Source organism: Nilaparvata lugens, chromosome X (genome assembly GCF_014356525.2).
Source record: "Nilaparvata lugens isolate BPH chromosome X, ASM1435652v1, whole genome shotgun sequence".
Lineage (NCBI taxonomy): Eukaryota > Metazoa > Arthropoda > Insecta > Hemiptera > Delphacidae > Nilaparvata > Nilaparvata lugens.
Window position 1 is genome coordinate 75,585,078 of NC_052518.1, and position 119,156 is coordinate 75,704,233.

At 34.5% G+C, this 119,156-nt stretch overlaps 2 protein-coding genes across 2 annotated transcripts in view; one reads left to right on the forward strand and one right to left on the reverse strand.

Moving 5' to 3' along the window:
- Window positions 1-549: 549 nt before the first annotated feature.
- On the reverse strand, window positions 550-70,175 carry LOC111046952 (beta-1,3-galactosyltransferase 1). The gene is made up of 5 exons (XM_039441634.1): window positions 69,971-70,175; window positions 16,655-17,026; window positions 13,515-13,789; window positions 11,140-11,288; window positions 550-8,948 (listed from the first exon to the last, which is right to left on the reverse strand). The coding sequence occupies exons 1-5, from the start codon at window positions 70,073-70,075 to the stop codon at window positions 8,686-8,688; spliced, it is 1,164 nt and encodes a 387-aa protein (XP_039297568.1). The 5' UTR covers window positions 70,076-70,175; the 3' UTR covers window positions 550-8,685.
- A 36,274-nt stretch (window positions 70,176-106,449) lies between these two features.
- LOC120354446 overlaps window positions 106,450-119,156 on the forward strand; it is a 56,641-nt gene continuing 43,934 nt past the window's right edge. Inside the window, exon 1 of the mRNA XM_039441637.1 lies at window positions 106,450-106,535. The gene's annotated coding sequence lies outside the window, so the exon portion shown is untranslated. The remainder of the gene's footprint in view (window positions 106,536-119,156) is intronic.

The following is a 119,156-nucleotide window of genomic DNA, read 5'->3' on the forward strand; positions in this document are numbered from 1 at the left end:
ATATTTTCCTTTTTCTGAACTTCTTTTGCTATGTACTTTTTTCTTCTTTTTTTAATAGGTTCTGAACATCTGGAACATTATATTTTTTAGCAGATTCTTCTGAATATCCTTCGACAGTGTAATAGAGTGAAAGATTTGAGAATTTCGTAACTCAAGCAGAGATGTAAATGAAACTAATAAATTAAGGATGACAAGAATATTTTACAATAAAGATGCTCATTTCTGTTTCGAAAAATTGGTGGTTTGCTCCAGCTCACCCTGGCCTTATGGAATCAGCGCCAGTGGCAGGCTGCTCATGAAACAGTATCATGATAAACATCAAAATCAATTAACAATTGTTTGTCACACAATGGTAGCCAGCAGTCACAAATATTAAAACAACATTTTAAAACTATTTGGCGTATCTTTTCAAAGAATTTTTATTATTGCTTTGAGCTTCAGAATAAATTGATCGTAGGAAAATAACACTATTTACTAGAAGAAAGTTACCGTGCCGTACTTGCTTATGGCAATATATTTGAAGGTTTCAGGAAGAATTAGAAAATACTATTTCATAAAAATCTAATTTATTGATTTGTAAAAATATTGCATAACAGACGAAAACATGTAAACCTATTTTGTAATTAGTGTCCAAAATATCTAGAAATGTGTAAATTATCATTAGATAAAGATACAGTTTCTTGCAACAATAAACCTGTTAGTCAAACTAAATTTAGTTGAAACATATATTATATTATTCTACTTGATAGAAACAACACAGAATAAATAAAATTATCCTACTATCCATTATTCTAGAAAACTTGGAAAATTATTTGCTAATACCGTAGTGAAAAAGCATTGAACATTTTTAATAACAATAGTTGATTATTAAACTATCAACTGCTTAATACCCTATGACAATATCATTAATGGCAAATTACAGTAATACTAATATATGAAAAGGTAAGGCCCTTGATGTTGATACTCACTAAAGCTAAATCACATTTCATTAGTGGCTGCCAATTAACACAGTCTCTTTTAAACAAAGAAAACCATGTTTGATTACAAACATAAGACGCGCTATTCAGCTTGATTTCCATAATAATGAAACAACACTCGAACATAAAATAAAAGTGAACCCACTAGGAAACTATGGATAATAACTCAATTCAAATAATACATAATTGTAATTAAAAAAAAATATGAGAAATTTGAAAACTTTTCAATATTAATTCTTGAATGGAAAGACAAAAGTGGAATTGAATTAGACTAAAGATACATTTTCTATCCATTGTATTTATAGTGAGAAAGGGAACAAATATAGCTTAATTTAATTTAATTATGAGTTGTAAAACTTGAGTAGAGAGAGCTCTCCCTTTGGAGAAAATATCAAAGATTACATTCAAAAGTTTCTTGAAGAAAAAAATCAATATAAGAAGCAGAGGACTTCTCCCTCTTGTTCGATCTCTTACGGTTGGATGAGAAAAAAATCAGGAGCTTTAATTAATAAGTTATACTTTTGACAATGAAAGTGATGTTTTAGTCTACTCGAGTGATTGACAAGCTATGGTAACACAATTTGACTAGTGAAAAAATTAGATAAATAACAGATTAACTACCAATTTAATCATGCTAGATGCCACTATCACAGTAATAATTACAAATTTCCATTAATCAAGTTAAAGAAAGAAAAGACTTATTCAAATTAATTGGCAGCCATTAATGGCAATATAAATAGTGGGCATATCCTATAACTTACTTCAAACCAAATCAAGTTGGCTGTCTTTACTGCAAACAAAGGAGGGATATGAAAAATATATTATTACATCACAAAATGAGGTGAAGATTACTAAAAGCTGTCAAGTTGTCTCCTTATACATTATGAGTTACTGAAAGAAGGCATAATGTAGGCGTAAATACATCAGTCTATTCATAGATGTTAGCTAACACACAACATAATTTTTAGGCGTTAGAAGGAACCACACAGGAGAAACTTCCAAATCTACCCGGTCTGACAAGACACACGGAAAATATAATTCAGTATTCCTCCACTCTATAAGTAGATTAGGCGCTATAAGATTTATTAATTAGCTCAAAATTGCTCTAAACTACGACAGATCTTGTTTATTCATAAATTCACATAGAATAGCAGACTATTACTCAATACAGAGTCAATTCAAATTGAATTGAACAATTGGAAATTGTAATTCTTCTAAATTTTGTAAAAAATTATATGGCTTTCTCTAGTACAATTTTGATGTTACTAATCAATCCATCTCAAATTAATCTAGGTCTATTGAAAATTTACAACTACTTTGGAAAAGTTACCACTTGCTATATGAATTTACAATTTTTTACATGTTATTGGAGGATGAGACTATACGCCATTTACATGATTCATAATTAAAATGTTTGATAAACCACTTATCCGGTAACTTTCAAATTCGATCAGATATTAGATTGGAGACGTTTATATACCGGTACATTTGCAAATTTAAAAATGAAGTTTTTTGGAAGCCTTTGGTGCACAATTCACGTCTCTGCCTACAGGATTAGAAGTAATCATAGAGTTTTGGAAAAAGGTTGAATCTTTTCATATTTTTATGTTATTACAAATGCTAAGATCTTCGTTTTCTTCTATTGTGATTCGGATATATAAATATATGTAAGCATTAAATGAGATTAGTAATAAATTTGAATAAAGATTGGAGTGCTAGTGCTCTTTGCTCAAACGTGATGCGATCATTATCAAAATTTCCACAGTTATTTTGTCTAAATTTAGATATTTTTCTCCATACCTATGAAGGCAATAGCTACACACCTCTTAGTTAATCAAGAAAGTAAACGAGAATTATAATCATGGGAAATATTGATGAGCTGATCGTCTAAGCGGCATATCATTTTCAATAAACCATCACATGTAAAATTTGTTAGGTAGAACTTGAGACTGATTAAGTTGATTTCACAGTAAAAATAAAAATGTTATTTGGAATACGATAAATATTCGCATTGAAAATAAGAACTTCTTCTATTACGGAGTAGTTTCTAGTCAGAGCTATGAATCAGGCGTTTTATCAGCTAAAATTCTACAAGTTATATGAGCACTGCCTTTCTTATCAGAAAAGTGATATTCTAGCTGTATACAAACGGTACCTGCTATTGAAATTCTGTTATATCACTACCTAAATTTCATTTGATCAATAGTCTAAAATATATATAAATATAAACTAGCAGCTCTATGTTTTGACAAGCCAAACATTCAACATGCAGTTCACAAATGCAACTGAGCAAACTGCATATATATATATATATATATATATTATATATATATATATATATATATATTGAATTTCCAAACCTCTTCATCATCAATCAGCTTACAAAAATATAATCTTTAGATTCGAATGGGTAGTTATATTTCAAATATAACTTTTCACTTTTATATTTTAAAGCACAACTAAATTATCACTACGCAATTTTCTAGTAGTTATTCTAAAAATACGGTTAAAGTTTGTGTATTGGACTACAAAGTATTTCAAGTATAGCAAGTCTAGATCTCAAACAATGAATACAAAAATTACTAATAAGTCAACATTTCAACCATTTTATCTTCACTCAATCTGTTCCAACTGGCAATTGGCATAAAAGTTCAATTTCGTGACAAATCATATACAATTATCAAGTACAGAGTGCTATGGACATTTAAAAACCTAAATAATAGCTTAGATTTTTATAAAGAATACTACTCTGATTTGATAAATAAAATTTTGAATAACAATAGCAATAATACCTCAATGTCGTGTTAGGTAGGGTCAGTAGGCTACTTCTTGAATTTTTGGGAAAAATCAATAGTAAGTTCTTAGTTGAACATTAGCCTTGAATTCAGTTTTTCCGTATAAATAATATTGGTCATCTTTGAATATGAAAAAACAAATAACCTAAATTAAAAAAAATATTGAAGCATTTGCCAGTAATATAGAAATTTTGTAATCTGTTCTATACTATTAGTGGGAACTTCTTACTCAATTCAATTCAATTTCAGTTTATTTCCAAAAAACATAATACACGAATATGAAATACAATATACAACATATTTTGGAATCCCCCTACTAGACTATCCATCTGTGTGTAGGGATAGATTGTACTCTAACCGTATTAAAATCAGTTTGTTGTTGTTAATATCTTTGTAGTAATGATTCGAGTATCAAATTGTATGTAATCTCATGTCTGGAACTCTGAGATGAGATTTCAAGTCATTCGCAGGGAAGGTTTGAATCGATATGACACTGAAACATGGATTGAGCTCAAGGTATTTGAACTAACTAAACTGAACTAAAACAATCCATTTTGAAACATGGATTGAGCTCAAGTTATTTGAACTAACTAAACTGAACTAAAACAATCCATTTTGAAAGATGAAGGCCACACAACAATGGCCACATATCAATTTGGGAAGAAACGATTATAATAATTTCATTGATTAAAGGTCAATGACATTATGTAGGTGTTGGAAGTAATCCACTTATTTATCAATAAAATATATAAATATGCACAATCGAGACAAAAATTGATCATAAGATTTGAACACATCCGAGAAGATTTAACGAAATCATTATGTTCTGTGAGAACTGAACTAAGTACCAATCTATTTCAAGGCTATTCATAGCATTGTCAATCAATTTTTATAGCTAATGATTATACCGTAATAAAATTTGGAAGAGAGTACATGATATAATTTATAGAATGAATAAATCATTAGGAACAATCTATTGAAAACAGATTAATGCATTTTAAAGACCATTAAAATGTCAAATAGTGTTGATTTTTATTTATTAGGAGAAATGTTACTAAAAAGAACCAATTGTAATGTCTGTCAATATAATATAATATATTATTTATAATATAAACATACATACAGTAATTTGTGGGTGATTTTCCAATTAACAAGCTAGAACTATTCAAGATTAAAGATAATGGATTCCTGAGATTTTTTTCATTTAAATCTCTTGAAAGAATTTAATATTATGTGCACATTAGATATTTTATATCAACAGCTTACTATTTGAATATGTTCTAATAAAATAGTGTAAATTCATAGAAAAACAGGTTTACACAACATAGTGATCTTTTACACTGAACCATTATCTAAATCTATTTTCTACATGCAGGCTTGTTATTGGCAATCTATTTTTTTAAGAAACAATCACAAAGAAAACTCTACACATATTTATACTCTATTAAAATCACAATAAAATAAAATATATAACTATAACTACAAGGAACTATTGTTGAAGCCTAACTAAAATTAATTCATATCCACATTCATAAGCCACACCGATTCAATTCAATAACTTCATTCAATAATCAAACACAACGTTGAGAAAAGAAGTTAATAAGGTAAAAAACCATTGTTTCAAAAACATTCACTTGACATTCTATTTTTTTTTCAAAATTATTACATAATACATAAATTTAAAACTCATGTACATCAATAAGATAATCTCACTTGTTGCAATACTGGAAACAGACAATTCCATTGAAAATCACTGACCATCAACAAAATGAAGCTATAATAAAATTCAAAGAAATTGAATTTCGAGTGAATATAGATGGTTTATAGAGTGAAAATAGCTCGAATGCTCTATGCTTAGAATACATTCAAGCATAGAATTAATGAGAGGGAGGAAAGATTCAATTTGAGTTGTTTTGATCATGTTAAGTTTCAGTAGAAGGAAATTATGTAAGACAAATAGTGACAATGAAAATATTGAGTAAGAAGTAAAATTAATTTATATATTGCTATTTATTATTTATATATTTATATTTTTGCAGTTTGAGCAAAGGCTGTATTACCTACTACCATTGCTCATTTTGGATTGCTTATAAAGTTTGAGAACTCAAACTAGAATGTCAAATTGTTAGATAGAATAATTACATATTACATATTAATTGTATATGGTAGGATTAGAATAACAGTAGGAGAATATGTATTCATTAGGTAGAAGTTCAAATTTGAAGGAAACAGGCATTCGAAAAAAATATATTCAGTTCTAGAATTATGGCCATTCAAAAGATAATTCAAATTAATGTAGAACTTCTCATCACAGATTACCACTGGAGAAAATCAATGGTCAACTATCATGAAATACCACAACACAACTATATACTCAACTATCAACATTAAGTTTAAAACATCTAAATTAACACGTCTCAATTCACAAATTCCAAAAAAATATTTTAGAAAGAGTGGAATTTTGAATGAGAATGAAAGCAACAAAATAAACACATTTAATGATTCAATAAGTAGATATTAGTTCAAGATCCAATAATGAGAATTCTTGTTTGATATAATAATGAGTGTGTACTTCAATGAGAGAAAAAGATGGTATTTGTGAGGATCACAGATTCAAACGTGAGTTTTCGAGTATTCTTGCTTGGTGAAAATGAAACTAAACATTCAATAAGTAATCATCAATAATAATGATTTTTTTATCATGTAATGAGTAAGTATATAGTACATAATTTTATTCAATAAATAAATAACTAAAGAGTACAAAATACATTAAAAGGAGAATGAATAAAGAAGAGAGGAGATTAAAGATTTAAAGGATTATGAGCAAACAAGTATTCTTATTTAGTATAACGATCTAATAGCATGGAATAACCTTTAAAAAATATAGTAAATGAATTAAAAAGATACAACAATTAGAATGAAATGTTGATCGTTTGGCGTAGCTAATATGATTGTACATTCCCTGTGTAAAAAATGAATTAGTTACAATATTATAATGAAAATTGAAGAGCATGACGAACAAATAAATATTAATTTACATTAATTTATTTGAAATTATGCAAGTATGATTGCTTATCAATGAATAAATAATAACATATTCAATTGAATCAATTCAACGATTTAGTTAATGTCCATCGATTTGCCGTTGAATTATTATTGTTATTCGTGAATTAATTTGATGAAAAACTCATATAAAAATGACAATAACTTATTGAGAAAAACTAGAACAAGAATAATAAATATTATGATAATGGACGTGCAGATTCAATATTTCCTGAAAAAATACTAGGAAAAATAAGTGGAAATAACGTTTTTTTTTTATTGAAAATGAATATATTTCAGTATTAGAGCTTGAAAATTATCATAAACCAGAGAGTTCTTCAAATAAAATAGATTAATATTGTCTACGTGAATAATTCGAAAAAAAAATAAATGTAGAAGTTTGATACTCCCGTTTTATGGGTTTTGCTTAAACTGAAATAGCGTGTTCAAAATAGTTGAAATCAACTTCTACAAACTGTATTTCAAGATTAAGATTTTCATTATAGCTTGATCGAATGATCAAGAGCTCATAAAAAGAATAGATTCAAATTAGTCAAGTGAATTAATTAAGTAACACTAAAAATACAGAGTGTCTCACGAAAGACCATAGATTCTACATGGAATTTGCAACAAGAAATTACCAGTAAAAGTTTCTTATATCGACCTTAGTTTTCGAGATATATCGATTTTTCAATATTTTTTCAAAATGTCAACTAGAAAACCATCAGTCAAAATATAGTTATAAGAATTTGTAAAGAGGAAGAATTTCCATTCATAAGATTCATGTAATTTGTTCCTATGACGTTTTTGACCATTTTATGAGCATTCAAACGGTTTGAAATTTGGCTTTCAACTCGATGAATGTATTTTCAACTTTGAGTGATCATAAAAAGTTCAAAACATCAAATAAGAAACAAATTATAAGAAATTTTAGCCTATTTAAAAATAATTATATTTATATCTTGACTGACAGTTTTTTAGGTTTACAAAAATATATAAAAATCTTTATATCTCGAAAACGAAGGTCGATATAGAAAAAATTACTGAATATTTTTTGTTGCAAATTTCATGTAGAATATATATGGTCTTCGTCTGTTATACCTTTCGTGAGATTATCTGTACTATATTAGAAGTTAGATTAATCATTTTTGTTGAAGACAAATGTAAGAATATATTACATCATTTGATTTTTGCTAATAAAAGTTTAAAATTGTGTTTAATCTTGTAGTGGATCGATTATGTAATGACAAATAAGATATCAAGTTCGATAAAGTCGAAAGCACTAAAGGGGAAACCAGGAAGCGATGTTTTGATCACAATAAAATGAATCTAGTTATAAGAGAAAGGATTGGAACGGTTGATTGTTGATAATTTCTATACATTAAAGTGTAAGAAAATATAAAAGGATTAATAATATCGAAAAAACGAATGATATATTGCAAAATATATTATGTAATGCACTAAATGAGCTTACAAATTAATAAAATTTGCCCTCAGTTTCGAGATGTCAAACAATCAATATGATTGCTAATACGAGTCTGATTTGAATAAAAATATCAATATTATTTTTATACCTTGTAAAAAGATCTTCATGAATCAGAAAGAATATTAAAATTATACCGACTATAATTTTGACAATTTAAAAGTGTACTAAAAATTAAAAATTGAGATCCTAAAAATTTCTCAAGAGAGATAAGATTACCTTTTAAGAGTATTTTATTATGGCGTAGTAAGGTAAAATCTATTTAAAATATTAAATTGTTGAGCTTATAACGGAAACTCATCAGTCAATAAGCATTACAATATAGTAAATAAATAATCACATTCTAGTTGCGAGACTAAATATTAAGAAACATCAACAATGTTGTTAGCTAGAGAGTGACAGGCGACCAGTTGCAGTGATTGACATGGTGGTTGACATTGGTGGAGCGGTGCATTGGCACAGAGTCGATGGTGATCTGATCGACTGAGATGGAGCAATTGGAGAGGAAACTCCACGCTGTGTGAAGATCTTCGGTGGTGAGTCGATGGTTGGTCAGATGGTGTGGGTTGCATGACTCCGAAAGCTTTCTCCGCTGATATGTGAACCCTGGATGGTTTCTCGGTCTTATTCCTGCCCGTTTCGCACAAATTCCTGCAATAAGATCAATAAAATTCGTATTAAGCCAGGAAAACTTACAAATGTGAATTGCTTGATACATGGGAGCTTGATATTTATTCATTTGTAATTTGTCAGGCAGAACAGGGAGTTTTTGTTCACTTACTGATTGAAGGTCAATAGAGAATGACATTTATGTCATTAGCCTAGATTAGCCAGATGATCCAACGGATCCGGTTGGTTCCGTCAAATGATTTGCAAATGTGCAATCTGAATTCCTCTGATTGATGAAGTGAAGCAAAATTCAATAGACGAAGAAGATTGAATAACGTATTCAGTAGATGAAGATGAAGCAGGGAGAGATGAATCCAGGGAGGGGCTTTTCCAAGTGGTGTTTGAAAAAAATGTTCAGGGTGTAGAAATAAGTATGATGTATGAACAAATGCAAAAACCTAATTAATATTAAAAAATAAAGCTCTTAAATGCTGTTTTCAATTTGAAACTTCAACAGTTTTCCGGGTGGTGGGAATTGAACGGGGGGGGGGTCCCCCGAACGGCCGCCTCAATCGCCGCCCCCCCTCACAGATCAGAGTCCTGGATCTGCACCTGAGATAGAGGTGACTCAATCAAGAAGAAACGTTGTTTTATTGATTCCCAACCAATGTGTTCTTATTTTCCATTGCTTTTTACTATTGCCTCTATTCTCAGTGATGAGTGTTCTATACAAAGTGTTTCCGAACTGCCTACCAATATTCAAGGGCATTTCTTCTGGGTGAGAAACATATCTCGGCATCACTTGCGAACTGTCCTTAGTTACTAACACAGTTTGAAATTTTATTTACTGAATAACCAAAAAACTGTTGAATTAACAAAAAAATTACAACAAGCATGATTTTTTTTAGTAAATCTAATTACAAATAGTCAGACACCTCATCTTCCAAGATTGACCGGGTATTGACCGGCTGGAGGTTTGTTGCACTTCTTTTGACTGTCTTTGAAATTCATACAAAACATCACAACGTTTTATATCAGCTGTGTGAAAGACAATGTTGTCAAAATTGATTGTGCAAAATTTAACTTCCGTGTTCAGCCATTATTTAGAAAAAAAATTGTGAAAAAAACAAAATGGCGGCTGTGTGAGTGGCTAATGACTTTTGAACAGTTTGAAAATTATTATAAAATGTTTCTTACCAGGGAACTATGCCAAATGCTGCAGAAATGGAAGTAATTTTTTTTGTTTTCACCTCATTCCGTTGAAAGTTGAATACATATATGATACAAGATACAAGTCTGAGATCAGGCTACTTTGTTAATTTACAGTATTTTGCCAAGGAAGCATTTACTCAAGCTTATTCACACCAATTGAGGCATTTATTTACGGTTTACTCGACTCCCTAGCATTTACTTGTAAGAGTTTTATTCATTCAAATTTTTCTTCAACTCATCTTACTCTTGATATAGATCGATGATATATTGTCCTATTCGTTTCTATTTAACCGGCCCATTGTATGATTAAATATATTTGCATTCATGATGTGCGTACTATTGAAGGTTCCCAGTGTATATGACAACATCTATTGATATATATATATATATAATATTTCATTGTGATTAAACTTGGAAAGCAATGGACAACGTCACAATAATTTGAAATCCACAATAACTAGGTAACAAAAATTCAACATTATACAAATTTTTGACACTCAAATTCCTGAAGGACCTTATTGATAAGTGAATCAAGTCGTTGACTTATTATTATTATTATTATTATTAAATTAAACTGTTCACAGATAATTTTATGCTGCTCTAAATATTTACACATCAATCTGCGTTCGTATTTCAAAAACGTTCACAAAAATAGGAGTTAAAGAGATAATACAAGGTAACAGTTCAATAAATATGTGCCAGTGAATCAGTACATATACATATTTATTGATTGAAAAACTATGACAGAGATTGGAGAGAAACAAAAGCAACCTTTGTTTTATTTCGTTGTATTGTTCAGTATGTATATTGAGATTATGTCGAGGCAATATTCTGCTATTTATGATTGGCATGAAAATTCTACAGTAGTTCGAATTCCTTGAAATAATTTAGAGATGTTATAACTCTCTTTTCATTTTGAGTTTGTCTCTAGAGAAGCATAAACAAATTACGCTCTAGCCGCATTCTTCAATTCACATCATTATGAATAAATATAACAATATTTACAGCAAATATTATTCACCTGTTATATAAACGTCTTCTATGTGAATTAAAGGTGTTTCCAATGCAGTCTGATACAGTCTTGTGACAACATCGTAGGACATTACATAGCCAGTTCCTGATAAGTAATTTGGATACGTCTGACCATGATACATGTAATGTGGGGTATACCTGAAACAATTATTAAATAACAGAAAAATAAAAAATATTGATTCAGAAATGTAAAATTGTGGTTATTACAAGTACACTATAATAATTATAATTTATGTTGACTGAATTGTGAAAACTAAATTGAGACTTCTCCACTCTTGTTCTTATACAACTTGCTCCTCGATCCATGTAAGGAGCCTTCTTCGAACTGTTCAAGTATCTAGTTTGTTGTACACTGTAAAACGAAGAAAAATAAATTATTAGCAGCTCGCTCCTCAACCCATGTGAGGAGCATACTTTAAACTGTTCACATATATTTGTTTTATACTGTAAATGAGAAAGAATAAAATACAATTTTAATATCGATTCTCATATCCATTTGAAATCTGCTCGGCTTTTCGGGAGCTTTAGAGAAAAGTCAACATGAATGAGGAAACTTCCTGATTTTAAGGATAAAATTAGTTCTATATTCCAGGATCGAATATTCATATAAATAAAAATATAAATCTGAGCACCCTTTTTACATTATTTCGTCACGACATGTTTCGGCTACTAAAGCCATTTTCAAGTAAAACATTTTACTGGTGATATTTTTGAAACTTTTTCGATTTGAATCCTATCAAACTAAAAAAGTTTTTTCAGGATTTTTTTCCAATCATAACTTTTTGAGATATCATATTATGAGCGTTTAAATTTTCAAGTGATTGAAAAAAAATAAATACTAATGCAAGATTATTATTTTTGATAATATGTTAGTATATTAATATGATTTTATAAACTAAGACTGTAAATTTTGGAATTAAATTTGCATGATTCTATCAAAAATGGGGTAATTGATGTCTAATTGAATTAAACTTATTATTTTATCTCTGTTTAATTTTGCCGCCGCATAAATATGAAATTCTTCTTTATACACTCAGTTTTCCACTTTTATTATTTTAAAATAATTCAGTATTTTCATATTGGAATTTATATCTGTGAAATTATGGCCAGAATCTATCAAGTGTTCAGCAAATGCTGACTTTTGTGTATTATTATTACATTTTAGTGCTTCAATGTGCTCTCGAAAAATAAAATCTAAAATAATTGAAATAATAGAATAATAATAATTAAATCTAAAAATAATACACAAAAGACCGCATTTGCTGAACACTTGATAGATTCTGGCAATAATTTCACATATAAAATTCCAATATGAATAAATGAATAATATAATATAATAATATGTTTTGGTATATTCATATGATATTATAAACTAGGACTGTAACTTTTGGATTTAAATTTACTAAATACTTAAATTTAAATTTATATTAATTTAATATTATACTTTAAATTTAAATTTACTAAATATTTAAATTTATAAATACTAAATTATGGTAATAAAATTGGAAAACTGAATGTTAAAGAAGAATTTAATATTTATGCGGCGGAAAAATTGAACAGAGATAAAATAATAAATTTAATTCAATTAGACATCAATAACCCAATTTTTGATAGAAACATGCAAATTTAAATCCAAAATTTACAGTCCTAGTTTATAAAATCATATGAATATACTAAAATATGATCAAAAATAACAAAATTGCATTAGAATTTATTTATTTTCAATCACTTGAAAATTTAAACGCTCATATATCTCAAAAAGCTATGATCGGAAAAAAATCCTGAGAAAACTTTTTTAGTTTGATAGGATACAAATCAAAAAGTTTGAAAAATATCACCAGTAAAATTTTTTCAAGCCTTTTTCACAGCCTTAAGAGTGAGATGGCATAAAATACTTGATTTTAAGGAGGCACATAACAGTTTGAACCAGAACAGGCTGTTCCTGTTTAATATATTTTTAATGTTTGAATCGAAATTGATTTGGCGTAAAACAAGTACAAATTTATTCTATTGTCAATTTTACTATTTTTATTGCATCATTAGTCTATCGGTATTGTAGAAGAGGATAACTACTGAATGGTTATCCAGCTAAATAAATCAATTGTTCAAAATAATTGAGTGAATAGTCAAGCAGAGCAATAATTATTTTGAATGAATTACTTTTACTCGAATCCTTATGTGGTATATATTTCGCTCTTGAAGAGGGATTGGAATAACTTGAAGTTTATAAAGGTTTTGATCGATAGCATTCTGATCATTAATATTTTTCACATATTTATTCATTTATACGATATTCGAAAATTGAATGTTTAGTTCAAACCCCAAAATTTGAAATATTTATTGAATATTATAACTGAGACTTACCATTTACTACTAGTGTCCAAAATTGGTTTTGCCCGACAAATAAGAGATCCAAGAAGAAGATTGGTGGTTCTTGTGGTTGACTTTAGGAGAGCAACTAAAGCAGGAAGATTTACAAACATATCGTCATCTGTCTTCATAACAAAACTGATAGAATCGCAATAGCTCTGCACCCATTTCAACATCATCACACTTTTCACAGTTAGGTTGTTGTATGAATCTATGAAGTTTTCTTGTATCACATCTTTTGTTAGCGAACTCTCTTCTTCGATTTTTGCCTGCCAACAGATGATAATAAAAATATAGATCGCTCACAAAATGAATAGTAACTGAGTGAAACAGAAGTAAGTGTATGGAAAACAGCTATATTAACAAGCTAAGATAGAAGTTGCAGAATACCTACAGTTGTCGATAGAATTACTCAACAAATTCAATTATTTATTTTCCATGAAAATACAACCTTGAACAATGAAAGTGGATTTGAGAATATATAATTTAATCATTATACAGTAGACTCCGGTTACAACGCGGTTGAAGGGACCATCCGGTTCTGAGCGCTATAACCGGAGCAGCGCTATAACCGGAGCAGCGCTATAGCCGGATCAGCGCTATAACCGGAGCAGCGCTATAGCCGGAGCAGCGCTATAACCAGTGTTGCCATTTATCAACAGTGGAAATGGGTTATAAGACAATCAAGCACTAAACAACTATTTAAATTACTATGCCATTCTTATTTTATATACTGAACACTTTCTAAGCTACTTGAAATCTCATACAAATTTACAGTATCATGTCATCACTCTCATTCTCTCCTACACTCATGAAAAGAAATCATTTGTTTCACTTGTTTGAAAGCCTGAGAAAGAGTTCGAGGCTTCAAAAATTCCTCTTTCACTTCATAATATGCTTCAAAATCATGAACACCACTGTCAGTCTACTGACAATGTCCAAAGTCTTTTCAGAACAGTAACAGAGAGGGAAAGAGTGAATGAGGGAAAGATGGAATGGTGATTGACACAATACAAACTGGTTATAATAGGGAATTCCAAGAGGTGGGAGAGGCTCTTAACTATTCCATAAATGGCACTTTTGTCCAGTCACTGATGAATTGTTTAATAATAGTATATTTTGTAGAATTTCACTCATGAGAGCAACAATAAAGCTATGGAAACAGCGCTATATCCGGAGATACACCACGTTATAAAAGGATCCGAAATACACATAATTATACGGGATATTGGCCGGTCCTGTCTTGTAAGAGCACTATAACCGGATTCGCGCTCTAACCGGAGACGTTGTAACCGGAGTCCACTGTATTATCATCACACCAGTCTACAAGATGAGAATATCTATAAAGCAATATTGTAGGGACTACTGTAAAATGCTACTAAGATCTCATTAGTCTTGTAATCCATGAATATAGTGAAGGGCTTACAAATGTGTTCAAAAAAGCTTAAGAGTAAAATTAAATTTCATGAAAGTCCAATATTTAAGACTGTAGAGATTGTGAAACATTTTTGTACTTCTTGAGAACATTGAACAGTGTAAAAAAATATCTTGCCTTGCTGATAAACACACACATGTGCATTACCACATGTGAAAATGCCATTCCACTTGTAAAAAGCTGCTAGACTGGAGTTATTAATGCCTCTATCACCCACACCCACATGCAAACTATTCTTCATTTTTCAATTTTTTTATAGTTATTGATCTCATTCGAGATCTCTACTCGAGGTCATCTAGTATGCCATCCTTAACTATTAACATCCTCAACTTTAGTTTTTCTAAACTCAATTTTTTCAGAAACCTCTAAAAACTTCATGTTCAGTGCCACATGAACATGATTGTCTGCAAGTGAATTGAGCGTGAGATAGTTGTTAATTGGATCACAGTCCACATTAATCTGATTTGACATAAAAGTAGACAAAGACTCTACATAAATGAAGACTGATTATTGAATTGAGTGAGGTAGGGTGCTACGCAGCTTTGTAAAAAGAGTTGGATCGAAGAATGATGCATGTGCGAATGATAAAAAAATATGCGTTTTGCAGATGAAGATGGCGTTGAGTAATGTTTCCTTCAGCTTATATTCACTATTGAACTATAGGAACGAGAGAATAGAGAATCCGCAACTTGAGTGAAACTGTATGTTATCAGTGGGCATCAAATAAAATATTATATGAGCAGTCAGTTTAATTATTTATAATAGTTCACAGCAAGATATACATGTTGTAAACTTTGTTAAATACATATTTGTAGAACTTATCCATAATCGGAGAACACTCTTTTTGTTGTCAAATCAACTTAATCAAACAAAGTTGCAGAACTGTAATTTTCGTACAGCTGTCCTTCAAGTTGATGAATTAAATGGATTTGACAACAGAAAGTGTTTTCAATTATAGATTCACAGTATGTTCTAAACATTGTGTAAATAATGATGAGAAGTCGTGAAAGTAAAAAATTAAGTATAGACTTATTTCAAAATGTGTGTTAAATCAAAAGCTCACCTATGGAGATTTAATAGTCGTGTTTAATTTAGCTTTATATGAAATTAATTCCTATTGAATTGACTAGAGATATTAGCATCTTTTATTTTTGTCTTTTATATTCTTTGTAACCATTCTGTAATTTTAAAAGATTTATAGTAATTTTCTTCTTGGATTTATCTTGTAGTCTTTTTGAGATCGTTTTGTAAACCTATAAGGAATTTGAAAATTATGTTAATCTTACTTAATTTTTACCAAAAAGTTAATGTAGTTTAATATTGTTGGTTTGCCTCCCAAATTAAATTGGATCAATCACTCTTTCTTGAGAGCGACTCTTTTTGTAGGACAAGGTTTCCACACGCAGCTTCCAGTTTAGCTAATCACTCATACGAATAAAGAATCTTATTTTCTGACAGATAATAATAATAATAATATCGAGTAACCTGGCTGGCTCAGGTCTGGTGTCAGTTTTCAGGTCGCAACTGAACAATTTCAGGGCCTCTGACATGTCCTAACGACTGCTTTTTAGGCAGCCGGGACCGAGGAATTAACGGGTCCATCCGAAACACGATGTATTATGACAGATGATACACGATGTATCATCAACCTTGGAGTTGTATTGTCGCTACTTGTTTTGAATTGACAGATTATGATTACCTGAAGAGTAGCGTTTTCGGTATGACCAAGTAGGAATGCCACCTTAACTTCGGGACCCAGATTAGAGGCCCACGTTTCGCGGATGGCATTGCGCCTCTCCAAATGAGGAACAGCGGAGCAGATGATGACTAGCAGGAAGAGAGGCATGTTTGGAGTGTGGCATATTTGGCTGGCAGCGATGATGGCAGTCGAGTTGTCTGGCTGCACGTAGAGTCGTGAATCCCTGCTCACATTCACTTCCCATCCGTGCACCATGCTCTCGTGTTGTTCTGCCTGCTGATAGATGGGCGAATATAGCGCTAGCAGAAAACATATGCTCAGCAGACAAAATAGCAGATAGCGCACACATCTCCGCTCCGTGCTGCGGAACATCTGAAACAAAAAACACATCATTTACTTAATTGCTAGTCAATTTATTGATTCCACACACATTTCACATACAAAGAAAAAAAAAACAACGCCGTGAAATTATCACATCATATAAGAAAACACAATAATCTCTCACAAAACAATGTATAAAATTATCGATAAAACATTCTAAAGGTGGTATTTCGATGTTTTCAGTGACTGCCACATTTCAACAGCCCAAAGTCACCCAAATATATGTATATATGAGTGAATCGTGATCGGATCCAAAGGATAGCCGAGCTGCCTTCATGTGCCTCCATAACAGGGCTGGCTATGCATGGCCTCCACGTACTCCTCACCTAACAACATACAACTTTTACCTTTGTGGTTTCATCTAGGATCGTATAAACGTGTATTCGCTACTAACCGACCTTGCTGAATTAAGAAACTAGATTAAATTACTGAAGACACAATTGGAAAAAACTCGGCTATGGATTTGATTTGATATTCATATTAAACGTTTATACGATTCTTGATAAAACTGTCTAAGTTCCTTATGTAATTCATACCTGTAGGTTTAATGTGAAAAAATAAAAAGTTTAAATTTAATATATTTATTTATATACACATAAATACAGTACACATTACAGTTAATTATTGACAAATCAAGTGTGAATGGAGTAATTTTATTATTTATAATTTGTTTAATTTATAATTTATTTGTAGTAATAATAAGATTGTCTTGGAGTTGTATTTTGTTCTCGATGGTATTAACTAAATAGTTTCCCATGTTCCGTACAATCAATCATAGGGAGGGTGTAACTCGTGTATGCTTTCTATAAGGTACAATACCTGCCGTTTAAACAACATTTTGTCATGCAATTCATCAACAGTGTCAATAGTAGCGTTAATGATGATTTAAGCGCATTGTAATGATAACATACGCGTGAGTTACTTGAATACTTGCTAACCGTTCCTATAAATCACTAGTCACATTAACATCGACAAAGAACATAAACAATAAGCACTTTGCAAAAGTGAAAAAGGTCATGTGTTTGTGATCTGTACATCTTATGATACCTCACTAACACTATAAGGTCTGGCTACACTTATCGTTATTTTACTATAATATTAGGCCTATTCATTTTCTTAAGTTTATAAAGATATTCCAGTGGGTTTCATATGTTAGTTGATAATAATTTTATAAAGCCTGTACTTATTGAATAATCGCCAAGTAGTGAGCCATCAAATTATTTCAGATGTTTAATCCAGCACTGTTGAGAGTTCCTTATAATATAAATGAGTTTCTGAATTTTGGGGAAGTTCTGTTACCGTGCACGAACATCCCTTGGGAGATAAGTCAATTTTCAAAGTCTAATACGAGGAAAAAGCACGTTACGTGTAATGAGAATGCAGCTGCCATGCTCTACAAAGTTTCCTCTATCAAATATTGTGTAACTGTTTGACAAATGTAACAGTTCACATCAGTTCATTATAAGAGAACTTTTCCTTTAAAGTATGTTCTAATATTTCAGGTGAGAACTCTCCGCTGTAAAGTTGAACATTGCTTTTAAAATTTAATGCTATACTTCCATTGAAGTAGCTCATTTAGTACGGAGAGTCCTACACTAGGTTCACTGGTCAAATCTATAAAAAGGTTCGAACTCAAACTTGATGACGTACTCAATAAATAGGCCAACATTTTCTCGTGTGTAGAAAAACGACATTAACACACCCATGTTAGCCTTCCAACAGACTATCTACATTAATTGTGTAAGAAAAGCAAAGAATCTCCCTCTTCCATTATCAAAAAGATTTTTCATTTTGAATTGTGCTTAAATAAGAATTATAAAGATTGCTTCATCTTTCAGAATAAGCATGTATATTTATTTCAATGAATCCTATCGCTATTCAACCAATCAATTCAACATTGAATCATTCAATTTCATTTTTTTATAGTAATATAGTATAGTAAATTGTATGACACTCTGACCACATTTCTCGTGAGAAATTGAAACATATCAAGATAAAAAGATTGTCCACTCAAAACTAGCTAATACTGTACGTGACTGGTTAGTCACATCGAATTGTACATTTACTTGGTTTGTTTGTCGCCTAGCTAGAACAAGACTCTACTTGTGAATATTTTGAAAAAGTCATATGTTAAAGTTTATAGAGTGTTTAACGAAAGAACACTAATAATGATTATGGCGATTTTTATATGAACCAAAATACTTGGCTGCATTGAGAACAGTATCCCCTCGTGCTGAACTTTTTTGCATTCATCTCATTCTATGGTTTGTGGTAACATCAAATGTGATTGAACATAGTATACTATAATGCGAGTCCCAAGAGAAGGAGGAATGGGGCTAGCGAGCCCTTGGACATATTTTATCAAAAGAGGAAGGTTCATGAGCCATGAACACACTGCTAGCCTCTGAATTGAACTGAAGGGGGAGTGATACAGTGTTTGAGGGGAGATGAAAAAAGAATAGAAATCTGGCCCTCTCATGTTGTAAGGTAGTCCTTTCAACGAAATCGTGCTCTGAAGAATACGAATACGAACAGAATTTAACCCTATATGAAACTTTGGAATTTTAAAGTAGATTTTTTGTAAGTCTGGAAATTAGAATTATCCTCGAACGCTTGCTGATTCTGAACCAAATCTGGGAACTTTCTAAATCCAATTCGAAATACGTGTTATCACTACGACACGGTATTATGCAAACGTATTGTTGTTCAGTGTACAGTCAACAATAATCACGCATTAAAATGCACAATTAATGAAAATGAATAAGAATTATTATTTCATGATTTTTCCTTGTATTGTCGTTCTCTTTTTAATAATAGATTGATTATTAATAGGCTTACTCTTTTGTACGTATGATGTACAATTTTTTTTAGAAATGTATTTTGTAGCAATAATTATTGTACAGGGACCGGCATGTCATGCATACTAACTCAGAAATAATAAAAATCCCTTTAATTTTTACAAGCAAATTTTCTTGACGCTGTTCCCTGTGATCATATGATCACGCCAGGCTCTGAAGGGTTAATATGAAGTAATGTAGATTCGTTTTCGAGTTTTGGGGGACTATAACCATCAAATTGATCATAATTTCAGAACAATCAAGTCTTATGTTAATTAATATATGAAAAGCATAAAAATCAAATAATAATACTCTTCAATGTTTGATTCCATTACGAACTGCTTGTTAAATAATCACTTTGAACAATTAATTACGACATAGCAGTCAGGTATTTATAAATAAAAGCTATTAGCTTCTACTTACATTAGTGTAGCGCTTTCGGACACTAGTTCCTTCATCAACACTTAGAATAATAATAACTAATCGTACAAGCCATCCCCAATCTTGAAGAATGAGACACAAAGTTATACTGGGATCGGTCGGTGCTGATAGACAGAACAGTTGCTCATAATAGGCCAGATATCATCATCATGGATACGGTAGCCAAGGGAACAACACTAATAGATGTTGACATACCATGCTGCCACAACTTGGACCAGTATTATAATGAAAAGATCTTCAAGTACCTTCCCTTGGTTGCTGAGATTAAGGATGTCTGGATGCAAGAAAAGGTCACAATTGTTCCTGTCTTTTTCTCTACGGTTGTAGTTGTAACTAGAAAAGTGTCAGCAAATCTTTGTCAGATGGGAATATCAAAAAGTGCAAAATATGCCATGGAAAAAGCAGTTGTTCTCAGCACAGCATCCATTGTGAGATTATTTTTGAACATTTCAGTTTAGTAATGCACCAAAGTCTTGCCAAAGGCCGACTTTGACTGCAATAAACAATCACTTTTCATGTGATGAATAAAATGATAAATAATAATAATGCTGAGGAGGAGGTAGCATGTCAATGTCCCTCTTCTCATTTATATCATCCGCAAATGCGTGATAAAGTAATAAGATGATGATAATATTGATAATAGTAATAATAAGTGTAAAAGTAAACATTTCTTTTTCAAAGTTTTTCATGAAATGAAGTAGGAGAAAACCACTTACTACTCAATAAACGTATTTCTCTTAGTTCATCAACAGATCAATTTGAAACAGGGGGTTAGTAAATAATAATGACAAATATCTCCAAGCACAATCAACTGAGAGGAAAATCATGATTAGAAGAGAACAAATTCGCAAGAATTTCCAACAGACTTGTACCCTGACAGCTCAAGTCAACTTTCTCTTTGAATACACATGTTTACACTCACGCAGCCGAACTCTTATTGATCGAAGGAGGAGCAAATCAATAACCCTGCAAATGCAAGATATTTGAGTTGAACTTTGTAGCTTGCCCCTTATTCAAATCATCGTCTGAAATTCAACGCGCAGTCAATCAATAATTGATTAGTGGCCTGAAGAGAAGGAGAGGGTGAATGATAGAGAGTTGATTCATTAGCGTCTTCGGTAGCAAGAAGCCCAAGTTGCCAATTATCGGTAGTCTGAAGAGCTCCTTCCAATTACTGTATATATTGTCGTCGCAGACGAGAGGCTGGCCTTGCTAATAGGTTTGCTGTTCATTCTATTTATATCTGAGCGCCAGAAGCTGAACAGAGAAGACCGCGTGTCGTATCACTAGGACTAGATACAACCATCATCCAGCTCATATTGTGTGGCCTTCTGTTTATAAATAGGCCAGAATGTCTCGTTGTCTCCTACCAACTGTTTGATGCCACCACACTCTAATACGACTCCATATTTATTCAAATCATATAAAACCCACTATTCTCACGGGCGGCAGTAAATTCATAATTTCGAATTTCATTTCATCATTTCCAACTCAATACATATTTACAAGAAAACACATGTTTATACAGTCTAACAAAAGGGCTCTAACCCATTGACCAACGGTGGGATAGTAATTCCAAGTTCCACTCGTATATCCATTCAGTGTCACAATAGAAGTCACTGAGAATTCTAAATACTGCTGAAGAGACGTGAGACTACCGAAGTGAGAGCATAAGTAATTATGCTAAGTATTTATGTTTCCACATAGTATAAGTATACACAAGTTTCTACATACGGCTAGTATTATGTTTCCACATTAGAAGAGCTTAATAATATGAGCTATCAAATCCAGCTATCAATGAAGTTTTATTCACAAATTGAAATTGAACTTTATTCTTCCAAAATACATTACATTACAATATATAACTGAAAATAGTGGAAAAATATTGTTTTAAACAACCCCTGAGTTAATACAGTGTGGGGTCGTTCATGTTCCATATGCATTTTTTATTCTCTTGATCAGTATGGATACATGTTAATCAAATATAAATATAAATTCATTATACAGTACATGAATAAAAGAATAAACAGCACTTGTGAATTTCCCCCACATAGTCATGTATGTGTGTGTGTGAGGAAAGAGTTCTAATAAAACATAACTTGGCACAAAAAAAAAATAATATTTACATATAACTTGATACGAAGAGTTAATTGAATTCAGAGAAGAAACGATTTGTTAGAATTGAAGTAACACAATATGAATATCACGGTATACAGCTTTTACATGACAAAAGATAAAATTTAAAGTTTCAACAATGATAAATTATAAGCAATATCTTAGATGATGAATATAGAAAAATATATGCACATATTATTAAAATCGGTAAGCGGAGTAGATGAGCTGATTAGCAGCATCCCAGTTTCAATATTATGCAATAATGTTAATTATACTGTTCTTTCCTGTACCCCCCCTTCTTCCCGTCTCTGCATCCAAATAAGAGTAAACCACATTATCGGCCTAAATAAGCCCAGATCTGCAGACCCCTTTCTTGTGTACACGTCGGTCTGCTGAGACTTTTGTTCTGTTCTCAAACAGTTGTGAGACATGTGAGGTCATTTCATTTAGTTATCCACATCATTTCAGATCCTATAAATTCAACCAAAAGTCGGAGTGGTGAAGGCGGTTCTTACACCCATATACAGTATGTGACAGACGATCGTCTAAATCAAATTATCTTATTTGTGAAAATGAAGAGGGCGTCTTTATTTATCACACAATGCCAATTTCTATTGTTTGAAGTAATCAATTTTAAATTACAAAGTAGACTTCCAAAATAAGTGGCCTTGAATGACCCTAAAATATTAGCATGTACATGTTTTCTAGCAACGTATTTCAAGAAAAACTTGATAATGGATTCAACATTCCGAAATTAGTTGTCATTGTATTTTAAATAAAAATGTTTTTTTAAAGGGTACTATAGAATTATTTTTTCAACTACCATGTATTTGAATATTCAACAGACTGATAATTTGAATAAACCGATTTGAATATTCTGTTTTATACTGATAAAATAATCAACTAATTAGAAGAAATATTCCAATTGAGATGACCATGTCGTATGTGAAACTGAAGTTAAAATTCAAATGTTACTGAGTGATAACAGCACTTTTAGAATTACCCAATGAACCAATATTTATCAGATGGATACTGAAGTGTAGATATAGACGTTAGTCCAGAACATGCGGATGTCTGAGTTGAGTTTGAATAAACCCCGGTCAACGTTTCCGTCCTTTTGTTGAGAAGAATAGCGATAGTTTTTCCTTCCTTTTGTTATGGTGGCATTGATTCTCATTCCTCTTTGTTTTGCGAGGTTGCATCGGTGCATGGAGCCAATAATTATTTTCCCAATTCCAAACTGATCATAAAAATTGAAATTTATATGAAATCCCTTATCCCAAATGGAGCTTATCAATCAATGGAACAGCTATGCCAAAAACTGGGAATCTATATGTTTCAGTTGAAAAACAAGCACATCATAAAAACAGTTCGGGAAACTACAGGGTTTTTCAGTAAACTTATCTTTAAAATATTGATTACTATTTTGATAGTTCAATTCCATCATTTTCACTCGCTGTTGAACGCTATAGCTTCATTGTAATTCAGCAAGACATAGAGAATAGATAAGAACCAATTGGACACCTGTAGCTTCAACAAGACGGCCTCAATCAAATGTCAAAGTTAAGAAGTCCTTAATGAAAAAACCCTATATAGTGAAAAATACTTGTGAAACCAAATTGTTTTTGGAAAAGACAGTTGTTGCAGTTCAGTAAAACCTAATAGTATTGAATCATATCAAATTTATCTTTGCATAAAGTTGATGCAAAGAACACCAGAGATATGTGGTATATTACTTTAAAAATGAAAACATGGATAATTTTATTTTCTTCAACAGCTATGCCAAAAACTTGCAATCCATATGTTTCAGTTGAAAAACAAGCACATCATAAGTACAGTTCGGGAAACTACAGGGTTTTTCAGTAAGCTTTTCCTATCTTTAAAATATTGATTACTATTTTCATAATACAATTCCATCATTTTCACTCGCTGTTGAACGCTATAGCTTTAAAAAAACTAAAAACATAATTATTGAAATATGGCAAAATCTCGTATGCTACAAACGCTATTTTCGTAGTCAATATAAATATTTACTTTTTCCTACAGTTACGTTGAAAAGTGGCCATTGCTGCACTGATTACAGAACGCAAAAAATCACTTTTCCGCTCTAGTGCGGGGAAAATTTTTCTGCACTCCAGATTTGCAACATGGCAACGCAAAATACTTAGTAGGTTATATGGAGCAACAGTGCAGCAAAATCAAAATGAAGTTGGTAACAGTGACTGCTGTGGCTGCTATAGTGAGCAGAGATGCAACGCGCTAATTATTATTCATTATATATTATAACCAAGGACAACGAGGACTTTAGGATTTTAGGATTAAGGTTTTTATCAATAATAAAATTACACAGAAAAACATTTGATGCATTTCAGGCAATTTTACCCATAATTACCCACTTTTAATATTCAATGGTAACTGTAGGAAAAACTTAATGTGAAATACGTGCGCAAAGTTCCTCTGCTGCACTCAAGAAACCATTCCGCCCTCGCCTACGGCTCGGGCGTAAACGTTTCTTTCGGTGCAGCAAACTGTCACTTTGCGCACTAGTTGCACAAATAACTATTTCATCACAGTTGGAAATGAGAAACAAAATCCAAACTTCTCTTCTGCCTAATTTCAGGAATCCAACAAAAAATCCAAACGAACGTTACGTAACTGATACTGATACATAGTTTCCATTTTTACTTATAATAATCTATAATTATGAGCATTTAAATTTCTAACGATTTTACACTAAAGACAAAAACTTGAATAACTAGTTCTGTCAATTATTATGAATTAACAAAACTTATTAGGAATGTTCGAGAACATTAACTAGATTAGAGAATCTAATCATAGATAATAATAAACTAGTCGCGCTTTTTTCAAAAAATGAAATAATTCATAGCAACAGTACTATCTCGTATTACGTTTCATCCAATATTTTCATTATTTATTTTCATCTATCACTTTTTCAATAATTACATTTCAGTTTTCAAGTTCTTGGTGAGTTTTCAAATAATGGTTACTTTTTCGTCCATAAATAGTATAAATAAGCGTTGACACTCATGAAAATGTATCTATAGCGCGAAAATACAATATAAAATTTAAAATGTTTAGCGTTGGAGCGGAACTCAAAATTCCTGAAAACAAAACAATTCTCAAAATTTAGGAAGACATGCCACTTTTGGCATTCATGAAGTTTATAAGGGACTGTGGAGTTTTATCAGAATCGATGAAGCCAATTCAGAAAAACCATTGTCTTTTACAAAATATGACTCTTTTCACAAGTATCTTGAATCGCATGTGATCGGAATAGTTTGTGGCGTATCCTACTCTGAATGTGGAGTAAGTATGGACTGTTAGATAAGAGAAAGAAACATTTTTGTAATAATATGATATTGCATTATTCTGTCCACTAATAACTTAAACACTATTCATTGTTCAAATATGGATAAAGGCCCGAGTTCAGTGATTTTCATAGTTAGAAGGAAAACTTGTTGAAATGTGTTGCTGTATTTGCCAAATGAGTCCTAGCCGTGTTATCGGCTTTCCCGTCTGCTTGAAGCCAGTTCTGCTGACTGACAGTTATGAGCTGCAATCTCACTACACAGTGTTCGGAATCCATCTGCAAGTCCACTCATCTCTCATCATCATCATCCATCCCATTACCAGTTATGAGCTGCAATCTCACTACACAGTGGTTCGGAATCCATCTGCAAGTCCACTCATCTCTCATCATCATCATCCATCCCATTACCAGTTATGAGCTGCAATCTCACTACACAGTGGTTCGGAATCCATCTGCAAGTCCACTCATCTCTCATCATCATCTATAATTATGAGCATTTAAATTTCTAACGATTTTACACTAAAGACAAAAACTTGAATAACTAGTTCTGTCAATTATTATGAATTAACAAAACTTATTAGGAATGTTCGAGAACATTAACTAGATTAGAGAATCTAATCATAGATAATAATAAACTAGTCGCGCTTTTTTCAAAAAATGAAATAATTCATAGCAACAGTACTATCTCGTATTACGTTTCATCCAATATTTTCATTATTTATTTTCATCTATCACTTTTTCAATAATTACATTTCAGTTTTCAAGTTCTTGGTGAGTTTTCAAATAATGGTTACTTTTTCGTCCATAAATAGTATAAATAAGCGTTGACACTCATGAAAATGTATCTATAGCGCGAAAATACAATATAAAAATTTAAAATGTTTAGCGTTGGAGCGGAACTCAAAATTCCTGAAAACAAAACAATTCTCAAAATTTAGGAAGACATGCCACTTTTGGCATTCATGAAGTTTATAAGGGACTGTGGAGTTTTATCAGAATCGATGAAGCCAATTCAGAAAAACCATTGTCTTTTACAAAATATGACTCTTTTCACAAGTATCTTGAATCGCATGTGATCGGAATAGTTTGTGGCGTATCCTACTCTGAATGTGGAGTAAGTATGGACTGTTAGATAAGAGAAAGAAACATTTTTGTAATAATATGATATTGCATTATTCTGTCCACTAATAACTTAAACACTATTCATTGTTCAAATATGGATAAAGGCCCGAGTTCAGTGATTTTCATAGTTAGAAGGAAAACTTGTTGAAATGTGTTGCTGTATTTGCCAAATGAGTCCTAGCCGTGTTATCGGCTTTCCCGTCTGCTTGAAGCCAGTTCTGCTGACTGACAGTTATGAGCTGCAATCTCACTACACAGTGGTTCGGAATCCATCTGCAAGTCCACTCATCTCTCATCATCATCATCCATCCCATTACCAGTTATGAGCTGCAATCTCACTACACAGTGGTTCGGAATCCATCTGCAAGTCCACTCATCTCTCATCATCATCATCCATCCCATTACCGACGCACAAACAAGAAGGGCTTATGTGGGCACCATCCACAGTGAAAAAATATTTTATTTTTTGAGCTTCTGTTCTGAACCTTGAAATATTCATCAGTGATTAGTTAAGTGTCAGTTTTTCGTGCCGTTTCCTGTTACTTGAAATTTCAAGTAAACCGATTGATTAGGAATGGAGACACTAACACACACAGGCCAATATCCAAACCCCATGTTTTTGGAATTAGGGGACCTTGAAACGTATAGAAATATTGAAATTGGGGTACCTTGAAGTTTTGGAAAGCAATACTTTGCTTACCTATGCGTTATTAGGTAGTGCAAGGGAAAGCAAGAGTTAGCAGACATTGTCAAATCGTATCAATGGAAATATCAATGTTGGAAGAAGGCCAATTATATCCCTACAAATACAATATTAAGCAATGCAGCAGAGTGGAAAAGATGCAGCAGAGTGGAAAAGATGGCCAAGTTCAACAGTTGGCTAACGCTTGAAAAATTATTTTATCCACTCATGAAATCTCATGTGAAATTTAGTATATTATTCACCGGCACTGAAATTACTGACACCATAGTGAAATGTATAAGAAAAATCTGGTGTGGTACACTCACACAACTTTCCTTGCTCATTGAACTGTAAGCCTCATTCTCAAACGAGAATAATATTTAGGGGAATAATGTAATGACGATTGGCGGTAACATATTTGAAACTACGATCAGACTACTGTATATGTGTATATATATAACTTAATCGTTTTCAGAGTTCTTTTTCCTTTGTGTAAATTGTGAAATTCTATGTTTTTTTCTAAAGTCGTCAAAACAGCTGTTACACAGATGAAATATCTCGACTATGTGTTCTTTTTATAAACTGCTCTACCTACCTCATGCACGAGGAGGTTACAAAGTCCATTTCTCTAGGATGGGGTGGACCCCCCATTAGTTTCTCAGGAAGGAGACTCATGCCAGTTGATAGAGCTAATAAATAACTATACAGGGTATGAATTTTAAAAAATCGGTCAAGTCATTTTTGAGAAAATCGTGAAAAACATGGTTTTTTAGTAACTATCGGCCATTTTTCTCAAGAATATTACGGAACTCCTGCAATTTTCCCAGAAATGAGACTCATGTCAGTTGATAGGGCTTATAAATAGCTATCCATGGTATAAATTTGAAGAAAATCGTTAGAGCCATTTTCGAGAAAACCGTGAAAAACATGGTTTTTTAGTAATCATCCGCCATTTTTTCCGCCATCTTGAATTGAATTTTATTGAATTTCTTATTGTCGGATCCTCATGGTTTAAGGACCTTGAGTTTAAAATTTCAAGTCAATCGGAATTAGGATTGGAGTTATGGTGTTCACAGACATACACTCATACACACACACACACACACACACACACACACACACACACACACACACACACACACACACACACACACACACACACACACACACACACACACACACACACACACACACACACACACACACACACACACACACACACACACACACACACACACACACACACACACACACACACACACACACACACACACACACACACACACACACACACACACACACACACACACACACACACACACACACACACACACACACACACACACACACACACACACACACACACACACACACACACACACACACACACACACACACACACACACACACACACACACACACACACACACACACACACACACACACACACACACACACACACACACACACACACACACACACACACACACACACACACACACACACACACACACACACACACACACACACACACACACACACACACACACACACACACACACACACACACACACACACACACACACACACACACACACACACACACACACACACACACACACACACACACACACACACACACACACACACACACACACACACACACACACACACACACACACACTTCGGAATCCATCTGCAAGTCCACTCATCTCTCATCATCATCATCCATCCCATTACCAGTTATGAGCTGCAATCTCACTACACAGTGGTTCGGAATCCATCTGCAAGTCCACTCATCTCTCATCATCATCATCCATCCCATTACCAGTTATGAGCTGCAATCTCACTACACAGTGGTTCGGAATCCATCTGCAAGTCCACTCATCTCTCATCATCATCATCCATCCCATTACCAGTTATAAGCTGCAATCTCACTACACAGTGGTTCGGAATCCATCTGCAAGTCCACTCATCTCTCATCATCATCATCCATCCCATTACCAGTTATAAGCTGCAATCTCACTACACAGTGGTTCGGAATCCATCTGCAAGTCCACTCATCTCTCATCATCATCATCCATCCCATTACCATTATGAGCTGCAATCTCACTACACAGTGGTTCGGAATCCATCTGCAAGTCCACTCATCTCTCATCATCATCATCCATCCCATTACCAGTTATGAGCTGCAATCTCACTACACAGTGGTTCGGAATCCATCTGCAAGTCCACTCATCTCTCATCATCATCATCCATCCCATTACCAGTTATGAGCTGCAATCTCACTACACAGTGGTTCGGAATCCATCTGCAAGTCCACTCATCTCTCATCATCATCATCCATCCCATTACCAGTTATGAGCTGCAATCTCACTACACAGTGGTTCGGAATCCATCTGCAAGTCCACTCATCTCTCATCATCATCATCCATCCCATTACCAGTTATAAGCTGCAATCTCACTACACAGTGGTTCGGAATCCATCTGCAAGTCCACTCATCTCTCATCATCATCATCCATCCCATTACCAGTTATGAGCTGCAATCTCACTACACAGTGGTTCGGAATCCATCTGCAAGTCCACTCATCTCTCATCATCATCATCCATCCCATTACCAGTTATGAGCTGCAATCTCACTACACAGTGGTTCGGAATCCATCTGCAAGTCCACTCATCTCTCATCATCATCATCCATCCCATTACCAGTTATGAGCTGCAATCTCACTACACAGTGGTTCGGAATCCATCTGCAAGTCCACTCATCTCTCATCATCATCATCCATCCCATTACCAGTTATGAGCTGCAATCTCACTACACAGTGGTTCGGAATCCATCTGCAAGTCCACTCATCTCTCATCATCATCATCCATCCCATTACCAGTTATAAGCTGCAATCTCACTACACAGTGGTTCGGAATCCATCTGCAAGTCCACTCATCTCTCATCATCATCATCCATCCCATTACCAGTTATGAGCTGCAATCTCACTACACAGTGGTTCGGAATCCATCTGCAAGTCCACTCATCTCTCATCATCATCATCCATCCCATTACCAGTTATGAGCTGCAATCTCACTACACAGTGGTTCGGAATCCATCTGCAAGTCCACTCATCTCTCATCATCATCATCCATCCCATTACCGACGCACAAACAAGAAGGGCTTATGTGGGCACCATCCACAGTGAAAAAATATTTTATTTTTTGAGCTTCTGTTCTGAACCTTGAAATATTCATCAGTGATTAGTTAAGTGTCAGTTTTTCGTGCCGTTTCCTGTTACTTGAAATTTCAAGTAAACCGATTGATTAGGAATGGAGACACTAACACACACAGGCCAATATCCAAACCCCATGTTTTTGGAATTAGGGGACCTTGAAACGTATAGAAATATTGAAATTGGGGTACCTTGAAGTTTTGGAAAGCAATACTTTGCTTACCTATGCGTTATTAGGTAGTGCAAGGGAAAGCAAGAGTTAGCAGACATTGTCAAATCGTATCAATGGAAATATCAATGTTGGAAGAAGGCCAATTATATCCCTACAAATACAATATTAAGCAATGCAGCAGAGTGGAAAAGATGCAGCAGAGTGGAAAAGATGGCCAAGTTCAACAGTTGGCTAACGCTTGAAAAATTATTTTATCCACTCATGAAATCTCATGTGAAATTTAGTATATTATTCACCGGCACTGAAATTACTGACACCATAGTGAAATGTATAAGAAAAATCTGGTGTGGTACACTCACACAACTTTCCTTGCTCATTGAACTGTAAGCCTCATTCTCAAACGAGAATAATATTTAGGGGAATAATGTAATGACGATTGGCGGTAACATATTTGAAACTACGATCAGACTACTGTATATGTGTATATATATAACTTAATCGTTTTCAGAGTTCTTTTTCCTTTGTGTAAATTGTGAAATTCTATGTTTTTTTCTAAAGTCGTCAAAACAGCTGTTACACAGATGAAATATCTCGACTATGTGTTCTTTTTATAAACTGCTCTACCTACCTCATGCACGAGGAGGTTACAAAGTCCATTTCTCTAGGATGGGGTGGACCCCCCATTAGTTTCTCAGGAAGGAGACTCATGCCAGTTGATAGAGCTAATAAATAACTATACAGGGTATGAATTTTAAAAAATCGGTCAAGTCATTTTTGAGAAAATCGTGAAAAACATGGTTTTTTAGTAACTATCGGCCATTTTTCTCAAGAATATTACGGAACTCCTGCAATTTTCCCAGAAATGAGACTCATGTCAGTTGATAGGGCTTATAAATAGCTATCCATGGTATAAATTTGAAGAAAATCGTTAGAGCCATTTTCGAGAAAACCGTGAAAAACATGGTTTTTTAGTAATCATCCGCCATTTTTTCCGCCATCTTGAATTGAATTTTATTGAATTTCTTATTGTCGGATCCTCATGGTTTAAGGACCTTGAGTTTAAAATTTCAAGTCAATCGGAATTAGGATTGGAGTTATGGTGTTCACAGACATACACTCATACACACACACACACACACACACACACACACACACACACACACACACACACACACACACACACACACACACACACACACACACAAACCAATACCCAAAAATCATGTTTTTGGACTCAGGGGACCTTGAAACGTATAGAAATATTGAAATTGGGGTACCTTGAAGTTTTGGAAAGCAATACTTTGCTTACCTATGCGTTATTAGGTAGTGCAAGGGAAAGCAAGAGTTAGCAGACATTGTCAAATCGTATCAATGGAAATATCAATGTTGGAAGAAGGCCAATTATATCCCTACAAATACAATATTAAGCAATGCAGCAGAGTGGAAAAGATGCAGCAGAGTGGAAAAGATGGCCAAGTTCAACAGTTGGCTAACGCTTGAAAAATTATTTTATCCACTCATGAAATCTCATGTGAAATTTAGTATATTATTCACCGGCACTGAAATTACTGACACCATAGTGAAATGTATAAGAAAAATCTGGTGTGGTACACTCACACAACTTTCCTTGCTCATTGAACTGTAAGCCTCATTCTCAAACGAGAATAATATTTAGGGGAATAATGTAATGACGATTGGCGGTAACATATTTGAAACTACGATCAGACTACTGTATATGTGTATATATATAACTTAATCGTTTTCAGAGTTCTTTTTCCTTTGTGTAAATTGTGAAATTCTATGTTTTTTTCTAAAGTCGTCAAAACAGCTGTTACACAGATGAAATATCTCGACTATGTGTTCTTTTTATAAACTGCTCTACCTACCTCATGCACGAGGAGGTTACAAAGTCCATTTCTCTAGGATGGGGTGGACCCCCCATTAGTTTCTCAGGAAGGAGACTCATGCCAGTTGATAGAGCTAATAAATAACTATACAGGGTATGAATTTTAAAAAATCGGTCAAGTCATTTTTGAGAAAATCGTGAAAAACATGGTTTTTTAGTAACTATCGGCCATTTTTCTCAAGAATATTACGGAACTCCTGCAATTTTCCCAGAAATGAGACTCATGTCAGTTGATAGGGCTTATAAATAGCTATCCATGGTATAAATTTGAAGAAAATCGTTAGAGCCATTTTCGAGAAAACCGTGAAAAACATGGTTTTTTAGTAATCATCCGCCATTTTTTCCGCCATCTTGAATTGAATTTTATTGAATTTCTTATTGTCGGATCCTCATGGTTTAAGGACCTTGAGTTTAAAATTTCAAGTCAATCGGAATTAGGATTGGAGTTATGGTGTTCACAGACATACACTCATACACACACACACACACACACACACACACACACACACACACACACACACACACACACACACACACACACACACACACACACACAAACCAATACCCAAAAATCATGTTTTTGGACTCAGGGGACCTTGAAACGTATAGAAAACTTGAAATTAGGGTACCTTAATTTTTTTGGAAAGCAATACTTTCCTTACCTATGGTAATAGGGCAAGGAAATTAAAAACTATTGTATGATAATAAACCTTCTAGTCATGCCCCTTGGTCCCAGGGACCCAGACGAGTTTTGATCTAGTTTAAATTCTTCTGCCGTACGCGTTAATGTCTATTGTGACCTATGTAAATTCATGTCAGTAGACACTCAACCTTGGTATAGAGTGTTACTTGGTACAGTGTTCAACCTTGGTATAAAGGTTGAACAACTCAACCTTGGTATAGTGTTCTGTGACTTGTTGTTTTTGTGAAATGACGCTTTTGGGTCCCCGGGACCCAAGGATCACGACTGAAGTTAATTTTTCATTACTTTCAAATGTACATGTTTATGCAATAGTGATTGGATTCAAGCACTCAATATGTATGTTTTGAACTAAGATTTCGATGAATGAACAAATTGACTTCTAGATATCCATTTTAATGACATTAGTGATGCTGACTATAAATTCATAGTGCATTATAAGAATACTGACCCTGAGTAGGATGATAAACAATGAACTTGATGTGATCCCAGGGATACTAAACCTCCCCTAAATGTGAGCTATATATGACCTATATTTTCAATGTTTTTAGTAGTGTGTCTCATGTAGGTTTTAAGATTTATTATGGTATTCATCACTATAACTTCATAAGTTTTGCAAAGATTATGGGGTCGATGTCAAACGAGGCAAACGACAGAAGAGTACTGCTACAGTCGAGACCAGCGACGGTAGAGACCGGCGACATTCGAGGCCAGCGACGGTAGAGGACTCCTGAAAAAGTGGCCTCAAATGTCGCCTGCGTTAGGCGACAGTTGAGGCCACTCTAATTTTTGTTCAGCCCCGACATTCGAGACCTACGACGGGAGAGGACTCCTGAAAAAGTGGCCTCAAATGTCGCCTGCGTTAGGCGACAGTTGAGGCCACTCTAATTTTCGTACACTCCCGACAGTCGAGGCCTACGACCGTAGAGGACTGTAAAACAGTCCTCTACGGTTGTAGGCCTCGATTGTCGTCGGTCTCGACTGTCGCGCCCCCTCAAAAACACAGTAAAAAATATTTTGAAGGAAGAATGTTTATGTAAAGTTGTTGATTTTTCAAATCAACTTCCTAGATTATATAAAAAGGTAAATTTGTTCATTACTCTAAGCATCATACTACTGTATATAACCTTTTTCTATTCTCTGAAGCTTATTAATTTTGTAACTTTTAAATTCTTTATAGCTTTAAATTCGTGTAACTTTGAAAGTTCAGCATGTAAAATGAAGATACCAGCATCTTTCCATCCTCCAATTGAGTTTCGTCAACAAAGGTGGTCAAGTCATATACATTCCAGTACTTGGATGATGGTCCCTAAACATATTTTTAAGTATCGGGAATCCATTACTACTGCATTATGCCTCTTTAATTGACAAATCTAAATATTTATCTATCTTCTATCCATCTATAAGACGAGATTGTGTCTGTCTTTCTGTCTGTTTGTATGTGAGCTCATCACGCTTGAAATACTTGACTGATTAAGCTGTAATTCTTCACAAAGATGATCGTTCTGAAAATCCTTCAAGGATAAGCACTATCTACCTTCAAAGTTCATATGCTTTCCTTATGAAGGAAGTTTCCATTATTTAGTTTTCAACAAATCAGAAGTTATAATCATTATAAAATGTATTTTGTCTGGAATCGCAGTAGGATGTGTCCTCAACTGTCGCCTGCTGCAAGTGAGTCTCTAATTTTTGTACAGGCCCGACAGTCGAGACCAGCGACATTCGAGGCCAGCGACGGTAGAGGACTCCTGAAAAAGTGGCCTCAAATGTCGCCTGCGTTAGGCGACAGTTGAGGCCACTCTAATTTTTGTACAGCCCCGACAGTCGAGACCTACGACGGGAGAGGACTCCTGAAAAAGTGGCCTCAAATGTCGCCTGCGTTAGGCGACAGTTGAGGCCACTCTAATTTTCGTACACTCCCGACAGTCGAGGCCTACGACCGTAGAGGACTGTAAAACAGGACTGTTTTACAGTCCTCTACGGTCGTAGGCCTCGAATGTCGTCGGTCTCGACTGTCGCGCCCCCAGATTATGCAACATGAACTTGAGGGTAGGGTAAAAACTACCCTAAGAGTGAACTATGACCTTCAAATTTTTTCCTATCTTTCTAGTAGGGTTCCATGTAAGATCATAATCTAAATTATCTGTAGGCCTATTATCTAAATTTGGGAGAGAAATAGTACAAGGAGTATCCTTAGTTTTTCTCTCCCATTCAGTGCTTCTTGTAAAAATAAATAATAATAATAATAATAATAATATTCATCACTATATTTTTTGTCCACTTTATATAAAATAATAACCAAACGTTATTTTTCACTACTCTAAAAATGCAAGGTTTCATTAATTTATTTTTTAAAATATAATAAGATCAATTATTGCTTCACATAAGTGCTCATTACGTTCATTATTAACCCTTGAACATATCAGAATCATAGAATTACATTATATCTTGGAATTTACTGAGCTATTGTATATGAAAGACTAGGGTCCCCTGGAACCAGGTTCACGACTAACGTCAGAAAAAGTAGGGTCACGACTAGAAGGTTAAAGTGTTCTACATCAAAATTTACCATTCTCGACAAAGATGGACGAAACATTTTCATACGAAAGTAATTTATTTGTTTGATTTTTCAACACACACAGAAACTGTACTCCCAATTTTTCTCAGAAGTTCACATCCTTCCAGTTGGGAATTGAGTTGGAGTGGGTACTTCTCAAAGAATAAATTGAATTTGTCGGAATCACTGCACGTCTATGATCGCAAGAAGACTGAAAAGGAACTTTTAAAAAGATTCGAACCGTAGTGAAGCAGAATTGACGTTAGATTTTACATGTGCTCTCTATGTTAGGTAAAGCCTACATGAATAATTTTGCCACAATGCAAATGAATGCGATTCAATGCAAAATTCGCTCTCCAGGTTTGCGTGCTCTTTTTGAACTGACAATCTGTTTCAAGCAGCAACTACAAACCTAAATAGGGTTTGCTACAAATACAACCAACTACGATACCGTACAAACACAAAATTTACTTAATCGAAATTTTATTCAGTCAAATTCATCAATACATTGCTGTTTGGAATATTGGTGCAAAACAACGATCAATATGTAAATTATGCTAAATGAAATCAGTGGGACTGACCAGATCAGGTCTGTGTTCGAGTGCTGATGCGGAGCACCTGAATAACATTGACTTGATTTAGCTGTTTGACTATTTTTTAGTGTTTTTACGCTGTTGAGGATTGGCGCGTCCGCTTTAGAGAATTATAAAGGAAGCTAGAACTATCATAATCTTGGAATTAATACAAGTTGCGCACATGTAGAAGAAATTTCTGCAAACAGTAGTTTCAAACGATTATCAGCTAACGCAAGATACACAAGAACATACCTTCTTCATGTTCAATATCCTTGATAAGGTATGCAACACTTTAAATTATCACTGTCACAATAAATTATCAATGCAGGACGTTGGCCTTCTACAATGATTGAATTGAATAATTGCAATATTAAGGGTAGAATTAGGACTCTAGGTCCTCTCTGCCACACAACACTATTGGGGATTGGGGAGAGAAACAAGAAACAACTATAGAGCTTTCAAAGAAAAAATTACGATTTCATATACACAAAAAAATGAACGACATTGATGCTTTCTCTATCGTATCCTTTATGGATTTTATAAGTAGGTCTATTACAGCGATATGAATGAACTAACCGTATGGTCTTCAGTTTCAACTGAAAATCAGATAAGAAAATGTGACCGCATATTAATAACTCTAGAGATGAATTACACGTTCTATGGAGGGTTCGTTTATTGGTTAATGAATGTCTGAGTCATCATTTCAAGAAGGGTGAGTATAAGTAACACTAAAAGCTTATACTGAAAAATTATGAGTCATTTTCTCCTTTGTTGTTTTCTATTGAAACCAGTCACTTTTTTACTTCTAAATGAAGTTTCATTTTCTATAACTACCAGTCTACCACTCCAAACACCAGCTCTCAACTATATTATATTCCTTGACTATTCACTTACTTCTTTTTCAAATAAGTTTACCTTTTTTATGGTGACGTTAATTCCCTGTCAGGGAATGAATATATTTCTTACCGAATTTAAAATGATCTGTACCATAAATTTAAACTTCAGGCGCTAATATCTTAAGAAGTAATAATCGGAAAAAATTCCTGAGAAAACTTTTTCATTTTGATAGCTTAATAGTATAAAAATCAAAAAGCTTCGATAAATATCACGTCCAAATCCATATCAAGTCCCGTTCTTTATAATGTGTTCCATTTTGAGTTTAAGCCACCAGCTGATTAAATTCAGTTTAAGCTTTGACAGTGCAAACTGCTCTTAGTACTGTTCTATTATGTTGGTAACTGTTCTATTATGGAATGGTATATGATTACTTCAACAATACAAGACACATACATTCAAGTACGTGAATACACATATGACAGTGAATAGGAGGATACATGAGAATACGAGCTGAGGATACATGATACATGAACCGAACGACTAAATATAATCAGAGACAAGCAAATAGTGAGAGTGTTGATAAGCGTATTCACTTATACGCTTATCCTTTCTCTATGATATAATTCTTATCCAAAATCCTATACTGATCTAAATACAATTTTTAATTTGAATAATTGGATGATAACGTTAATAGCTGATCAGGCATTTTACAAACAATAGCACAGTTCTATTATTGTTCATTGGTTTCAATTGAATACAATATAGCTTCAATAAATAAAACAAAAGCGCCAAATAAATAAAAGCGCCTCCAAAATATTAAACAATCCTGAATTAGCTTTCTTTGAAACAAAAACTTCAAGCAGCTTAAACAAGAGTTGACTATAGCACTAAAACATGAACAATGGATCTGACAATAATTGTTAAATTGCTCATGTTGATTGGATTGAATAGGTTCAACGTTCAATGTATTTTCATTATTTATGATATCATGAAGGGGACAACATTAAGAAATTGTAAAACTTAGAAGAAGATAAGTAATAGAGTCATTCTGGAGGGAGGGAATGTAATAAAGACAATGAGGAAAATCTTTTTTATTGTATCTGATAATAAGAGACCCAAGACTATTAACTGGCCAGGGGCCCACACCCGTATCCTAAGTTTTAATAACTATTGGACGATGACATTTTTGATGGAGGGAATCAGAATAATTTCAAGGTATGATATAAATATCTATTGAATATGTGTTTGGTTCAAATAAACTCATATAGTACAACACCGGTACTTCAAAATGAAGCACAGATAAATAAAGCAATGCTGTATTTTCAAATATGAGTAAATTGATAATTTCAGTTTTAGGACAAAATAAGCTACCAACCATTGCGTTTATGGCATAAGCGTTCGATAGCATAGCACAAACGTTCGATCTCACAGCTTGTCGATATTCAGTTTACAGAAATTGAGTTTTTGAAGGAATAAGGCATTTATGTTGTCAATAACATTTTATATCGTGATATTGACAACATCAATGTCCTATTCCGTCAATCAAGGAGAAATAACACAACATTTCTTCCCATACACATCAAATAATTAAGATTTTCTTAAAAACGGTAAAACATTCATCTGTTATAAAGTAGCACCGTCAAAAGGTAGGTTACTGATCGATCAATGGAAGAAGGAATAAGAAACTTTTGGAGCTAGTCCAAAACGCGACTAGATAAAACAGTGACAAGAAGCTTACGTTATCACACCATAATGGCTGCAGTCTTATTCAGTCGTATAAGACCAGATTACCTGTCACAAGCTTTTCCGCGAATGTATGTTATGCCAGCACTATGAAATTGCTTCAAATTTTCACAGACATTATTATTTATTTAGAACTTTGAGCAATAAGCAACACATAATTATAAATGAAATGTCTTGAAAAATGTTTAGACCTTATCCAGAAGGGGATGGGAGGGATAGGTACTTTTATTTCATTTTATAAATTATTCATTCATTCATAATATAATTCAATATTCAAATTCAGACAGTTTATTCATTCAAAATATACAAAGACTAGTTTAAAAGTGAACAATTTACTACTCACAGAAAAAAATATTCTGGACATGGTTGGTGAATAGGAATCTGATGCAAAATGCTATATATTCAGCTTATGTAAATAATTAACAGAATATTGATAAATAGATGTATAGATGAGTAGGAATACAATGAATAGTGTAATATTTTCATTTACTATTACCAACACTTAGACAAATAAAATACATTAATACCTATAAAACATCATAAGTACAACAAGCTATCAAAAGGTGTAGCAAGTCATCACTACAATTTGTTGGGAAACATTTATTTTATAATTATTAATTTTAGGAAATGTTATTAATTTATAATTAATTTTAGGAAAAGTATTCATGAATGTAATGCAGAGATCTTCCATAACTGATTATGAGATAGTGTATCTCTGAGCTCTGAGTTATGTGATTGACTAAATTGAATACCGATTGATGACTGTCTAAATTGATTCCCTATTCACAATCACAACAAATGTAATGCTTAACGTAAGCTGTAACAGTTTTTTAAAAGCTGTTCCTATTCTAAGCTATTTCTATTTGCAACATGGGAGCAAATGACAAAATATGCATTGTAATTCTTATGTTATTTGACTTCTAGCAGAACAAGTAAATTAAAATGGGACTTCAAGCTTGGATGTATTTCATTTGTTTATAGAGTGTTTCCAAACAAATATCAATAAGAGGGGCAACAGATTTCAAGAGGGACTCCAGATGTAAGACATTTCCCAATGTTTGGGAAAGGGCGATGCTCTCCTAGGTAATTTCCGGGAAAATGATTTTTTTTGTCCAGGAGTCAATTTCAACAGAAAAAGTTCACTGTGGAGGCATTGAAAAGCTTTGTGAGTGAGATAGTGAATATTATAAGAGTAACTTCACTTGATCGAAAATGAAAAGTATTCGTTTTTTTGTAAACTTTAAAAAAGCATTTCATTGTCTCGATCATAAGATTCTAATAAAACAATTGTCTTACCATGGCGTCAGGGAAAAGCTGTTGAGTTTTGTGAAATCTTACCTCGAAGAAATGATGGTGAATGGTTCTGAGGTAAGGGTGTTGAATGAGAATTTTGTGTCACATCCATGTACCATTTCAAAGGAAGTACCTCAGGGTCGATCCCTGGACCTTCACTAGTCCTTATTTATGTTAATAATCTGCCTTGTAATGTTCCTTCAGCTAGGACCATACTCTTTGCAGATGATGCATATTTTAAAATTTTATCAAAGAATATCAATGAGTTGCAAACTATGGGAGATGCTGTTCTGGCGGAAATCACAGCTTGGTGCTCAGCAAATAGGCTGCAAGTCAATGTAAACAAATCAGCTTTCATTGAGTTTTCAATTCATAGATTTACTAATGCTGGGCTGCTGAAATTTAAAATTGAAGGAGATGAACTACTTTCTCCTATAGGAGCACCAATTTTCTGGGGTTGCTGTTGATCAGGGTCTCACTTGGTACTCCCATGTGATCTACGCTTGAGTTCAGCAGCCTATGCTATGCATGTCAAGGCTCGTGAAGGTTTTGGTTAGAGAAGCAGTCATCACCGCCTATTGGGAGCCATTCATTTCATATGGAATTCTGCTGTGGGGTGGCTCAGGGCACTCATTGGCTATTTTTCGGGCTCAAAAAAAAAAAAATATCCCGAGGTTCATGTTTGATAAGCCAACCCACTTCCCCTGCAGAACATTGTACCTTAAACATGCAATATTAACTGTCCCTGTTCTGTAATAATTTGTAATCATTGGTCTATCATTTGTCAGTCTTTGCCTGCTAAGAGAAAGCTGAAATGAAAGAAAGAAAGCTGGATGACTGATGCTGACCTATACCAATATAATATTCGTTCAAGGAATTTGATTAGAATAGAACAGCTCCTGAGCTGAATCTAAATTACATTGGTAAGAAAAAGTTCAATGCTCTGACATTGAGTTTGGAAACATCTCAGTTAATCCACAAATTTGAATTAGTATTTGGAAAAATGGCTTACAGAAAAGTGACTTTATAGTTACCAAAGTCTCTTTGATGTTGAAGGATAAAAATCGTTGTTATGTAAGTCTTGAATGTGTACACATGTTTTGATGACAGTTGATACAACTAGATGCTAGTGATTTAATTTAGTATATTTTTAACTTTATTGTATGAAAAGTGTCGATATAGTATGTATTGCTTATTGCTATTCATGATATATAAATGAATATGAATTATTGTTTACACTATTTGATAATTTTGTTGTACGGAATCATACAATAAGAATAGTGAATTAATTAGTGCCTACTCTTGTTTTCTAAATGACGGTAGAAAGCTGGTCGAACTTGGAAGAGACCCCGCGTCATTCTGAACGTGATATTATAAGCAATATGCCCAAATGTGAAACAAATTTTGCACATGAAAATGAACATTTTGTAATATATGTAATGTTAAAATAACTTTATTAATCACTAGAATAAACTACAGTATAAAACTCTGTTATATTGGCCATCTAGTATAAAATAATGCAAATGATTGTTTACACTTCTTGTGACCACAGCAAAATATAAGTAATAGCAAAATATATGTCCTGATGTGATAAGAAAAAAATATGATAATTTATGCATTTTAACTTCTATGTTAATAAACTCATATGCTCTTTTGCGTGGAAATGCAATATTTTCTATGATTTGGAGCTTGAAGTTCAATAAAATAAATGAAAAACAACGTTGATACCAATGTTAAGGGAAGAAATACTATAGCAAACTTGTGAGCCACAAGCAAATCAATTGGTAGGTAATCCAATATAGGCGTGGACTCTCTCCTTCCTGGAAATTTCAAACTCCCAAATTAGTCTACCTCTTTTAAACAGGTAAACTGTTACATCAACAGAAAAAATAGGTCAGTTAAAGTTACTCCATTTTTTTGCGATCTTATTATTAGTATCTAACCTCCTCTGGTTAGTTTAAAATGTTTTGTGCTTATTGTCTAAAAGTTTTAAAAAGCGACAAGTTAAAAGGGACTCATAGTCCAGTCACTATATTATGCACTATGTACAATGTACATTAGGGTACATAGTATGGTCAAACTTATATATTAGAAAACCTAAAAGCCACGGGGCAAAATTTTACCCTAGGTTGAGAGCTACTGATGTGAGCAGCCTCATTTGCAAATACATTAAATATTAAATGGGAAACAGTAAATAATAGTTATTGTAAGAATATTGATAGAGCTGATAGTCTAGGCGTTCAATGTGAAAATAGTAATATCATTGAAAAATGGATGAATGCGTAGTTCCATTTAGACCAGAGTTACCTCTATCTTTGACATTCTATTTTGGACATTTTTTAAGAGAAAATGGAATATTATCTCAGGATAAAAATGACTTCGCTACTAAGAAAATTATAGGCCAAGTTTATCCAAAGTCATAAGTACCTGTAAATAATATTATGAGTTTTGTTTCAAGAGGCTAAAGCCTGGAAATCATTGTCATATTATCAAATTAAGTAAAATAGATGAACCAAACAAGAAGCACGGACTGGAGATAATGGAATGACCCGGACCAAATCTGTCCAAGTGGCCCTGTGCGCCTGTGGCCGGCTGCAACACTCTTTGTTCTCATTCTTCACGTCTTCCCTATAAGTTAATTTAAAGTATGAAATATCACTAAATTTAGGACATTTCAATTTTTTAACTCGTTTTTCTGAGATTTTAACGAGGAAAATTTAATGATCTTGAAATTTCCTCCATCATTGAATTTAGGCTTCTTATAGAAGATTTTACTTCTGAAATTATGCATTGCAAGAAACCATTGCGAAACGCAGAATGATACTTGTTATCCAGTTGAATGAATTTGAATGCGAATTTCAAGAATGCAGAGAAATAGCAGAGAAATATTTTATGATGAGCTATCAACTGCAGTTTCAATTTGCGAGATGACTGTTGCAATTAATGCAAAGTATCAACGTCCAGACTGTTGATTCTGATATTCCCGTCAGAAATGGCTATTTTGAGAATGCGGCTTTCATCGTTCAAACGGGTCGCACGACTTAAATTTGAATAGCAAACAGCTAGATTTTAAATTAAAAATTCAATACTTACTACCAATGGACAACTATAAATAATTCTGTCTCACACATGAGCTAACATTAAAACTTAATCTTACGTTGTAAGTCGAGGTGACCAACAACATTGAATGATACAAACCTCATCACACAAATTCACACTCCGCTACACTGACAATGGTATTCACAATAACAGAATCGACAGATATTTATAAGTTTTTAACGTACTTTACTATTTTTCCAAGAGTTGTTCACCGTTATTCTGAATTTATGACAATTTCGACGGGGTTATGAAATCAATTCGATTACCAAGACCATTGAAGTGGCCTAGATTCAACTATTTCAATTGTTCGGAAGAGGAACAAATTATATAACACATTATTGAATGTATTCAATTTTTCATTTCACAAGCTAAAAACATTATTTATACTGACCATAACCGTGCATTTTTATTCAGACACATGACGAAAAGTGGACTTTTCGCATGCTACAAACGCAATACAAAAAACTTGTACAAGATTTGCATGTCTGATAATTGACAGGTGTCCACATAAAGCCTGGAAAACGTTTCAGCCTTTTAAAGAAACTTTCGTTTGATTGTAGAACCTGTCAATAATCAAATAAACGCTGTCGATGCCAACATTATGAAAATGCCAACTAGGTCACTACTAATTCAAATTCACGGATAGTAGCCCGCGCCCCTCATTACATGTCATTGAAGAAGCTTGTCAATTTTTATTTATCTCAAGAGGGAATAATGGAAATCCTTCTGACAGATCGTCAATAAATCTAGCAGCCCTACACTTCGCACGCAACGTCCCCTTGCCATACAGTGCAATCAATTTTTAATCAATCAGACACTCCATTCACTGAACATTATCAAATTACACAGACGCCATAATTGAATTTCTGCTGACTGGGGAAGTTAGTTTTCAATATTGCATTTGGATGAAACAAGCCACTCAGTAGAAGATTTTAAAACTTTATCAATGTACCTAATTACACTTTTAATACATTAAAGCTAAGATTGTAAATAATTTCTATGATGATGTAGAAATTGTTATATTGTGATGTAGAAATCAGTTATGATCGAGCGCTCGAGGCAGAAGGAACTGAGGCCGACCGCTCTTATCTTAACTTGGTGATAGTAGAGTCGTGTATTTGACAATTTTATTCGTGCTTTGAAATGAGTGAGAAACGTTTTCATATTCATATTCTGTTTTTTCCTATATCCAGTGTTACAATGAGTGACAAATGTAAAGTATGTTCCAAAGTAGTGAGTAGTCGTCAGTCGAAAATACAGTGCAGTGGATATAGTAAAATCTTTCATGGAGGCTGTGTACAGATGTCTAAGGATGATATAGACTTTCTCAGTAGCAACAACGAAATTTGGCGTTGCGACCTGTGTAAGAAGAGCAGAAGGAAAAGCATGCGGTAGAATCATTACTGAGTAGGGACGAAATCAATTTGAAAGACGTTTACAACCTTCTTCAGGAAATGAGAGAAGAAAACAAAAATCAAATCAAGGTTTTGGAAAGAGAGCTAGGGAAATCAGTAGAGTCATGTCATGAGAATATTGAAGAGCTGAAAGGAATGATATCTGACCAACTAAATATCATCAACGAATACAAAGCTAATTATGAGTCACTGATGACAGAAAACTCCAACCTAAAGAAGAAATGCAACGACCTCGAGACTCGTTTAGAGGACCTGGAACAGTATTCGCGGGCAAATAGCATCGAGATTAACGGAATCCCTGAGGATAAAAATGAAGACATCATTCAGATCGTGAAAAACGTTGGTTGGTCATGGACTGGGCGTTCCGGTGCAAGAACAGGATATTGTCGAATGTCATCGCCTTGGTTCTCCAAATAAAGACGGGGTGCGTACTAGGGGAATTATCGTCAAGTTTGTGAGAAGATCAGTGAAAGAAAACCTACTCCAACAAAGAAGAGTTAAAAGGAATTTCAATACGAAGGACATTGGACATTGGTATAATGGATCGAACGACCGAGGCTGTTCATATCAATGAAAGCCTAAGCGTTGCGCGACGCAAGGTTTTCAACGAGCTGAAGATCATGAAGAAAGATAACCTCCTTCAATACGTGTGGGTGCGAAACGGAAAGGTGCTGACGCGAGCGCATGATGGAGCCAAAATTGTCGCTGTTACAACACTCGATCAGGTGAGCGCCCTAAAACTAAAGAATAAAGGTAAACAGTTATCGCCCTCCAAGCAGAAACAGCTGATACAGATAACAAATTCACGATCGAAATGAACAAGACTCTTACTAAATGTATATTTAGTAATTATGAAAATAATTTAGTACTTATTCATCAGAATATTAGAAGTTTAAGAAAAAACTTTGATCTCAAATCAAATCAAATTTTATTTCGCCACAACAAAAATAATACAAAAAAAATCCTCAATACAAAGTTGAAAAAACATATTGATCAATATTTAAAAATACACGAAAAACAACTTTGTCAAAACAAAATAACATGTTTGGCGCTGCCTGCAAAACCGAAGTTTGAGTGCTGGCAGCGAGTATCGATATTAATTTTCAATAAAAAAATTTCAATGAAGAAATGAATAGATGAAACAAGAATGAATATACATATGAAAGGAAATATAAATAAACATATTATAAATAAAATGGAAAAGTAAATTCAAAAGTGTAATTTGAAGCACTAAAATATATAAGTAGCCTAATTACTGAATGATGAATTCCATTATGTGGCTTAGAAGATAAATATTACAATATTATTATATTTGTAGTCAGAAAAATAAATTAAAAATCTCCGAGTAGAAGATAGAGAATGAATCTGAGAAAATATATTTGAGGTTTGGAAGAAAATTAAAAGGTAACTGCAATAAAAGAAATATAGGATAATTAAGTGAAGGTGGAATTTACTAGTGCATTATGTGTGAATGAATTGCGAGATATTTACTGACTTTATCCATTCTGCTATCTTTTTAATACTAGTTTTTGCTATTAAGTTATCTGGTATGAGGTTGATCAGTCTGTTACTTATGTAAGGGAATTGTCTCCGGCATACAGTCATGTCTGTTCTATTGATTTGGAAATTACCCTGCATACGGAAATCGTAAGTTTTAATTTGTGGTGTAAATTGATTTATATTTTTAATTATATATAGTATTATATTCTTAACAAATAACTGTCTAACTGTTGATACTGGAAATTCAATGAAAAGGAGATGTGTAGGGTATCATCTAGGTCGGCCAAGTGCTGCTTTTATTGTGCTTTTGAATAAGATAGATTTTATTGAAATGTGTGTCTAATATTCCACCCCATACCCTAATACCATATTGCAAAACCGACTGGGCATAAGCGTAGTATATTAACAACAGGATATCTAGATCACCCAGCCCGTTTAATCTATGAGATTTATGGATCACATGTTTCATTTTTTTGCAAGTATTATTTATGTGAACATTCCATTTGAGTTGTGAATCCAACATGACTCCAAGGTATTTTGTCTCACTCACTCTCTCCAGTTTTTGACAATCACAGCCTCCATCTCTCTCCCGCAAGCCTACCCACTCCCCATAATTGTTATTATGAGTGCAGTCTCAGTAGTGGATTTTTATTCCAATTCGAAATGTATCAGTAAGGATAGCCCTTTCTGATGGAGAGAAAAGCATGTATACACTTTTTTCACATTAAGTGTCAGCGTATGATGATCAAGCCATGACTTCACTTTGGTCAGACCAGACTCAGTCAAACGCTTAGTCTCTTGCCAGCTGGATCCAGTGAAAATCAAGGCCGTATCATCTGCAAAGGATATTGCATGACATCCGTTTATGTGGATTTTCAAGAGTTCATTGATATAGACTAAAAATAATATCGGCGAGAGAACAGTACCTTGAGGAAGACCATATTCAGACAATGTCACTTTGTTGGTTTCAAGGATCTGTACTCTTTTATGCAAGTAACCTTAAAATAAATTTAACACATTTCCCCGGAAACCTATTCTCTCCAGTTTATACAAGGACACTATGAGAAATGGTATCATAGGCCTTAGCCAGGTCTAGAAAAACTGCCAGGGTTTTTTTACTGTTTTGGAAGTTTTGCGTTATAATTCTTACCAACTCAGTCATTGCGTCATCGGTGGATTTTCCCTATTGGAAACCGTATTGGTTAGCAGCAATAAATTTATATTTTTCAAAGTATACCAATATACGTTTCTTAATTATCTTCTCAAAAATTTTCGATAGATTGCTGATAAGACTGATGGGGCGGTAATTCTCGGGTGCCTTCCTGTCACCAAATTTATAAAGTGGAATTATTTTTGCAATTTTAAAATGAGATGGAAAATGGACAAATTCGAAACACTTATTAAATAACATTGACAAGGGCTTAGCTTTGTACTCAGCAATATTCTTCAAGCATATGTTGCCTATTCCATCCATCCCCAGAGAGGCATTACTTTTCAAGTTCTTAATACAAAGTAATACCTCATCATAACTCGATGGGTGCAAAAAGAACGAATTCGGAGAGTTGGCCGCTGAACAAGGTGAGTACTGAGTTTAGCAAACTCTATATAACTCTATAAAATATTTATTCATAATAGCGGGGTCAATTTCCGGTGTTTTATACTTACGTTGCATCTCTAGAATCTCCTCTATGCAGTTCCAAGTCTTTTTACTATTACCTTAGGAGTTTGATATTTTAGTCCTGTAATAGTCAAGTTTAGTTTTTTTAATAAGCTTGTTCAACATATTTCTAGTATTTCTAGTATTTCAACATATTTCAAAGTATTTTGTAATTGGACATTGAAGGGTTGACTGTTCAATTTTTTATGCATCTTGTCTCGTTCCCTGATGGATCTTATCAACCCTGGAGTTATCCATTTTTTTAGTGGTTTATTTCTGTTTTTAATTTTAATTTGAACAGTAACGGATTTTATGTACCGCATCAGTTTACAGTAAAATTCATTAATTTTATCATCTAAATACATATTATCGCCATTAAAAGAAGTCTCATTTTCCCAGTTTTCTTGTTTTAACTTGTCAATCAATTTAGTATAATCAATTTTTTCAGTGAATATCTCTCCAATTCCCTTCGAACCTGTGTATGAGTTTCCTAAGTATGATCTATTCCTAATTAACATGCAAAATTTAGAGAAGGTACCTGACATGATCTTGAGTGAAATATGGATAGACAGTAATGAAATAGATTCTTACAGAATCCCAAACTATGTTATTTATTCAAAATGCAACAGTAGAATAAGAGCTGGCGGAATAATAGTATTTGTTTCCGAATCTTTGTCTAGTGATAGTATATCTGTTGATAACTTCCTTTCTGCCGATATTGTTAGGGTTCAAATCAGAATAGAAAAAAGTGTATCTCTAGAAATTGTTGCTATCTATAGACTGCAAGAGTTCACGATAAATTCTTTCAACGAAGAATTAAATCCTTTCCTTGAAACGATTAAAAGTGCAAACCTTATCGTAGCCGGCGACCCTAATATAGATTTGTTAAAGCCAATCTCAGACGATTATAAAATTATTATGTCAAGTCATGGGCTCTTATCACACATAAATTTTCCCACTCGATCATTCAACAACTCCAATACATGTATTGATCACATTTTCTCAAGACAGAAAATAGGCTCCACCTATGGAATAAACTGCTTTATAATTCATAGTAATATTACCGATCATAGAATGATTTCTGCATGTTTTGATTACAAATTAAGGAAACCGAAAACAAACAAAACTGAAATCCTATCATATAATTTTACTCTTCTTTCACGTCTACTCCGAGAAACCAATTGGAATGACGTTTTTGGGGGTGACGTTTCTATGGGGTTTGAAAATTTCTTAAATAAGAAATTTTCTCATGTATGGAATCAGCTCAGTTAAGTTCAAAAACAAAATTCAAAACGAAATTGAAGCCTTGGATGAACGACATTCTCTTAAACCAAATCGAAAGAAAGAACTCTCTTTATAAAAAATGTTTGAGGCATCCTGGAAATCTAGAGATTAAATTAGAATATAATGTTTTTAAAAATGTCTTACGATCTCAGATTGAACAAACAAGAAACTTGTACTACAGAAGATTGTTTGAGAGCAATAAAATGAATGCAAAAAAACAATGGCAGACAATAAATCATGTAATTGGAAATGAGAAAAAACACAACCAGAATATTTCATTGAAAGACAAAAATGGAACAATTGTTGACGATTAACCTCTAAAATATTTAATTTTTTTTTGTACAATAGCTGGAGGTCTTAGAGATGAAATAATGTTAGATATTCCTTCTCAACCTCAAAATAATAACACAAACTCCGAAATTTTCATGAAAACTTTAATAAGCGATAGCATTTTTTTCCACCCAACATCAGTCCAAGAGATTAGAAATATAGTAAATTCACTCAGCAACCGTAAAGCTCCTGGATTCGACCATGTAACCCCTGTTATTTTAAAACATGTTTTACCTGATTTTGAAGATATTTTAGTATACCTATTTAACCTGAGTCTTGTTTGTTTCCCGAGATATTGAAAAAAAGTATAATAAAACCTTTGTACAAGAAGTCTGACAAGAATGACCCCATAAATTATCGCCCAATCGCCCTTTTGTCTCTGTTTTCAAAAATCCTAGAGAAGGTTGTCAAGGCCCGCTTAGTTCACTTTTTGTCAAAACACAATTTTTTTTAGTAATAACCAGTATGGTTTCAGAGAGGGATTAAATACTGAAAAGGTTTTGCTCGACTTCATGACTAAAGTATATGGGACATTCAATGATGGAGACATGTGTGCTGGAATATTCGTCGACATTATGAAAGCGTATGATACTTTGCAGATGACACCGCTCTTTTCTATCGGGCCAAAACATTAGAAAAATTACACATCGACATGCAACATGATTTAATAGGGCTGAGATGGTGGTTTACAAACAATTTTATGATAATAAGTCCCAAAACAAAATTCATGATCTTTAGAATTTCAAGATATATCCGTTTTCCAACGCCATTGAGGTATCATAGCCTATCTTGTACCGAAACCACTATCTGTGATTGCCCCCAACTTGAACAAGTTGAAGAAATCAAATACTTGGGGTTAGTACTAGATAATAAAGTCACATGGAAAAAGCATCTAAACTATTTGAAACAGAAACTCATGAAATACATAAGAGCATTCTATCTCTCAAGATCAGTGCGTAACTCCATTCTATTTAAGTCTGTATACTATGCTTTGATAAATTCTGAACTCGAATATGGTCTGCCGTTGTGGGGAGGAGCATACACTGTAACCCTGAGGCCGATAGTTGTTTTACAGAAATCTTTCATTCACATTATCTCCTTCAAGGCAAAGTTGGAACACACAGCACCTCTCTTTAGAAAATTAGCTATACTTCCATTGAAAAATTTATATGTCTACAAAGTGCTCAGGAACCTGTTTGATAGAAGCGTTAATGGCAATGAGTATTTTAATTTGAAAACAATAATTTGAGAAATAAATACGAAGCTTTTATACCTGAACCAAATAAAAGTCACTTCTTGAATTTTTTTTCTTATTTGGCTCCAAAGTTCTACAACCTGCTGCCCTTGGAGATAAGGCAGTGCAAAATACGATCAAGGTTTTTGAGAGATGTCAAGAGATTTGTGATGGAATGTGAGAATATAGATACTTTTTTAGAATTCTCATGTAGACTTGTATATCATAATATTGTACAATATACTTCAAAGCTAAAATTGATAAATCATCGATACTGTTATGTAATATGTGTCACTTCATATGCGACTGTCGGCCTCAGTAACTACATTTTAGCGCTATAGTTTTGTAATCAATTTTATATCACCATCTCAAAAAAGGGTTTAGTACCTCGAGATGCAAATACTCAATAGGCATTGCATTTTATTTTGTACTAGTATTTTCTAGTAAAATTTTCGTTGTAAAATTTGTATTGCTTTTATTATGTATTTCTAAGATGTTGTAATTTTATATTTCTGCCAATAAAACATTTTCATTTTCAATTGAATGTAAATAATGGGCCAATTGAACAAAAGCTAGAATCTAGTGACTAGGAACTAGCCATTAGTTCTAGCTATTCTAAAGAAACTGTTTACTCGAATCCTAGCATTTACTTGAGAATGACTTAGAATTAGCAATTGCTAGCTTTTATTCAATCGACCTCAAGTTAATGTAATATGTCAAAACTTATACCTTAATGTAGTGTACTAGAGGTTACCTGGGCTTTGCACTGGGGAAAATTTTTATTGTAAAATTCAATCTCCTTATGACCAGGAAACATCAGAAAACAGAATAATTATTTTGTCAAATTACGATGCTAATCTTCATCAGACTTGAAAATTCTCAGCAACGAAAAACATTAGTTTGATCAAAATTGAACCCGCAACCTTTTACTAATGAGCCGCGCGTGCTATCAATTACTCTATGGAGTCACTTGGAGAAAGTTCTGTTTGGTTGAGCTTTTATTGTTGCAAAGATTGATAATTGATTTTTATTGGCACAAATTGTATAAATTTATTTCAATTATTAAATTACAATCAATTGATTAATAGCAATGAGAATAAGCCTATATCCATCCTCGCTAAATTCAAAATCTGTACAAATGTAGAATAATTGCAAGTTGATCAGTGAATTAGTTCATTATTATAATGCGTCAATCGTGTATTTCCTATCCCTAGGCTATAACGTTCCTTTATAATACTTATGTATAGATGATGTATTTCATTGACGACTTGTGGGCCTATCTAGACAATAGGCATGAGGGGGCCTGGGTGATGTTGATTGTTGAATTGTGCAAGGTAATGAGGATCACTTAGCTTGCAAGGTGCAATGAGCTTCACATGGTATTCATTTGCTCATAAGGATAATTGCGGAGTATTAGTTGTGATATGACATCATATTACATAGTTTTGAGTTATCATGTGGAAAAAAAGACAAAAATACAGCCATCCCAAACCAACAATATAGTCTCTCAATTTTAATTTGAATGAGTTTTGGAATGCAACTGACATATCCAATTCCAAACTCTGCTAAATTGCATTTGTTGGAAAGGTGCAGTGGTTACTCAGTCTGTTGAAAGCTGTAGTCTTCAATTTTACAAGAACTAATATCCTTCTGTTGGAGCGCGTTCAAATTATTGCAGCATGATATAATACAAGTTTTGGGAAATCAATTCTTAGAAACAATATTTCCTAATGATTTTATTTATAAAAATAGATGGGGAGTGGTTGTCTTCTAGTGTTTATATATTTGGACGGTAAATTTTTGTAAAATTATAAGATTTGGTACCATAACCTCATTCAGACTAGCTTGTCAACTATCTAAATTCGGGGGAGAAATAGTTTTGGATTAATTCTGATGTTTCTCTCCCAATCGATATTTTGATTTTGTGCATGTGTAAATGAAATAAATAAAACAAAGATCGAATCGCACAGATTAGATAAGCACTGTTCTATCGTTTTTTTTTTGCCGTTGGAAAGGTTGAGGACAATTCCAGCTTGAGGACAATTCAATTCAATTTATTTTCACACCTACATACAAGTTTAATACAGAGATTAACAAAAAGAATACATGCAAACAACAATACACATTAAAACAAAATAAAACGAGAGTGGTGCAAAAAAAGGGTAGAAGATTGCACAGTTTTTCCAACTATGGATATCCATGTACTCGGAAAACCTTCAATCCTTGAGAAGGCGAAAAAGGTATAAGGAAAAGTAAATAGACGGTAGATATGAAAGGATGGGATAGGGGAAGAATAATAAGGGAAATGATGGAAAAAGAGAAACAGATGGGACCAAATGTTGAAAAAAAAAGATTTGAAGTACTAGATGAATTACAAAGAATTGCAGAATAAGCAAGCACACAAGTTGGAAGATTAAACTTTGAAGAGAAATATCTCATAGATAGAAGAAGTGCATAATTAGGACAGCTCTCCTAATACAGTTATAAACTTAATATTTACTTGTCGGTGATTTGGAACCTGTAATGTATTGACTATTGAGTACTCTATGCTCTATGCTCGATGTCTGTGTGTGTCTGGCCGTGGGATGTTTTATTTATTTATTTACATAAAAAAAGCTCACAGAATAAATCCATGAATGTAATATCATTATCCATTATCTTAGTTTATTTTACAGGATGATTCTTAATTATGGTAAAATAATTTAATACGAGATAGTAGAGGTAAAAATAAGAAAAAAAGTTCTTATAAACATATATCCTTAAACGCTTCATTAGCGAGCTATACAGAGTGAAAGATTTCGCCCGGAATTCAGTTCCTCTGGAGAAATACACTGATGCTGAATTGTTTGGGGACTAGTTTTTGAAAAACTTATGGTGGATTCATATGGAAAAATATCTGAAAAATTGAATAAAATATTGGGTTTTTCATGTAAAGTTTTATTTTTATATGAAAGTAACATATCCAAATGACATTAAACTTATACCAAAAGACTAAAGACAATGTTCAAAGTGACCTCCGTTGTTCTTAATGCATATGTTCAAACGTCTTCCTTTCGATTGTCGGACCCGTTAAAATATTTTATGAGTCTGCTTTATCATTTCTATTCCGTTCAAAATCCTTAATCGGAGTTCTTCAATGGTATTAATCAGAGTATTGTATACTATGGTTTTCAAGTGTCCCCAAAGATAAAAATCCAAAGGATTTAAGTGTGGAGACCTAGCTGGCCATGGTACTGGCCCACCTCGGCCTATCCATTGATTTGGAAAGCTGTGATTCAGGTGTTCATGAACAGCAACACTGAAGTGTGCTGGAGCTCCATCATGCATAAACCAAATGTTTTGGCACAACTGAAGAGGTACATCTTCAAGTAAGATAAATAGCTCCTCTCAAAAAGTTTAAGTAGATTATGCCATTGAGCCTGGGAGGAAGCTCGAACTAGAGGAGGAAGTAGATGATCTCCTATGATTCCTGCCCAAATGTTTACTGAAAACTGATGTTGTGAACGGACGATTAGGATTGATGGCATGTGGATTCTCATCTGCCCAAATATGTTGGTTGTGGACGTTAACGATAGCTGTTCTTGTAAATTGTGAATCGTCGGTAAATAAAACGGTTGTTAGAAAGTTTGGGTTAACAAGTTTTTCTAAAAACCATCGGCAAAAACCAGCACGGGGAATACAGTCTCGTGGCAATAGAGTATGAACTTTCTGGAGGTGGTATGGATGTAATTGTTGCTCTTTTAGTATCATCCAAATAATAGATTGATTGACATTAAACTGCACTGACAATTCTCTAGTGCTCTTCTCTGGATTTTCATAAATTTCATTAAGAACTTGTTCTTCTAACTCAACAGTCCTAGTAGATCGGGGTCTGCCTGCATAAATGTGCTCTTTGGACATCAAAGAACCTGTTTCAGACAGACGTTGATGAATAGTGGCCAAAAATCTTGTACTTGGACATACTCGGTTAGGAAAGTTCTCTTGATACAAACGTCTTGCTTCAGTATTACAGTGTCCCATCCCATACATTAAATGCATGTCAGCTAATTCGGAGTATGAATAATGTCTAAAAATACCTGCCATTTTTTAAAAAGTTAACACTTGACACAAAAGCAAAGTGAAATGGTTACAAATAACTGGTTAATAGATTAAGCAAAATACACAGCGCGGTTACAGTAGGCCTAACTTACAGTTTGTTGTTTTGTTCAACAGTGAGCTAAAATATTTCTGAAAATAATTTTCAGCTGATAATTTCTTTAAAATATTTTCTTATTTGGAACAAAATGAATCAGCTGTTTTGTAACAGCTGTTATTTAAATCCATGTTTTATATGCAATCAGCTACAACCTATCAGTTATTAGTTCTCTCCTCATAAAACAGCAAATTTTTGTGGTGTAATGTACTACATAAGAATACATTTTATTTAACTTTTATTCAAATTTAGTTTACACAGCTTACATAATTCTTTTCAGAATTAAATTCTCTTCAATTTTTATTGCAAAAAATTATTTGTTTACTGGTCATTAAAGAAAATTATTGGGCATCAAACGTAGAAGTCTGTGTTTTTCTACTTAGATTTTTTGCATATTTCAACTTTTTTCTCACAAACTACTCACATTACAGCTTCCAGACTAGTTTTATTCAATTTTTCAGATATTTTTCCATATGAATCCACCACAAGTTTTTCAAAAACTAGTCCCCAAACAATTCAGCATCAGTGTATTTCTCCAGAGGAACTGAATTCCGGGCGAAATCTTTCACTCTGTATAGCTCGCTAATGAAGCGTTTATGGATATATGTTTATAAGAACTTTTTTTCTTATTTTTACCTCTACTATCACGTATTAAATTATTTTACCATAATTAAGAATCACCATGTATATTAAAACATCATACGTATTATAAAGTATCATTTTCCACCTAAATACCTAGAATGAATACTTCACATAACCCACCTGGAACTGAAGAAAATGAATTAACTTTCTTTGGCATACCTCTTATTACCCAGGCACAAGCCTAGGGCTTATGTGGACCATCATCATCAGACAAAAATTAATGTGACGAGATAAATATGATCCCTGAACTCAATATAATTTGGTTCAAAATCATTGAGCTCTTAGGTAAATAATACAAATGTAAGGAGATGATTTGGAATTATGTAAAGTATTCTAACAACCAACAACTCCTCCTTGTTATCATCGATGTAGCCTCCCTCTACACTTCCATCCCCCATTCTGAAGGCTTAAAATCCCTTGAGCATTTCCTTTCCTCATGACCCACACCCTTCACCCCCCCTTCATAGTAAACCTTGCCAAACTGGTGCTCACAAGCAATGACTTCAGGTTTGAAGATAAATATTATCTTCAAACCCAGGGTACAGCCATGGGCACCAGGATGGCACCATCCTATGCAAACCTATTCATGGGCCTCCTTGAACAGGATTTCCTTTCCAAACAAACCCTATCCCCCCTGATATGGCTCCGTTTCATTGACGACATATTCCTCATATGGCCTCATGGACATGATACCCTCTCCTACTTCCTCAATCAACTCAACTCCAACTACAAGAGGTGGAAGTGCTGTAATAGTGAAGGAGAGTATTAAACACTATGATGACTCCAGTATTCAAAGTAATGAAATACAGCTAACTGTAGTTGGAATAGAGTCTATCAACCAGAAAATACTTGTTGGAGCTGCATATTTCCCACCACATTACAATTTAAAGAAAAATGATTATACCAGTATTCTTCATCAGCTTGGAGATAGATTCATAGTGGGTGGAGATTTTAATGCCAAGCATAAGGATTGGGGTTCAAGACTCACAACTACCAAAGGAAAAGAACTCAGAGAGGCTATCCAGGAGCTGGGCTGCAAATTCCATTCAACAGGGACACCTACTTATTGGCCAACAGATTTGAATAAAACTCCAGATCTTCTATATTTCTTCATAACAAAGAGAATATCCAGTAATTTTATTGATATTGAAGAGAGCTTTGACCTGGATTCTGATCATTCAGCTGTAATTCTCACACTCAGTGAACGAATAATAAAGAAAGAAGACAGACCAATGTTAGTCAACAGAACAACAGACTGGGAAGCTTTCAAAGTGGATTTGGAGAATGAAATCAACTTGAATATTCCACTTAGAACAGCTGAGCAGTTAGATGAAGCCGCAGAAAATTCCATGTGGCAAATCCAGAAATCAGCCTGGAAAAACACTAGACAATACACCAGGAAAACAAAAGGATGCAATTACCCACTGGAGATTCGACAACTTGTTTTAAAGAAACGAAGGGCAAGAAGATGGCAACAAACTCGTGATCCTGCTGACAAAAATATATTGAATAACAAAACACAACAATTGAGAAGAGATAAGGAAACTAACTGAGGAGTCCATTAATAACTACCTTCAAAATTTGACAGCTGATGCCAGTACAGATTATTCATTATGGAAAGCAACAAAAAGAATTAAGTGACCAATATCACAATCCCCTCCAATTAGAAAACCAGATGGTACTTGGGCAAGAAATAACAGAGAAAAGGCAGATATATTTGCTAATCATCTAGAAGAAATCTTTCAGCCAAACAACATTCAATCTGAAATTGATGGTGAAGAAGATATAATAGATGATTTAGATACAGAGATTGATCTAGTTTCTATAAATGAGGTTCAAGAAGAAATAAAAAATAATCTGAATACCAAAAAAGCACCTGGGTTTGATCTGATTACAGGTGAAATCTTGAAGAAACTTCCCAGGAAAGGTATTATCATGCTAACATATTTATTCAATGCATCACTCCGATTACAGCATTTTCCTTCAATTTGGAAGGTGGCAGAAGTCATTATGCTGCAAAAGCAGGGAAATGTCCTCAATAAGCAAAATCGTACCGCCCAATATCTCTTCTACCTGTAATTTCAAAGCTTTTTGAAAAATTGCTAATGAAGAGATTGGCTCCCATCATAAGTAGCAGGAATCTGATACCAGCCCATCAATTTGGTTTCAGGCAGAAGCACTCAACCCTGGACCAAGTACATAGAATCACTAATGTAATAGAGAATTCATTGGAGAAAAAATGTATATGCTCAGCAATCTTCCTTGATGTGGCACAGGCATTTGACAAAGTGTGGCATGAAGGACTGATCAATAAACTTCATAAAATTCTTCCCACTCCACTTGTAAAACTTTTAAAATCATACATCACTAACAGATTGTTCAGAGTAAAACAAGGTGATGACGTCTCTGAATTAAAGGAAATAAGGGCTGGAGTTCCACAAGGTAGTGTTCTTGGACCAGTTCTTTATGTGCTGTACACAAGCGATCTTCCTGAATTGGATGCAGTGACAATTGCTACTTTTGCTGATGATACTGCAATACTGGCAGAAGGGGAAACAGTACAAGAAGCAGCCACAAAACTACAGAATGCTAGCAACAAATTCAGTGACTGGACAAAGAAATGGAGAATCCGATTGAATGAGATGAAGTCCCTTCATATCAACTTCACAAACAAAATATCAATGATCCAATTCGTATAAATCTAAATGGGAATGTAGTACCACACAGCAACACAGCAAAATACCTTGGAATGACTCTTGACGCCAAGTTGAAATGGAAAGAGCATATCAAGATGAAAAAAGTGAAGAAGGATGGAAAAGAACACATTATCAGACTCCCAATGTTCATGTTAACATTCAAGAATACTGAAGATACAAAAAAAATATAAAATTAAACATATTTGCTATATGAAAGTGAAAATTGAATCAATTAGAAGCAATAAAATGATTCTGCAGTGTAAACGTTGTCAGCGGTTTGGTCATACTCAGGCATACTGTCAACATGAACCTGTGTGTGTGAAGTGTGCTGGAAAACACTGGACCATTTCATGTACCAAGGCTAAAGAAACCCCAGCCAAATGTTTCAATTGTGCTGAGGCTCGCCCAGCTAACTACAGAGGCTGTCTTATCGCTAAAGAACTTCAGAGAAGAAGAACTGAAAAAGACAACATAGTTAGAAGAAGTAGCGGAGTACAACATACAACCCAACAGAGGAAATTCACTTCTAGAAAGTACACTGGAGATATATCCTATTCTCAAGTAACAAAACCCACTCCAAGCCTACAACAGGAGAGTCAACCAAAGCAGCAACAACAGCAACAACAACCAGTTGATGTTAATAAGGTTTTGCAGGAAATTTTAAACAGTTTAAACATTCTTTCTGGACGACTTGACAGCTTGGAAGGCAAGAGTGAGAGTATCGAGAAGAAAACTAAAAAATGAATATTACAAGCCAACAAGATATTAGGATTGCCACCTGGAATGCCAATGGAATAAATAATATCAATAATAATAGAAAACAAGAAATAGAAATATTTCTAAAGACCCGAAATATAGATGTGTGCCTTATCTCTGAAACCCATTCAACTGAGCAGACTCACTTCAAAATCAATGGATATAATGTTTACGAAACTATTCATCCTCAAAATCAAGCAAGAGGTGGAAGTGCTGTAATAGTGAAGGAGAGTATTAAACACTATGATGACTCCAGTATTCAAAGTAATGAAATACAGCTAACTGTAGTTGGAATAGAGTCTATCAACCAGAAAATACTTGTTGGAGCTGCATATTTCCCACCACATTACAATTTAAAGAAAAATGATTATACCAGTATTCTTCATCAGCTTGGAGATAGATTCATAGTGGGTGGAGATTTTAATGCCAAGCATAAGGATTGGGGTTCAAGACTCACAACTACCAAAGGAAAAGAACTCAGAGAGGCTATCCAGGAGCTGGGCTGCAAATTCCATTCAACAGGGACACCTACTTATTGGCCAACAGATTTGAATAAAACTCCAGATCTTCTATATTTCTTCATAACAAAGAGAATATCCAGTAATTTTATTGATATTGAAGAGAGCTTTGACCTGGATTCTGATCATTCAGCTGTAATTCTCACACTCAGTGAACGAATAATAAAGAAAGAAGACAGACCAATGTTAGTCAACAGAACAACAGACTGGGAAGCTTTCAAAGTGGATTTGGAGAATGAAATCAACTTGAATATTCCACTTAGAACAGCTGAGCAGTTAGATGAAGCCGCAGAAAATTCCATGTGGCAAATCCAGAAATCAGCCTGGAAAAACACTAGACAATACACCAGGAAAACAAAAGGATGCAATTACCCACTGGAGATTCGACAACTTGTTTTAAAGAAACGAAGGGCAAGAAGATGGCAACAAACTCGTGATCCTGCTGACAAAAATATATTGAATAACAAAACACAACAATTGAGAAGAGATAAGGAAACTAACTGAGGAGTCCATTAATAACTACCTTCAAAATTTGACAGCTGATGCCAGTACAGATTATTCATTATGGAAAGCAACAAAAAGAATTAAGTGACCAATATCACAATCCCCTCCAATTAGAAAACCAGATGGTACTTGGGCAAGAAATAACAGAGAAAAGGCAGATATATTTGCTAATCATCTAGAAGAAATCTTTCAGCCAAACAACATTCAATCTGAAATTGATGGTGAAGAAGATATAATAGATGATTTAGATACAGAGATTGATCTAGTTTCTATAAATGAGGTTCAAGAAGAAATAAAAAATAATCTGAATACCAAAAAAGCACCTGGGTTTGATCTGATTACAGGTGAAATCTTGAAGAAACTTCCCAGGAAAGGTATTATCATGCTAACATATTTATTCAATGCATCACTCCGATTACAGCATTTTCCTTCAATTTGGAAGGTGGCAGAAGTCATTATGCTGCAAAAGCAGGGAAATGTCCTCAATAAGCAAAATCGTACCGCCCAATATCTCTTCTACCTGTAATTTCAAAGCTTTTTGAAAAATTGCTAATGAAGAGATTGGCTCCCATCATAAGTAGCAGGAATCTGATACCAGCCCATCAATTTGGTTTCAGGCAGAAGCACTCAACCCTGGACCAAGTACATAGAATCACTAATGTAATAGAGAATTCATTGGAGAAAAAATGTATATGCTCAGCAATCTTCCTTGATGTGGCACAGGCATTTGACAAAGTGTGGCATGAAGGACTGATCAATAAACTTCATAAAATTCTTCCCACTCCACTTGTAAAACTTTTAAAATCATACATCACTAACAGATTGTTCAGAGTAAAACAAGGTGATGACGTCTCTGAATTAAAGGAAATAAGGGCTGGAGTTCCACAAGGTAGTGTTCTTGGACCAGTTCTTTATGTGCTGTACACAAGCGATCTTCCTGAATTGGATGCAGTGACAATTGCTACTTTTGCTGATGATACTGCAATACTGGCAGAAGGGGAAACAGTACAAGAAGCAGCCACAAAACTACAGAATGCTAGCAACAAATTCAGTGACTGGACAAAGAAATGGAGAATCCGATTGAATGAGATGAAGTCCCTTCATATCAACTTCACAAACAAAAATATCAATGATCCAATTCGTATAAATCTAAATGGGAATGTAGTACCACACAGCAACACAGCAAAATACCTTGGAATGACTCTTGACGCCAAGTTGAAATGGAAAGAGCATATCAAGATGAAAAGGAGTGAGCTGGGACTCAAATACAGTAAAATCTATTGGCTGTTGGGCAGACAATCACAACTCTCATTGGACAACAAAATATTGATTTATAAACAAATTCTAAAACCTGTCTGGACGTATGGAATTCAGCTTTGGGGCTGCTCTAGAACATCTAACATCAATCAGATTCAAACATTCCAAAACAAAGTACTGCGGAACATGGTGAATGCGCCCTGGTACATAAGGAACAGCGATTTGCACCGAGATCTACACATCCCCTATGTGACCAGTGAAATAAGACGATTGGCAGCCCATCATGAGTCACGTCTTCATCAACATGACAACACCCAAGTCATCCAACTCCTAGACAGCACTAAACTCACAAGGAGGTTGAAGAGAACAAAGCCCTTCGAGTTGGTGTAGTGCTAGTGAAGTGAAAAAAGTATAAATTAAATAAATGTGTAGCGAAAGAATTTAAAGTAGAAGAATTATAGATTAGAACTGTAGGCTTCACTGGAAGACTTTAGCAATAAAAATTGATATTTTAGGATAAGAAATAAGAGAACAAAATTAATGGCTAGTCCTAGAGACTAGTTTTAATGGAAGTAATAAAAAAAATATCATAATAAATTTCACAGCTACCAAAAATATATATTAAATGTTCAATAAAAATGAAAAATAAATTTCATCCAAGTTCAATTCTACAATTCCTTTCTCCAATTTTAGTCTAATTCTTTTTTGATTTCTAATTTTAAATCTCCTCTTTTCTATCATTTCATAAGCTACACCTTTCCTCATTCATAACCCACTCAAATCTTAAGTCTCCCGTTTGTAACCGGGGCATAAATACCCCCATAATGTCCCCTGAATTTGTACCCTTTTACTCTCCATCCGTCTGCACCGTGTAATCTGTGGTTTCTACTGCTACAATTTACCCTCCGTATGTACTCTGTGGTCCTAACAGTTGGATTTCAAACTGCCACTCTCAGTTTTTGCCATTCTCCTTGAGAAAGGGAACTCAGTTCCCGAAAATTTCCGTTTTTAATGTAAGTTTTAAAGTGTTTTCAATCTATTTATGTCTTAAAAAACTTAAAAACTTACATTAGAAATGGGGAAATTTTCGGAGACTGAGTCTCCTTCCTCAACCGAGCAGACTCAGGTCTGCTGAGTTTTTGAGCGGACTGAGTCTGCTCAGTTGAAGAACGAGACTCAGTCTCCGAAAATTTCCCCCATTTCTAATGTAAGTTTTTAAGTGTTTTCAATCTATTTATATCTTGTTTCTCCTGTTTTAATTTATACTGTATTACAAACTTTAAAGTGTCTTCTGTTATATTATATTATATAAAAGTGATTAAATAGAAAGTGTCTTCTGTTATATTATATATATATATATATATATATATATATATATATATATATATATATATATATATATATATATATATATGAGGTGTGGAGCTCGAGCTACTATTCAACGGCACTGTCAAGTTGGTAGGCAAGTATCACAGAAGTTTAGCCTGCATTGCAGAGTAACTACCCACAGACGAGTCTAGTCATCGCAGACGTGGGCACAGCTGGCGTTCCGATGGTATGTGGGCCGGTTTAGGCCAACTTGTCTACAAGCCTCAAAAATACTCGTGGATCCCAATAATTGTTATAAACGTCTTCAATGTAGTCGCTTCCACGTCTACCGAGCAGACGTCCAAAAGGGACGTAAGGCCCTTTGCACACTGGGTCACAGCCCTGGGTGGAAGCGCCACCACGTGGTAGCATTGTCTCTTATCTGTCACTGCACAATAGAGCCACCAGCCACCCGCCGAGCTTCCAGGAATGTGGTGGCTCGAGCCGCCTATTTTGTTAGCCACCAGACTGTCGCGCCACCACGTCATACCATTGAGTATTATCTGTCATTACACACTGGAGCCACCAGCTACCAGCCACCAGAAAATCATCTCCTGTTCAGTTTCAATTCAAATCAAGTTCAGTACAGTGTTGTCTGTTGAAGACAGTTGGCATCTTTGTGTGTATTAGTCAATAATCAAGCATGTCCCATTTTGGGAGCATTGGTAACTTTGAATAAAAACTTTTCCAATATTTTATATTGGTAGTAGCTTCATGAATCATATGATAATGATTTTGTGATGTTGGCAGAGTGCTAGACAATATTTACTTTGTGACTAGAGATGTCAGTTCAAGGAAATGACATCACTATTGCAAATATTGCTCCGTCTATACCGTTAATTGTGGTGTGTGAACAGAAACAATATTAGGACATAACCGATCAACAACAAATAAACTTTATGGTTCTATTCAACTGGCCCAGATAATGCGAATTTTATTTAGCTAGTACAGAGTACAGTATATGCAACTGTAGACTGCAGAATTAATTAGTCAAACACTTAGAACAATAAATTAGTTATACAAATCTCATATTCATAACCGTAAATGTATTCTATATTGAACTGTTTTTGGAAAAATACGATTCACAATTTCAGGTTATCTAATCCTGAAAATCCCGGGATTGTTACAAATGAAAAATGGACCGTATCAAAATTTAATTACTTTTCTGTTTTTAATGACTGTTTGATGGTGGCGCTTCCATGGTGGCCCAGTGTGCAAAGGCCTAGTGTTTAGGAAAGAGAGATCAGGGGTGGGTGATTTTTCAGCATACTATAATACTACTTCCAGAGACGTAGGCGTTTCCCATGAATCCCACAGTCTGGGATATATTCACATGCCTGCTACTTCCAGAGATGGGGAGAACCCTGATTCCCATTGTCTGGACTCCCATTTGTAAACCTCGAAAACCTGAGGCTTCACTGTGCCCAGCTACTCCCAGAGACGGAGAGTCCAGATGACCTCCCAATCTGGAGCCTTCGCTGTACACCCATAGGCCAGGCCAGGATACTCCCAGGGACGGAGTTATCTTACTCTCCCTGGTTAGCGACTTTTCCCTTCACAATGAGAACCAGCAACCCGCGGCCGGTGGATCCAGTACTTCCTGAGATGGGCTGAGGTCTGATGACCGAATAGTTCGGTCTATTGATCACCAGTCTTATCCCTCAGGGGCCAATATTCGACTACAAAAAAGATAAAGTTCCCAACGGCTTTAACTGCAATAGTAGAAGAATTCTACTATAGTAAATGTTTCACCATTACTCATTTATCCGCTGTAGAACAACATGACGTGACAAAATCTAGCATCGAGTTTGAGCTTGAAACAAGTTTTGAACAAGATAATTGTGTGAAAAGTAGAACACTTAGTGGTAGTGAATAATTCCACAAAATGAATAAGCACCTATTGAGTAGGCAGACTAATTCCAGAGTTTGAATAGGTCATGGACATGTATAGAAAGGAGCAATAAAACGCTTCAAAGCAAATAGAAGCTAACTAATAAGTTAACTAATACTAGGGACTTGAAAAAGCTACTGAAATCAAACTGAAAATTATACATATTTTATCTTGGAAATTCACATGAGCTTTCATTGAGAATTAACAAGGAAACAGTTCAACACATAATAGGTTTGTCTGAATATTCATTAACTATTTTATGACTCTAGCGTCTTTCAAAGAGTGTAGAATTCGTTATTACTGTTTAAGGCTGAGTATAATAATGAATACGCAAAAGAAATGGGAGTAATTACGTAATCTTATGCATGCTACCTATCAATGTATTTATGCAAGAAACAACTATGCTAACTGACAGTGGATGTAGTTTAAAGTATCGGCAGTGGATAACTCATTGTCAAAAGATAGAATGTTCTGACAAGTAATCCAATTTTGTCAACACTTCGCACTAATTAGTACTTCGTAAGTATGTTCAGTATAGTTGAACCGGTTGACATATTGGAATATGTAACAAATAATAATTTAAGAAGAATTTGTAAAACATTTAGGTACTCTAGAAAGATAAAAAAAAAAATTGCAATATTTTGATGAACACGAAATCTCTTCTAGGGTGACTTAACATGGTCAGATCGTCATGTAGATTTAATATAAAGTAAGTAATTTTTTAGTAATATTTAATTAATTTTTTTAGTCGTTTTAATTCAATTTAATATTTGTATTCTCAATAAAAATGAGAATTATTTTATTATCAATACCTAATTTAATTGGTTTTACACTCTAATTGTCATATATTTCATATTGAATTCTTAAATATTCTCAATAAAAATAAGAATTACTTTATTATCAATAATTTAATTGGTTTTTCGTCGCACTTGGATGTAATGAGCTGGTTTACGTGCGTCATATGGAGGCCGAAAGTGATTGTTTTCTGACCAGGCCGGTAAAATTTTTACGGCCATAGGGCTGTAAAATAACCTTGAAGTCAACTGATTCTGATTTGATGTGAACGTGTTTACAAAATAGTTTATGAAACGAAATTAGTTTATGCTTCTAGAATTGAATAAAGTATTTTGCAATAAGATAATATCATTTTATTTGGATGAATGGAATACAAATGAGATATTATAAACTATTCAAATTCAATTTTCAGAGTATAATAGAATCTAACCTCAAACCTCCTAGTACTGCGTTTATCACGAAACATGGTGGATAAACGGAATCAGTTTATGCTTCTAGAATTGAATAAAGTATTCTGCAATAATATACTATAATTTTATTTGGATGAATGAAATACAGATGAGATATATATTATAAATTATTCGAATTCGTTTTTCAGAGTAGGATAGAACTTCTAACCTAAAATTCCGTTGACATTCAGATTGGCCAAATTTCAAGTGTGCTAAAACAGCTGATCAAATACTTTTCATTATTTGTGTTTATTATTCAATAATTAAAACATTTATAATAATATCATCTTATTGTTATTTGAAAGAATATAAAAGTATAAACTCAACCTCCCACATAATTGAACATAATCTTTTAGGTTATTTAGACAAATCAGAATAAAAAAATAAAAATACTTGGACAATTTCCTGATATTCAGATTTGCTAGAGCTATGAGCTTCCACTTCTGCTTTCGGAAGTGCTTAATAAACAATTATTCTCATATTATATATTGTTTATTTTTCTGTGTGGCGAAAAATAGTGTTCGCACCACAGGCAAAAATGTTTTTCCGGCTCTCAATCTTTTTGAAAACCGATTTCAAGCCGGAAAAGTCTTATTTTCGGCCCTAGGTGCGAAAATATACTATTACACTCTAATTGTCATATATTTCATATTGAATTCTTAAATATTATAAGACAGATAATGATTTAAAATTTTTGGGATCTCATCAAAATGGCATAAATTATTTAGTCACATAGTTTTGCCATAATCTATTCCTATACCGCGATTATATTAATCATTGTAAATTTAGGCATCATCCGTAATAAAAAAATTAAAAATATGCACCCATCAGCTTACATACTCGAAAATGTTTCTTTTAAATTTCTACTGTTTCACATAATTCGTTGAAACATTGTTTTCTCAAAAGCATTTTTCCTATGGTATTTAAATATTTTATCTGATTTTTCTTCGCTAAAAGGTTTGTTGCTAGGGGCATTTGTCAATGACCTCATTGTATATTTATCCTAGCTAGGTAGTCTAGTTTCTCTTGCTTTGGGGTGCAAAGCACGAGTGCCTTTCTGCATCACGGCTTACATTCTTTCGTTCCTAGCCGAAGCGAAGCTATTTGAACCAGTTTCTACGCAGAAAACCCTCATCATTGGAGATTGGTCAGAATTTTTGAGTAGACTTATGGTTGAATATTATAAAATATTGATAGTAGTATCTCCATGAGGCTAAGTGACATGACACTCTGTGAAAGAGAGTGCAATAATTGTATAACTCAAGTTTCTGTGAAAAAAACTACTTATTTTATCAATTTATTTATACATTCCATGTTGCACAAATCATGTATACATCATCATGAAAGGATCAACAGGACTAGCCCAAAATTGTCCCTTTCCGAATTTTGATAGAAGTGGGTTATGTTACTTTACTTCATGGATTCGAGTCCAAAAATATTCAAGTAGCATTTATATGGATTAAAAACCGAAGAGAATTTGAATATCGCACTCAAATATAACTAAAAAATTGAAAACATTGAAGTATTTGAAAGTTGATTTTTTTACGTATGTTTTACATTTAAAAAAAACCTCAGAAGAGCAATCGACTTTAAATTTTGAACACATAATTTAGATGAAGTTCATTGGCTAACGAATTTAACTCACGCCTTTTTGAGGATGAAACAGGATGGCATTGGAGACAGATTGGATGGTATTTTCAGTACAATATCATAACAAATCACATGTCTCGTAAACAGATCCAAGTCTGATAAAGTGTTTTGAGAGATCAACATATATGATCATTGGCTCTATTTTTATCCAATTCAATTGAAAAGAATTCAGAAAAATCTGTCTTATGAGCTTCAGCTTTCCCCCTGCTATTTTAAATCAGAAAGATTTACTACTCGACTAATATCTGTGGTTGTATTCTGGAATAACAGAGAATTCCGGATTCGGGATGAAATCAACAATATCCCAATTGAGATTTTGTAGCGATCAATGAGGAATCTCCAATTTTCAATGCTGAAGCAATTGATCATTCGACAATGAGACTTGAAGGGGCAATCTAGAACACTATTTTTGACTTTGCAGCTCAATTGAGACTATTTAGGAGGTAAGCATAGCAAATGAGCGCATCTTTACACCCTCTGTTGAAGATGTGGAACCGCTGAGTTGACACTTGTTGCAAAATTGAAAATTTCATCCTCTACAAAAATGGAAGGAAAACATGAAATAGTGGAATAATAAATCAAACAAAAGAGAATTAAACGCTCTACAAACCTACAATGAGCATTGAGTTTTACGATGTATTATTGGAGAGTTATAAGCCCTGGAAGAGCAAAAAAATAAGATAAAAACAGTTATTTCAACAATTTCACACCTCCAAGAGCGAATATCTCGAAAAATATTAGCACTATCACAAAACTCTACTGAACAAAAATTGTAGGAAATTCATCATGGTTCATTTTTAATAGCTACTCATGTCGATTGTACGCATTGTTAGAGTACCAAGATATAAGCGTGTAAGCAAAAAAACAAAAAATACAACTTTCAAACCACCCTCACCCCTTCAGCACATGGGGTAGCGGTGGTGACTTTTAATATGTTCTTCTCCTAACTAGTGCCAAAAAAGCTCTAAATTCAAAAATTGTGTTCAAAAACATTCCCTCCAAGCTCCAAATTCCTTTTTCATTGTTGCAAAACTGGAGATTTCACACCCAGTACTAAAGCTGCTGCAACAGTAGTAAGGAAATACGTAAAAGTGTGAAATCATACATCAAATTCAAGAGATTTAATTGCTCTATAGGCTAAGATCAGAATCAGCATGGATCTATTCCATCGATTTTTAAAAAGTTATGATTAAGATAGAAGAATAGCGATGCCGATTCTCTGCATTAATTAATTATATTTCCACACTGTCAAAAACATAATTGGCATCGTTGTGAACCTAGAAAAGGATAGTAACACCGGCTTTGTCGAATGATAGACAAGGATAGCAAAACCAAAGTTGATCAAATGCTGTCATTATAACGTGGACCTCACTATAGACAACCACACTCATCAAAACAAAAACAAAACCAAACTACCGCTAACGGACGTTTTTTGGTGTGGCCTGAACTACCGCCGCGGGAGCGAGCTCGCTACCTCTAGCAGACGTTGGTGTGGCCAGTGCTTAAGGGATCAATAATTTTCTTCCTTAGGCTACTAATTTTCTTCTTTGACTGGACTACACTAGATTGTACAAATCCATATTAAATCAATAGGCCTATATAAGGTACGATTCCAGAATACAATTATGATTCACAGTCAGCCTTACTAGCCTAATACACAAATAATTTATAAAACAAAATATTCATTTACTATATTTAAGAATTAAAATTTGACAACTTCCTGTCAGTAATAGCAAATAGGCTATACTCGAGTTATAAGGGTAGATTTACTGTCTATAATGAAAAGTCGTCTTAATATCATCAATGAACATTTCATTTCAATGAATGATATTATACATTTAAAATAACCCTTGAACAGTAATGTCTACTATAACAATACCTTTAATGAATAATCAAATATTGGTGCTGTATACTCTTGAATAATCTCTTTTATTATAAGTATTGGCTAACCATTACACGCCGCATTCTTGATACTGTATTGACAATGCCAACATGTTTTTGTCATCATTAGCATACTGTTGTCAGTCAAATCATTTTAAAAAATATTGTAGATTTCTGTCCGTAAACAGTACCTAAGCAGTTAATCAAATCTATCCAATAACGTTTTAAAAGCCAATGTGGTTGTCCTAGGTTAGGCTTATGAGATGTTGTGAAAATAAGGTACTCACTGTTTTATTGGCATTTTCTCTTATAGTTGGGAGTTCAACAGCCGAATAGGAAATAGATAGCACATTACATCTGAATAAAAATTTACACAATTTACAATACTTCATATAACATGGAAAACCGAGCGAATAAGCCGCCTCCCACCACCCAGACCATAACCACACTAAAACTAAAACGGTAAATGCTAAATGGAACGGGAGACAGCCACTCGGAGCACCTCGGACGACGGAGCAACAGTATACATACAGTACGGAAACTTGGCTAGTACCCTGACGCTAAAATCCGCCATCTTGTTAGGAAGCGCCGCATTGTAATAGTATTGATGGTAGGTTCGGATCACTTCAATGATTCGGATCAATTGATCTCGTTCACTGCTACGAGCCAATCAGAAGACCAGGATTGGAACTTTCCAAGGTCACGTGACGTGTTTAGTATTGGCGTCATGTAAAAAGCATTGGTTAGATAGGCGATTGATTACAAGTTTCCATTCTGTATATTCTGTGACAGAGCGCTCGGACGACTTTGTAAACAAACCATTTACCGCTCTGTCGACGTTGTAAACAAACTATATAGCTAATCCATGACGTAGGCAGCTCTCAGCGCTCCAGGTGGAATAATTTGCTTTCAAAATATGTAGCTCTATGAATCCCTTGTTCCAAGCTTCGTTCTCCAAAAAAGGCACTCAAATACGAATTCAAAGATTTTAAGATTACGAATTTTAAAAGTTTGTTTCAGATGCGTAATCATTTTATTTTTCGGAAAAGATGTGAAATGATATGAATTCATGGATATAGTTTATACTTGTCCTCTGAATTATAATTTCTGTTTGTTTCAGATGCGTAATAATTTTATTTTTCAGAAAAGATGTGAAATTATATAATCTATGGATATAGTTTATACTTGTCCTCTGAATTATAATTTCTCTGAACGTTGGACAACACATCCATAGGAGTTTATTCATGAAATAAATTTCCACACTTCTATAGAAAATCAAGTGACACGAGTTTTGTGAGAAAATAGAAAAATAGTTTGGATTGATGCATTTTGGAACTGTAATTTGGACATACATGTAACAAGTTTAGGAACGGTTTACTATTGGGAAATCAGATCAGGTACCAAGATCATGAGCTGGAAAATATAAATTAAGCATAACTTAATACATTTTTATTTTATTTTCAGGAATAAGTCAATGATATATAAAATTAAAATCATAATAATAGATATTTATTTTTTCCTCCAAAAATAAGTAAATATGTAGTATGAAAAAACAATCAGATAGATTTTATATATTCTCTTGAGTAATATTCAAATACCAAGGCATAAAATTACAATCATCAACATTTGTAAGAAACAAATTTATGAATTTATCTCATAATAGAAACGACAGAACAAAAATTATATGCAATAATATGAAAATTCAAAGAAGGAAATACAGTAGTTTGTTTTCAGACGTTCATATTTTTTTATTAAATCAATAAGTCAATGCAGTATGTAAAATTACAATCATCAAAATTTGTAAGAAACATGTAGTGAGACTCTCATAATATAAACTACAAAACAAAAATTGTATACAATAATGATAATATAAAGAATTAAAAAAAGAAATAGTTTGCTTTCAGAAGTTCAGCATGTCATCATTTTACTTCTAATGAATTCTTGCAAAGTAGTGTGAAATTACAATCATCAAAATTTGAAAGAAACATTCAGAAGAAGTTTCATTATAAAAATGAATAAAAACAACAAAACAAAAATACAGTAATAATAATATTTAGAAAATTCAAAAAATGAATGATTTATTTTCAGGTGTGTGGTGTGTATCATGTCACAGTCCCAAAATATTTCCCTAATATCTTTTCAAAATATTTCCCAAATGTTTATCAACTTGGATAAACAACATTATTATAATCCAATTGCAATGTCAGATAAAGAATTCATTTTTTCATTATTTAACCTGCAAACTTAGGTCAAGTGATCATAATGCACAATGGAACTGAAGCCACAAGTGAAATAGAAAATGTAGTTGGACATATACAGTACAAGCTTCGATTCAGTAAATGTACATGGATATTTTCTTCATGGTATTTTTGAATAGAGAATTTTTCTCAAAAGAATATTAATTTTTGAAAAACTTATTCGTTAAAAAGAACTCAATTTCAGTATTTTTATTTATATTTAATATTATTGATTACCTAGTTATTCCATTATCTCACAAAAGAAATACTGTAATCAGAAAAAAGTTTTAGGCCTACCGTACTGTTTTTGCACAATCTTAAAAAAATGATACCCCACTTCATCATAATATAATGTGACGGGGTAATAAATAATATTTAATGATATATAAATAGTATTTAAATAAAAATTATTATTGATATATAGACTAGTAGTATCAATAAAAAACTTTTATGGAGAAACAACCAAAATAAATTCCTGTTGCCATATCTATAATAGAAAACAATCAAAGCAAAAGATTCACGTTTTCAATTATTTTACTGACCTGGGCAATAGTAATTTTAGTGAAACCCTTCATACTCCAATATCGCTATATACCATCTACTTCTGATCAAAGAAATAATGAGACTATAAAATATTATTCATTGACCAAGCGAAGCAAGATCCAAGATTCAAGTTGACGGTTTTGCTTTTCTCTTGATGTGTGTTCCGCATTTACAGCGAAACACTGTATTTACAGCCTGGTTGCACAAAATCCGGTTAAATTTTAACCGTGATTAATTTCACGAGAACCAATCAGAGAAGACCTTTTTGATGAGACGGATTGGTTCTGGTGGAATTAATCACAATTAAAACTTAACCGGCTTTCTAGTTTTTCGAAAATTTAATTTAAACGTGGACTATGCCCCATTTTGGAAAGCAAATTTTCCAACTCCAGCTGTTTAAAGTATAGAACTTAACTAAATTCCGAGCTCGGAAACCGGTCCTTAATGCCCTTAGGCATTAAAAACCAATTTGCAAAAATAGACGAAATACAGCTGACTCAATTTGTGTTTTCTTCAGGATAATAATATTATGAGAGTAGGAGGAATTTTCTCCATACTCCAATATTGCTTGCTTTCTTTGTAAGGGCTACTTGTATTTATATAAAAAATATTAAATGTAATTTATAATCCAGCTGACAGTTGATTTGTTTTTTAATAGAATAACTAGTGACCCCTGGGTTAAAGAACTCGTTCATGAACTGTTGTATTGATCTCTGAAATCCGCAAATTGTAATTATACCCTGAGTTAATGAGAATTATTATGGAAACAGTTAAATATCTCTTTTACAAGTAGTATGATATGACATTAGGTTCCATGGGGATCCTATTCCAACTGAAAAAAACTACTTTCTATCGCTTCAAAACTATACTCATCCAACTTCATTTTTAATACAACTTCTTTTTTCAAATAGGAACGTGGTTATATGATACATGATTTCGATACAGAATTTAAAAAGAAAATTAATGACAAAACCTGCACATATATCTGAAAACGTTTCAATGATCTCAACATTATAGATAATACTAATAATTAATTGACCGAGCGAAGTGAGGTCTAAGATTCAAGTCGATGGTTTGGCATTTCTCTTAATGTTTAAATGTTTATATATTGCGCATTTACGGTGAAACGCAGTAATAGATTTCCATGAAATTTGACAGGTATATCTATGTTCCTTTTTAAATTGCGCGTCGACGTATATACAAGGTTTTTGGAAATTTTACATTTCAAGGATAATATAAAAGGAAAAAGGAGCCTCTTCAACCAAGGCGATTGGGAAAAGCTAATGACGCGATGTACTTTTGTTAATTGCAATCCGAGTTGAAGGTACAGCTTCAAATTCATGTAATGAACAATGTACTTTTCTCGATCAAAAAGTGTGTTCATGAGTTTTTTAGTCAGAGTTTGACCCTTCTCATTGGTTTGGTATTTGGAGAACAATTCACTAGGAGGAATTTGATGAAGTGGAGCGAGAGGGAAATTGGCATGCATATCATGTAACTCCTGTGGGTACTTGAGATCACATTCAATTACATAACCAGTTTCTGATTCACTCTCCAAATTTGTAAAATCAAGAGCATGGATTTCTTCCTCTGAGAGGAACTTGAAATTCCACATAAGGTAAGAATTGATTCATAGAGTGGGCATACAAAGATTTACAATCTATATAAAGCAAATAGTTACTTGGTTTTGTGGGATCGTATGTGTCAGGGATGTGTTTGTTATTGGCTTCGCAATAAAGCTTGCCAATAAACGAAACACCACCGCGCATTCCTGATTCAAACATTAGATGTATATCGGGATCGCTAATCAATTGAAGTTCAACCCGGGTGAACTTTAACATACAATTCCAAGTGTAATGAGCAAGCAAAAGAAAATGAGTCACATCAAGGCCATATGACCTAAAAAGTGTTGATCTCATTTCTTCGAAAACCTCAACTAATAGCATGACGTCTAGGCACAGATAGAAATCATGATACTCGCCGAGAGATTTCAACTTGAATGTTTAGAACACTCTTTGTGCATGCTCATATTCTTTGGGGGAGAGGGGTGTATCATTAAGATCGTTATAAAAACATTCTATCGGAGGGAGAGAAGTCTCAGCAAATTTTTCAGGGCAAGATATGTATGAATAGGGATATACTCCTTTTTTTAACAAGAGTTGCCTATGTTCGAGATCGGGGTCATTAAATACTGAAAACAGACGTTTGAGCTTTGATTCCATATCTGTACTATCTACCAAGTTGCGCACTAATACTTCTAAAGATTCATTCATAAATTTATATGAATCTAAAAACTTAATTTTTCCCACTATCAATGTCAAAAATCTTTCTGATGTATTGGCGATACAGGAAATTTCTTTTTTACATTTTCCGAGAGCTTTTAGGATAAAATGGCTGTCAAATCTGCTAAAATTATGGAAGTAACAGCTAATTGTATCGTCAGTTCGAGTATTTAAATTACATGACACATGAGCAGCACACAAAAACTTTCCATTCTCATGTGCATGATGGCGTACCTTTGTGTCTGTTTCGGTAAAAACTTCATCGCAAAGGCCGCACTTATCAGCGTTTTGAAATTCGTGTTGCTGACGCTCACTTAAATGCTCCATTGGAATTTCACATTTTATATCCACACTCAATAAATCGCCCAGTTCGATTATTTCCTTGAGAAATTTCTCCATGATCTTTTCATTGATATTACTCAATCTATAGAGTACTGGGCCGTATGCGATATCTCCATTCACATCAATTACAATGAAACAATACCCGCACGGAATATGACGCGCTGTTCTCTTGGTTTAACTTCTGGTGATAGGTACATCCTCACAATCAGATTCGTTACCATACATATTCACAACAAATGTTTCCAAATCTGCGTAGATTGTATACTTTTTCTTCAAAGTCGAACCGAGTTTTTCAAATTTGATTGTCTCACCTTGTTTTGGGTATGAAGTTCTCTGAGACTGGAACTTTGAACAAAGCTCTAGATGTCTCATCAAATTTGCTTTCCCATCACAATTTTTAGATTTGTTTGTTGTAAATCTGAGAAAACAGAAATTACAAACATCTACTTGATGAGCATTTTTCGAAAGGTGAGAAAGAAGACGTGACAATCCGTTTTTCCCGTTTGCGGTGTTAATTAAACAAAAATTTGCTCAAATATTTCACCGTTAATTTCGAATTATTTGGTTTCTGGTGAAAATAGGCTAGAACACTCCACAGAAAACACTTTTTATCAGAAAGATTTTCGACATTGATAACACATGTCTTATTCTTGATGAACTGGGGTGTTTGAATATAACTGCTTGTGTATATTGGATTATATCTAATCACATTTACATCAAGCGAGTCAATCTTCTTCAACACCCACCCACTCCCAAATCGAACAAAGTTATCGAATGAACTTAAAATTTTCCTAACTGCTAACATAAAATGTTCATTCAATTTGTCATAACTCTCCAAGACATTCAAGCCTATGGCCGAGTAGCTATGTAGATTCACAATGGATGAAACAGCTTCGGATTCCTCTGATTCTAAAACTACCATCTTATACAATAATACATTTAATACTAAAAACCATTTCACATTTCCTTTGAAACGTGCAGCCTGTTCTCTTATTATCTCAAAAACACGAGCTTTTGAGTTTTGAAGCACATTTTCAATGTCAGGTGCTACGTTTTCGAAGGAAATGCGATGGCGAATTGTGCGCAAACTCACGCCTCTAACCCTGTGTTCTCTGCTATGCTCCATCTCTGCTACTAGAAAACAAACAAAGAATATATTACTATGGCATAGAATTAGATATAAAAACAAGTGAACATTAATCTAAAAAATCAGTTGTGATTTGACAAGCTGCAAGTACAGTGCAAAAATGTTATCAGATTTTCATGCACGAATGATTGAGGTTATTAACATTTGATAATGGTTGGAAATTAGAATCGAGTCTGTTGTCACCTCAAAATATGGCTAAACAGGGTTTTATATTTGTGCGAGCACCTGACGTTGTTCAATGTGTGTTTTGTTCAGTATATTTAGAAAATTGGTTGGCAACAGACGATCTTAGTAAGGAACATGAGCAATGCAGTCCAAATTGTGGATGGCACAAAGAAGATAATATTTCATGTGAAGAGGAGAATTTCGTTAATAATACTCTACGACAATATGAAGAATGAGTTTTAACTTTCCATCGTCCAGAACCATTCAAGCTCTCGGTATTTAATAATAGAGCAGACTATTTTGCAATAAATGGATATTTTTTACATGAGAAATCATATCTGCAATGTGTATATTGCAAATATATTATTGAAAATCCTTATGAAAAAGTGATACATGTTCTGTTTTGTATATATAAAAAGATGAGCTATAACGGAAAAGAAAAGATGAATGTTGAAGAAGAAGAAGATGCTGTGGGAAAACAAGCTGGATATTGTACAATAAGCACTCTGTTGTAGAAGTAATTCCTAATCAGAATCGAGATATTAGTGATTTGTTAGGAATAAGTGCATTGTAGTAGTATCTTCCTGTAATTTATCAGGAAAGAAGTAAGTTCTGAAAAAATCATGATTAGAAAAATAAAGTAAAAATTGTATCATACTTACATGCAATGAATGATGTGCTGTACTGTCTCTCTCTCTCTGCTTACACTCCAACTCTCAGACTAGTTCTTCATACATCTTTCCTCCTCAAAGACTGGAGTGATTATGCAGTACTGCACACTCAAACTCTGTGAAATCAACGAACATAATGAAAATCACAATAATATTGAGAAGAAATTTAGCAAGTCAACATGTGATGTTAATTATGAAAATTAATGAAGAGATTTGATATTACATTGCTCTTGCATTCAAAATATTGTTATTCGAGATATTATATCTGGAACTGAGAAATTTTATATTAGTGCATTGTGAGTATTTGATATTTTTTCTCTGAATGCACCTTGCTGTACGTGTTAGAATGCTTTTGCATGTCAAGGATGTGATAAGTGAGAAAATGCACTATCTCTCACTCATCCTAAAACAGAGAGAGAGAAACGAATGAGTATATAAGTAGCACTTATTGGATTTGCCAGCTTCATTCGAGCACTAGTCACATTCCTGTTTCACATATCCTCATCATCATGGACTCATCATCTAAGCATCAGGACTACATTCTTCCAGATACTCCTCCTCAACAAAGCACTTCCTTCCCATCTTACTGGGCAGTGCAAGCTGCTCAGCAGAAGAAGCTTCCAGCCACCACTATCAGTGCTGCTCCCGCTGCTGCATCCGACTGCGAGGACTCACCACTGAAGAGCCGTGGTGTCTTTGTGGAGAGGGGGTTGAGCAGTGAGGAAATCATTGTACTGGACACTCCACCATCTCATCTGCAGTGGGCACCAAGACGTGTGCAGCTCACAATGATTTCCAACAAGCAACAGGGGAAGAGAAAGCTGCACTTTCTGGAGGAGGATGAGGAAACCAACTTTGTACCCTCAAAGGTTAGTTATTTCAAATATTATTAACTTGTAATGTGAACAGATAATTTTAAATCTTTATATGTTGTCATTAATTTGTTGAAAGCTTGCTACTAAAAGCTTGCTACTATCTGATAAATTTCTTACTTTACTGAGAAAAACTAATTCCCAATAGATCTGTTCACATTACATGTATTCACATTGTGATATTAAATGATTAGAGTTCAATTTATTGTGAGAAATTGATGAATCTGATTAGATTTGAAAGACAATTTCAAACAAGAATTATTTCTTGATAACGAATTGTAATATAGGAAATGAAACTATTCAACTTTAGAGTTCAGTTAAAAAAAATTAATAAGATGTATATTTCATGAATATGATGATTACATTGAAATTGATATGTTCATTTGAATTGAGCAACTTCTATGTTGTTTTATGAAATCAAAAAATATAATTATTTGAAGTGATTAGGTTGAATGCATGCTACTATCTAATAAATTTCTCACTTTACTGAGAAAAAAACTAATTTCCAATAGATGTCTTCGTATTACATGCATTCACAATGTGATATTAAATGATTAGAGTTCAGATAAGAATTGAATAAGATGTGTATATTTTGAATTCATGAATATTATCATGATTACTTTTTGAAATTGAACTGATCAAGCTTACTAGTTGAATTGATTAGACTTCAGTCAAAAATTGAATAGGATGAATATTTTGATTTCATGATCATTATTATGATGCTTACATTGCACTGATATACATATTATTATTTGTACTAATCATGCATACTATTTTTTGCTATAAAATAATAGAATATAATATTGAAGTGATGTGTTAAGAAAATTACTGATTCAGTTGATAGTTATTTGTTGCAATGTACATTGAAAGAGCTTGCTTATTAATTTGATGTATGCATTTGATGCATCACTATTGGATTCTGCAATATGAAGCAAGAAATCTTATTTATTCAAATCATTTCAATAACTGATATTACTCACTTTGTGTAGAGAATGTCTTGTCAATCTGATGATATCAAGTTGAGATTATGACAATAATCTGTTGATCACAAGTAGTTGATAATCTGAAACAAATTATAATAAGTTACTAATCATAGATTTATTTTTATTTAACAGAAACAACGTGCATAATATGAAGCTGAGAACTCCTCCATCACTCCGCTACTAGAGAAGGTGGCGGCACTGGATGATGACAATCAGGATGATTTTGTTTCAATCATCAATAGACCGTCAGCTAAACCGTGGATGCCTCTCCATGAGCTGGCGGAAGATGTCCCACATAGTATTAACTCTGCTCGTGAAGAAACAAACCACCACGGGAGAAGAATAATATTAAAAATAAACATTGCATCTACAAAGAAAATCTCTGAGGTATATCTACCTCAGAGGTTTTCATCCATAATTTCGCCCGTAAAAGTTATCAAATTTAATGCTAATTGTAAAAATTTAGCAATAGTGGTGAAGCATGTCACTGCTACATGGACTGACATTAAGATTGTTAAAATTTAACAATCTTATTGTCATAAAAATTGTTTTTAATTCTCACCTGTTTGTTGTGTCAAAGAAGATGTAGAATAGTACACTGTTCACGCAAGAATAGATCCTCTTGTAACTGAACACTCAATGAATGTAGAATAGTTCATGCAAGAATAGTAATGCTCTTTTAACTATACAGTCAATGAGTGTACGGTCACAAGATAAGCTATTTTATAGTTGCTGCTGCGCGCGCACTTGCATGTACCACATGTTGGTCTCAACCTTGTTGCGAGATTCTCTTCCATCTGTTAGCGCTATACACTCACTATAGATATTGCAATCTATTTTTATCAGTATGCTTACAACACTTGAAGGGAGAAGTTGTGCAATGAAGATAATCGTATGGAGAGTTTTATTTGTTCTTCTCTTTATAATATGTTGTGTGAATATGCTATTACTTTTCCATATTGCTTTGAAAAAAAATGATTCAATGCAAAATGATAGTAAGAGAATATTGGAATCTATACAAAATGTATGAAATAAGATTAGGGATTTGGAAACACCTCAATTGATGCAGGAATCACTGCTAGTAAGAAATCATACATTATCTTATATCAAATCATGTGTCAATTCATCAGATGCTTCTCTCGATGTTAGTCTAAGACATTGGTATAGATTTATGATTGATGAACGTTCAATTCTTTGCAATTTCTACAAAACTTACAACATACTTAACAAGTGTGTTAATAAGACACTTGATGATAGAAAATTGTATTCCCTATTGATTAAAACATACCAACTTTGTAGTAATATATAAAGCACTTAGTGAGACAATTTCTTTGTCTCTTGATTGAGGTTGAGTGTTTGATTAATTAACCTCAGTCGATGTTCAACTATTGAGTTGAAAGGTAATGAGAAATGGTATGTAGAAGAAAGTTATCTTCTAGGGAATGAGGGAGAGGAATCTTGAGTTCAGCTAGCAAAATTGTCAAAGGTATAGCGGATACTGTGGGGGACATTACATCAACCATCATAAATAAATTGATAAATGCATCCCTGGAAACCCACATCCCCGGCTATCAGTGGTGCGGACCTGGCACCAAGGTTAATGAAAGGTTAAAGAGAGGTGATCAAGGTATAAATTCATTAGATAGACCCTGTAAGGTACATGATATAGCATACACTCAAAATAGTGATAATAAGTCACGAGCGATTGCAGACAGAGCTCTTGCAAACACTGCATGGGAGATATTCAAAAATCCAAAAACATCTCTTAGTGAAAAAGCACTTAGTTATCTTGTAACAAATGTGATGAAAGCTAAAGCAGAGTTTGGTGGTGGTTTGAGAAAGAAGAAGAAGAGCACAAGTGTTGGGAAAACTCATAGCACGTCGATAAGGAAAAAAGCTATTGCTCAGTTGAAACAGCATATTGCAGGTAGAGGTTACTATTTGAAACCATACCCCCCAATCTCGACTGGTGGTCATATTTTGATTGGGCCCAACCCCTCCTCCTCACCATATGGTGTAAGTTTATTCCCAAAGAAAAAAAGGAGTTAAAAAACGTAGAAAGACAAAGAAGGTGAAAAAATGAATATCGATGGTGAATTGTCTAATCACGATCTAATAAAATGGTGTAAATTATTACAAATTCCCCTACGAGGTGTATACATGATAGATACATTACCTAATAAAATTCTAAAAAATGAGAATTGTATTGTTAATTTAGACACTCAATCTGGACATGGTAGACACTGGGTTGGTTATAAGAAACGAGGATCAAATGTTTACTATTTTGATCCAATTGGTAATTTACAACCACCCTATGAATTAAATAAATATTAGAAAAAAGAAACAGGTGTAAATATTTTTTACAATGTTGAGCACATGCAACCATTACATACAAATATATGTGGACACCTTAGTAGAGGCAATCTGAGAGTGCGAGACTACTTTTTTGCACCCTTTGTCCTCCTCCTCATCCGATTGGTGAGAGGGGGGAGGGGGGAGGGGGATTTCGAGCAAAAAAGTGGTCTTGCGCTCTCAGATTATCTTATTCACCTTATGATCTTGTTTTTTGCGAACCAGTTGTAGTCCAGTATTTGTACCGAAAACATATAAGATGGTTGTTATTACATTACGATCTAGATCAAGTGATCTCTATGAACATTTGCAAGAAATTCTTGATTTGGATAAAAATAAAGAATGGGAAATTGGATTGATTCATTTCTGTACTTACAATAGCATTGTAAATGTTATAAAAGGTAAAAATTCTACCTTAAAATATGGTGATAAATTAATTGATCTTGATACGGGTGCGTATGAAGTTGATGACATTATATTAGCTTTAAAGACTAAATTGAATAGTGACGAAAAGAAACTTAATATAAGAGCTAACACAAATAATATGAAGCTCGAAATTTGTTCTGATAAGCCTATTGACTTTACATCATCTACTTCAATAGGAAAAATGCTTGGTTTTGATAATGTTATATTACAACCAAATAAATGGTATTATTCTCAGCATTTAGTTAGCATAACAAATATTGACTCTTTTGTAGTTGAGTGCAATATAGCCAATGGGAGTTACTCTGATGGCGAACAGAAACATATTATATACGAGTTTTCACCTAGAGTACCTAGTGGGTATTTGATAAATGAAACGCCTAATCCGATAATCTATATGCCTTTAAACAAACATAGAATTCAAAGCATTAATGTAAAGGTAACCGATCAAGAAGGATCGTTTATTGATTTCTGGGGAGATATAATTACAATGAGACTTCACATTCATGAAAAACAAAGAACTTGAAATGGGATTCCTCGTTTTCAAACCTCACATTAGCATTTGCTCACAGAAGCTCATTAGAGACTCGAACGTGATAGAGTCAACTCCTAAAAAGCTATGTGCTATATCACTGAAAAGCGCAAGAATATTGGAAAAGTTGGGATTTATAGTAGATTGGCGTCATGTACAGCACAGCAATTAGTGAAATTCTTGATGTTGAATCTCAACTTGAGTTCTATAATGATATTACTAAATTTCAGTTCCATACTCATACAGTATATTCGGGTCAAGAAATTAAACCCTCAGATGAAGCTTGCATCCATGTGGCTTCTATGGATCAGTACAGTCTTCCATGCAAATCATTTATATTTATTGAGGGGGAGGTGAAGTGTAAAAAACCAGCTGTGAAGGCCGGGGATGATCCGATAGAAGCTAAGTATATATTATCCAGTAACCTCATTGGAAATCTCTTTGATGAAATTCGATATGAATTGGCTGGACAACAAATTTCTAAATCAAGACTAATTCGATTAACATCAACAATTAAAGCTATACTAGTGAAAAATATGTTTGATAAGAACACATATCACTTGGCTGGGTTTGACAGAGCAGGATATACACTAAAAGATAATAAGTTTACATTCTGTGTACGTCTTAAATTAGTTTTACCATTTTTTGAAGACTTTCAAAGAATAATTTTAAACTTGAAACAAGAACTTGCATTATTAAGATCACCAACAGACAGATCGTAAGAATAAAATTAATAAATCAATCTCGGAATTTGATAGTTGTAATCTTCAGAATGCAAAGGTCTACTTGAACTCTGACTATTTTCCTTATGAAAACCTCCTTGGTAAACAACAATTGATGTGCCATATGTTTTTGGATTTTGTGTCAGCCTACTATAACCATAGTATCAATAGTGAGCTTGGAACAGAGATTGATTTTGACATATTTTGTACTAAAACACCCCTGATTGTAATTGACTGTTCACATCAATCTTCTCATTTGAAATCCTCCACAGATATTAGAATAGATATGGAATTCAAGGAAGCTGTGCCTTCAAATACTTCCGCTTATTGCATTTTAATCAGTGATCATATCATGGAGTACACTCCTCTTACTTCCATGGTGAAGGAAGTTCAGTAATTTCTCGATAGAGCACAAACTATGTAAGGATTGAATTTTTCAAATTTTACTCATTTGAGGTTTTAGCTTTGATCGGTTAACATCTACAATGTCTTCTAATTCTGAGAAGAAAACACGCTCTATTGAGATACAGTGTGATCTTGATGAGGAGGAGGAAGACAGCATCTACTATGACTCAAGATGTAGTACACCTATAATGTCTTCTAATTCTGAGAAGAAATCACGATCTATAGGGATACAGTGTAATCTTGACGCTGAACAAGACTTGTTCTACTATCAATCAAGATGTAGTACACCTAAACCACAGGAGGAGGAGGAGGAGGAGGAGGAGGAGGAGGAGGAGGAGGAGAACGGAGGACAAAGGAGGAGGAGAACGGAGGACAAAGGAGGACAATGGAGGAGGAGGAGGAGGAGAAAACAGAACCCATCATCGAACAGAAGGAAGAAACTCTCTCCTGTAAAAAATTCGCAACAGTTGACATGCATTGGTTCAAGGGAAATTCTAATCAAATTATCATGAAAGAAATTGGAATCGTAGATCAGGTAAATAGCTTTGTTGTGTTGCATTTCAAGTCACCATTTGCAAAGTCGGAATTGAATACTAAATTGCATAAGCAAGCAACATGGGCAGAGAACAATTATCACAAAATATGCTGGGAAGATGGTCATTTTATTTATACAGACGAATTATTGATATCTTATCTTGAAGGATATGATAAAATCTACACAAAAGGTACAGAGAAAGCAAAGTTTCTTAGAAGGTTATACAAAAATGTATGTTGTTTACCGGATGAAATTGAGAAACAAAATTTTAACTACTTTACAAGATCATGGTGTTATAATGCCTGTAAAATTCATCATCACAATCCGAGTGGGCGATGTGCCCTCTTCGCCGCTCTTCATTATAATTCATTGATGATGAAAAATATGGACTTGTCTCCAAATTTCATGTGCAAAAACAATAGAATGCTTAGCATGAAAAAATGTCAATTCTATTCAAATACAGAAAAGAAAAACTTTGCAAGATATGGCTTTTTCTATAATGGACAAGAAATTCAATGTGTTTATTGCATGCAAGCATTGAGATATCATACTGCTCGTGTATGTTGCATTGGAGGGAAGGGGCAGGACCCATTTAATTTCTCTATATTAGTACCGACATATGTATAGTTTTTTCATTTGCTCATCATGGACCCGTGCAAGTGGATGCAAGCTGATAGTGAATAAGAAATGAGGTTAGAACAGTGTATTGATTGGTATGATGCTTGTGAAATTGCAATTAAACATTCAACTCATAAAAATCATCATTTGGTGAAACAACTAAAAGACATTTTCTTAAACACAGTGAATTTGAACAATATAAATTATTATCTATGCTATTACAGACCCCATAAACTGTCTGTTAGTAAACTAATAAAAATTGAAGAGGAAGTGATGAACAATTGTAGTGAATTGTGTAAATAAATTTCTAGTGTATACTCGATTGTTTTCATTTTCCATTGTACCTGCAATGTCTAAGTTTAATCATTCAGTAACACTTTGTTAGTTGAGCTGTAAAGATCTTACATGCGTTGAAGCTTAATTCTATTTATAGAAGTGTGTAGTATAGTGTGCAGATGAAAACTGCACTATAGTGAACTGAAAAATATGGTTGATTGTTATAGCTTTTCAAAGTTCAAGAAACTATCTCGTCAGTTTTTTAGCCCCAGTTTTTTTTTGTTTCGTCAGCCCGTCTTGTTGCAAGACCAAAATTGTGTGTTTGTCATGTAATTTCGATCAGAAATTTCTTGTAAATAATTGTTTGAGTGTCGTGTGTGTGAATTATAAATATAACAGCGTAAATAGTATTGAATTGAATTAATTTGGATCGAGTTTGAATTTATAAAGAATCCAGTTTGAGCTTTGTTCAAAACACAGTGCATAGCCTGCAAGTTGAACGCGAAAAGACAGCCCGGAAGCCAGAACCTGTCTTATTCCCAGACTTCATCCCACCCTGAACCTGATCAAAACACCTAATAAAGGCTTCGAAGGGCAAGTAATCAAGATTGGATTAAATCTGGTGAGTTTTTGCTCTTTTTTATTGTTCATTAACGCAGAGTTTAACTGTACAAATAACCTGGCTCAAATTGAAGATTAAATTTTGCCCCTTGTTTGTATTTGATTATTCAAATAGTAAATTACAGTCCTCTGGTAGCTCTAGCCTGAGCTTTGTTCAGAACATTTCTTGATCCTGCCAGGCCGGGATGAATTTAAATTTGTAATTTATTGATTAATTCACACACATTGGATTTAAGCAGTTTCGTATTTGTCCAATGTTGGCATGTTGAGAATGGTCTGATCTATGCTCAACTTAAGTTTGTTGTAGCCTTGTTCTAGAGCAAGGTTTCTTGTCAATTTGTATTTGTCTGAAATTAAATTTATTTCAGTTAAAATTGTAATTTCCTGAAACTAGGTGCATTGTGCTCTTTTTCTCAGGAATTTGTTTGTTTGTTGGAATTTGTATTGTCCATTTTTTTTATACATGTTAGTGAAGGTTAATCACCAGCATGATTTTGTTTGTTCAATTCAACAAGTTATTGTTTGTTTGTGAGTTGTTGGAAGAACATTATCTAATCATATAGTTTTGTCTTCATCAGTAACTTATCTTGTGAATTGATAATCAAAGTTTAACTTTGATAACTTACTAGTTGTGATTCTTCCTTTCATCTAGTTTTGAACTCATTATTGTTTTATTGTCTGTTGTTTGTATTGTCGGGGCTGAATTGTTTTGTGTATGAGTTCAAGATGGAGGAAAAAATACAGAAACAAATCAGGGTGCATCGCGCTAAACTGGAACAATTGTATGCCAGATTGCAAAGAATTTATGAACTGTCTAAAAATGTCTCTGATCCAAAAGTTGCTGAGCAATTTTCAATCTTGTATCCTCAGGTGTCTCAGACCATTTCGGATTATGAAAAGACAGAATTAGTGGTTAATGAGTTGGAACTTGAGTTGAATAAAGATCATGTTGTAGCATTCAACGACTCACACCTAGATCTGTTTCAGTATATTGAAGTAGCGGCTAACACTCTCAAACAGAAAGAGGCGACTGATGCTATTGCTCAATCTTCGGCAGCTACAGCAGCTAGTGCACAGCCGGTCGTGTCCGAGTCGGTACTGCCTAAAATCGACCTTCCGAAATTTGATGGGAACCAGACTCAATGGTCGGTGTTTTATGAACTATTTAAGGCATTGGTACATGACAACAAGAGTTTGAACGATCAGCAGAAGGTCCAATATCTTGTAAGTAGACTTACTGGACAAGAAGCAAATATTTGTCGTCATTTGCCACCATTGGCTAACAATCATCAAATAATTTGGCAGGCATTATTGACCCGCTATAACAATCCATGGGCGCAAGTCGATGCCTATTTCAAACAAATTTTTGAATTTCGTCCAATAAAATCAGAATCAAAGGCAGGTTGTATTGCGATTTTGGATGGGTTTTGCAGTTCAATCAATGCAGTGAAGAGATTGCGACTCACTGATTTGTCAGACTCGATATTCCTCTATCATGGCTTGAGATTGCTGGATCCAAGTTCTCATAGAAATTTTGAATCGGCCGTCCGTGACAAGGCTATGCCAACTTATACCGATTATGTCAAATCCATTGAAAAGCAAATCAAGACTCTTCCTTCTGATGAGAAACAGACTGAATCGTATAATATGAGGCACAAAAAGGATAATAAATCAAAGGTGTTTGTGGTTCAATCTAATGATTCATCTGACGATGCATCTAGTAAAAATCCCAATTGTCTGAAGTGCTCAAAACCGGGTCATCGGTTAGTAGATTGTGCAAGTTTCTTGAAAATGACTCCTTGGGATCGTTATTGTTTGATTAAAGGAAAGTTTTGTTGTTTTTGTTGTCTTGATGTGGATCATTTGAGTAGAGATTGTCGTAGTGAAACTCAGTGTGCTCAATGTCAAGAATCTCATCATTCCTTATTGCACTTTTCCAGATCAAGTTCCAATGAAGGTGTTGCGTCCTCGTCGAACTCCAAGGCAGGTGGCACATCACCTATTAGTTGTTGTTCTACATCCAACGATGTAGAAAATTCAACCGTTGTGTTGTCGACCGTCACTGCACATGTTCGAGATTGTAATGATCAGCTTTGTGATGTTCGTTTCTTGATTGATACCGGGAGTCAGTGTCATTTTGTTACAGCCAAATTGTGTCGGCGTTTGAAACTACCATTCCAGCCCATGAAAACCGTTGTTCGTGGATTCGGTGGTGGTACTAGTGAAGTTCGAGGTCGTACTTGTGTGTCGATTCAGTCGAAGTTGGATCCTACCATCAAGTTTTCGATGGATGCCACAGTGGTAGATAAAATCATTGACAAGTTGCCTTCTTGTGAAATCAACAGATCCAAACTTCATCATCTTGAAAATCTCACACTGGCTGACAACAAATTCTACCTTCCTAGTAGAATAGATGGCATCATTGGTGTGGAGTTAGTTCCTCACTTGCTACGTGGGAGTCCTAGTACAGGTGAATCACACGAATTGATGACTGTTAATAGTGTCTTTGGTCACATTCTGATGGGGAGAGCGCCGATTATCACTTCAACAAAGAATGTGTCAAATTGTTCTACAGCCATCTGTAGTCCATTCATTAGTAGTCCATCATTGGATAGTTTTCTGGAACGTTTTTGGGAGTTGGAATCGTGCCCTGCACCAAGCTGTCAACTGAAACCAGAAGAGTTGGAGTGTGAGGTAAATTTTCGGAAGTCTGTACATCGTGTGAATTCTGGTCGTTTTGTTGTTGCCTTGTCATTTGCGGAGCCGCCCAGCAGGTTGGGAGATTCGTCGTATGCTGTCGCCGAACGCAGACTGCTGACTTTGGAGAGACGATTAGAGCTTGACAGCAATACTCATATTTCATATCATGAAATATTGATCGATTACCTACGTCAGGGTCACATGTCGTTTGTGGCAGATCAGACAGACCAAGGTGGTTACTACATACTGCATCACGCCATCGTGAAAGCAAGCAGCACTACCACGCCCATCCGAATTGTATTTGATGCTGGTTCCAGAACATCATCTGGTTTGTCATTGAACCAGGTTCTTCATGCTGGTCCCAAATTGCAGACTGACATTTTTGTTTTGTTAGTTAATTTTTGTTTGTTCCCAATCGCACTAACTGCCGACATTAAACAAATGTATCGACAGATATTAGTGGAGGATTCCTGCCGTCGTTATCAGCATGTATTGTGGAGATTTTCGCCGGAGGATCCGATCGAAATTTATCAGCTCAATTGTGTTGTTTTTGGTGTTTCAAGCTCTCCATATTTGGCGCTTCGCACCATCCACCAGCTTGTAGAGGAGGATGGAAATCGTTTTCCAGCAGCCAAGGCGAGAATACCAAGAGACATGTTCATGGACGACTTAGTCACATCTGTCACCACAGAGTCAGAGGCCTCGGAGCTGTATCATCAGTCCAAGCAGCTGTTTGAGGGAGGAGGTTTCTCACTCACAAAGTGGACTTCAAATTCACCATCAATGTTGGAGAAATTCTCGGAGGAAGAGAAATCGTTTTCGTACAAGGATTTTGAAGCAGACAACTCCTTGGCTATCTTGGGATTGAATTGGCAACCTAGTACTGATCTGTTTCAGTTTTCAGTCAAGAGTGGTGAGGTCGTCGCTACTAAGCGTTCTATTCTGTCAGTGATGGCTCGTATCTATGATCCACTTGGTCTCTTGTCACTGTTTACATTATTTCTAAAATGTCTTGTCCAGAAACTGTGGAAATTAGGAGTGGATTGAGATGAGAAGCCGCCTGAGTCTATCTGCACTCTTTGGGAGAATTGTCAAAAAGAGTTGCCTCTATTGTTGAAATTTGCTGTTCCAGGTCACGTTGGTTTGTTTCAGGATTCTCACATCAGTTTGATTGGTTTTTGTGACGCATCATTGTCTGGTTATGGTGCAGTTATCTATGTGAAGTTGCAGAAGGAGAGCGAGGAGCCAAGAGTTGTATTATTGTGTTCAAAGTCCAAGGTAGCACCATCTAAAGTTGTTTCAATACCTCGTTTGGAGTTGTGTGCGGGAGTGGATGCATGTTGCTGGAATTGAAAATCCCGCTGACTGTTTGTCTAGAGATTTATCACCAGTTGAGCTTGTGAACTTTCCGATGTGGCTCTCAGGTCCATCATGGATAGCAGAGGACAAATGCGATTGGCCCGTCCGAACTGAAATGGAAGAGATAGTGGATCCACCGGAGGCGAAAAAACCGTCAGTGTTGACAGTCACAAAATCTCCTGATTGTAACAGCAATGCAGTATATGCATTGATTGGTCATTGTTCGGATTATGGTCATCTTTTGAGAATTGTAATTCTTGTTCTCAAATTCTTACAAATCTTACCCCAATCAGAAGAATCAGATTTCGATGTTGCTGAGAGGTATCTATGTAAAGTGGTACAGAAGATACATTTTTCATCTGAATTTGTGCAATTAGAGAAGGAAGAGGATTGTTCTATGCGCCTACGTCGCCTGTCTCCATTCATTGATAGAGGTGTGAATTGCGTCGGCGGTCGTTTGTCTCATGCTGTACTGGAATTTGAGACTTGTCATCAGATGATCTTACCAAAATCCCACTTTCGTATCGATGTTGATTGATTATCATCACAAGAAGAATTGTCATGCTGGACCTTCGTTATTGTTGTCTTTGATCAGACAGAAATTCTGGATACTGTCTGCTCGCTCTATTATTCGTATTTGTGTCTTTAAGTGTAATTGTTGTTTCCGTGTTCGACCTAGTATAATGCAATCATTCCAAAAATGGGTGACCTGCCTGCTTGTCGAGTGTCAAAATGCAAACCATTTGAAAATTGTGGTGTGGATTACACTGGTCCTCTGCATATTACTATGACGAGATGTCGTAATCCTTGTGTTTTGAAAGCCTACATTTGTCTGTTTTTGTGTATGGCAACAAAGGCGGTACATATTGAGTTGGTATCGGATCTATCAACGCCCATGTTTTTAGCTGCGTTTCGTCGTTTTTTGTCACATTGTGGACCCTGTCGTGTGATGTATTCTGATTGTGGTACTAATTTTGTAGGTGCCAAGGAACAGTTGCAAAAAATATCTCAACTTTTGAACTCGTCCAAGTTTCAAACCACATTGACTAGTCAACTCGCCAAACACAAAATTGATTGGAAATTCATTCCCCCTGGTTCACCACATTTTGGAGTTCTGTGGGAGGCAAATGTCAAATTTGTAAAGTTGCATCTGTTCCAAGTAATTGGCAATCAACTTCTCACCTATAAGGAACTGAACACTGTATTGGTGCAGATTGAAGGTGTCCTGAATTCCCGCCCACTGTGTGTACTGAGTGAGGATCCGTGTGAACCGCTGGCTTTAACCCCAGCGCACTTTTTGACTCTAACACCGTTGAAATCGTTTGCCATGCGGGATGTGGACAGTGTCCCTGTGAATCGTCTCACCAGGTATGAATTGATCAGCCAACTTATTCAATTGTTCTGGAACCGATGGAGGAGAGAGTACCTGCATGAACTTCAAAGTCGTAAAAAATGGTTGAAATCACCCACTTCTATCAGTGTGGGAACGGTTGTGGTAGTAGACCAACCAAACACACCTCCATTGCAGTGGCCACTGGGTGTCATTGAACAAGTGTTTCCGGGAAGTGATGGCGAGGTTCAAGTGGTGAGTGTTCGCCTAAAAACTGGTATTTATAAAAGACCAGTAACAAAATTATATCCACTCCCAACTCAATAGTTGTTGTGCATGTTGCATTTTTTCTTTGTGTTGTTTTTTGGTGTTGGTGTTTTTGTTCTTTTTGGCATGTCTGGATTTTTTCCTTTCTGTGTTTTTTTCAGTTTTTGTAACTTGGCTGAAAAATAGTTTTTCAGAGGCGGGGGTATGGTCTGGCCAGAGAATTCAAACTGTAGCGCCAAAATGCCAGACTGCAGTTCTGCCAATAGCAGGCTTGTGTTGCGCCAGCGCAGACCGTCCGGCTGTTTTGGCCTTGTCGATGTTAAAGCCCCAGTTTTTTTTGTTTCGTCAGCCCGTCTTGTTGCAAGACCAAAATTGTGTGTTTGTCATGTAATTTCGATCAGAAATTTCTTGTAAATAATTGTTTGAGTGTCGTGTGTGTGAATTATAAATATAACAGCGTAAATAGTATTGAATTGAATTAATTTGGATCGAGTTTGAATTTATAAAGAATCCAGTTTGAGCTTCCTTTGACCTCTCCTTCTTCTTCTTCTTCTTCTTCTTCCACCTCTCCTTCTTCTAGAGAGAGAGAGAGAGAGAGAGAGAGAGAGAGAGAGAGAGAGATTGATTGATTGATTGATTGAGTACTTTATTTATGTAGATTACAATATATACTGGCTTATACACTTATATACAATAGCTTACAATACAGCAAAATTATAGATGAATTTACATAATATAGACTAGGAAAATAACTATTGAACTGTATATGATATGAAAAAGCAATTTGTAATATAATAACTATAGATAATAATCATATTGTTATGCATCTACATAAATTGGCGGAGCTTTGGACATATCAATGTCCATTCTTTGGGAAGAATATTAAAAATATCCTCCCCACTAACTCTCTACCAAAACGTTAATTTCGTTATTTAAACTAAGGATTTATTTATTAATGGAAATATTGTAAAAGTTTTAATCAATATGAATATTGAAGAGAAAAAAAAAACAGAAAATTGATAGAGTAAAATAATTATATAGGTAGATAAGATCAAATAATTGATTAATAAAATGAAGTGGGCTGAAAGTAGATCAGGGTTATCAAATTTCAGTAATATACAGCATTATGCAGTGGATAATTGAAATAACATGAGTTTATATAATATATATATATATATATATATATATAATATATATATATATATATATATATATATATATATATATATTATATATATATATATAGGTTAAGGTGTAGGTAAAGGTGTTGGTAAAGTGCTAGCTCGAGGATGGATTTTGGATTGGGGTTGGGTACTGGTGTGAGCGCTAGGTTGAGGGGGAGCATAGTTAGCTTGTTGGGCACTGTTCAGCGGTTGGATGCTGAGAGTAGAATTGTTGGATTGTTGGGTACTGTTCGGTTGTTGGATGCTGAGAGTAGAATTGTTGAATTGTTGGATACTGTTCGGTGGTTGGATGCTGAGAGTAGAATTATTGGATTGTTGGGTACTGTTCAGTGGTTGGATGCTGAGAGTAAAATTGTTGGATAGTTGGGTACTGTTCGGTGGTTGGATGCTGGGAGTAGAATTGTTGGATTGTTGGGTACTGTTCGGTGGTTGGATGCTGAGAGTAAAATTTTTGGATTGTTGGGTACTGTTCGGTTGTTGGATGCTGAGAGTAGAATTGTTGGATTGTTGGGCACTGTTCAGCGGTTGGATGCTAGGAGTAGAATTGTTGGATTGTTGGGTTTTGTTCGGTGGTTGGATGCTGAGAGTGTAATTGTTGGATTGTTGGGTACTGTTCAGTGGTAGGATGCTGAGAGTAGATTTGTTGGATTGTGGGGTACTGTTCAGTGGTTGGATGCTGAGAGTAAAATTGTTGGATTGTTGGGTACTGTTCAGTGGTTGGATGCTGAGAGTAAAATTGTTGGATAGTTGGGTACTGTTCGGTGGTTGGATGCTGGGAGTAGAATTGTTGGATTGTTGGGTACTGTTCGGTGGTTGGATGCTGAGAGTAAAATTTTTGGATTGTTGGGTACTGTTCGGTTGTTGGATGCTGAGAGTAGAATTGTTGGATTGTTGGGCACTGTTCAGCGGTTGGATGCTAGGAGTAGAATTGTTGGATTGTTGGGTTTTGTTCGGTGGTTGGATGCTGAGAGTGGAATTGTTGGATTGTTGGGTACTGTTCAGTGGTAGGATGCTGAGAGTAGATTTGTTGGATTGTGGGGTACTGTTCAGTGGTTGGATGCTGAGAGTAAAATTGTTGGATTGTTGGGTACTGTTCAGTGGTTGGATGCTGGGAGTAGAATTGTTGAATTGTTGGGTACTGTTCGGTGGTTGGATGCTGAGAATAAAATTTTTGGATTGTTGGGTTTTGTTCGGTGGTTGGATGCTGAGAGTAGATTTGTTGGATTGTGGGGTACTGTTCAGTGGTTGGATGCTGAGAGTAAAATTGTTGGATAGTTGGGTACTGTTCGGTGGTTGGATGCTGGGAGTAGAATTGTTGGATTGTTGGGTACTGTTCGGTGGTTGGATGCTGGGAGTAAAGTGGTTGAATTGTTGTGTACTGTTCAGTGGTTGGATGCTGTGAGTAGAATTGTTGGATTGTTGGGTTCTGTTCGGTGGTTGGTTGCTGGGAGTAGAATTGTTGGATTGTTGGGTACTGCTTGGTGGTTGGATGCTGAGAGTAGAATTGTTGGATTGTTGGGTACTGTTTGGTGATTGGATGCTGAGAGTAGAATTGTTGGATTGTTGGATACTGTTCGATGGTTAGATGCTGAGAGTAGAATTGTTGGATTGTTGGTTACTGTTCGGTGGATGGATGCTGGGAGTAGAAATCTTAGATTGTTGGGTATACTGTTTGGCTGATGGTTGCTAGGAGTTTGTGTGCTATGTCCAAATTCCACTGTTCGGAGCAGGGGATTATGGGGAATATATTGCAGATTGAATCCACCTCTTGCCATCAGGTTCTCATGTGCATTCGACCTATCATGGGTCATCCACGTGATAATCACATGTCCTCTACTAAGTTGTTCTGATAAAAAGGTCCCCTCCAGGTTGGCGGCTTCTTCAATATTATTGTGATGATTCATGTCTGAAAACGATATACATAGTATTAGTGGAATTCTACTACTAGAGGATTCCAGTTGGGGATAATCAAAGTACTATCACATTCAATATTGTTATTATTATTTAATATCTTGTGTGCTGATGGACCTCCACACCATCGAACAGCTGGACAGCATGCTGATGAATCTGCACACCATCACATTAGAACACCCTTCAATGCAAAAGTTCATCATCCTACTTCCTTGCCACCTGCTGCCTCACTCAATCTATCACTCTCATCTATCTCACAGTCCAATACCTCTGCTGTTGGATGGTTGTCTAGTGATGTTTTCTGAGAGCGGAATTCCTCTGGCCATTCCAGCTGGTAGGGAGGGGGTGGATCATCCTCAGGGTTGGTTGAATTATACACCTGAGGGTCGTCCACCTGATCCTCATCCTCCCACAATTCAATCTCTCTCGACTCTGATATTGGATTGGGTTTTGTTCGGTGGTTGGATGCTGAGAATAGATTTGTTGGATTGTGGGATGCTGAGAGTAGAATTGTTGGATTGTTGGGCACTGTTCAGCGGTTGGATGCTAGGAGTAGAATTGTTGGATTGTTGGGTTTTGTTTGGTGGTTGGATGCTGAGAGTGCAATTGTTGGATTGTTGGGTACTGTTTGGTGATTGGATGCTGAGAGTAGAATTGTTGGATTGTTGGATACTGTTCGATGGTTAGATGCTGAGAGTAGAATTGTTGGATTGTTGGTTACTGTTCGGTGGATGGATGCTGGGAGTAGAAATCTTAGATTGTTGGGTATACTGTTTGGCTGATGGTTGCTAGGAGTTTGTGTGCTATGTCCAAATTCCACTGTTCGGAGCAGGGGATTATGGGGAATATATTGCAGATTGAATCCACCTCTTGCCATCAGGTTCTCATGTGCATTCGACCTATCATGGGTCATCCACGTGATAATCACATGTCCTCTACTAAGTTGTTCTGATAAAAAGGTCCCCTCCAGGTTGGCGGCTTCTTCAATATTATTGTGATGATTCATGTCTGAAAACGATATACATAGTATTAGTGGAATTCTACTACTAGAGGATTCCAGTTGGGGATAATCAAAGTACTATCACATTCAATATTGTTATTATTATTTAATATCTTGTGTGCTGATGGACCTCCACACCATCGAACAGCTGGACAGCATGCTGATGAATCTGCACACCATCACATTAGAACACCCTTCAATGCAAAAGTTCATCATCCTACTTCCTTGCCACCTGCTGCCTCACTCAATCTATCACTCTCATCTATCTCACAGTCCAATACCTCTGCTGTTGGATGGTTGTCTAGTGATGTTTTCTGAGAGCGGAATTCCTCTGGCCATTCCAGCTGGTAGGGAGGGGGTGGATCATCCTCAGGGTTGGTTGAATTATACACCTGAGGGTCGTCCACCTGATCCTCATCCTCCCACAATTCAATCTCTCTCGACTCTGATATTGGATTGGGTGTTGTTGGTGGTGTAGGTAGCTGGGCTGCTGTAGGCTCCCAGTTCTCAATGGGTCTTGGAAGTATTGAGGGTAGCTGTCTTGATGTTGGCTGTAAGCAGTGTCTCGATGGTGATGTGTGCCATGAGGCATGTCGATGTCTGAATGGTGATTGGATGCTGAGAGTAGAATTGTTGGATTGTTGGATACTGTTCGATGGTTAGATGCTGAGAGTAGAATTGTTGGATTGTTGGTTACTGTTCGGTGGATGGATGCTGGGAGTAGAAATCTTAGATTGTTGGGTATACTGTTTGGCTGATGGTTGCTAGGAGTTTGTGTGCTATGTCCAAATTCCACTGTTCGGAGCAGGGGATTATGGGGAATATATTGCAGATTGAATCCACCTCTTGCCATCAGGTTCTCATGTGCATTCGACCTATCATGGGTCATCCACGTGATAATCACATGTCCTCTACTAAGTTGTTCTGATAAAAAGGTCCCCTCCAGGTTGGCGGCTTCTTCAATATTATTGTGATGATTCATGTCTGAAAACGATATACATAGTATTAGTGGAATTCTACTACTAGAGGATTCCAGTTGGGGATAATCAAAGTACTATCACATTCAATATTGTTATTATTATTTAATATCTTGTGTGCTGATGGACCTCCACACCATCGAACAGCTGGACAGCATGCTGATGAATCTGCACACCATCACATTAGAACACCCTTCAATGCAAAAGTTCATCATCCTACTTCCTTGCCACCTGCTGCCTCACTCAATCTATCACTCTCATCTATCTCACAGTCCAATACCTCTGCTGTTGGATGGTTGTCTAGTGATGTTTTCTGAGAGCGGAATTCCTCTGGCCATTCCAGCTGGTAGGGAGGGGGTGGATCATCCTCAGGGTTGGTTGAATTATACACCTGAGGGTCGTCCACCTGATCCTCATCCTCCCACAATTCAATCTCTCTCGACTCTGATATTGGATTGGGTGTTGTTGGTGGTGTAGGTAGCTGGGCTGCTGTAGGCTCCCAGTTCTCAATGGGTCTTGGAAGTATTGAGGGTAGCTGTCTTGATGTTGGCTGTAAGCAGTGTCTCGATGGTGATGTGTGCCATGAGGCATGTCGATGTCTGAATGGTGATGTACGCCATGAAGCATGTCAATGTCTGGGTGGTCGTGGAGTACCCCGTATGGCTAGGAGCCGCTGATGGAGGTTGCCGGTTCCACCATCGGCCTGCACCTGCCTTAGTATGTCACCTGCAGACCCTATCATCACAGTGATGATATCTCCAACTTGTTGGTTTGGCCTTCTCAGACCCCGTTGGGTTGGTCTCCAATACCTATCATCACTCATCTTCAACAGAAAATGATGAAAACATGGGTGGGTGAGGATACTAGTGGGAAACATTAACTAATTACCTCATGACCTAGATTTTATAAGATTCAGAGTATTCTAATAAGAATCAATGAGCCTGATCAACATCTGATACTATTCATCAATATCTACTGAGAATTATCAAGGAGTTAATAAAGGTGAGGAGTTTGTTGGTGAAGCTCAATATCCACTTAGTTATCTATGGTTATGACAGTGAGTAGAATTCAATAAGAGAAAAATGGCGGATAATTACTAAAAAACTATGCTTTTCACGGTTTTCTCGGAAACGTCTCTAACAATTTTCTTCAAATTTATACCATGAATAGCTATTTTCAAGCCCTATCAACTGATATGAGTCTCATTTGTCATAATATGAAGTTATTGATACTGTAATATCGATAGTCGATGTATTGATTGAGAGTTGTAACAAGTCGATACTTCTACTTCTTCAACATGATCATGAGTTGTATAGTTGTATTTGCTTCGTGCATAATATTCATCTAATAAATACTTTGTGTATAAACTTTGTGTTTGATTAATAACGAACCAACAAACATAACATGGCGCAGTCGGTAGTGAAAGTATTGGTTGTGAAATGTAGTCCAGAAATATCTTAAATCTTAGTGATGGAAACCTTCTCAGCAGTTAACCTCAAAGCTCAACACGTTTCGTACAGCAGAGCTGGCCAATGAACAGTTGAAAACTCTAAACGAACATGCAACCACGATCAACGTTGTGAATCGGGAGAAAAATAAAAACTATAATCCTAACCAAAATCGTTCAGAACAAGTGCAACACAAGTTCCAGCAACGTGAACCAGTCAACCGAAATTACCAAATGAAGAAGACCTCAGTACAACCTACAAGAGATGGCTTCAAGGCAAGAAAACAACGCAATTGTCGCAATATTATTAAGGATTGCAGCCGATGTGGACAAGATCATGCTGAACGGAATTGCCCTGCTTTTAATAGACAGTGTGCGATATGCAAACGGCGAGGCCATTATGCAGTAAAATGTAGAAGTAAGAAACAAAATGTTAGTCTGGTGAGTGCAAAATCTGACAATTCAAACAATTTATTTTGTGGAACTTTGACCTTCTGTAAGGGAAAAGATTGGTATGCATCTATCACAATAAATGACAATAAAAATGTTAATTTCAAATTAGACATGGGAGCTCAATGTAATTGCCTTCCGCAGTCAGAGTACAAAAAATTGAAGGGAATTCCAATTAATAAGTCAAATAATATCCTATTCAATTATGATAATTCAAAAATAAAAGTCCTTGGTGAATGTAAAGTACCTTGTAAAACTGAAAATAATGTAAAGAAATCATTACTTTTCCAAATAGTAGACATTAGAGCACCTCCTATTCTAGGTAGAGAAGCTTGTGAGGAACTAAATTTAATTAAGAGAATGGATACAGTGTCAACAACAAAAAATAGTATAATTGAACAAAATAAAGATATCTTTGAAGGGCTAGGTGAAATTAAAGATTTTGAATGTAAATTGAATCTGAAAGATAATGCTACTCCTAAAGTTGAAGCTACTAGGAAAGTTCCAGTATATTTAGAAGAAAAATTCAAACAGGAATTAGATAAAATGATAGATGCTAAAATAATTAGAGAAGTAACTGAGCCTACTGAGTGGGTAAATAGTATTGTCTTGGTGAAAAAACCCAATAATGAAATTCGTATTTGTCTTGATCCACAGAATTTAAATAAAAATTTATTGCGAGAACATTTCTACTTACCAACATTTGAAGATTAGCTAGGAAATTAGGTGGATGTACAATGTTTAGTACATTAGATGATAATCAGGCATTTTACCAATTGAAACTTAGTGATGAAAGTAGTAAATATACAACATTCAATTCAAAATATGGTAGATTCTGTTTTTTGAGAATGCCTTATGGAGTATCTGTAGCATCAGAAGTGTTTCATAGATGTTTTTCTAAAATATTTGGTGATATTCCTGGTATATTCATTTTCATTGATGATTTGATTATCTATGCCAAATCTGAGCAAGAACATGATAAAATATTGCAAGTTGTATTGCAAAAAGCTCGAGACTATAATGTAACATTCAATCCAAACAAATGTAAATTTAAATTGCAACAAGTAAATTACATGGGGCACTTAATATCAAAAGATGGTGTGAAAATAGATGATAGGAAAATCAAGGCTATTATTGAAATGAAAAAACCAACTAATGTGAATTCTTTGGAAACATTTTTGGGTATGATAACCTATATTTCCAAATCTATCCCGAATTTGTCAAACAAAACTTCAATTTTGAGAAAATTACTGAAAAAAGATGTTATCTGGCATTGGAATTCTGAGTATCTTCAAAAAACCACTTAGTGAGTGTCCTGCTAGATTACAAAGAATTCGTTTGAGACTATTGCAGTATGATTTTACTATTGTGTACAAACCTGGTAAAGATTTACTGATAGCTGATTGTTTGTCTAGAACACATTTCAATGCTTATGAAGATGATCCTCTTATTGAAGAAATTGAGTATCAAATCTGTGTATTGACAGAAAATAATGAATTTGCTCAAAATTATCATGATAAGTTAGTTATTGAAACAGCAAAAGATCCAACTCTGTGTAAAGTCAAAAATATGGTAAATAATGGATGGCCTAACAGTATCAAAGAAGTACCTTCTGACTGTCAGTCTTACTTCAGATATAGGGAAGATTTGTATATAGCTAATGATTTATTGTTTAAAAATGATGGTATAGTTGTTCCAACAAGTATGAGAAAAGAAATGTTGAATGTTTTGCACTATAATTATATGGGCATAGAAAAATGTAAATTAAGAGCTAGGAATAGTATTTTTTGGCCTGGAATGTCCATTGATATAACTAATATGATATCTTCTTGTGAAGCATGTGCAAAATTCAATAATTGCAACAGAAAAGAGTCATTTGTAAGTAGAGAAATACCGGATAGTCCTTGGCAAGAAGTAGGAATGGATCTTTTCAAACTACAAGGAAAATATTATATTTTGATGATTGATTATTTTTCTAAGTTTGTAGAAATAGGATTGTTGAGAGACTTATCAACTGAATCTGTAATTACAATAATGAAATCTATTTTTGCTAGGCATGGAATACCGAAAATCTTATGGTGTGACAATGGTCCACAAATGAAGTTGAATAATGTTAAGTTTAAGCAGTTTGTCAATGAATGGAAATTTGTACATAAAACGTCAAGTCCTGAATACCCACAATCGAATGGTATGATTGAAAGACAGGTAGGAATTGTAAAAACTATGCTGAAAAAAGCCATGTATGATGGTAAAGATCCCTATTTAGCATTGTTAGAGTACAGATGCACACCCTTGTCAGCTAGTTTGCAGTCACCTTCAGAATTATTGATGGGTAGGAAATTGAATCATTTAATGCCTAATTTGAGTCAATTTGTAAATAGAGATAAGTATAAGAATGTTAGAAATAAGTTGAAAGAGTCTCAAGAACGTCAAAAATATTACTATAATAGAGGAGCAATGAATAAAAAACCATTGAAAATTGGAGATCAAGTTTTTGTAAATAAAAATTCTTCTAAGGAAAGGGAAAAAGGATTGGTATTAGGATTGGCAGATAGACCAAGATCGTATAGAGTTCAATTAGAGTCAGGACAAAGGGTAGAAAGAAATAGAAAACATTTGAATACTTTCAAATCAGAAACTCCATTTTATTTGCAAAACAATAATGATGATTTTGATGTAGTTGAAAATAATAATAATGATGTAAGAATGAATGTAACTGAAAATGAAATAATTCCATTTGTATTTGAAAATGTCAATGATGATAGCAGAGTAAATGAAACTGAAAATTGTGTTGCAATAAGGGATCGCCCTAAAAGAAATGTACAGGCACCCAAGTATCTAAAGGATTATGTTTTGAATTATTATGTTGTAGTAAAAAGTAAAAAAATATATATAAGATGATTTTGTTTTGTTTAAAAAGGGAGATGTCATAATATGAAGTTATCGATACTGTAATATCGATAGTCGATGTATTGATCGAGAGTTTTAACAAGTCGATACTTCTACTTCTTCAACATGATCATGAGTTGTATAGTTGTATTTGCTAAAATGATTTGTAAAATGATTGAACTTGTTCCACTACACAAGCATTTACATACTCAAAAGTAAGAAAAATAATTATTTTGACCATTTTTTGGTAGTTTTTAAAATAATGTAATTTTTATCTTTGCCATATTTTTGACGAAAGGTGTAATTTTTAATACTTATATTGCTACTTCTTCAACATGATCATGAGTTGTATTTGCTTCGTGCATAATATTCATCTAATAAATACTTTGTGTATAAACTTTGTGTTTGATTAATAACGAACCAACAAACATAACATCATTTCTGGAAAAATTGCAGGAGCTCCGAAATATTCTTGAGAAAAATGGCAGATAATTACTAAAAAAAACATGTTTTTCTCAAAAATGACGACCAATTTTTTTTTCAAATTCATATCATGTATAGTTATCAATCAGCTCTATCAATTGGCATGAGTCTTTTTCCTGGGAAACTGGTGGGGGGTCCACCCCATCCTTGAGAAATGGACTTTGTTATGGGTGGGTATAAGTTGTTCAACTGGAGAGCTGGTCGAGTCAAAAATGTAAACAAAAATAAACTTGAGTGGAACGATAGGATCGTTCCACGTTTCCACTCTGCATAAGCTTTACACCGTTGCTTACGAAACTACAAGGCTAGAACCATCAGGTGATCAGCTGTTCAAAAGCGTACACTTCAACCCGTGTTTACATTGAAAACCCTATGTTGAATGGAATTTTTCGTGAATAAACGTTAATAATTCAACTGATAATCACTTTTTTGAAATAATGACTTGTTATTTTATTTTTCCAATTCAAATTTTAACCTACATCATAAAATTTCAAGGGTAGTAATCATTGAATTATATTAATATTTTTAGTTATTGGTTAACTAATTTGTAGGTTACATGTTTCAAGATAGCTTATTCAAATTCAAACTTACTTCTTTTACAAAAGTATTAAGTTCAGCCGAGTCATGGTTTATAAATAAGAATTATCATGTTATTGATCAACAATAAATTATAAAAACATTGTTGATAATCTAAATAAGTTTCTTTTTAAACAAATTTAAGTACGATGTATTTACGGGTGCACTCAACTCTATTCTGGAGTTTAAGACTAAATTCATTATTTTTTCAAAACTTTCAAGTAAAAAAGTGTTGATTTTGAATTGTGTAGGATAAATATTACATATATATATATATATATATATATATATATATATATATATATATATATATATTATATATATATATATATTATCAAAGCTTTTTTAGACTTAATATGATTCATAGCTGGCATACATTTAATAGAGAATGAGTTACAATTTATAAAATAGTGTACCCTGGTAGGTCTACAAAATTAACTGTATAGTTTAACACCGTAATTTTTTTATTGACATTATGACATTTACAATCATGAATAAAATTTCAATTGAACTACTGTATATACCTATACTTTCTTCAAAGTTTAGAATCATTAAAACTGCTAGTAGTGTTTTGAATTACGGTATGTGTTTCCTCTGATCCCACAACTGTGGCTAATTAATAAAGCAGAAGTTATTAAAGATTGTGCTGTAATTCGAATAGCAGAGCTTCAAAACTGAATGAAGTATAAACATATCAGTTTTTTGACATTATATTTTATATTAATATACAGGGTGGGGCAGAGTGGACTCCCTGATATGATCGGTTAACTGTATAAAAACCATACAATATTATTACAAAAGCTTTTTATTCCTGAAATATAAATACAATGCAATTTATTTTTCATTAAGTTCTAAAAATGATATCATCCAGGTGACAACCTTGACGAGCGATGCACATATTCAGGCATTCCATGAAGTTTTCAAAAACTCTATGCAGCATATCTGGCGTTATTCCAGTGATAACATCAACAATTGCTTCCTTAAGGGCTTCCAAGGTCCTTGGTCAAACTTTGTAAACCTCAGATTTGAGGTAACCCCAAAGAAAATAATAGCATGGGCTTAGATCGGGGGAGCGAGGGGGCCATGAAACATCCCCTTGTAATGAGATCAAGCGGCCAGGAAACCGTTGTTGCAGAAGTTGGCGAGAGCGACGGACGGTATGAGCCGTGGCACCATCCTGTTGAAACCAAAAGGCTTCCAAATTATTTTCCTCACCATACTCCTCAATTCTGGGAAAGAAAAAGTTCTCCAACATCTGACAATAGCGCACAGCGTTCACAGTACCAGTTGCACCTTCCGATTCAAAAAAGTAGGGGCCAATTATGCCTATGGAGGACACAGCACACCACACACCGTCACTTTTGGAGAATGAAGAGGTTTTTGGTGAAGAGTTCGTGGGTTTTCAGCTGCCCAGTAACGAAAATTTTGTTTATTTACTGTGCCTGAGAGGTGAAAATTTGCCTCATCACTAGACCACAGAATAGTGCCGTGTTGTAAAGAAGCCAGTATTGCATTGCAAGCATCTGTACGTTTAACAAAATCTGCTGGCATCAATTCTTGAACAACCATCAACTTATACGGGTGTAAATTGAGGTCTGAGTGTAAAATTCGCCTCACCGTTCTGGCCGACATTCCAAGAGCAGCAGCATGTTTCCGCACAGAGCGCGATGGAGATTGTTCAATAGACGCTCTCACCGCCATTATGTTCTCTGGTGTCCTCACACTCTTTGGTTGTCCGACTGGTTTTCTAGGCAGTGCAGATCCGGTCGCCCATACACTTGTAATCCATTTCCTTATGGTTTTAGAATCGGGAACACTATCATGACGATTCAAACCAAACCGTCTAAGAAATGCACGCTGGGTCGCCACCACACTATCCTTATTTTTAAAGAACGTTTCGACTACAAAACCACGATGCTCGCCAGTCCACGGCATGGTGTCTACTAATAATGGCGTCTTTTCCCCCACCACATGGAACCTCTCCCACTCCGCTAACTCACGTGCGTACTCTTCAGTGACTGATTGAAACTAGGGAGTCCACTCTGCCCCACCCTGGGGCAGATATGTAGATAAGGTAGATATGTATATTAGGTAGAAGTAAAATGACACTCATTCTTTTACCCATTAATCTATTTACTCACCCGGATAAGTAAGAAAGTCATGTTTCAGTTGATTCGTTGTGATTATCCATATTTTTTAACAATCTTATTACAAAGTATATTGTATTTTGATAACTTTAAACTGAAAAAGCACATTCTTTTGTAACGACGGCCATTTAGTGCTGGTGTGTTGTACATTCTCAAGCCAAACAGAACCTCGAAACGGTAGTCGCCACACCAAAATAATATGAGTGTTTTTTCACTTTAAAGTTATCAAAATGAAATATAGTTAATGTTCAACCTTCTAGAGGCGCACTAAGACACTACCTCCGTAAACACAGAGGTGTAGTGACTGAGACCGTAATTGAAAAAAAATTCAAAGATGGCCAATATGGTATGCGCTTTTTCATGAATTGACAGAAAAATGTTGAATACAAGTTCAGTTATAGGGTCTAGAAATTCAAAATAGCTAAACCTTATTGACTTCTATATCGCCCAGAATAGGCGATTTTTTTTGCTCTTACCAGCGTTTTCTTAGCTTTTTAAAAATTCAAGAGAGAATTCTTACGTTTGGTACAAAATTTCAGGTAACTTGAGGTGTATTAGTTATGTAGGCTATTGCAGGGCCTAGAAGATGTTCTAGATATTGGCGTTTCCAGTGTTTATCTGTGTTTTATCAGCATTTTCAAAACCTAATGAGCAGAAAATGTTCAAATTTTATACAATTTTTCAGCATAATATGAAATAACAGTTCAAGGAATGAAATGACAAATTTATAGCAACACTGAATTGGATTATTAATTGCGCTATAATGATACCCCTGCCATTTAGCAGATAATCTTAACTCAGCTGGGGGACTCTAGCCTTTGCATGTTAGAAGAGACCATCATAAATATTAATATAATTTGTGCAAGAGCGCGCTTAATTATGCATAACCAAGCTTGCAGACGAGAAATGTACAATATCTGAAAAGAGCAAGAGGAACACTCACACTGTAAGCATGCACTTGGTTACATTCAGTGTGAACAACATGTTTCAATAGCATGCACTATTACATCACACTGTAAGCATGCACTTGGTTACATTCAGTGTGAACAGCGTGTTTCAAATTTTGTTTTTCGGGTCATGCATGATTCGACGAAAATTTGCACATACCCATTCAATGTGATCATACCCTTATTCTCATGTTTCAGGATATTATTCATATTATTACTTTTGTGACCAAGAATAAATCTTTCAAGTAGTATCCTACCAGAGCATCAATAAACATAGCATTGGTTCATTGGCACTATTGAAGAATATACATAGATTTTTCATGATAAATATACTCTATATTATATAGAGTATATAAAGAGTAATATAGAGTATAGAACTCTGATATCTCACTCTACAACAAATTATTATTTACACTGTATCGATCAGCCATAACCCATAAAGAACACTACTTACTGGTACTTACTTCCAATGAGTAAGATGTATTCCTCACGGTCTTGGATCGGGGAATCATCAAATTTCAAATTGTGTCAAACTCTGTTAAGAGTAGAAACAGATTACATAAAAATGATATGTAAGTTACTGGATCAGGCTGAATATTAAAATCCTTTACTGAGTAAGCTAGCAGTATAATCATTGATCACATATTTTCGTTTATAATAATATTGTTAGAAATACCGTACTGTATGTTCTGTTTTAATACTAAAGATAACCAACACTGCAAAAGTTTTCTATTTCAAGCCATTCTTGTTATGATTTGAGAAGAATTCTTATTCCAATAGTGACTTATATAATAAAATGAGTGATAGCCTACCTATTTACCTTTTCAAAAAAATTATGTTTTATCTAAAAATTCCTTAAATCTAATAAAGCTATAAATATTAGCATACTACAAAAGCCGTGATTGTAATTCCTCTCGTAGAAATTGAGCAATACTGTAATCAAAATTGAAAAAAAAACAATAGGTAGACCTAATTCAAAGCTCAAGCAATTCAACTTTACACTATATTTTTTGACAATTGAAATATGTGTTTGAATTTGAAAAAGCTAATTTAAAACAAGGCTAACCTACAAATTGGTTAACCAATAACTAAGAATATTAAGAGAACTCAATGATTACTACCCTTGAAATTCATGATGAAGGACAAAAATTGTATTGGTAAAATAAAATAAAAACCCTTTTTTTCGAAAAAGTAGTTATCAGTTGAATTATTAGCGTTTATTCATGAAAAATTCCACTGGATATAGGGATTTCAATGTAAACACGGGTTGAAGTGTACGCTTTTGAACAGCTGATCGGCTGTATGTTCTGGCCATGTAGATCTTTAGTAGGCACTGTTTACACTTCACGGTTTAAAGGTTATGTTAACACTGTTTATTGCTTATATGCTTACAGTGCGTTCACATTTTGATTTTATTTATTTATTATTATTTGAACTCACTTCAAGTTACAAATCAAAGGTAACTGATTTAAAACTTAAAATACCTATATGAAAATAATTTAAAACAATATATATTTAATACGTTACATAGAGCTAGCTAATAGAAAAGTTTGAATCATTTTTACATTTATTTGTATTAATGTATAAAATAAATTATGTAGAAGATTATTTAGATAGGCCGTATGTATTGTAGCTACAATAATAAAATAGATTCTTTGTTAGTAGTAGCCTACGGCAACTTAAAATAATTTATTGTGAATTAAAAATGTAGGCCCATTATGGAAACTAATCACTAACCTAATCACCGGTTTCACTTTGTTAAAACATTATTATTCTAGTACATTCTTATCAGTAATAATTGCATTTCTTATCTTGTTATAAACTTCACAAAATTTCAATTAGATGTAATTTTTGAAATACAATAATGCACATCAAAACGCTGTTTTAGCCTTATCTTTGGCGTAATTTTAATAGGCAATGTTACCGGTATTTGGAAACATTGCATTATTAAAAAAAAGCTAGTAAAGAATGAAATCAGGTAATAGCAATATTTTATTTTTACTAAAATGATTATTACAGACAGATGATTTTTTCAATGTTATTTTTCTCATATTTGTTTGATAAATTTTATATTAATAATCTCTAATTAATGTTAGTTGCACAGAAGCTGGCTAAATTTTAACCGTGATTAATTTCACGAGAACCAATCAGAGAAGGCATTTTTTATGAGACGGTTTGTCTGATTGGCTCTCCTGGAATTAATCACGATTAAAATTTAACCGGCTTTTGGCACTTAGTCATGATTTAACAATGAAACAGACAATCCTTTTTCATGTATTGTTGTGATTGAATGGAATTCAGTTTACTCAGTGGATAAGTTATTATTTAAAGGTATTTTATATTGCATTGATTCAAAATTATTACAAAATTGTGTTTGTAAAAGCTCTTGATTTAATAAAACCATTATTATTGTTATTAAATGGCTATTTTTTATCACGGCTAAGTATTCGCTAAAATCTGGTTGAATTGATTATAAATGTGTAGGTATTTCCTATACCAGACTTGTAATAATCTATACCTTTTCAAATTTCAAGAAAGTATCCAAGCAATTTTATCCAAGTAATTCCAAGCAATATTCGACTTGCAGATCCAAATTTTCATAAATCTAAGAAAATTGATATCCTATTGGGTATTGACGTTTATGCCGCAATCATGACTGGCAATCAAATTATTGTGTCACCTGATGTTCCAATCCTACAAAATACAAAACTTGGCTGGATTGTTTTTGGCTCTTGTCAATTACCTAAATCAGTGTCACTCAAAAAATCATCTAATCAATTTGTTACCAATTTTGTCTCCACAGCTGAAGTCTCCAATCAGTTGGAAACCTTCAGGAAGCTGGAAGAAGTCTCTTCAGTTATTCCTGTCTCTCCTGAGTGTGCTAGGGTTGAAGCACACTACAAAGAAAACACCATCAGGCATGAAGATGGTCGTTTCCAAGTGTCCTTACCTCACAAGGATTCATTTGCCAGCCGCTGGCCGGCTGTAAATACTGCAGTTGTTTCACCTTTATCCATTATTTCTGAACGTGTTTCCAATAGTTTTAAAATTATTCGTGTCACTGCTTATGTTCTGCGTTTTTTACATAACATTCGTCAGAAAGTTGCTGATCGCCGTACTGACGCCCTTTCAGTTGATGAAATTGAAGATGCTGAAATTCATCTATTGAAGGCCATTCAAGCTGAAGCATTCCACAAGGAGTTGGAAATTTTACGTGCAAATGATGAGTTGAATGCCTCCAGTAAGTTTCATTCTTTGTCTTTGTTCATTCACTCTGATGGCCTCATAAGAGTAGGAGGACGTTTAGCTAATGCTAATATTGATTTTGTTTTCAAGCATCAGATATTGCTTCCAGCCAATCACAAATTCACCAAGGCACTGATTTTTTATCATCATAACAAATTGTGTCATGCTGGTGTGCAAGCAACCATGGCTGCAATCAGACAATGGTTCTGGATACCATCAACAAGGCGTACGGTTAAGAATGTTCTGCAAAAGTGTATCAAGTGTTTTCGTTTCACTCATACTCAAGCTGCGCAATTGATGGGTCAATTGCCCTCTGTGCTTGTAAATATTGATTTTCCATTCATGAATGTTGGTCTAGACTATGCTGGACCTTTTAGTCTCCGTATTGGTGGTCCAAAGTCATGGACATTTGGTAAAGCCTATTTTGCATTTTTCATTTGCATGATAACTCGTGCTGTACATATAGAAGTAGTATCAGAGCTGTCCACTTCAGTCTTTCTGGCTGCTCTCACCCGTTTCATCTCAAGACGAGGTATTCCAAGGAATATTCCATTCAGACAATGCTACCACTTTTGTGGGTGCAAATAATGATCTCAAAGAGTTAGGTGACTTCCTCAACTTGCCTAGCAATCAACAAATACTTCAAAATTCAGCTGCATCTTTGCACATTCAATGGAATTTCATTCCCCCAAGAGCTCCTCATCATGATGGTCTGTGGGAGAGAGGAATAAGAAATTTCAAGAGTATATATAAAATTATTGCTTTCAAACATATTTGGAATTTTGAAGAAATGTGTACTCTTTCTGCACAAGTTGAAGCTATTTTGAATTCTTCACCTATTGTTCCATTGTCTGAGGACCCTCTTGATCTTCAATTTTTGTCACCTGGGCATTTTCTCATTGCGCACCCACTCAATGCTTTGCCTTCTCATAAGCAGAAATTCAAACATGTGAATTTTCTTGCACGTTGGAATAGACTTGCTGAAGTCACAAAGGAATTTTGGCAATAATGGTCTGAAGAATATTTAGTTACTCTTCAGAAAAGACATAAATGGTCTTCTTCATCACCCAATCTTCAAGTTGGCACTCTTGTGCTATTGAAGGATCCTGGGACACCACCAACACTCTGGAAGCTTGGACGTATTACAGAGGTTTTCCCTGGCTCCGATGACAAGGTTAGAGTCATCCAGGTTCTAACTGATTCTGGTGTTTTCAAACGTTCTATTGCTAGTGTTGCACCTTTGCCATTAGATGATAGCGAATGATGCAAATCTCTTTAACATATTTTTTCTTTCTTCTTTGTTTTACAATTCTTCTAATTGCAAAACGGGGCCCAGTCTATGTTAAAACTCAATTTGCATCATCCTTGATCTTTGAACTTAGCGCGTTGCCAGTATAGCCAACGTTTGGCAGATTTAGTCTGCATTGTTTTCAATATTTGTATCTTTGTAATAATTTCAATTTGTTGTCTAGTATTATTTGATTAATTTCAAATTTGTCCTTTTTCACTTGCTTTTGAATAATATTTGTGTTTTGTATCTTTATTCTTGCATTTCTCACTTGTGGAAATCGTTGTAGGTAGGTTTTGCTCCACTCGGCTTGTGTGGCACTGGTGTGCTGCTTCTTTGTTTCATCTCGATTCCGGAATGTGGGAATTGGCCAGCTCTTGTTTTTAATTTTCGAATTTGAATTTATTCCAGCTGAATATTCAGTACTTTCATGTTTCATTGGCATATTTGCGATAAATATTGGCCTAATTCAATCAAACAATTTGTATGTCTTCACGGATTGTGTTTGAATCTCAAACTTCTGTTTGGATTTTGGGAAACTCAATCAATCTCTCTCTACATCTCTCGAATCAATCTGCTACCGAATCTGTTCTACAATTCTACCTACGATCGAATCTACCGATAAAGGTCTGCAGTCTCTATTGACAGTCGAAATTGCATCCACTTTGGGGTTCCATATACCCTCCCACTCACTTGGTCGACTGTGCAATTTAGCATTCCACTTTGGGGTTACATATACCCTCCCACTCTCTGGCCAGTATGGTGATGATGATTTCCATTGCCGGAGCATTTCTTACAAATGCCTACAATCTTTGACAGCTTTCGACATCCTCAAGATACTCAGGTTGAGTAATTGTATATTCATCATAAATTTGTAATATCATCCATTCTTATTCATTCATCTATCTATTTTCATTCATTCATTATCATTCATACTGCTATTGTTCATTTACTTATATAGATTTATCTTACTTATGAGCTGTGCCTACAAAGGCAATCAAAGAGTTTGTCATTTCAGGACATTGAATAATATTCAAAATTTTGAATACAAAATCATTTTATTTTTTGAATTTGTTTCTTTACAATTTGAAAGTCTTTACAATTGGCATCACATTCAACTTATGTACTTTGAAACTTACATCACAATTAATTCAACAATAAAAATAACAATTATTCACTACTTGATTTTGCAATTATTCGCATTACCTATTGTTTTGGTAGGACGAGTTGTATTCAGGACTCAGCCTACCTGGTCCTCTATTAATTTTGCTACCAGAAATGTTATTTTGATAGATATCAGGCGCATATTTATCAGAAGTATTAGCAATTTTAAGCTTAGGTTTCTCTGAACCACGCAGCATTATTGCGGGTTCCATCAACCGTTATACGCAAAAATCACGCGTGTGTGATAAAAAAAGCGGGTGTTTTCTCTGACAGCAACCTTGCAGCGCGCGATTATATTTTCAGTCATAGGCAACATAGATGTCCAACACGTTGCTGTAGCTAATGATCTATTAATGAATTTTGTAAATGAAAACCCATTGAACTTTTTATTGACTGGGGATAAGAAGGGTTTTCTAGAATTGTGATTACCAGGCATCTGTTGGATAAAGATACCAATTTTAGGGAATATTTTAGGCTTTCAATGCGTTTGTTTTATGAGGTACTGTTCTGTGAATAGTAGACCTCGAGCAGTTATAAACCACAGCCTCCTCTAATACTGTCCATCAGAGTAAATTCTGTCCTGTGCTGTTGTGTCAGTGGCGTATCCAGGGGGGATATGAGGATGTATCCCCCCCCCCAGCAAAATGAGACCTACATTTATTTCGTGGCCCATTCAGCAAATACTTAGTTAGCTTTCTTTATATTGTATGAGTCGAACAAATATCTAGGAGATGAGAGAATAGCACAATGATAATTATGAAATTATAAGCTAGACAGTGAATGGTCTAGTCTAGTGTATATATGGACTGAGATAATAAGCAAGAAAATAAAAAGATAGCACTTTAAAGTGAGTCAATTTTGTTACTTTTCACCATCTATTATTTTGAAGAAATACAATGTAGCTTATATTTTTTCAGAGTTGATCATAGTTTACTGAGTTTCAAGCATGTGGTTGAGAAGACAAGTATGACCACCCATAGTAGATCATATCCTTAAACAATGCACCAGCAGCTTCTTCTACCCTTAAAATTTCCCGGTTATGATAAATGGGGGTATCCTAATTTCCACCGTTAACAGGGGAGATACATCCCTGAATATTTGGGAAAATGGTTTTATTCCTCTCCCCTAGAAAAAATTCAAGTTCAAGAACTGAAGTAAAAATTATGAAAAATTGAACAAAACAGTTAATGAAAAGTATCTAATTATGATTTTGGTATTATTTATGCTTACTTTTTATTTTATTATTTTATACTTTTGTTTATAAAATTATGTATTTTCTTTTATTCGTTTTGAATATTACTGTACCTACCTCATGCACGAGAAGGAGGTTACAAAGGGGGAAACATCAACTGTTTTCTTTTATTTGGTTTGAATCAAGTTGAAACCTATACTATGGTGTTGAAGTTTTGTGTGAAAATTAGAGCCGAAATTATTGTTTGCTATCTAATAATGAGTAGGCATATTCAGGTAACTAAAGCATTATTATTTTTTAGAACAATTGATTTACTAGTAAAATTCTTGAGTGGGCGACGCAGAGGGAATTACAGAGAATTGCGCGCGTGAAGTCAGAGAAAACACTTCCCTAGCAATAGCTGCATCAGACTTTTGCGTGATTACGTCATCGCGCATCCCGCATCACGCAGTGACGCTGTGTGGTTCAGAGAAACCTTCAAACCTAGGCTTTAAAATGTAGTGACTAGTCGCGCATGTAAATTCTATTGGTCGATCCAGCGCACACGCATTACTTCAAAGTATTAGCAATTTTGAAATGTAATGGCTAGTCGCGCGTGTAAATTCTATTGATCGATACAGCGCATGCGCATTACTTCAAAGTATTCAAAGTGGAATTGTGGAACGCTAGGAACTTCAAGGCCATCTCTGTTTACAGTCGATCGGCTCTCCCATTGAACAGTTGATGTTTCCCCCTTTGTAACCTCCTTCTCGTGCATGAGGTAGGTACAATACGTAGAGCAGTTTATAAAAAGAACACATAGGCTAGTCGAGATATTTCATCTGTAAAACAGCTGTTTTGACGACTTTTAAAAAAACCATCGAATTTCACAATTTACACAAAGGAAAAAGTATTCTGAAAACAATAATTATATATACACATATACAGTAGTCTCATTGTAGTTTCAAATATGTTGCCGCCAATCGTCATTATGTTATTCCCCTAAATTATTTTTGTTTAAGAATGACGCTTACAGTTCAATGAGGAAGGAAAGTTGTGTGAGTGTACCACACCAGATTTCTATTAGAGTTATCAAAATTGTCAAGAACCATTCTTATTTGTCTCATCAAAGTACAATGATTGTGATAGAAAACAATTTTTTTAATAAAAAATAATTTTTATAATTTCCAAATATTTTACACATTAACACCATTATTATTGGAGTTATCAAAAAATGTTAAAGGACATTGAATTTTTATTCTGTGGTCAAGATACATAATATCCATATATTTTTTATGATATTTTCAAAAAAATTATTTAGAGGGAATTTTTTCAGTCCTAAAATGTGGGTCAGTTTTTCTCAATTATCTCGTTAATTAAGATAGATATAAAAAAATTCAAATGTATTTCTTATTCTTCTCATCAAAATACATCAATTGCGATAGAAAATAACTTTTGTAATTTTTTTTTTCAATTAAAATTAATTTTTATAATTTTTAAATATTTTATCCATTACACCCTTCTTATTAGAGTTATCAAAAAAATGTCAAAGGACTTTTCTCATTCTGTGGTCAAGATACATAATATACATATTTTTAATGATATTTTCAATAAAAAAAAAAATAGAGGGTGTTTTTTCAGTCTTACAATGTGGGTCAGTTTTTCTCAATTATCTCGTTAATTAAAATAGATATCGGAAATGTTTTAATGAATTTCTTATTCTTCTCATCAAAATACATCGATTTCGATAGAAAATAATTTTTTTAATAAAAAGTTTTTGTCTATAATTTCCAAATATTTTACCCATTAACACTCTTCTTATTAGAGTTATCGAAAAATGTCAAAGGACTTTTCTTATTCTGCGGTCAAGATACATATATAATATCCATATATATTTTTCAATGATATTTTGAAAAAAAATATTTTGAGGTAATTTTTTCAGTCTTACAATGTGGGCCAGTTTTTCTCAATATTTCGTTAATTAAGATAGATTTCGAAAAATTTGAGTTGGGTTGGGGGGCCCAGGTGACCTTGAACATTGGAAACAAGGGGGTCCAGCTTAGGTTTGGTGAACATTGGAAACAAGGTCTAGGTTGTTCCAGAAGCCTCCATTTCTATACTACTCCGATGTAAGAATGTGTATTTGAATGAGAATTCGAGAGAAATCTGTGGCTGAATCATCAATTTGAATAACAAGTGCAACAATCTATCTAAGTAATATTCTAAAAAAGTGTTCACATTCTTAAAATATTATTTTTCGTCGGACATGGTTGACATTATGCATCCTCTTCCATCTAAAAGTGATAGTCATAAGTAGTATCTATTTACCGCTTTTGACGCTTTTTTTGCGACTTTACCCCCCCTCCCCCCTCCCCCCGCACCCATCCTACCTTCCCCCCTTCCCCCCGCACCTTCCCGCACCTCTCCCGCCCCCTTAGAAGAACCTCTCTCTCTCTCTCTCTCTAGAAGAAGAGGAAGAAGAAGGAGAAGAGAAGGAGAAGAAGAAGGAGAAGAAGAAGGAGAAGAAGAAGGAGAAGAAGAAGAGGAAGAAGAAGGAGAAGAAGAAGGAGAGGAAGATGATACTCTCTCTCTCTTGTTATGCTCTAGTTAATATAGTCATGGCTAATTACATTTAGTCATGCTCAATTACATTTAGTCATAGATAGAAGGAGAGGAAGATGATACTCTCTCTCTCTCTCTCTTGTCATGCTCTAGTTAATATAGTCATGGCTAATTACATTTAGTCATGCTCAATTACATTTAGTCATAGTCTATTTGATGATTAATAGTAGAGAGAGAGATATGTGTGTGAGAGAGAGGTAATCTACTGACAGATTCAAGTGAAACGAACTTAACTGAATCATGTTCTTGTCAATGGGTTGTACACACAACGTTATATTTTTAATGTTTCCAAATGTATCTTTAAACTCTCTCTAGAGAGCGAACTATGATCTTTTACATTTTTTATCAGCAATGTCATATAAGCATTTCCAGAGATCATTAGAATTATTAACAATAGCTAATGATTCATCATTATTTGAACAACCATAATGGAAATGACCGGTTTCTAATGCATCCAATAATTCAAAAATTTCAGATAGAATTGGAAAGTGAAGATTTTCTGTTTTTGTTAATGCAAGATCACTCACCTCATCACCCGTTGAAAATTTAATATTCTTTGCAATTAGATCAAATTCATTGAATGAAATTGTCATCAAGAGACGAGATAGTTTCTTGAACTTTGAAAAGCTATAACAATCAACCATATTTTTCAGTTGAGTGTATGTACAGGTGAAACGCGATAAGAAATTACTTGTATCTGCACACTTATTGCATTGAGCTTCAACGCATGTGAGATCTTTTCAGCTCAACTAACGAAGCAATACTGAAGAATTAAACTTAGACATTGTAGGTACAATGAAAAACAATCGAGTATACACTAGAAATTTATTTACACAATTCACTACAATTGTTCATCACTTCCTCTTCAATTTTTATTAGTTTACTAACAGACAGTTTATGTGGTCTGTAATAGCATAGATAATCATTTATATCGTTCAAATTCACTGTGTTTAAGAAAATGTCTTTTAGTTGTTTCACCAAATGATGATTTTCATGAGTTGAATGTTTAATTGCAATTTCACAGGCGTCATACCAATCAATACACTCTTCTAACCTCATTTCCAATTCACTATCAGCTTGCATCCACTTGCACGGGTCCATGATGAGCAAATGAAGAAACTATACATATGTCGGTACTAATATAGAGAAATTAAACGGTTCCTGTGCCTTTCCTCCAATACAACATACACGAGCAGTATGATATTTCAATGCTTGCTTACAATAAACACATTGAATTTCTCGTCCGTTATAGAAAAAGCCATATCTTGCAAAGTTTTTCTTTTCTGTATTTGAATAGAATTGACATTTTTTCATGCTAAGCATTCTATTGTTTTCACACATGAAATTTGGAGATGAGTCCATATTTTTCATTATCAAAGTATTGTAATCAACCGCTGCGAAGAGGGCACATCGGCCGTGCGGATTGCGATGATGAATTTCACAGGCATTATAACACCAAGAACCTGTAAAGTAGTTGAAATTTGGTTTCTCAATTTCATCCGGTAAACAACATACGTTTTTGTGTAACCTTCTAAGAAACTTAGCTTTCTCTGTACCTTTTGTGTAGATTTTATCATATCCTTCAAGATAAGATATCAATAATTCGTCTGTATAAATAAAATTACCATCTTCCCAGCGTATTTTGTGATAATTGTTCTCAGCCCATGTTACTTGCTTACGCAATTTAGCATTCAATTCCGACTTTGCAAATGGCGACTTGAAATGTAACACAACAAAGCTATTTAGCTGATCTATGATTCCGATTTCTTTCACGATAATTTGATTAGAAGTTCCCTTGAACCAATGCATGTCGACTGTTGCAAATTTTTTACAGGAGGATTCCTCCTCCTCTTGCGCTGTTTTGTCCTCCTCCTTTGTCCTCCTTTCTCCTCCTCCTCCTCCTCCTTCTCCTCCTCCTCCTCCTCCTCCATTCTCCTCCTGTGGTTTAGGTGTACTACATCTTGAGTGATAGTAGAAGAAGTCTTGTTCGGTGTCAAGATCACACTGTATCGATTGTGTTTTCTTCTCAGAATTATAACACATTATAGGCGTACTACATCTTGAGTCATAGTAGATGCTGTCTTCTTTATCAAGATCGCACTGTATCCCAATAGAACGTGTTTTCTTCTCAGAATTAGAAGACATTCTAGATGTTAACCGATCAAAGCTAAAACCTCAAATGAGTAAAATTTGAAAAATGCAATACTTATATAGCTTGTACTCTATCGAGAAATTACTGAACTTCCTTCACCATGGAAGTAAGGGGAGTGTACTCCATGATACGATCACTGATTAAAATGCAATAAGCGGAAGTATTTGGAGGTACAGCTTCCTTAAATTCCATATCTATTCTAATATCTGTGGAGGATTTCAAATGAGAAGATTGATGTGAACAGTCAATTACAATCAGAGGTGTTTTAGTACAAAATGTGTCAAAATCAATCTCTGTTCCAAGCTCAGTATTGATACTATGGTTATAGTACGCCGAGGGAAAATCCAAAAACATACGGTACATCAATTCTTGTTTACCAAGGAGGTTTTCATAAGGAAAATAGTCAGAGTTCAAGTACACCTTTGCATTTTGAAGATTACAACTATCAAATTCCGAGATTGATTTATTAATTTTATTCTTACGATCTGTTTGAAACGCTAAAACAACATACTTTGGTGTGTCGAGATGGGATGCGGTTTTTACTGCCCAAGAATGAACAGTGCTATTTTGTAAATTTGGTAATTCTGAAATCTCCCAATGACGAAAGCTCAGCTTCAGCGGTGTATCAGCATCGAGCAATCTCAAAAATTTCAACCTCACATGATCTTCTAAAGTAATATAGGGAATTCTCCATTGAAGCTTCGTTATTTTTATATTAACGTTTGTTGCTTCTGTAGACTCGATGCAATTGAGATCTGTTGGCGATCTTAATAATACAAGTTCTTGTTTCAAGTTTAAAATTATTCTTTGAAAGTCTTCAAAAAATGGTAAAACTAATTTAAGAGGTACACAGAATGTAAACTTATTATCTTTCAGTGTATATCCTGCTCTGTCAAACCCGGCCAAGTGATATGTGTTCTTATCAAACATATTTTTCACTAGTATAGCTTTAATTGTTGATGTTAATCCAATTAGTCTTGATTTAGAAATTTGTTGACCAGCCAATTCATATCGAATTTCATCAAAGAGATTTCCTATGAGGTTACTGGATAATATATACTTAGCTTCTATCGGAGCATCCCCAGCCTTCGCAGCTGGTTTTGTACACTTCACCTCCCCCTCAATAAATATAAATGATTTGCATGGAAGGCTGTACTGATCCATAGAAGCCACATGGATGCGAGCTTCATCTGAGGGTTTAATTTCTTGTCCCGAATATACTGTATGTGTATGGAACTGAAATTTAGTAATATCATTATAGAACTCGAGTTGAGATTCAACATCGAGTATTTCACTAATTGAGGCGCCGTACATGACGCCAATCTACTATAAATCCCAACTTTTCCAATATTCTCGCGCTTTTCGCCGATATAGCACGTAGCTTTTTAGGTGTTGACTCTATCACGTTCGAGTCTCTAATGAGCTTCTGTGAGCAAATGCTAGTGCGAGGTTTGAAAACGAGGAATCCCATTTCAAGTTCTTTGTTTTTCACGAATGTGAAGTCTAATTGTAATTATATCTCCTCGGAAATCAATAAACGATCCTTCTTGATCGGTTACCTTTACATTAATGCTTTGAATTCTATGTGTGTTTAAAGGCATATAGATTATCGGATTAGGTGTTTCATTTATCAAATACCCGCTAGGTACTCTAGGTGAGAACTCGTATATAATATGTTTCTGTTTGCCCTCGAAGTAACTCCCACAGGCTATATTGCACTCAACTACAATAGAGTTAATATTTGTTATGCTAACTAAATGCTGAGAATAATACCATTTATTCGGTTGTAATATAACATTATCAAAACCAAGCATTTTTCCTATTGAAGTAGATGATGTAAAGTCAATAGGCTTATCAGAACGAATTTCGAGCTTCATAGTATTCGTGTTAGCTCTTATATTAAGTTTCTTTTCGTCACTATTCAATTTACTCTTTAAAGCTAATATAATGTCATCAACTTCATATGCACCCGTATCAAGATCAATTAATTTATCACCATATTTGAAGCTAGAATTTTTACCTTTTATAACATTTGCAATGCTATTGTAAGTACAGAAATTAATCAATCCAATTTCCCATTCTTTATTTTTATCCAAATCGAGAATTTCTTGTAAATGTTCATAGAGATCACTTGATCTAGATCGTAATGTAATAACAACCATCTTATATGTTTTCGGTACAAATACTGGATTACAACTGGTTCGCAAAAAACAAGAGCATAAGGTGACCACATATATTTGTATGTAATGGTTGCATGTACTCAACATTGTAAAAGATATTTACACCTGTTTCTTTTTTCCAATATTTATTCAATTCATAAGGCGGTTGTAAATTACCAATTGGATCAAAATAGTAAACATTTGATCCTCGTTTCTTATAACCAACCCAGTGTGTACCATGTCCGGATTGAGTGTCTAAATTAACAATACAATTCTCA

Excerpts from the sequence above, each read along its gene's own strand:
- LOC111046952 (XM_039441634.1), bottom strand. The coding sequence starts at position 70,075 with ATGAAGTATTGTAAATTGTGTAAATTTTTATTCAGATGTAATGTGCTA. Across the intron at positions 17,027-69,970 it reads GAGAAAATGCCAATAAAACA|ATGTTCCGCAGCACGGAGCG; the intron begins GTGAGTACCTTA and ends TTTTTGTTTCAG. Across the intron at positions 13,790-16,654 it reads CCGAAAACGCTACTCTTCAG|GCAAAAATCGAAGAAGAGAG; the intron begins GTAATCATAATC and ends ATCTGTTGGCAG.